Genomic DNA, 104980 nt, shown 5'->3' with positions numbered 1-104980 from the left:
AACTTACTGGCTTAAAACAGTGCCATTCTGGAGGTCAGAAATCCTAACATCGGGGTGTCAGCAGTGCTGCATTCCTTGTGGAGGCTCTGAAAGACAATCTGTTTCCTTGTCCTTTCCAGCTTCTAGAGGCTACTCACAGCCCATGGCTCATGGCCTCTTCCTCCATCTTCAAAGCCAGCAGAGTATTATCTTCAATAGCTCTGATTCCATCAACGCATCTTCTTCCCTCGTCTGACCCTTTTGTCTCCCTCAAGCAAGCACCCTTGTGATTATAATGGGCCTACCCAGATAATCCAGGGTAATCTTCCCATCTCAAGACCTTTAACCGCATCTGCAAAGTCCCTTTGGCACGTAAAGGAACATTATCAGTCTCTGGAGGCTAGAATGCAGACACAGTTGGGGCCATTACTCAGCCTGCCACATCTGGTAACCTTCACCCTTTCACAGCCAGTCCTGAACTTAGATACTTACAGTATTAAGATAGATAGTGCCTAAACTTGCACAAAGAAGAGGTTTTCCCAAATATACTCATCTTCTGCTACTGCATAACAAACAAGCACCAATTGAATGGTTTAAAACCATATATTTATTTTCACGGTTTCTGTGGCTAGGGGGTCGGAGGCAGATTTAACGGGTCTTCTGCTCAGGGTCTCAGAAGATTCAATAAAATTAAGGCCCTGGCCAGGATGCAATCTTACCTGAGCCTTCGGATCCTCTTAAAAGCTTATTCTTTTCGGCTGAACGGAGGTCCTGATTTCTTGCTGGCTGTTGGCAGCGATAGCTTTCAGCTCTACGAAGTCACTCTTAGGTGCCAGCCACGTGGTCCCCCACAACACAGCAGCCTACTCCTTCAAAGCCAGCAGGCGTCTATATCTCCGGTAGGCCGAGGAAACTCAGATCACATACTACAATCACAGGAATGGTTCAACCATCACCTTTGCCATTTAATGGAACCCCATCAAGAGAGCGACTATTGGTCCGATTCCACTCAAGGGCAGGAGGTTACACGGGGTGTGTATTCCAGGGGTGGGAATCCTGGAACTGTAACAGAATTCTGCCTACCTTGTCTAATTTGCAGCTTTTAGAGAAAGAAGTTTAAAGATATAAATGGAAGCTGAGCTCATATTTTTCTTGATACTATTTGTGTATCTTAATACATTGAAAATCATGGGCTAAGATGTGTGTGTGGTGGCACTTGGGGGAGAAATTAATTAATTGATTAACCAATATATGCCAGGTACCGTGCCTTTACTTTTAAGTGAAGATTCCTTTACTTTATAGTTACCCCATATCAGAGAAAGGAACAGCATTTGAACCACAGAGGTACTAAAAAAAAGCATGTAGCCAGATCAATTATCAGTGTGTTCTTTAGGCTTTTAAGTACAGATAAGAAAACTGGACAACGATCGTAACCATCATTGAGTTGAAAGGCTAAACTAGTATTTCCCAATTTTCCTAAACGAGTGAATGAGAATGCTTTTAATGGTTTTGGAAAACAAATACTCTACATTTCCCAGTGTAATGGACTTTTTTTTACAAAGCAAAACAGATTTTAGTTGCATAGAATTTAAAACAGACGGCAGCTTATGTAACTAAATTTAATGGCCTAAAATATTTTCTCCTAAATCACGCTGGACATATTTTATTAATCTGTGAACAGAATTTATTCCAGGATGGCACTGTACATATTTAATCATAGTCAAATCTTTCTTCATCTAGAAGATCAAATACAGCTAATATTGCTTAGAAAATAAAAACTACAAAGGACTTTAGAATTAAGAAACATTTTAAACCACATTTAAATTCAAATATTGCTAAACACAACTTTCATCCTGAAGCATCAAGGAGAAGTCTGAAGTACTGTCTTTGTTCAGAGCAATCAAGGTAAAAACATCAAATAATTTCACTTTTCAAAACAGTTTTATTATATATTTAAAGACCTGAAAGTTTCTGGCAATATAGCAATGTTAGAATATATGGAGCAAATTATAACACAAGTTGAAAACGAACTCAAAATTTTAAAAAATTTCTTTTAATGTTTATTTTTGAGAGCGCGCGCGCGCGCGAGAGAGAGAGAGAGAGAGAGAGAGAGAGAGAGACATAGAGAGAGAGGGAGACACGGAATCCGAAGCAGGCTCCAGGCTCTGAGCTGTCAGCACAGACCCGGACACAGGGCTCAAACCCTTGAACTGAGAGATCATGACCTGAGCCAAAGTTGGATGCTCAACTGACTGAGCCACCCAGGCGCCCCAATGACAGTTATTTTTAACTATTTCTCTGTCACCTAAGCAAATCCAGGCTGATAACATGGCTGAAATACTACAAATATGAAATGGCCAAACATCAGAGAAATAACTGACTCAAAATACAGAAAACCTAAATTATTTCACTGATGTAAAAATGCACTGAAGTTTTTGTGTTCATGAATAAGAGATCATGATAATAACATATGCTTAAAGTGCAAAACAAAATTTCTTATAAAATCATAAAAATTTTAAGAAGCATTTTGGCCAAAAATACTTCATTCTTGGTCTCAACCCAGAGAAATATTCTGGAAAACTGGAAGAAAAATTGTATTTCATAGTTGTTTGAGGTGTCTCAATATGGTTGGAAAAAGAAGATATTTTCCCCATTCTTATTTGGGCATTTTGCACGCATTCACACATGGCATAAATTTAAACTTTGAACTGGCATGCACAAAACCCTCTATGAGGAAATCACAGTCTAGAAATAAAAGCAATTTCTGATTTTTGGGACAGAACACGAAACAACATTGGCAGGGCCCTGTTTCCTCAGTAGTGAATTAGGCATTCATTCCAGCCAGGTATTCAGTTACCTACAGACCCACTCAACAGATGTTGGTGAGAGACTGCATCTGAAAGCTCCTTATAAGGAAGCACATGAAATGAATAGTATACATCATTTGTATAAGGTTAAAAATAGACACACACACACACACACACACACATACACACACACACACACACACTATATGGGAATGAGAAGCTGGAATCACAAAGAACTCAATGGGTTCCAGTAATGGCAGACTAGGTAATAAACACCAACTCTCTGAACATTAGAAAAGGTGGGCAAAACCAACAGCAGTTACTTGAAAGCATCCAAATGCCAACAAGGCAATGAAAAATCACAGGTCAGTGGAGAAGTAAACTTTCACAAGGGAAGCCTAGCATTTGGGGCTGCTGTTCCCACAGGGACAGCTGCTGATGAGGTAACTCAGAGCTGAGCAGAGCTTTCAAAAATCTCACAGGAAAGGGGACAAAAACTGAAGTTCAGGGTTTTCCAAGGAGAAAGGACTCTCCTAAAGGTTTGTGGCTTTGGATGGAGACACACTCTGAGAATAAAGAGTAACTAGAATCAGGAACTGAATCCGACTTCAAAATCTCAAGCCCTTTCTTGATTAAGGGGATTCAGGATCCGAAGTACCCCTACCTGCCTTCTGAAAGCAACACTAAATCAGTTCTGAAGGAAGATTAACATCATCCTCCCAGAGATAATCTCTGCTCTCTTTCACATACCGTGTCAACCCACAAAATAACAACTCCATGTACCAGGAGATCGATCAACATCATGAAAAACAGAGAGGCCCACAGGGGAGCAGATAATCCAGTTACCACACACAGACTTTAAAGCAACTGTTTAATACAAGAAAATCAGACAAACTTGAGAATTTTGTCCAAAAGTTAACAAAAACAATTTTTTAAGTACCAAGAAGAAATTCTAGAACCAGAAAACAAATAAAAAAACAAATGAAGAGGGGGGAAAAAGGATAAAAAAATAGAGAAAAGAAAATATGGTTGAAAGTTTTCTGTTTTCTAAAACTGGTACACTTTTAGGTCATTAAGTGATGTTGCTCTCTCTCTCAAAATAAATAACTAAAAAACAAACAAACAAAAAACCACCTCTGTACTATTCCAAAGTATCTGTAGAGTCAAAATAAACACACACATATAATTTAATATTAATTTACCATAACATGTACGGTTTTAAATCCTAATCATTTGAAAATTAATGGTTTCGGTGGGTACACAGAAGAAGGAATTCATTAGGTTAAAAAACAAGCTAATAGATTATTGCATTAAATTAGGAGAGAAGAAATACAGACATGAACTAAACTAATGGCAATGGAAATAGAAAAAGATCAGGCAAACAAAGGGGAAGGGGAAAAGAAGGAGTCTACAAGGATCCCAAAGTTTGAGCTTCAGTGGCAGACAAAATAATGGCACCAACAACAGAAATGGGCAAATTATGAGGTAAGCCAATTTTAAGGAAGAAGATACTTTAACAACGCAGGCTGACTTGGAGGTGAAGAATGATAGGGCACAAAGTCCAGTGCACAATAAAGATGAGGTTCCAGAGGGTGGGACGAAGTGTTAAAAGAGAAATGATTTGAGGGTCATATGCCCAGAAGTGATGACAAAGCTATGGAAATCAACGTTATCTGAAAACTGTTTATTTGAATCCATCTTACTAGTTCACAAAAGACAAAACTAAGTGCCACTGCTCACCATTATTCTAAGTGTAGTTACTTCTTAACAAAAGAAAAAAAAAAGGTTGATCAATCAAATATAAAAATATGCAAAAAGTGCTTTCGTTCGCTTTTTAAAAAAATTACATAAAGTTGAAGGAAACCAGTCAATACTGACAAGTGAATTTTATAACCACTAACACCAAGAAATCAAGCAGGGAAACTCCAAAGACATTTACTGTTGGGACTATTAGAGAATCGGAAAGACTGGAGCATGAAGGAACTTTACCATGTAAATCATTAACAAACAGCCCCTCTACATCACCAAAATTAATTGTTAATAATGAAGAATAACAAGGAGAAGCTTGTGCTAGTTTTATATTCATAGGTGTATTTACAGAATCACAAATACACGTTTTAGATGGAATAAAATAAATAAATAAAACAGGCTTTGAGTTTCAAATTCTATCTCACGACATCAGCCAGCTTCATAATGCACCTTTTTTACTGTTAGTTTTTGGGAAGAGAATATGTCAATATGCTACTTTACACCACTCTCCAAGTCCATGTGTAACCTCAGCAAGGATTATTTAAAACCCTAATCATTAGGCTGTATTAATCTAAGCCAAGTACCAGTAACTTTGTAACAGGAAAAGCTTCAAAAACATGACGTTCATTGTACCTAACAATTTAACAAATTAAAGAACTTTGGTAACACAGAACATAATACAGACCTGATCTGTAATCTTTCTGTTAATTTGAGCCCTTTTATTTGACAGCATCCATTGAAGTTTTCAATGTGCCATAATGTAAAATAAACCCAGAAAAAATAACCATCTGTAACTTATATTTATACCTATTCTAAATTAGGTATTTTACCATACTCTATTGTCTTCATAGAATATTCACTGTTCAAGTTGAATCTTTCCGATACTCTCTTTTAAGATGTTTCAGCACTACATTCTAACAGCTTAGTAAGAAACTCTACCACAGGGGGGAAAAAGTTTAAATGCGTATATCTAAGAGTAGACAGAAAAAGTGAGTAACACCTTTAATCTAGCTTTGACTCCACAGAGTTCTTAAAGGCGGGTGGGATCCACATGCTACAGATAACGTAAGAATCATATTTAAAATATGAACAGTATATTTTTAAATAATTTGTGGTGACTTTATATATCCTGTATTATACATATTACAGATTCAAGAGTCTATCTAAAATAGACATTTTCTGGGAGTTGCTCCATGGGAATTCCAGAAGAACATTGTAATGTTTATATTCTTTGGAATACGTATCCACACATAATTGAATTCTGCATGAAACCAAAATAAGCTTTTCAAGTATCTAAGATAAATTTTCCAACATCACCCCAAGCTGAAAAGTGATTTTTGGTCATGCTGTCATTCCAAGTATGTATTGTAAAGTATTTCTCAATAGGGCTTTATGTGAAATTGGGTGTCATGGCCTGATTATTTCCTGATGATAACTTTAAACTACTTAAACCTTACTTCCTTATTGAATATTAAGAAGAAAAACTCCTCTGAGGTATAGGGGAGTCAGCTTCTGGACCTTTGTGGAAAATTTAACAGCCAAATTTTATCTAACTTAAGGATGAGACCCATGGAAACTCAAATTTGCAAAAAGGAGTGGTGATCCAAAACCACTTATCACCAGATTACTTGTCGAAATGCACTGCCTTTCTATTATTCTCTTACACAGAAACCTTCAACAGCTTACCACTGAAAATACACTGAACTTCCGTAACTTTGCCTTTCACAGTCCTTCACAATCTCACGCAACCTTAACTCTTCTGAGTATCAGGGTAAAAACTGTAACCCAGCCGGTCCAAACCGGTTCTCCAATACACTTTCCACTTTCTGACTCTTATTTAACTGTCATCTTTTTTCAGGACAATAAGCCCTGTGTCCCTCTCTCAGTCTACCTATCTTTCTTTCAAGGTCTGCCTACGCTATTCATCAATAAAGCCTTTTCTGATCACCTCAGGCAAAAACGATTTATTCACTTCTATGGCATTTTGAATGTTCCACTCCTACCCCGTTTCCTGAAGGGACTGGACGGAGACGCAATGACAGCTACTCACCAACTGAATGCCAAACTCTGGAGAGTGGAAAGTTGCTACCTGGACAAGCTGTGACCGCTTGACTGCTCTTTCTGCTGGCTTTGCTGCAGATGTTCACTGTGTTGGATTAAACTACACATGCAAATGTAGCCTTTCCCTACTGTGGCACCGACAGGCTGCAAGGAATTGAATAGAGCTGTATTTTAAAGGCTGAGGAATTGCCAGGAACACGACATAGCTTGAAACCATCTAATTCTGTTCTCACCGGACAACAGACCTTGAGCCAAAGAAGAGAGAGGCAAGGAGTAACTGACAGCAGGAAGGAAGTCCTACTGACTTCAACTGTATTTTCTCTTCTCTTCTATGATCACTTAGAGGCTTTGTGCCTCTAAGATTACAGATGGATACCAGTGGGCCATAAAATCCAGAAAAATGTAGAACTGAAATTAATCTGAGCTAGGTGGGCTCATATCAAGTCTTTCACATACTGAACAAAACTTTTTCCTTACCTTATTGCTGCAATCAGTTTTAATTAAGCAATGGCAATGGTAAGCAACTGAAGATTATCTCTACAATCTAATAAAACTATTTTTTAAAAATTTGGGAGGCGATACAGAGAAGTTATGAGAAAACATTAAATTTGTTTGTAGTCTATATTCAGGTAACTAGAATTAAAACTTTGTATTAGAAGATCTTTGTAGATTAAAATTTCCCACATAATTAAATCTGCTCCTGAAAAGTAATACAAACTTACAGTGTCAGAGTTGTTCTATAGATTACAAAAAAAAAAAAGAAAATGCTAACACGTATTTTATGTGCCTCAATGATCATTTTAGACTTAAAAAAATATCCAATGTCCAACCTTACAAAGAAAATGTCCAAATATCTGTGAACAGAAAATCACTTCATTTGGAAACTCTAAACCAAATATGCTTTTTAAACCTCTTTTTAATTCTTAGTACAGATTTCTTGCCCAACAGAGTAAACCTAACTGAAGAACAAATGAAAACTAGCTTTTAAAAGAACTGTATACAAGAACACTGACACCTGTTTGTTGGTTTCAGATGTGAGATCAAAACAGCAGAGCCATGAGGGTGCAGAACTTACTTGCTCCGTAACAATTCTATTAGTGAGTTCCCCAAACAGGTTAGAGTTTCTGACCTAAAATTTAGATGGGCAACCATTTTGAAAAGCACCACAAACTGTAAATCTGATTTCTGAATAGCAAGAATTACACACCACAAACACGAAAAAGTAATAGCTAAAGAAAAGTGACAGGTATGATGTGCCAGGCTCTTGACCTAGCACTTTCCTACGTACCTCTCTCAAAACAATGTGTGAAGTAGGCACTACTGTCGTCCCCCCCGTGACAGATGAAACAACGGGGCCCCGGACAGAGCAGTCTACCGGGAAGCCAGGCTGGCTCCAGTCCCCTGTTTTCTAGCACCGCACTATTTGCTTCTAAAACTGAAAATTATTCCACAGAAAACGTCATGGAAGTTCTATTTCAATATGCCTCTATTTCGAACAGGAAGAAAGAAGGTTTCAAAAGTAAAAGAATATTGGAAATATGTAGTAGAAACAGGGTTTTATTTTTGAAAACAAAAGTGACTAATATTTTTAAAATACAATGTACCAATATTTTTACAGATCTGGCTTGGAATAGCTCGAATGCAGTGAATGAAGTGTCCGCATTCATATCTTAAAAACATGACCATTTTTGGAAATCACTACCAACCTGTTTTAATGTATATGTGAATAAGAGTACAGTACTTTGCTTGAAGAATAAAAAAATACATACTAAAGAGTACTATCAAATTCGGAAGTTTTATTGTATACACTGACTACATACGTACATATCTAGAAGTCCTTTTAAATGATTTCCACCCAGAGACGGATGTAGAGATCAACAATGGTTTGATCTGAAACCGGATTTTTACCGCTTTCTTTGTACAGTTTATTTAAAGAACATTCCGATCTCCTTCCACCTGTTCCCCGTGGCTGACAGCTCAAAGTGCCGGTGGAAAGGAGGCTTATCAGACTGAAACCATCCCAGAACTTCAGACCGGAAAGGGGCCCCATGAGAAGATCAGGGGAAAGTGGTTCCAGGTAGTCCAAGGAGCATGTTACCGGGGAAAACCAGTTCTTGGAGGAGGAGCCATCATGCCTGAGTACTAACTGTTCTTTTCCCATTGGTGCTGGTGGCATTTTCTGGACCGCTACTTTTTATGGATTCCAGCAGGCTTTTAATTCTTTCACTTGCGGGCTTCTTCCTTACCCCCTTGGCAAGAGACGCGCTGTTCACGACAGACGGCAACAGCAGGGCCGCCAGCCCCCAGGGCTGACTCCTCGATGAGGAAGGCCGATCTTTATCTTCCTGATTTAAAATCCAGGCACTTTCTCTGGCCAGATCAACAAATTTTTGTAGCTGGCTTTGACTTACATTTTTGCTGATGTTGAGAGAAGTTTCAAAAGGATTCTGAATGTGTAACGGGGAAGATTCAGGTTTGTTTTGTTCCCTTCCCTATAGATTGTTATAAGGAAGAGAAATGCATAAATACACGAAAAGCTCAGACAGAACAACCATTTGGTTTAATAAAATGTTAAAAAACATGTAAAATCCCAGCATGAACTTTACAGAGTAAAGGATTTCTTTCCTAAGGGAACCAGGTATGTGTGCATGTCATGTGAACATGTACTTCTGATTTTTTTTTTTACCACTGTAGTTCTGTGACTATTCTTTAGAGAAAAATAAATTAGGTTTATGAGCTATGGATGATGATGCTCAGATGAGAGGCACCTCAACTAAGTCAACCAATAGAAGTATTCTTAAAATAACACAATTTTTACCTAACAGGATAAAGCTAGGAAGGGTAAAAAAAATGACAAAGAAAAATAGCAGAAAATAAGATGAAGACACTTATTTTTTTTTTTAATTTTTTTTTTAAACGTTTTATTTATTTTTGAGACAGAGAGAGACAGAGCATGAACGGGGAGGGGCAGAGAGAGAGGGAGACACAGAATCGGAAGCAGGCTCCAGGCTCTGAGCCATCAGCCCAGAGCCCGACGCGGGGCTCGAACTCACAGACCTCGAGATCGTGACCTGGCTGAAGTCGGACGCTTAACCGACTGCGCCACCCAGGTGCCCTGAAGACACTTATTTTTAAGACTTGCTAAAAACATAATAGAAGCACACAAAATTAGAATCCTTAAATTAAATACGGTAATTAATGTTTCCCAAGTATAAAATCAGAAAGGAAGAGAAGGAACAAAGGATTATTCATTATTCATTTTAAAACACTGGAAGTTTCTTATTATATTCCTAAAGATCCAACTTCTATTCTGTGAGGCTCTAACAGGTACGACAACATCTCACAGAAGTAAAAGAAATGCTAAAGCTGTGATCACACGACCAGCAGGTGCAGTAGTCTCTACAAGCTTTTCCTCTTTCAAAGGCTATCACGTGTATTACTCAACTATTACAAAGCAAATGGCCAAGATTCCCCAATGTGAGCAGCATCTAGTGATTCCCTAACTTCTCTCATGCCCTAGCCAGCATGAGACCTAGCCAGCAGCAGTGGTCCCGCCTATCCATCATCTTTGAGCCCTAAGGGTAAAGTACAAAAAGGATAAAGAACTTCGTATGATCAGCGACCTTTTTCTCATATGGAATCTAACTCCATACTAGCTTGCATTTCAGAGCTCTGTGTCTCCTCCCCTGCCCTTCCCCACACTTTTTTTGTTGCTGTTAAACAAAATCTCCATGAGCAGGATAAGAGTTAGGCGAGAATGAACAAAGGCGAGCTAAAGAAACAACAGAAAAAAATACCTGAGGATGTGTTTTATGTAGCCAGTCTTACAATGGTTATAATTAAGTACCCAAATGCTAAACACAAACCCAGAGAGCTACCTCAAGTATCCCGCACCATGAACAAAGTTTGCCTAGGGTTCTGCTCTAGATTTTCTTGTTTTAGAAAAATGTCTATCATTCCAGCTACTCAGATGAACCAAAATCACAAATTCATTTCCCTAAATAAATTTAGGGCTCAAACTGACAGAATCACTAAAACCTCCATGGCTGTGTATCCTACTTCTTCCACGAACACAAAAGCAGTTTAGAAAGAACTGTATAAGGGCACCTGGGTGGCTCGGTTGGTTGAGGGTCTGACTCTCAATTTCTGCTCAGGTCATGATCCCAGGATCCTGGGATCAAGCTGCATATCGGATTCTGAGCTGAGCCTGGAGCCTGCTTAAGGTTCTCTCTCCTTCTCGCTCTGCCCCTCCCCCACTTGTTCTCGTTCTCTCTCTCGTTCTCTCTCTCTCAAATAAAAATTAAAAAAAAAAACAAAACTGTAGCGGTGCTGGGTGGCTCAGTCGGACTCTCGATCTTGGTTCAGGTTATGACCGCGCACCGTTCTGGAGTTCAAGCCCCACCTCGGGCTCTGTGTTGATTGTGTGGAGCCTCCTCGAGATTCTGTCTCTCCTGCTCTCTGCCCCTCCCCTGCTTGTGCTTGCTCTCTCTCTCAGAAAAAAAAAAAAAAAAAAAAAAAGAACTGTATATAAAATTATGTTTTCCAGACACATTTTTAGAATATATTCCGTATTTTGAAGGATGTAGTATTAGGTGCTGAAAGAGCTGGCTTTTGCTCTTCCAAATAATTAGGTGACTGATCTTATTCAAGTTAGGCAGCTCCTACAGGCTTCAATTTCCTTATTAGTATCTATTATTGCAGAGTTGAAATACAGTAACACATTAGAGTACTTTGTAAACTAAACTAATTCAGTATTAGTACAGCAGAAGACCAGATACTTAATCACCAATTATTAAAATATTATTTACCTGTCGGATATTTATGGAATTTTTATTGAAAGCGAAATTTCCAAAATATTCAAAAAATTCTTTCAGTAGTAATTCTGCAAGAAAATAAAACAAGGAGAATAAGAGGAAGGTCTATTTCAATTCAAAAAAACCGCAAACAGAGAAAGAAAACACCTACCTAGTGTTTCTGTGTTTCCCGAAGGTTTAATTTTATTCAAGTCACGAACAAAGGTACAGTTGTGGCCTTCTATTACACATTTATCTTCTGCATCTTAAATAAACAGAAATGGAAAATATTTCACACTCTATTTCAAAGATACTGGCCTACTTCAGAAGAGAAATTCAGAATTAACTAAATCAAAGTTACAGATGAATGTGTCCTATCATTAGTCAATGCTATGTATGTTTACAGTTAATAGGTCTTAAAACTCCATTAAAAAAAGATTTGAGACTAATTATAGTACAACGAAATTAGCATTACATTTTTTTTTTTTTTTTTTTTATCATACTAGAACTGTCTATCAACAACCCAATGACTCTTAATCTATCTTTTCGGGAAATCAGCTTCTCAGTTATACATGAAAATGCAGACAGTTCCCATCTTTCACCAGCTCTAATCTTGGCTCTATTTTTTTATCAATAATATTTAATCTCCTCTCCATTTCCGTCCTTACCACGCTTTCATGCATATTATTTTCAACAATTCATCCGTGACACAAACTGAATGCTCTGAGAGTTTTGAACAACCTCTGGCAAGTTCTAAAATGCAGTGATCTAGCAACCAGAATTCACCACGACATGGTAAATGGCATACTGGACGCTAGCATTCACCTTTTCTAATAGTATATGTACCTACAGAAGTAATCCCTTCCCTCATGATAAATATACAGCCACCATGAAATCCCTCAGCCATTCTAATCTACATTCCACTGTACAATCAGCAGGCAAATGCCCACTCTTCAAAAATCTAATTAACAGCCGCCTCATCTGAAAGCATTTCCTAATTCCAAGTGGGCCATCCTTGTCCTGTGCCCCATGAGCACTTGTCTGACTGCACTGTGACTGCAGGCACGCTTTCCACTCCCCTACCCCACTCTGGGATGACAAATGTCATGGTCCTATTCATTATTCCCCCTCCCCACATCCAGTCCAGCTACAACAAGTGTCTAGCATACAGCAGGCACATAACCAGTAATGTGAATGACCAATGAATGCCTATGATCCCCAGCAGGGGGATTAAATATAGAAAATAGAAAGAGATAAATAAGGGTCCTTCAAATTTTTGTCTTTTTATGTGTGTGTGGTGTTGGCATTTTTTGGGTAGACCTGGGTTACGAATGTAATTTCTCAAAAATTATTCTAGATCCTAACATGTTAATTTTAATAATTTATAGTACCCTGAAGAACTTGTTACACTTAGTTACACTTAGGTTTTTTATGGGACCCAGACACATGTTTTATTCTTTTACACTATCAATAGGTTATATTTCTTGTGACAACAGTGCCAGTCACATATGTCGATGTTCTTTTAGTTTCTCAGGAATGTATGTCCAATTAAAGCATTCCTACCATAGAAAAATGAGCTCCATGTCAAAATATTTCTAGGGCTAAGGTGTCTCTGTGACCACTGCTCTTCACTAAAAGGGTTTTTTTAACAGAATGCATTAAAATTTGAAGGGAAAAAAAGTATCTTCTGATTTAAGAGAGGACCATCTTTGTTTTTTCAAAATCCCTAAGGCATTCAAACCTAGCAGCCTGGCGGCCAAGGCTCTCTCCTCCTTTGTCTGTCCCCCATTGTTTACTGTAACACCCAGACAACATCTACGCAGTCCAATATAACAGTCACCAGCCACGGGTGGCTATTAAAATAAAATATTCAGTCCCTGGACCACACTAACCATATTCCAAAGGCCTAAGAGCCACAAGTAGCCACAAGTAGGTAGCCAGCACCTACCCTATGTACAACATGGATACAGAACACTTCTATCATCATAGAAAGTTCTATTGGATAGTGCTGCCTTAGAAAAATGATTCTCAGGGTGCCTGGGTGGCTCATTCAGTTAAGCGTCCGACTTCAACTTAGATCATGACCTCACGGGTTGCAAGTTCGAGCCCCACATCGCGCTCTCTGTTGTCAGTGCAGAGCCCGCTTCAGAGCCTCTGTCTCCTTCTCTCAGCCCTTCCCCCACTTATGCACTCTGGCTCTCAAAAATAAACGTTAAAAAAAAGGAAAAAATTATTCTCAACCTATTCTGACACAGGAAGCCCTATCACTATTAGTTTAAACCTGTGGAACTTTTTTCTTAAAAGTATTATATGAAACACTGGCAAAAATTAATAAGTAAATACAAACTCTCTCAGTTGTAAGGAAAATAGCCATGTAATAAGCAACTTAACTCATATTAGGAGCTTGATGACACATTCCTTCAACTTCACCTTAAGTGAACTTAAAAACTATGAAAAAGTAAGGTTATGCATTTACTAAATTTGATTTTCTGGCTTCCTTGGGAAACCTTAGAGCCTCACGGATTGGTACGTCAATTACTCTTTCAGCAGAGTACACATGACCAATGAAATTCACTGAATAATGTTCTCGCAGCCACAGCCAGATCGATAAACTTACCCACATTTTTTCAGGGTACTAATATCCACACTATAGTAACTTGTAATTAGTCACAGAGATCACTACTGGCACTTACCCAGGGGCTGCAGTACAGATAATCCTGTCTACGGGTTGTGTGATTGTTTATGTTAATCTTTCTGGTCAAATGAGCAAAATCTACATTGTGCCAGCTACATGCATTTCTAATAAGTAACCTGAAGTTGAGAAGCACGAATATTAGGGACATAACAGGCATAAAGTTCATATGAAGGCTTACTATTTTTTTCTTCGATAACAAATCTTTTATGATGTCCTGTTTTTTTACGAGGAGCTGGAGCAAAACTTGAATACCTAAAAATCGTATAACTATATTCAGCTTCTATTATAACTATTAACAGGTCCAAACCTTCCAGAGGTCAGCAGTAATTAAATGGGATAAGCAAAAAGGTGATCCCTGCTGTACTAATTAACGCAGGCTGCTGCATACGGGGCAGGGAGTCCTATACACTTAGACATTAGACACACTGGCAGTTTGCTTCCTTCTAACCCACCCAGCCAGAACCCTTTTTGAGAATGCACATCCAAGCAACTGCCTCTCAAGTGCCTGGATGTAACCTTGAGAAGAGTGTAAGTGTTATGGTTATATCCGTGTTTCAAAGTAGCTTTACTGATTGTCTTGTAGCTCACTCAACTCCAGAATGCGACTCATACTTAGACACTATTCTTCACATATGTACATCTATAATATAGACTGTTCCCTATTAATCGCTTATGCTAATCAACAGACAGGTGAAGTTCTACCTGCTCCTCCCACCATGCCATATGCTCCAGTGACACTCAGCCTCCCTCGGAAGGAGCCTATATACCAGTTATGAGCACACGCTATGGGGTGAAGGTGATGAAACGAACACAAGCATCTATCTTCACCCCCTCCCAAAACACCTATGAACTGACAGTAAAATGACATAAAATCTTGAAGACAGAGAACAGAAGAAATAAGAACCAAAAGTTTTTCAGTAGAAGAACAGATGGACAAGTAGCAAAGACTTAGGAACTCTGAAAAGACTAAATCCTAAACTAGTAGTAAAGAAAGCCAAAAAAAGGGATGCCTTGGGTGGCTCAGTCCGTTAAGCGTCTGACTCCTGATTTCAGTTCAGGTCATGATCTCGTGGTTTGTGGGATCAAGCCTCCTGTCAGGCTCTGTGCTGACAGTGCCCAGCCTGCTTAGGATTCTCTCTCTCTCTCTCTCTCTCTCTCTCTCTCTCTCTCTCCCTTCCCCACTCTCTCTGTCTGAAAATAAATAAACTTAAGGAAAAAAAAAAAAGCAAAGAAAAAACCAGATCTACAAGGCAGAGCTCTCTCCCAACAACTCAGGAAATAGAAACACCAGGTCTAACTGGAAGCACCATGACTGGAAGCTTCCTGGTTAAAGAAGCAGTTAGACTCCCCCAGATCTCTTCTTCCCTGACAGAAAACCTTTAGAGTATTTGGAGTACTTGGAGAGGGTAAAAGGGAGGGTATCTACACGCGGAGCTACAAGGCATGGCTGTGGTTGGGAAAATTGTTCTAAAAGCAAGAAGAAAAGCACAGTAAATATCAAAGTTACAGCATGTTAGTAACTGGGTCTTCTGTTCTAGACCAAAACAAAAACAAAGCAAAAAAAAAAAATTTTTTTTAAGTCATTTCTGGGGAATCTGAATAGCTCAAGAGGAATGACCTGGCAAAAGTGACATAAAAAGTGCCCACCAATGCAATAGTCCAGCTACACTGCCCTACAATGAAGCTCAGGGTCAACAAGCCCCACCTAAGCTCAGAGATTCAAATTAACTTTTTAGTTTCCAACTCAAACATGAGCAGAAAATCAAAGATTATCAGACACCTGAAGAAGGCCTCTAAGAGGACACGAAACTTAAAAAATGAAATAAAATGAAAAAAGCTACTTAGAAACAAAAGAGGCCACATAGGAAAGAATTAATTCACAGAATAATAGATGATTCTGACTATTCTGGGAAAAGATTTAGACAACCGGTAGCAAGTTGGAGATTCAAGTAATGTGAAGCACATAAAAAACTAAGCAAACAAACTATAAACTCCAAAGAACAGAAAAAGTTGGGTAGGAAAGGAAATTAATTTTAGTTTACTCCATGGATTAAACAGGAATAGCATTTACATAGTCATAATATATAGAATGCAAAGCAGGGGGGCCTGGGTGGTTCAGTTAATTAAGCATCCAACTCTTGATTTCAGCTCAGGTCATGATCTCGCAGTTTGTGAGATTAAGCCCTGCTTTGGGCTCTGTGCTGACAGCATGGAGCCTGCTTGGGATTCTCTCTCTTTCTATCTCTCTCTCTCTCTCTACCTGTCCCTTACTCACATTCTTTCTCTCAAAAAAAATAAATAAGCATTAAAAAAAAAAGTGCATAGTAAAATTATGCTACAGCCATATTCAGAATATGAGGGGTGGAAGAGACGTGTGTATGGTGAGGGCTACAGGGGGAAGAAGATAATTCCTCTTTTTTCATAAAGGGAAGTCATATATGATGCTTAAAACTAAAACTCAAGAAACATGGTCATTGTTTTGCAATATATACAAATATTGAATCATCACACTGTATACCTAAAACCAATATAATGTTGTATAGGTCAATTATACTCCCCAACTAAAGAAAGAAATTAAAGCATTTTATTTTGAGAATATGGTTTAAAACAGCAAACAGATCATCTAAGAGTTAAAAGTGGTGCCCACAAAGGGCAAAATGACTCGAAGGCAGAGGCTCAGAGTGGAAGTTATTGTTATGAAATTTGTAGAATCTTTTACTCTTCAACTATTTAACTATGTGTATCTGTAACTTTGATAAAACTGAACTTTAAAAATCATAGTCCTTTTTTGGGACTCCTGGGTGGTTCAGTCGGCTGGGCATCCGACTTCGGATCAGGTCATGATCTCACAGTTTGTGAGTTCGAGCCCTGTGTCGGACTCTGTGCTGACAGCTTTGAGCCTGGAGCCTGCTTCAGATTCTGTGTCTCCTTCTCTCTCTGACCCTTCTCTGCTCACGCTCTCTCGCTCTCTCAAAAATAAATAAACATTAAAAAAAAAAATCATAGTTCTTTTCACCAAACATCAATCATTAAGACAGTGAAAAGAGAGGGGCATCTGGGTGGCGCAGTCGGTTAAGCGTCTGACTTCAGCCAGGTCACGATCTCGCAGTCCGTGAGTTCGAGCCCCGCGTCAGGCTCTGGGCTGAAGGCTCAGAGCCTGGAGCCTGTTTCCGATTCTGTGTCTCCCTCTCTCTCTGCCCCTCCCCCGTTCATGCTCTGTCTCTCTCTGTCCCAAAAATAAATAAACGTTGAAGACAGTGAAAAGAGAACCACAGTTATGTATTTATTTGACACATAAAGACATACACATGTATCTATAACACATGACAAAGGACTCGTATGCAGAACATATAAAGGATTCCTGCAAATGAATCCCTTAAAAAGGACAGATAGGTGGGACGCCTGGGTGGCTCAGTCAGTTAAGCATCTGACTTCAGCTGAGGTCATAATCTTGCAGTTCGTTGAGTTCAAGCGCCCCGTGTTGGGCTCTGTGCTGACAGCTCAGAGCCTGGAGCCTGCTTCGGATTCTGTGTCTCCCTCTCTCTCTACCCCTCCCCCACTCACGCTCTATCCCTGTCTCTCAAAAATAAATAAATATTAAAAAAAATTTTTTTTAATAAATAAATAAAAAGGACAGATAGGGGTGCCTGGGTGGCTAGGTCAGCATCCTACTCTTGATTTCGGCTCAGATCATAATCTCAGGGTTCCTGGGACTGATGAGCCCTGTATCGGGCTCTGTGCTGACGGCATGGAACCTGCTTGGAATTCTCTCTCTCCTCTTTCTCTGCCCCTCCCCCTACTTGTGCTCTCTCTCTCTCTCTCTCTCTCTCAAAATAAACACTTAAAAAAATGTTTTTAAATAAATAAAAAGAGAGAGAGTGCAAGAGAAAAACAGGCAAAAGACTGAAAGAAACATCACAAGAGATACCCAAATAGCTGACAGATACATATATGTGTATGAAAAGGGAGTCAATGTCATTAGGGAAAAGAAAATCAAAACACACCATGATGCCACTACGCGTGCATTTGGAATAGCTACCATAAAACAAGATAGTATCACGTGTTGGCAAAGACAGAGAGCAATTCGAACCTGTACATAACGCCTGTGGGAGTTTACACTCTGGAGAACTGTTTGGCAGTGTCTATTAAAGCTGAATATACCCAAATCCTAAGACTCAGAAATTCTATTCCTAGTTTATACTTGAAAGACAGGAGTACCTATGCTCACCAAAAGATATGTGCTAGAATGATATGAGCAATTACTTGTAATAGTCCCAAACTACAAATTATTCCAATACCCATCAAAAATAGAATTAAAAATATCTTTTGGTATCTTCACGTAAAAGAATACTGTACAGCAAAGAGCATGAATGATCCACAAATATGCTAACAGTAGGAACGAATCTCCTCAACACAATGCTGAGCGGGAAGAAACCAGACACAAAGCAATACACACGACATGATGCCCTTTAGCTAAGAGACATAAACAGGTAAAAGCAAGTCCATTGTTGGGAAGGGGTGTGGGGATGTGTAGGGACTTGGCAGGAACACACCAGTACTTCTGCAGTATTTATTCAGTCTGAGTGATGTTCACTTGGGTGTATTCAGTTGGTCAAAATTGGTGTGTGTGTGTGTGTGTGTGTGTGTGTGTGTGTGTGCGCGCGCGCGCGCACATACTTCTGTATTATATTTCAGTTACCTTAAGAAATTTAGAAAACCTCTCAACACCTCAGTCTCTTCACCTATAAAATGAAAATATAATTCTGCCTCATAAGACTTGTTGGGAGGACTGAATGAGATGGTGCGTAAGATTTTTTAGCTAAATGCCTGGCACAGAGTTAGCACTCAAGAAATTGTTATGCAGTCAGTCACAGAGCTACCAATGAAAACTTTCTTCCATTCGGGGGTTTCTGCATCAACACTGCCAACAATACCGTACCCAGTCATTTCTTACTCAAACCTTTAATTCATCACAGGAAAGAAGTCCTAAACAAAAAACTGTAATCAAACAACTGTTTATAAAAGGAAAATGCCACACGAAGCACTAAGCACAGAAATAAAAACAGTAAAACCAAAAAAGGAGAGAACCCACGATAAGAGACATGGGGGGGGGATGAGGAGAAGTGGAGATTATACAAAAACACAGAGAAACAGAAATTCAAGAATAACCAAAACATGAAAGTTGCCATCACGCTCAGTACAAAAAGTTTTCAATTTTATAATGTTCACCCAGCATCTGAAATCTATTTACTGAACTTCCACTATGGACCCAATCCTATGCCAGGAACAGAAGATGCAGAAATGAATCAGAGACTGCGTGCCCTAGAAAGGCCTGGCCACCTTGGGTAGATAAATTGGCTATGTTACAGCTGTCAACGAGCAGGTGTGCACCAAGGACTTGGAGGCCACCCGAGCACCACCTCCTGCGAGGAAGGCGGGAGGGAGCCAGACAGGGGTGACCTAACACGAGAGATCTGGGACTCGGTTTGTCTTCTTTCTTCGCTGGCCTAATCTTGAGGAGGTTCTCCACATAAACTGAGGAGGTAGCGAGAAAGCAATTTCAGGCAAAGACAGATGTAAAAAAGACCAAAACATCTGAGGATCAGCGAGGAGTTTAGAGTGCTGCCGCTCCCAATTTGCACAAAGAAGTGAATGTGAGACGAGAGGAGGAAAACGACGATCAAAGAGACCCCTAAATACAACTCTACAATGTTTGGACTTATTCTAAGCTCCAGTGGTTTATCAAGTCCTAGAAGTGCTCATAGGTGTTCCACAAATTTATGCGCCTTTTATTAATAAACAAACAGGCAAGCAAACGTATTTTTTCTTTTTTAAGAAATACGAATTGAGAGCCTCTATTTGGATATCAAGTGAGGGGCACGACTCAGAAGAAACAAAATGACTGTACACAAGACTTAACTCACTCAGCCCGTCAATCATAGAATACCCAAGACGATTTTGATTATTTCATGGTCTAACACTGTTTTCATTCTTGGCCAGAGACTGGTGAATACATATCAATGTGGAACCACTGGTTAAAATCAGGAAGGGTAAAAAAAAACATGGAATTTGACAAATACTTAAATGAACAAAGAAGAAACTTTGATAACTTCTTAAAATACTTCACCACATCCTTAATATACATTCACTTATGAAAAATTCTTTGATAGCAAATTCAAGATATCATTAGAACTTCAAAACCAAAGATAAAAAAGTAGCAATAATTCTGTCAAATTTGCTTTTTCATTTATTGACAATTCATTTCATTTATTGGCAATTTCAGAGTAGTAACGGCAACAACAAATTCAAACTTAGTGTTTAAAAGCTAACACAGAAAAATTTTAAACCACCAATGTGGTATTTTAAAACAGAAAATTAAACAATTCCAAAATCAGTTTTGTCCGTTTTGATGCCATTAGATGTGAATAAATTTACACTGTTTTAAAAAATAGATTTGAAATAAAAACTCAACATACTGTAAATGTGTCCATAGATCATATTCTTTTTCTAAAATAATTAACAGAAAGTTTTTAGAAAGTTACTGAAGGATTTCAAGAGAGAATAATACAATCAGAGATGAATTTGTGAATATCACTCTGCTAGTTACAGCTACATTGGTGGGAAACAAATGGGGCTGAGGAGAAAAGGCAGTGAAATGTTCCCAGGAAGGGAATGTCAAGGGCCCAACTCTGGGAAGAGTAGCAGTACGAGTAAGACTGGACTAGAGCCATCAAAATGTGAGGGATAGTTTGCTCCCAGCATAAACTTGCCTTAGTTCTTCCTACTTTCTACAGATTCTACTCTTTCCTTATTTGCTGAACTCCAAAAGTTCCATGATTTTTTTCCCAAAATGGTCTCTATGAGAGCAGTTTTAAGCATCAATGCACACAGCAAAGTTTAAAGAGGAAGCACTATTTACAGGTTGCTTACTGGTGAGGATCTCCCCACATTTAATATTTAATGCGTGTGTGTACGTATGTCTTACGTCTACCAGATTGAGTTACCTTAGAACAACGTCCATATCGTCACTGCACCAAAAAATAACACCTGATATAGAATAAGTCACCAATAAATATTTAGTGAATGAATGACACCAAACAATGAGATGAGCACAGCCATGGATGCTGCCCATTTATTTCAACCTCAACAGTGAGATATGTGACCACTACCCTACCTTCTGAAAACTTCCCAGTTTCCATTAACCCATCATACTGAGCTTTTTTAAAGCTCAACTTTAAGCCATGCAGTACTTAACAGCATTCACAGGAAGGAATTACTTCTAATTTGGATAAGAGAAAGTGGCATAGATGAGAGAATTTAGAGAAGTAACAATCCAGGCAGAAAAACAAACAGCATGAACCAAAGTGCTAAGACAGAATACAAGGAGTCATCACCATAGCGAGTGGAATGTGGGAGCACATGAAGAGGAGGAATGAGAGAAGGGGCTGGGAAATCAGGGACGGCTCCATAAGTGAAGATCTCAAATACGAAGCTGAGTAAACCGAGGTTTACTCCACAGGGAATAAAATCTCTTTTAAGGTTATTTTAAACACGGAAGATTCAGGGATATACTTTAGAAGTATTACCCTGCAGCAATACACAGGACGGGCAGAAGATAGAGCATCTATACATTTTCAGTGTATCCCTTGTTTACCTTCCTTTTAGAATTTTTAATTTTTTTTAACATTAATTTATTACTGAGAGACAGAGAGACAGAGCATGAGCATGGGAGAGGCAGAGAGAGGGGGAGACACAGAATCAGAAGCTCCAGGCTCCAAGCTGTCAGCACAGAGCCCGACGTGGGGCTCGAACTCACAAACAGCAAGATCATGACCTGAGCTGAAGTCGGACACTTAACCGACTGAGCCACCCAGGCGCCTACCTTCCGTTTAGAATTTAGAACTCTAATACTTTAATATCTCTTCTGGCAGTCTACCAAAATGTCAAATAATTTGTGACATAAATAACATAATAATTTTCAAATAATTCACCTAAGACTGCTTGTAAACTTTTAACTAAAAACCACATTTAGGATCTTTAAAACATCATGGAATAGTTTTTAGCTTCTTCAAAAATAAATCTGGGGGCACCTGGGTGGCTCAGTCACTTAGGCGTCCAACTCCGGCTCGGGTCATGTTTTCACAGTCTGTGAGTTCCAGCCCTTCATCGGGCTCTGTGCCGATGGCTCAGAGCCTGGAGCCTGCTTCAGATTCTGTGTCTCCCTCTCTCTCTGCCCCTCCCCTGCTCATGCTCTGTCTCTCTCTCTCTCTCTCAAAAATATATATTATGTATATTATATATATAAAAATATAAATATAAATATAATTATATACATATATATTTAATAAATAAATAAATAAATTCATCTGGAAGTTCAGATTTGGAAAGCCATCCTGAAACTATGATCCACTCAGAAGCTGTATCTGGCATAGGTTTTGTTTTTTTTTTTCCCAAGGTCATTCCAGGCTTGGTCAACTAAGAGAGAGGCTCCAACTGTCTCATGATAATTGTAAACAACCTTGCCAACTGACACAAATAAGGCAGAACTTTAAAGACCTCAGCTTTGCAAATCCTCTGCTCTCATGACCCCTGGTGGGCATTAAAAAAATAAAAAGCACTTAAATTTTAGATACACAATGTTTTAAAAATACAGAAGACAAATTATATGACTAATAAACAAACACACATGTCTTTGATAACACATGGTAATTATATTATTTAAAACATCAGAAAGAGAAAACAGATTGCTTCTAGTCTTACCTGCTAGGGTTTTCAGGGAGTCTAGTGTTGGAAGAATAGGGGGTGATCTCCTCTGGAGAAAAAAGATGACCATCATTGTAAGAGAGAAATTTGTAATCCAAGAGCCAGGAATACTGCTCGTTAATGAGTGTGCTCGAGCCCAACATCGAATACTGAACACCAAGGCTCTCACTCGTGAATCAAGAGCACCATATATATAAAGGAGTTCAGAACTTTTCAAGGCAATCCTTCAAAAGAAAAAAAAAAAGAATTTTCAAACCACCAAATTATGGCTCCAGACTAGAATAAAACATATACCTGGGAACATATGTAAATATCTTACCATTTCTGAGTGTATTCAGAACACCATGATCAGATAATCAGAAGCATTATGTATTTGCAACATAAAACTGAATGTGAATGGTTGATTATCAAACACATTCATTACCACTAAAATATTCTTTAAATGTTGACAATCATGATGTAGTTGTAAAACTTAGAATTTTTAAATCAAAGTTCCTAAACATGACTTAATTAAGAGAAACACTACAGATGTGCTCTTTAGTAACTATCTATAAAGACAGACACATTAGTAAGTGAGAGGCTCTACACCTGACTTTCACGCTTTAGTTATCTAGTTCTTGGCAAGCAAGGAAAACACTGTACTAATTTTATCAAGAGTATAAATGTCTTAAAACTCAGGCAAAATTACATACGTCTAACATTGATAAAAACCAAAACCTATGACGATAAAATGTCTTTTAAAGAAACCGAGCTTTAGAGCCAATTTTCAAAAAGCTTCCTAGTCATAAGTTACAATGCAAAAAATTATTAATCAGAAATATTTTAAAGTTAAGCTCCTACTGATCAAAACATGTCTTGTAATGTCCCAAAGAACCGACAGAGGGCACAAAACCATTAAGGGTATCAACTTCAAACTGTGAAGTATCAAACATTTCCTTCCTGAGTTTACAGAGAACAGAAGAAATTGCAAATTAGAAATTCAAGGTGATTACATGTTTTATGTAAATGAATCTGAATTAAGTTGCAAATAAATGTCAAATAGTGCCAGGTATTCGATATAAAGAAACAATGCAGGAATATAAAAACCTGAAAGATTTTAGAACAAATTTTTAAAAACCTGTCCCAACAAGACAATAAAAATAACACTGCTACAGACACAGATGCCATTTTGTTCTATCACACATGCTATACAGAAAATATAATAATGATAGAAAACGCAGTATGTATACTTATTTTTACTCCCTTGGGCTACTTGAGAGAAATTCAGAAGTACTTAGCACTGCCTTGTTAGTGAGCAGGAGTTTAAGCAAAACTGCTCTTGAATGGATTTTCTGAATCTATTGTTAGTACAGATTATCTAACAGATAATGTAGTGAAATCTAATGCATGTAGTGAGAACACAACAGTTCTGACTTCAACTCCTGCATTGAGAAGTTTTCCCTGCTAAGAACAAAAACGATAAGGAGTCAGAGTAGGAAAGAACTTGTCACTCGCACCCCATTTTTTTAAGGAAATAGGCTGCTAGGATAATAAAATGAAAATATGCTAAGGAAAACACTTATACAGACTGAAGCTGCTCCGACCCACTTTCCGTCCGAAGCAAACACCATCTGGGTTTAGGACCCTAAGTTGTCTATACCCAGAGGTTCAGGGTCAAACCCAATGTGCTACTTTATTTTCTAAGTATACTTAGATGACTACATACAGAAGATCTGTTACAGGTGTTTTCATGGTATCACGCTATGTAAGGTAAGAACAATGAAACAGTTCTCCTCAGATGACGTTAGGTATGTTAACACTTCAAACACAGCGTCCTAACATTTTATTTATGAATACCAAAAAGCCAACAGATATATCTAAGAGAAAATATTTCCAATTTTTAAATCCAAGTATTCAAAAAATTTTGAAGTTATTATTAAAGCATGTATAAAAGTCCAAAGCCACTGTTTCTGTACAAGGAAAACTATGCTAACACCTTATGATATTCACATTTAAGATGACAAAACAAAGATATAGTACCTATTGTTAGTAGTCAAATCACATTGAAATCCAGAGGCCTGGTGTGAGAACCTCACGAGAGGACACCGAGCATTTAAGATTTTTTGTACACCCACACAACCAGGGCCAAAGTGGTCAAGGCATTCTCCTATCACAGACAGGATCTTCTGAGTTGCAATTCTTTCTGAAGGTACATTTTTCACTTGAAATTCCATCAGAAAATTTCCTGAGGTCTGAACAATAAAAACATTTGTAAACGGGAGCTTTTAATAAGAAGGAATTGCTTAAATAAACTCTCTAGAAGAAAGCTCTAAGTCATTTTCAACAAAACAAAACACAAAAAACACACATTCAAGGGGCACCGGGGTGGCTCAGTTGGTGAAGCGTCTGACTCTTGACTTCCATTCAGATCATCATCTCACGGTTCGGAAGATCGAGCCCCATGTTGGACTCTGCACTGACCGTGTGGAGCCTGCTCAGGATTCTCTCTCTTGCTCTCTCTCTGCCCCTCCCCTGCTTGCATTCTCTATCTCTCAAAATAAATAAACTTAAAAATAAAAAAGAAGAAGGGAGGCTGGGTGGCTCAGTCAGTTAAGCATCTGACTTCAGCACAGGTCGTGATCTCTCAGTCCATGAGTTCAAGACCCACGTTGGGCTCTGTGCTGACAGCTCAGAGCCTGGAGCCTGCTTCGGATTCTGTGTCTCCCTCTCTCTCTGTGATTCTGTGTCTCCCGCTCACACTCTCTCTCAAAAATGAATAAATGTTTTCAAAAAAAAAATCAATGGGGGTGCAGAGAGGGGGAAGGGAAAGGAAGAAAGAAAAATAAAGCAAGTATGTGGAAAGAAACTGAGTACCTCATGTACTCTTGATAATTTACACTTCCTAGTTCTGGTTCTTTCCTAAGACTCATTCACATTCCTTGCCTTGGGTTCTATGACACTTCCTCTACTTTTTTAAAAATTTTGTTTAAGCTAGTCTGAGCTGGTATCTGTGAATAAGCAAAGAATATTAACTAATACGGTTGACAATTAAGAGGGGAATAAAAGACAGCACCCTGTCTTAACAAATAAAGGACTCGTTAAGCAAATTACAGTACATTCATTCAGTGGAATACTGAAAAAGATGCAGTAGACTGAACTGCCAAGACACTATTAACTGGGAAAAAAAAAAACAGGTTATAATCTGCAAAAATAAAGGGTTTTATTATAAAAAAGAAGGATTTCTACCTGCAGAGGAAAAAAATTCAGAACAAAATTCATTACATTATTCATAGTAGTTACCTCTGCAAGTGGTGAGACCATCAGAGATATTTACATTATACATTTCTGGAACTATTACTTTATAATCAGAAAAAAAGACATTAAAAAATATACAGGTGTGACATGTATACAAACAATCCCCAGAAATAAACATGTTGTATTTTCTCTATTTCTGTCATCGAGACAAGCTTTTTATTAAACTAGGAAACTTTTATATTGAAGAAAAAAAATGGATTTCCTTTAAGAGCATCAAAATTTCAAAAATCTAGCTTAGTCCTTTTGTTAAAAGATCTTAATAACTTCTGGTTCCCTGGTCTATTCGATTTTAAAATTCAAACACATACCAATTTATATGGGAAGGAACCCAAACAAGAATAACCAACAAATAGAGCACAGAGCTACTCAACAGAAAAGTAAAGAAAAAGAAACATCTTCTATCAGGATAAAGCAGTACCAGAAGAAAGAGACAGATTTGAGGTGAAATAATCTCAGGATAGAAAAAAAAAGGGGGAATTGGGAGATTAGTATCAGACTAGTATCAGCTGTGTTGGATTCAGATGCAAAGCAAGGGTTAGAAGTACTCAGAAGAAAGGAGATAATGAGATTTTCACTACAAATGAGACAAAAATAAAATCGCTGAGGCAACAAGTGAAAATGACACCAGAGAAAAATAGATTTGAGTAATGCAGTAATTGAGTTCCAGTCTAGAAACTAGAACTAGCTGTGAACTATAGGCAGGAATGTGAAGTTACAGAAGGTATTCGCCAAATACTCTGCATCGCCTTTCTGACATTTAGGAGGGTGTCCCACTCCTGCCCCTCTAAAGTGAAGCACAGTCACGTGACTTGCTGTCGCCAATGAAATACGAAAAGAGGCTTCACAAGTCACTTCCAGGCAGAGCTTTAAAAGCTAGTGGTCCATTCTCCACTGTGCCTTTCCACTGCTTCGGTGCTAGAAGCATGGGCACGGGCGGTGAAAGCTGCTCAGCCTGGGTGCTTAAGAGACCCGTGCAGAGTGCCCCTGCTGACCTGCTTTGGCCACACAGCCTTAACAAGAGATTAACGGCGAGGTGCAGAGTTTGGGGAGGTGTTTATCACCAAAGCATAACCTGGCCTAATCTGGCTGATATAAGAAGCAAGAGATCAATAACCACATGGGGTAATTCTTCTTAGATAAATGCACTCCACAGAGAAATAAAACACTGCATTATGGAATAAAACACTGCAATTATGGAAGACGCAGATGATGAAAAGCACATCTATAATGAGCAGAAATAAGACCCCCCCCCTAAATTACTCTCCTCTAACAAACAAATAAAAATAAGAGAAATTTCTCAGACAGCCAAATCAATAAACATTTCTTACGAATTTTGCTATTCCTCTGCCACCTCTTTGTTTCAGATAAATTTTTAAAAAATTTTTATGTTCTTCCTAGTTACTCTGGTATTATGCCAATATCTCATAAAAATAAAACACGAGGTAAGCGCCTTGCCCACAGCAATAATTTAGAGAACAGGATAGGACTTGGCCACCAATTTTTACTTCTGTTACCTAAATCCTGTAATACATAAAACCCCATCAGAAAAAGAAAAACCCTATTAGAAAAAGAGCAAGATTTTAGCTTAAAATTTTGTACTGAGTTGTCTGGGTGGCTCAGTCGGTTAAGCATCGGACTTTGGCTCAGTTACAGTCTCGTGGTTTGCAAGTTTGAGCCCCACTTCGGGCTCTGGGGGGTGTCAGGGCAGAGCCTGGAGCGAGTTTCGGATTCTGTGTCTCCCTCTCTCTTCCCCTCCCCTACTCGCACTCTGTCTCTCTCTCAAAAATAAATAAACATTAAAAAAAATTTTTTTTAATTTTGTACTAAAATGATCTTCGTGATAACTTAGGCAGCACATTTCACTTGTGAGCATCGTTCACACATTAAGAAACATGAAAGTTTACAATTTAGTTGCTAAATAACTTTCCCTTACTCATTAGCAAATCATCTCTTTCTGGTGCCTGTGATGCACAAAATATTCTACATAGTGCTAAAAGACATACAAGAGTCTAACACACTCTTCCTAACTCCCCTCAACTCGGACTGAATAAAATAAGCACCCAGAATTATAAAGCAAGGTGGTGTGCCAAAGGAGACACAAACCAAGAGGAGAGGAAGGAGAGTGCACAACTGCACAAAGCTGTCCAAGAGACTCTTTCATGAAGTAGGGGTATTTAAAAGTGCTTTTGGTTTTCATTACATTTCATTCTTAATATTTCTAGTAGCAAAGCTATTATAATCTTAAACACGCACATATTTCAAGGTACACATTTATAATACATCTCATTAGTTAAACCTACATACCAAATAACATCAAATTGCTTAGTGGGATTGGAGCACTGTCTCTGAAAACATCTTTTTGGAATACCTCTATATTTCAGAAATCTAAGACCCAACTAAAAGTTTCCAACGCTTACCTCTGCCTCCAACGGAAAAAACTGTGTGTTTCCTACTTGCATAAAAATGAAATAACTAGTAATATGGCTGCTGATGGTGATCAACATTGGAACACTTATTACACGCTGAGCACCGTCCTACGTGCTTCACATGTATTAGCTCGATGAAGCCCTCCGGCACTCCACAAGCCAGGTGCTATAGCACCAACCCAATCTCACAGCTAGAAAAATCTAGGCACAGAGAAGACCAAAATAACTTATCGAGGATCACCCAGCTAGTAAGTAGAAGAATTACTCTTCTGCAATTTGGCTCTAGAGCCCGGGCTTTAGCCATTACAGTATATTATTACACTCCTTGATTATTTAGCAGTCTTTTACTTAAAATAAAAATAACCTGCACAACTTAAGTGTCCCTGCCAGGAATTTAATACAATTTCAAGTACATGTTAGTCTTACTAAGAATGATCCATTTCATTTTTATGTGTTTTGTATTACTTTAATTCAGTAAGTATATACTGAGCAGAACATATTGAGTTATGCCAGGCACTGTGTGGGATAAGAAAATGAACAGACATGGTTGCTGCCCTGCCCTAGCTTACAATATAGTGGGAGGAATATATCAGCCTCTAACTAAACATAACATAGGAGGAATCTGCAGACAGAAATATGAGCAAGATACTACAAAAAAAAGAGTAATCAATTCTGAGAAGAAAAAAAATCAAGATGGTGTCAAGAAGACAAAGTAAGAACTGGCCTTTGAAAACTACCAGGGAACGGCAGTCAGGGAACAGTGGGAAAGAGCACTCCCCACTGAAGAGACAGATTAGCCAGTATTCATGTTCTAAAAGTGCCTTATAATTTGGTAATTAAATGATGTGATTGGAACACTGGGTAGACAAAGACATATAATGAGAAATCGTTACTAAAATTAATTAAGAGACAGATCATTTCAATACTATGCTAACGAGAAGACCCATTCTATGTCTGTGAGAAGATCCAATCAGTCTTTTAGGATAACTCCAGTACGGCCCGAAGATTGGAAAACCAAGACATGACACAAGAAATGAGGTAGAAAACAGCATACTGTGACATTAATCTAAGTGAGAGTTTATAAGGAACTGTGTCACTATAGCTTTGAGGATGCACATAAAGGGGGAGATACGAGAGATAACTTAGAATCAAAGAAGATGGCAAATATCAGGAAAACGAAAATGCCACTAATTAACATGTGAAACATACCTAAGCACTTTCATAAAAACTCACCAAGAGTATCTACAAAGAATGAAAGAAGTTTTATTTTCAAAATGGTAGGTTCAAGTGTCAACTGGACATCCACGTAGAGAAGATTCCTAGTTTGAAATACGTAAGAGAAGACAGAGATTTATAAAATCTACATTTTATAAACACACAGAAGCCTTTTCCAAGTTGTAACTAAATGAAAGCGTCCCTTATATTGTGTGGGAGAATGGCGGAGATACTGGTTCACTTTACTTGTTACATATGCATGTTAATAAGAACTGAATGGAATATATAATTTCCAAACTCGAAGAGGAGAAAGTGGGATGAGGCAGGAATAAAGCAGCAATCCACAGGAATAAAAGGTAGAGGACAGAGAATACAGTCACTGGTACTGCAAGAGCATTGTATGGTGACAGATGTGACAAGACAGACACTTGTGGTGAGGACAGCATAACATATGATCTTTTTAAGTACTGTACACCTGAGACTTATGTCACATTGTGTCAACTGTACTTCACCTTTATTTTTTTTTAAAAAAGCAGGACTCCAACAGGAGGAAGGAAAAGGAAATGAAAAGCAAAGATAAAGCACTGAAAAACATAAATAAAAAATAACACAGTAAAAATGAACCCAAAAATTATCAATAATAATGAATAAACACATTGACTTCAAAGACTCAAGATCAGAGTAAAAGCACAAAATTCAGTGATCTGCTATTCATCAGAGATATTCAAAATACAGGAGCATGTATAAAGGCTGAAAATGAAGATACAGAAGATACGTGAAGGAAGTAACAAGTGGTCATCTTAACAAAAAAGAACTTAAGGAAAAAGCATGTATAGAGATAAAAGACAGAATTTAATGATAAATGAACCCAGTCAAAAGATATAATAATCATACACCTATATACCTACACGTTGCTAACACAGCCTTTGAACAAAACAAAAATCAAAAGAATTCCTAGGAGAAATTAACAAAACCAAACAAACATCATGAGATTTCAAAATATTTCAATAACTAGATCACACAGATTAAAAAAAATTAGTTAAGATACAGATCATTTGAGTAAGACAATGAATAACCTTGGCCTAATGGAAAAACTTCAGAACCCAAGGAAAAAATAATCATTTTATTATGTGTAGAATAGTCACAAAAAATGATTCTACGCTACACCAATACGAAGAAAGACTTTACAATTCCAAAGAGTTAATATCAAATAGACCATATTCTTTAACCACAATGTTTATTAAAGTTTAGAAATAAAGTTATAATTTTATTAAGTCCAAAGATTACTTTTAGTGACCTAAAGCAATACAATTACCTTGTTGGCGCTGAATTTTCCAATTTCATCCAGATCCAAAAACATGTCCAAGTCACATCCCAATTTCCCAAAACTGTTCACTGAAGAGCCAAAGGGTCTGACAGTACAGTCCAGGAAATACGCAGCCGCTATATCTTCAATAAGAGAACAGGTGAGGTATCGGAGCTTAGTGTTCTCCTCTGTTAACTGCAATTCCTTCAGCAGAGTGTTCAGCTGATCATCTATCTAGCTGGCCAAAACAAAAGCAGCAACATACAGAAAACGTACAGGTCACATAAGATAGTTGCCATTTTACTTCTAGAGATTCGATGGCTCTGGAGACCGAGCTGAAAAACATGTACTTTTTTCCTTCCACCCTAAAAGCAGATGTTTTAAAAATATCCTTTAAAAAGGACTGAGGAGAGGGGCGCCTGGGTGGCGCAGTCGGTTAAGCGTCCGACTTCAGCCAGGTCACGATCTCGCGGTCCGTGAGTTCGAGCCCCGCGTCAGGCTCTGGGCTGATGGCTCAGAGCCTGGAGCCTGTTTCCGATTCTGGGTCTCCCTCTCTCTCTGCCCCTCCCCCGTTCATGCTCTGTCTCTCTCTGTCCCAAAAATAAATAAACGTTGAAAAAAAAAAAAAAAAAAAAAAAAAGGACTGAGGAGTGATGATGATAATAATAATAAAGTGTAAAACCATAGAAAAATAAAAAAAAATAAGTAAATGAAAATAAAAATACAAATGTTGGCACTTCAATCCACAACTAAATTGTCAGCATCTCTGTGGTTGGGGCCAGTAAGCAAAATTCTGGTATGTTTTATAGGTAATTCTGATGAAACAAGTTTAGGAGTCAATTGCTAGCCCAGACCATGATCCATTTATTCGGCAAATGGTTACTAAGTCTCTACGGCTAATGGTCAACCGGAGTATGGTTAGTCAACCAGTCTGCATATAACCTGGGGATCATGTGTCCAAGTCTCTAACCTACTCAAGGAATCTGGGTATTTAATATTTAAATAGAATACACTCATGCCCACAGCTTACGCACCCTGAGAAAATATCCCTCACAATGTCTTTGAGAATTATGGAGACAAGGTAGCTGGTATGATCTGAGTTGTGCTGTATGTGCAAAATACACACCAGATCTGATGATTTTTTTGAAACAAAAACCTAAAATATCTCATTAATAACTGTATAGTGATTATATGCTGAAATGCATATTTTAGATTTATTGGTTTAAATAGTTAAATTAATTTCAAAAAAAAAAAGGACTGAGGAATGATGACATCAGCAAAAATCAAAACCACTACATTTCTTATGCAATATGTATAAAGTATTGTTTCAGGAAAATGAAAGTAGTTAAAATGCTCCAGAAAGAGGTCAAAACAACCACAAAGCTAGACATTTTAAACAAAGTTGGGGAGGAAGAAGAACCAATGTTAAAGGCAGGAAACACAAGAAATAAGCAATGCTTCAGGTAACCAAAGCCCAAGATCCCTCAACTCCTCAGAATAGTAATCTTGTATCTTCACCAGAAAACTGGTGTTAAAAACATCACCTTTTGAAATTGTGCACTGGAGTATTTAAAATAAAAATCATAGCTTCAAATGCCCATATTCGGAAAAAATATTGAAAATAACTGAACTACATGTTCAAATCAAGAAAAACAAGTAACAGAGAGTAAAGAAAATGTGTAAGGTTAGAAATAAAATTTTTAAAATTAGAAAATCAAAACAAAAAATAGCCCTTTGATCAAAAACATGAACTGATAAAGCCAAAACTAATATAAACAATGTTAGGGCAGCAAAAATAGATTAAATCAGAAATGAGGTTTTGGGTTTGTTTTTTTTTTTTGAGATACTTCTTATTTTTGAGAGAGCACAAGTGGGACAGGGGCAGGGGGGCATGTGGACAGAAGATCCAACAAGCTGACAGCAGTGAGCCCAATATGGGCTCGAACTCAAGAACTGTGAGATCATGACCTGAGCCGAAGTTGGAAACTCAACTGACCGAGCCACCCAGGTGCCCCAAGATACTTTTACATTTATAGAAAAATGCCAGGTACAACTATATGCCATTATGTTGACTGAAGAAAGAAAACCTGAATAGTCCAAAGGCTGAAAACTCTGTAAGACTGTGGTTACTTGCCAGGCATACAAGCGGAGTGTGGGGGAGGAGAGTGGGGAAGGACTGCTTTCACTTTTCACTCAACATATTCTGTAGTCTGAATATTTTATAAAAACCTATAATAAAGAAAATAATGTCATACACACACACACACACACACACACACACACACACACATTTTTAGATATTGGAGAAGTATACCTACAAACTTACACTTTCTGCGTAACAAAGTAACTCAAGAAGCTTCTTGCTAGAAGGAGGTGCATGAATACTACATTGTACACGTGACTGTTCTGAAGTCGGGTTTGACGGATTCTTCGTCTTTAAATTGAAGACACGTGATCTGAATGGAATTGCAGCCTCTGTGCCCATACTTGGAGTACGAGTTCCATTCTGCAGTGAAGTTACACTTTCTTTTTGACAAAATTCTACAACAGCATAAAGACCCTATGCCAAAAATGTAAGAAAAAACAGAACACATCTCAGACTGATATATTTTAAATAGGATTTTTGCTCAAATTTCCAAACAATTATTGTAATACTAAAAAAATATTGATTTTTTAAATTTACAAATGATATACTTCTAACACAAGCACTGGTTTTAATCATTACAAGCAGATTAAGAAAAGGAACACTATAAACTGGTAAGAGTCAACAGAAGCTGAAAACAATGATGAAAGAGAAAATTAAAAGGCAAAACAAAAATCCCCTCCCCTTGGACTTTATCAGTAAGAGACTACTTAAAGGATTCAAATAATGGAATCAGTCAGTTATAAATTACTTATAATCCCATAGTAATAATACCATAAGGATTTTTATTCTCCTATAAAAAGATCATTAAAGAAATTTAAAGAGGGATGTAAGATATCAAAAGAGAATCTAACTTTACCACACTGCAAATAATGAATGGAACGTTTAACTTTCAAAAGCGTGAATGTCAGACTGTTTTTCAAATACTTACAAAGCTCTCGTAGAAGAAATGATTATTAATAGGTCCATGTTGGGATAAATATTTTAGAAACTTTTTTACACTGATTTTATTTGGACAATGTATCAAAACGGTTCGCTGTGCCTGTTCTCGTCTTTCTTTCTGCACCTCAGAGAATGTCTTTTTGGGAGTCCTGCCTTCAGGGCCTATGAATGAGACAAAATATTTCCAACACAAAAACACAAACACACAAATATAAAATGTAAAGCATATTTTGATAAGGCATATACAGATTTTATAGCTGACTAAAACCACTTTATCCAAATCTCATCTTCTTTCTTCTTCACCTGTAAAAGAATGAAGCTATACTACTTTCGATTTTCATTTACCATTCTCCTGTAATGATCACTAATACTGTCCACTTTCCCAGTTTTGATTTACTATATTCAATGCAGAGCACTGAAAAGAGAAATATCCACAAAGTTCTAGAAGCCAAATCAGGAACGTAAAATCACCCATTTAACACTACCCCAAATACATACATATAAAACCTGTACAAGGTTGTAACATACCAAAGCCTAAAAGAAATTATTATAAACCTGAGTGTAAATGAGAATGAAGTTTAGAACTTCAACGTATTGGGTCACCTGGATGGCTTAGTCAGACTCTTGATTTCGGCCCAGGTCATGATCTCAGGGTTCATGGGTTCGAGCCCCGTGTCAGGCTCTGCATAGACATTGTGGAACCTGCTTGGAATTCCCTCTCTCTTCTTCTCTGCCCCTCCCCCACTCTTTCTATCAAAATAAATAAATAAACTTAAAAAATAACTTTAATGCATTATAGTAAGTTACTGTTGTTTTTCTTTGTCACGGGTCTTGATCTAGCTCAAACAATTAACAGTGCGTTACCAACTATCTTGTGTTGTGTACAACAGGTACATCAACCAATTTAAAACTCAGCTGCTGTCCTTAAGAATTCATGGTAATTTTACTAAAGAAATAGGGGGTAATTTCTTTTTTCATTCAAAACCAAACTAGGGCTGGGGGCTTTACCATCACAGAAAATGAAGACAAGAGCTGTAATAGTCAAGAATTAGATATTAATAATCAACTGACCACAAATGAAGAATCAACAACCAAGTATAAGGAGAAAGAAAATCATTTGAGTTCTAAGAGTGTATTAAAGCCAAATGCTGAATTTTAGCAACATATTTTTTCCTCCAAGATACTTAAGTTCTAGTTGGGTGGCCTAAAAGTGTTTCTTTTAAATATCTGGAATGGTAGATTCTAGAGATTATAAACCACCAAGTCTGGTAACAATACCCACAAAAAATTCCAAAGAGATTAAATAGTACAGAAAATATAACTGATAACATGGAAATCAGCAGATGCTTTTTGACTCCTTTCAAAAGGTTATAAAACTGATAGATCAAGGAATACTGCAAACACACTGTACCTTGATCTCAGCAAACTCCAAGACATTCTCATGGACAAGACAGAAATGTGTGTTAATGCAGTAAGAGCTCGCTGTACCCTAAACCCTGTTGGTTAGCAAAGGCCTGGAGGCAGTCTCCAGTGGCACACCACAGAACTCTTAGCCCTGACATACCCCACGTTTCTAACTGATCAAACACATGCTGAGTTTGATTCCTGCCTTCACTGTACGAGATGCTGAAAATACATCTCTTAAATAGGGGTGGTCCACATCTCCATTCCGGATGCCAATTCTTTAACATCAATCTCTTGTTTCAAGGCCTGTATCACAACAGCCAGATTCCTCAAATGGTCTTATTCATGCTGGTCTTTTCCTTTTCAAGCCATTCTCTGGTGCCAAAGTGATCTTTATAAATCAATCTTTTAAAAAAAGTCGTATTCTTTGACTGCCCTGCTTCAAACCTTTCAATAGCTTCCCTACTGCATTCAAGATCAAGCCTAAACCCAACAGCATGGGGATAGTTATTGGCATTTTGCCCCATCTCTCCTCTTCAACGTCTACCATTTCCCTCTACCATTTCCTCCTTCTGCAGTGTTCACTTAAGGTACCCCACACACTGTGAACTTTGACTATCTTCTTGTCTCTGACTGGAATGCCCACCTTCTCATTTTCTGCCCCGAACACTCCCATTCATCCTCCCATAGGTCTGCGAAGACTTCTGACTTCCCATGGTAGGTATCTCCTCCACCTCCATATTACCTTACTTCAACATCTGTGAAAGAACGTAATTCACGGTGTTGTAAACTTAACAATATGGAAGAATATATGTCTTCTAGATATTGAGGACAGGGACTATTACTATTAACTGTGATCTCAAGTCCACTGACAGTCCTTCCAATTAGTCCCTATTTCCTTCTTCTTCTTCTTCTTTTTTTTTTTTTTTTTTTGATATAGGCTCTGCCTAGACCACCTCACCCACTTTTCCCTTTGTAACTACCACTTACACATTCTTGTCTCTGATTTTTACGGAGTCCAGTCTGTTGCCTAAATGCTTATTGTAAAAGTAAAGTCAAATTATTACATTTTATAAAGTTTAAGTATAAATCCTTCCCTAGTTCTCTGCTCCTAATAACACTCAACTATTAAGTTTGGTACCTATGTTTTCATACATTTTTAAGGCATATACAAATATTTGCATTTCTCCACAGATAAACATTTTTTACACAAAATTACCAAAATCATATTTCACATTGTTTTATAATATGCCTTTAAAAATTTAATACACTGGGGATATCTGTATCAGTATATGTCTACCTCATTTTAAAAGTAACTGTGTAAAAAAAATAAATAAAAGTAACTGTGTATTCTTGTTAATTTATCAGTTTAGCCAATTCTCTACTGATATTCAGATGGTTTACCTCCTGTCACTATTACAAACAATACCGCAATATCATCTGCATACAATGTCTTTGATTTTTATGCAAGTATATCCCTGCAGCTGATCACTAAGAAAGAGGAGAGACTGAATTTAAGATTGATAGAGAAGTCTGATAAAAGATGAAGAAATCTGCTTAAAAAGCTGGGAGAAGTACAATCTAAAGTATTTACAGCTCTGGCCTGAACAACAGTAGGTAAAAATGATGAGGACAAAGTTGTGAAGGGGGGACAAAAAGTTCAGGAAGTTTAAATTTATTCCCTCAAAAGGTTTATCAAACCTACGAATAAAGTAGTAAGTGCTAATATATTATGACAGACTCAATTTCAATGGTCTTGATGACATAATCTGGTAAGCATAAACTTAATAAAAAAACTAAGACTAAATACTGTCCTGCACTTAAAATCGAAAACAACATCGGGGCACCTGGGTGGTTCAGTCGGTTAAGTGCCTGGCTCCTGACTTCAGCTCAGGTCATGATCTCACAGGTTCATGAGTTCCAGCCCCACACCAGGCTCCATGCAGACAGTGCGGAGCCTGCTCAAGATTCTCTGTTTCCCTCTCTCTCTTCCCCTCCCCTGCTCGCTCGCTCTCTCTCTCTCTCAAAATAAATACACATTAAAAAAAAAAATAATAAAGACACAATGACATAATGGGGAAGAAAATTAACCTAGAAGCAGTTGCATAAAAGAGGCCCAAAAGTTTGATTTGATGAAAGCTCAAAATGAGTCAAAGCAACGTCTTCACCTCTGGGATGTACACAGGGAATGAACAGATATATATACATCTATAAAATTCCAAACTTCATGGAAACAAATGTTCTTAAAAACACAAATTCAAGGGATAACAGCATTTCTTTACTATTTACTGGTCAGGCCACGTACGAAGTATATGTTCTACTGTGGCCATAATGGATATGAAGGATACTGATGAAACAGAGACCACCTGGCGAGGAGTGGTAAAAGGTCTAGAAGCTGACAGAGAATTACTGTAGACTAAGCGGGATTTGCAGCCTGGAGGAAAACTAATGAGAACCCGAATGCTGTCTTCAACTCTTAACAGCAAACCCTCTGTTCGTGTAGCACTTCAGTTTTCCAAGCCTCTACAAATACGCTCTATTTCAAATCTCAGAATAAGCTTTGTGATGGAGCAGGTATCATTACTGGTAAAAAAGAAAAAAAAAAAAAAAAACCTTGCACAAAATATCTAATAAGCTGGATAGCATCTTCTAGATTGCTATCTGTTATCTGATTGACTAGCCTCTGTCCCCCTTGTTTAAGTGATAGCACACCCCTGCTGGCAGGAAACCACTCTATGAGGTTGTGGGGGGCTGTCAATATTGTTATCCTACCTAGGATACTGACCCTCATCCCCTCGGAGAGACTAAGATTATCAGACTATTTTGGAAAGCTCCTCTTGGTCCAAGAGGTGGGGGTGTGATCAATCAAAAGCTCCTTCTCAGAATTCTTCAAATTTAGGTATAAGATTATCTTATTCTTCCCTTTGGAAAAGGCTATACGCATGTAAACTTGAAGCTGCTGGTGGTCATGCCTCCATGCGGAAGAATCTGAGGTAAGGAGGCCACCAAAAAACAGCTGAAGAAAACACTACCGCACATTGACCATATCCACCCAGTTGACCTTAAAGCAGTTGGCTCTTTCTGGAGTTTGGCTACATGGGTTGGTACATTCTCCCCTTTCTACTTAAGCTAATTTGACTTAGCTTCTGTCACCTGCATCCCAAAGAGTATAATACACTATATACACTGTATATTCTTACTCTTAAAATCGGGGTTCTTTTCCACTACTCAAATGAAAGCTATGTCAAAACTAACATGGAAATGGGAAATTAGTAGATTTTAGCTCATTACAACATTTTCAAACCATTAGAACCCAAAGATGGAATTAGCTGATTTATGAAATAGTGTGTTCCTTGTTACTAGAAAACATTACTGGGAATGTTTTCCAATGAGTTCTCACATTAAATGGAAACCTCAACTGGATATTTCCCAAGTTCCTTCCAATGATAAAATTTTATGCTTCTGAGTATAAGGTGCAGTTACTTCCTTCTCTTTTTAAAAATGGAAAAGAAATTCAAATGATGATTTTGTTGCACACCACAAGAGTCCCTGTATATTTAGCCAGTTATATGATACAAAATGAAACACATTTTCTAACAAAAACAACAAAGCTGTACTAAATGAAGAGTACAGCCTTGGAATCAGGTTTTTTCCTTATCACTGCTACTTAATAGATGGATAAGTTTGAGCTAGCCACTTGGACTAGCCTGTTTTCTCATCTATAAACGAGTAATAACTCCTTCCGTACCAACTTTACAGAGTTCTATTTTCTCAAAGAGCATATGAAAATACTCCCAAATTTAAACTATTCAGATGCTAAATTAAAACAGCTTCTTTGGCAGAATTCTTACTCAAATTTTCAGTTACTTAAGAATTTTTAACAGAAACAGCTTCTACCAAAAACAATCCAATCAGTATTTCCATGAAAAGTCATATTAAGTAACACTTCCACTCCCTGTCAATACGACCCTTTATTTACAGTCTGAGGAGAAGAAAAATCCTACCATTTATTTTAGGAGGAAACATTTTACTTGTTCAGCCTACTATAAAACTACTACCAGAAGTAATTTTCTCTCTTAAAACTACAGCTCCAAGAAATGGTAGAAATAAACATTTTGCCTATTAACTTCACTCGAGATCTAAATTAACTCGATATGTAACCTTACACAAGTTGCTGGGTTCTTTTAGCCTCTTTCTACACCTGCTAAGTGGAGACAATGAAACATTTTTTGCTAGATTGTTTTAAAAATTGTAAAGAAGATACAGCTCTTGGGGGTCACAACAGGGCTTCAATAATACGCAAAGAAGCATATAAATTTAGAACGTCTCCGGGTCGGCATTCAGTTCCAGTGAATGCAAACCCGTTACCAGGTTACTAAAACGGCCAAAAGAATAAAGCAAAATTCAATAATTTTCACAGGCAGAATCCTACATTCGGAAGCGAGGAATACTGTTACTCATTAATGCTTCAATACACCCGTCCTCCAACAGCTTGTAAATCAGATACATTTGTGAATGAAGCAACTGACCGATATGTGGCATCACTGTTATCCCTGTATTTTATCAAAGTATAAAATATAAGCAAACTGTGCTCGTGGCCTGAACTTCACAAAGATTTATTTGTGCACAGGCCTCCCCGAATTAACATCACACCCCACTACTACCATGAGCAACGGGTGGCTCTAAATTCCCCTAGTGAGATTAGAGGAGGATGGGACACAACCTCACCCTATTGCCAAAGGCTCCTCGGCCGTGTCCACGGGCCACGCGCTCGCCCGCGATCCCAGTCTCTTCCCCCTTCCCTCGCCCGCGGTGGGTCGCGGCTACAGAGCAAACCGAGGACACGGCGCCATCACCTGTCTCCACGCTCCCCGACGACTGCTCTTCTCTTTTAATTTCTGCGGCCACAGTTCTTGGGCAACTGAGAAGCCTGTGGATAGGACGCAGCACTTGACTTCTCTGAGCACAGAAGGGTAAACTGGCCAACAAGCCCACAGCGCGAGCCGCCATTGTCAAAGTAACAGAGGCAGGAAGACGAAAAGGGCACCTGGCTCCTGCGCGTGCGTGCTGAGGAGTAAGGAACGGGAAGCCTAGAGGGTCAAACTGGGCGAAAGTTGCCGGCCTGAAGATACCTTTGCTTTCAGATTCGTTTCGGTTTTGCTCTTCTTCGGTTCTCTAAAAAGAAGAGCCCCCCGTAGAACGAGCCCACCACCTACTCTTTCAAATAGAGTCATGAAAATAGAACCGGACGTCAAGGTCATAGGGAAGGAGCACTTATTTGGGAATCTATACAGTAAGAGTAGAGTAAGTGATAACACTTTTTCTTTATCAGACCTTTACACGTACTGGCTCTCAACCCTTACAATAACCCTGTGAGATGGAAACTATTATTATCGCCGTTTATTTACGGCGAGACTGAGGCGTATGCAAGTTAAGTAACATTTTGTAAAGTTACACAGCCAGTCCGGGACAGAGATGGGAGTTAAACCTAGATTACCTGGTGCAAAGTTTGTCTTTTTTCTTATAACAAGTTTACTGAGATTTAGTTCATATTCTACACAATTCACCACTTTAGGTGTCCCATTCAGTGGTTGTGAGTATACCACAAAGTTGTGCAACAATAGGCATAATCATTTTTAGAACACTTTCATCAGCTCCAAAAGAAACCTTGTGCCCATTAGCTATCACTCCCCCAGTCCCCACATTCCCCCCAGCCCTAAATAACCACTTATCTACTTTTTGTCTCCATGCTTTTGCCTTTTCTAGACATTTCATAGAAATAGAATCATGCAATATGTGTTTTTTGTGACTGGCCTCCTTCACTTGGCATAATACTTTCAAGGTTCTTCTATGCTGTAGCATCTATCAGCACTTCATTTCCTTTCTATGGCCAAATAATATTCCATCACATGGTGTTAAAAGATAAGCTGGGGCATATTAAAAATTTTAAGAGATTGTTTGAACAAAAATAAATTCAAATCAGGCAACGTCCAATCTAGCAGACAGAAAGGGTGTTTATAGGCAGAAGGGAAGACTTGAAAATATAAATGAAAGATTTTCACAGGCAGAAGAGAGCAGGAACAAGGAAGTAATAGTGAGCAAAAAACACACTGGTTTGCATAAAGTTACTTTCCTTTAGGGGATGTCCCAGTTTATCAGTCAAATAAACTGGTTCTAATCAGGTGAGTTCTGATTGATGGGCTTAAGATTCTATTTCTGGGAGAGTTGAAACTGTAATTAGGTTTTGTTTTGGTTACATGAGGCTTACACAAGTGACTCTATCTGGGGCCTGTTGTCTTATTTTTAACAATGGATATGCCACATATGGTTGCCCATTTCTGTTGTTTCTGTCTTTTGGATATTATAAATAATGCTGCTATGAACATCCATTATCAGTTTTTGTATGAACATATGTTTTCACTTCTCTTGGCCATATACCTATGAGTAGAAGTGCTGGGCTGTATGGTAATTCTGAGTTTAATCTTTCGAGGAAATGTCAGGCTATTTTCCAAAGCAGCTGCATGATTTTCATTCCCACTAGTAGTGTAAGAAGTTTCCAATTTCTGCACGTTCTTACCAATACTTGTTATTTTCTTTTTTTTTTTTTTTTTTTAACGTGTATTCATTTTGAGAGACAGAGACAGAGCATGAGCAGGGGAGGGGCAGAGAGCAAGGGAGACACAGAATCTGAAGCAGGCTCCAGGCTCTGAGCTGTCTGCACAGAGCCCGATGTGGGGCTCAAACCCATGAATCCGTGAGATCATGACCTGAGCCAAAGTCAGATGCTTAGCTGACTGAGCCTCCCAGGTAGCCCTTCTGGGTTTTTTGTGTGTGTGTGTGTTTTAATAGCCTTGCTAATGGGTATGAGTGGTATCCCACTTTTGATTTGCATTTGATGAATGTTGAGCTCTCTTCATATGATTATTGGTCATTTGTGTATTTTCTTTGGAAAAATGTTTATTCAGATCCTTTGCCCATTTTTAACTGAATTATTTTACTACTGTTTTAAGAGTTCTTTACATATTCTGGATATGTCTTTATCAGATGTATGATTTGCAAGCACTTGATCCTATTCTGTGGGTTTAACTTCATTTACTTGATAGTGTCCTTTGAAACATAAAAGTTGATTTTGATGAAATCTAATTTTTTTTCTTTTGTTGCTTGTGTTTTAGTGTTATATCTAAGAAACATTGCCTACCCCAAGGTTGTGAAGATTTATCCCTATGTTTGCTTCCAAGATTTTAACATTTTTAGCTCATACATTTAGGTCTTTGATTAATTTTGAGTAAATTTTTGTATATGGTATGAGGTGGGCATCTGATTTCATGGTTTTGGATGTGGATATTCAATTTGTCCCAGTACTATTTGTTTAAAAGGCTCTACCTTTGCCCATTAAATGGCATTGGCATATTTGTTGAAGTCAGATGATCACAGATACCTGTGCTTATTTCTGGATTCTCAATTCTGTTTCATTGATCTATATGTTTATTCTTACATCAGTACCGCCCTGTCTTGATCAATGTTGCTTTGCAGAAAGTTTTTTAAAATTGAGAAGTGAGTTTTCCAACCTTGTTCTTTTTTTCCAAAATTACTTTAGAAACTGTTATGAGCCCCTGTATTTCCATATAAATTTTATTATCAGCTTCTCAGTTGCTTCCAAAAAGGCAGCTGAGATTTTGAGAATAATTGTGCTGAATCTGTAGATCAACTTTCTACGATACAAAGATGTATCGTCATCTTTAACAACATTAGATCTAAAATGTGAACATGGGAGGGCCTTCCATTTGCTTAGGTCTTCTTTAATTTCTTTCAACAATGTTTTCCAGTGTTCAGTGTATAAGTCTTGTACTTATTAAATGTACTTATTTCTAAGTATTTTATTCTTTGTGATGCTACTATAGATGGAATTATTTTCTTATTTTTCTTTAGATTGTTCATTGCAAGGGTATAGAAACACAATTGGTTTTTGTGTGTTTATATTGTATCCAGTAGCATTGATGACTCAGTTTCAGCTGTAATAATTTTTGTTTTTTGTTTTTGTTTTGTTTTGTTTGTAGCTGTGTTAGATTTTTCTACATACAAGATAATCTGCAAAGAGAGACAGTTTTATTTCTTCCTTTATGGTTTGGAAGCTTTTATTTAATTTTCTTACTTAATTACTCTGGCTAGAACCTCCAGAGAAATGTTGAATTGAAGTGGTGAGAATGACCATCCTGTATTCTTCCTGTTCTTAGTGGAAAAGCATCCAGTCTTCCTGTATAGTTTATGATGTTAGTTGTGGGTGTTTTGTAAATACCCTTTACCAGGTTGAAGAAGTTCTCTTCCCTTTCTGTTTGTTAAGCATTTTTATCATGAAAGGACATTGGATTGTTTTGTTTTTTTCCTACATCTATCGAGATGATAAGTGCATTCTTTTAATGTGGCATATAACATTAATTAATATTCAGCCTTTAAACCAATCTTGCATTTCTCTAATAATCCCACTGGTCATGGTGTGTAATTCTTTTTACATGTTGCTGCATTCAGCTTACCTGTAGTTTTGCTCTAACCTCTTAACCAGTTTGCCTCTCTCTCATGCTCCATACAGTCTGTTCTCATCCCGTTGGCTACAGTGTAGTGATCATTCCATTCTTCTTTTCATTTTTTTCCACTTTATCTATTTATTTAAATATATGAAATTTATTGTCAAATTGGTATCCATACAACACCCAGTGCTCATCCCAAGAGTTGCCCTCTTCAATACCCATCACTCACCCTCCCCTCCCTCCCACCCCCCATCAGCCCTCAGTTTGTTTTCAGTTTTTTTTTTTTTCAACGTTTATTTATTTTTGGGACAGAGAGAGACAGAGCATGAACGGGGGAGGGGCAGAGAGAGAGGGAGACACAGAATCGGAAACAGGCTCCAGACTCTGAGCCATCAGCCCAGAGCCTGATGCAGGGCTCGAACCCACGGACCGCGAGATCGTGACCTGGCTGAAGTCGGACGCTTAACCGACTGCACCACCCAGGCGCCCCATGTTCTCAGTTTTTAAGAGTCTCTTATGCTTTGGCTCTCTCCCACTCTAACCTCTCTCTTTTTTTTTTTTTCCTTCCCCTCCCCCATGGGTTCCTGTTAAGTTTCTCAGGATCCATGTAAGAGTGAAAACATATGGCATCTGTCTTTCTCTGTATGGCTTATTTCACTTAGCATAACACTCTCCAGTTCCATCCACATTGCTACAAAGGGCCATATTTCATTCTTTCTCATTGCCACGTAGTACTCCATTGTGTATATAAACCACAATTTCTTTATCCATTCATCAGTTGATGGACATTTAGGCTCTTTCCATAATTTGGCTATTGTTGAGAGTGCTGCCATAAACATTGGGGTACAAGTGTCCCTTGGGTAAATTCCTAGCAGTGCTACTGCTGGGTCATAGGGTAGGTCTATTTTTAATTTTTTGAGGAACCTCCACACTGTTTTCCAGAACGGCTGCACCAGTTTGCATTCCCACCAACAGTGCAAGAGGGTTCCCATTTCTCCACATCCTCTCCAGCATCTATAGTCTCCTGATTTGTTCATTTTGGCCACTCTGACTCGCGTGAGGTGATATCTGAGTGTGGTTTTGATTTGTATTTCCCTGATGAGGAGCGACGCTGAGCATCTTTTCATGTGCCTGTTGGCCATCTGGATATCTTCTTTAGAGAAGTGTGTATTCATGTTTTCTGCCCATTTCTTCACTGGATTATTTATTTTTCGGGTGTGGAGTTTGGTGAGCTCTTTATAGATTTTGGATACTAGCCCTTTGTCCAATATGTCATTTGCAAATATCTTTTCCCATTCCGTTGGTTGCCTTTTAGTTTTGTTCATTGTTTCCTTTGCTGTGCAGAACCTTTTTACCTTAGTGAGGTCCCGATAGTTCATTTTTGCTTTTAATTCCCTTGCCTTTGGGGATATGTCAAGTAAGAAATTGCTACAGCTGAGGTCAGAGAGGTCTTTTCCTGTTTTCTCCTCTAGGGTTTTGATGGTTTCCTGCCTCACATTCAGGTCCTTTATCCATTTTGAGTTTATTTTTGTGAATGGTGTGAGGAAGTGGTCTAGTTTCAATCTTCTGCATGTTGCTGTCCAGTTCTCCCAGCACCATTTGTTAAAGAGGCTGTCTTTTTTCCATTGGATATTCTTTCCTGCTTTGTCAAAGATTAGTTGGCCGTACTTTTATGGGTCTAGTTCTGGGGTTTCTATTCTATTCCATTGGTCTATGTGTCTGTTTTTGTGCCAATACCATGCTGTCTTGATGATTACAGCTTTGTGGTAGAGGCTAAAGTCTGGGATTGTGATGCCTCCTGCTTTGGTCTTCTTCTTCAAAATTACTTTGGCTATTCAGGGTCTTTTGTGGTCCCATATGAATTTTAGGATTGCTTGTTCTAGCTTCGAGAAGAATGCTGGTGCAATTTTGACTGGGATTGCATTGAATGTGTAGATATTTTCAAAACCCTCCAGGGACTTCTTCCCACTCCAGAGTAAAAGCTAAAAACTTACAAGATCTGTTGTAAGCCAGCCTTCCACTTCTTCTAGAGCACATTTCCTGTCACTCTCTGCCCCATCTACTCTGCTCTTTCTAATACTAGTCTCCTTGATATTTCTCAAAATTCCAAGAAAGTTTGCACCTCAGGACATTAGCATTTGCTGTATTCTCTTCCTTGGTTGTTTTTCTCCCATATGCCTTACTGCTTTACTTCCTTCGTGTCTCTTCAAATATTGCCTCATGAGGGAAGAATTTTTTTGATCACCTTATAAAATAACAATGCTTTTACCCCCCAAATATGGCTTGGTATTCCCCATCCTCCTAACCTGCTCTTTTTTGATAGCATATTTTGCCATCTGACATTCTATATATATTTATATGCTTGTTTTACTTATTATCTGTTTTTCTTCAAGTACAGCATAAGCTCAATTAAATATGTTTACATATCTATTGGACAAATATTATTGATTTAATACTATGGGCAATGTTCTAGATGCTGGAGATAAAATGAAAAAACAAAAACAAAAACAGATAAAATCCTTGCTCTTATGAAGCTTATCTTTTAGCAGGGAGAGACATTCAATAAACAAATATAATTAAAATAGAGAGTATGTCAGTGGTGATAAGTAGAATAGAGAAAGATTTTGCAAAAAATATGGAGGTCACTAATATTGTTGATAAAAGCAGTTTGTTTTTTTTAATTTTTTTTTAATGTTTATTTATTTTTGAGACAGAGAGAGACAGAGCATGAACGGGGGAGGGTCAGAGAGAGGGAGACACAGAATCTGAAGCAGGCTCCAGGCTCTGAGCTGTCAGCACAGAGCCTGACACGGGGCTTGAACTCACTGACCGTGAGATCATGACCTGAGCCGAAGTTGGCCGCCCAACCGACTGAGCCACCCAGGCGCCCCGATAAAAGCAGTTTTAATGGAAGATGGATAATGAAAACCCAATTGAAATGGGTTCAAATGCAAATGAGAGGAGACAAAACTGATAATACAGAAAATTGTTTTAGGGATTTTACTACTAAGGTGAGTGAGTAGGTGAGTAGAGAAGTGGGTTATGAAGAAATAGCATGTTTGTTTGCTGATCAAAGCAATCCAGCAGAGCTAGAACATAGGTGCTATGGTAGACAGAAGAGAAAATTGCTGAGCTATGTCCTCAGCAGGATGGAATCTAGTTCCCAAGTGGAGGGACTGGGCTTAGAAATCTGTACCCTGTGGAAACGATGTAAGTAGACAGTATGTTTGTTAAACGAATGACTCACGGTTGATCCAAATAGTAAAGTACTTGCCCCAGAAAATTCCAACGAGTGGCCCTGCATCAGGGGGCTTTCCCTGATCTCCTTTGTGAACTGAAGTCATCTTTGTATGTAATATGGTCAACTAGGTTATAGTCTACCATATTAAATTTGGGTTCAAGGGCTGACTTGTTATCATTTTCTAGAGACTGTTGCAACAGTTCTTTTACGTGGAAGCACTTTAATGTGATATATCAGAAAACCAACTCAAATTATGTAAATTTAAAATACACATTCATGACTTTTACCCACCATTTCCATTTCTGGGAATTTACCCTATAGATAGACTTGCACAAGTGAGCAATATTATGTATACAATCAGGTTCACCGCAGCATTAAATGTAAAAGCAGAAAAATGGAAATAACTTCAGTATCAGTTGTTGGTTATATCAGCTAGGGTACAGACATACCATGAAACTCTCTTCCTTTATTACAAAGAGTGAGTTACTTTGCCTAGAGAGTACTTTTGGCATGAGAAGACTTCAAATTTTTACATCATAGAATTCTAATTATATACAATATTTTACAGTAAGCATGTCTCAATATATTAACTTTACCACTAAAAAATTCCATATAGGACATTTCAAAGATATGGTAATGTTTTATTTTTTAAACTGTGTGGCAGGGCCACGTGTGTTCACTACATTAGAATTTTTCTTACTGTACACATATTTGTAAATATTATTTTGTATCTACTTAATATTTAATAAAAGTTATACCAATGATATCTGATTCTTTTATTGTTAATGACTTCTCTTTAATTTTTTTTAATGTTTATTTATTTCTGAGACAAAGACAGAGCATGAGTGGGGGAGGGGCAGAGAGACTGGGGGACACAGAATCCGAAGCAGGCTCCAGGCTCTGAGCTGTCAGCACAGAGCCCGACGTGGGGCTCGAACTCACAGACTGTGCGATCATGACCTGAGCTGAAGCCGGACACTCAACCGACTGAGCCACCCAGGAGCCCCTAATGACTTCTCTGTAAATAGGCTAATACTGGGGTACCTGTATGGCTCAGTTGGTTAAGCAACCGACTCTGTATTTTGGTTCAGGTCATGAACTCATGAGTTCGAGCCCCACATCGGGCTCTGTGGGGACAGTGTGGAGCCTGCTTGGGATTCTCTCTCTCCTTCTCTCTTTGCCCCTCCCGTGCTTGCTCTCTCTCTCCCAAAATAAGTAAAATAAACTTAAAAAAAAAAAAAAAGAAAAGGCTAGTGTAAATAAATCTTTGTTCAAAAGTTGGGGGTTCTAGTTAGCTGAGGTCAGTTCATTCAGGTTTCTCTATGTCTATCAATAACTGTCCACATAGATTCTCTCAAATACAGGAAGAAAGAACCAAACTTCCAGGTACTACTGAATATTTGTTACAGATAGTGGCCTTAATTTTTTTGTTTACAAAGTGTATCTACTATTAAGGACTGAATTGTGTCCTCCAAAAAAGATATGTTGAAGTCCTCTGGTTGTCTTTCTGAGCTCTAGGCATCCCATTTTTTCCAAAAGTTCAAGCCAGGAGGCCTATCATGAATTGCAGCTTGGATATCAGCATGCTTATCCCGACCACTCACTAAAATTCAGTCTTCTTAGAATTTTCCAGAATTTATAGGGTCCAAATAAAATTGTCTAAGTGATTTCTCATGGTTATATTATGCAGAGAAATAAACTGTTCCTATGGTGTATCCATAGAAAGGATGTTGTAATCTTTCACCAGTTCTCATATCTATGAGATACAAATGAGATCGTCTTTCAATACTTAGAGCAATTGCTCAGGCTCTTATATTCAGATTGGCAGCATTCATCGTTTCCCGAGTCTGTCTACCTCAGATCATGCACGAATCCTCTGCACAGGCTTCTGCCTTCCAAATGTTCTGTCAGCACCACCAGAACAGATGAATCTGACCATTTCTGACTACGCTCGCCCGTTCTCTGCTGCTGCTGTTCCAGTTATGGCCACATGGGGACACTGTTGAAAACTGCAGATCAGAATCATCCAAAGCTAGCATGAGGTTATGCAGTCATACCTGTGTCCCAATGTCCTAATGAAAATAGCTTATTCTGGGGCACCTGGGTGGCTCAGTCGGTTGAGTGTCCAACTTCGGCTCAGGTCATGATCTCACAGTCCATGAGTTCGAGCCCCGCATCCAGCTCTGGGCTGACAGTTCAGAGCCTGGAGCCTGCTTCGGATTCTGTGTCTCCCCCTCTCTCTGCTAGTCCCTCGCTCACGCTCTGTGTCTCTTTCTCTCTCAAAAAGAAATACATGTTTTAAAAAATAGCTTACACTGATTTGTAACTCACTACGGACCTATGCTATGTTGTGTCTAACTGCATCGTCTTACTTAAACCTCACAATATGCCTGTGAATGTTATCATTATTCCTACTTTATAGATGCAAAAACACATGTGGAAAGATGAGGTAAAATGACCAAGATTGCAAAGTTGTCACTCTCAGGTCTGACTGACTTTCTAGTCACCATGATTATAAGTCCATCCCTTCAATATGTTTGTGCTTGTGACCTAGTAATTCTACTTCTGGATTAGAGATACACTTCAAGGTTTACACACAAGGCTTTCAACACAGTATATGATGTAGGGTTATTAGAGACAATCTAGAGGTTCAACAAGGAGTGACTAATTCATTTAGAATCTAATACATTAATTGATTAAGTGAATAATACCAGCCAGTCACAGCTCTAAGTATCTTGTTTCTTGACTCAGGTAACCCCCACAAGACCCTAGGATATAGGTATTCCATTATCATAAAACACTCCATTATTTTAGGTACCACTGAGAAAAATGCTGCCAATTAACCTGGGACACAATGCTTTTTCCCTGTCGATGGTGAAACACACTTTGGTTTCGGAGATTTTAAACTATGGGGAAAGTGTTTATTTTAGACTATAAGCTATTACCTCTTGTTCTATGGGTAAGGAAACTGAAGCACAGCGAGATTAAATAATTTGCTCCATGTTTAAAAACCAAACAAAAGACTGTAAGCAAAGACAGAACAGTGATCAGTGTTCAACAGTCCCATCTTGATAGATCTCTGTGTGTCTCTACCTCTCTCTGAAGGAAAAGTATAATATTTTAACAATATTAACAAAATAAAAACTACCTAAGATCCTCAAAGTGATTTGGGCACCTCAGAATACATGGAGGACTTTTGGACAGGCCTGAAATCATAGGAAACATTTCCATCAGGACTATAAGAATGTCTTTAATTCAATGAATTGCATAGAACTCTGAGCTACAAAGAAAGAGTTCTGGGCCACCTGAATGGCTCAGTCGGTTGAGCGACCGACTTTGGCTCAGGTCGTGATCTCACGGCTCGTGGGTTTGAGCCCTGAGTTGAGAGCACAGAGCCTACTTGGGATTTTCTTTCTCCCACTCTCTCTGCCCTTCTCTCATTCATTCATTCATTCATTCTCTCTCAAAAATAAATAAACATTAAAAAAATTTAAAAAAGAGAGTTCTGTATCTTCTTCACTACCCTCTGAAATGCTTTATGCAAATAAGTAGCATTGACAACTTTTCTCTTTCCTGTATGATTTTTTTCTCTTAAAAATTTTTTATTGATTTATTTTGAGAGAGAGAGAGAGAGAGAGAGAGAGAGAGAGAGAGAGAAGAGCTCTAGCAGGGGAGGGGTAGAGAGAAAGGGAGACAGAGAATCCCGAGTAGCCTCTTAGCTGCCTGACATGGGGCTCGAACTCATGAGCCATGAGATCATGACCTGAACCAAAACCAAGAGTCAGATGTTCACTGACTGAGCCACCCAGGTGCCCCTCCTGTATGATTTTTTTTTTTTCTAAGCAATTGCTGCTATTTTGGGACTATGAATGGTCGATTAGATTTAACCTCATGTACAAGTGCTTATAAATAAATGTTTTGAAAATGTGAATGCCAGCTTTTGGGATGTCACCCTAATGTGGCTGCAGTTTGAGTTTGCATATTCTAGACTAAGTGTTTTTTCTCTTTTTGGGAGGATAGGCTTTCTAAAGTTGGTCCAGGGACCTGATTCTCGCTTCAGAAGCATCTGGTGAGCTTATTAAAATACAAGAGTTCTGGGCTTTACCTGCAGGCTTATTAGTCTGACTGTCTAGGGGTGAGATTCAGGAATCTGCGTTTTTTGGAAGCTGTTAGGTGTGCTAAAACTTGAGAGGCACCGCTGAAGGCCATCACTGCATGTGTGTGTGATCCCATGGAAGTCTAGCTTTTCTGAAGAGGTTGTTTTACCACGTGAAAAACACCTCACATAGTCGAGTTATCGCTAGATTATTGTTGCTTTTCTCCCTGGAGAACAGGTTAATGCTTTCTTGCCATATTCAGAATAACAACGACAACAACAACAATAACAATACTAATAATAACTGTTACAGCTGCTGAATTCGCTTATACTAATTTTTTGCTCGGATTACAAAGAGTTCTACAGATTTGTAGATACTGTATGTCAATTTTGATTGTGAAGCCAACTTTAATACGGAGTTCTATGAACTTAGATCCTAACCAGCCCACACACTCAGACACACAATCAGGGCAGAAATACACATTTCTCTTCTTGCCACATTTTCTTTAAGTTTGTATTTATTTTTGAGAGACAGAGAAAGAGAGAGTGAAGGGGTGGGGCCAGAGAGAAGGAGATGGAGAATCTCAAGCAGACTCTACGCTGTCGGCACGGAGCCCCATGTGAGGGCTTGAACTCACAAAGCATGAGATCATGACCTGAACCAAAGAGTCCGACTACACCGACTGAGCCGCCCAGGTGCCCCTCTTGTTGCCACATTTTTAAAAAATTTTAGTATTTATTTATTTTCGAGAGAGAGAGTGACAGAGCACAAGTTGAGGAGGGGCGGAGAGAGAGGGAGACACAGAATGTGAAGCAGGCTCCAGGCTCTGAGCTGTCAGCACGGAGCCCGACGCGGGGCTTGAACTCACGAACTGAGCTGAAGTCAGATGCTTACCCAACTGAGCCACCCAGGCGCCCCTCTTCTTGCCACATTTAATACTGTATTTTCTTTGAAAAAGGAAAGAAAGAAAGAACAAAGAAAAGATCCTTTGAAGAGGGAAGAGGGAAGTGAGTTTGCTTTGCCGCGTTGCTTTCTTCTGTGGGTTGCTCACTCTCAGAGCCATCTGTCACTAGCTCCTTTGCCCACCCCTGAGAAAATGTTGCAGCCACCAAGCTACAGGGAGACTGTCTTCCTGTGATCAGAAATGCCTGCCCCGGGCAGCAAGGCAGAGGAAACCAGCCTCCAGCTGGATGAAGACCACTGTCTGGGAACAGTATGATCCTTCCCCTGGGGACAGAGCCCGCATTTCCACCACCACCACCCCCCCCCCCACCTCCTCATCAAGCCACTTCTGCTTGGTCTGTGGCAACCCAACTGGGCTAGGAAAAGAGAAGCCTGCCTGTTGAGCCTCGTAGCTACAGGCTCCGAGACATTAAAAGTTAGGCTTATTCCAATCTGTCCCAGTATTCTAAAAAATAAGCCCTCCATTCAATTCCCTGAGACATAAACTAGGCCTTTATATGGACCTTTCTAAAGAGGCTGGCAAGACCTTCCTAAAACCTCTGCACACTATGTAAAACATTCAATGATTTCTTAGTTGGGTTTTTCCTTAAAAATGTCCTGTTTCTTATCAATTTTAGATATTTTCCCAAGAACCCTCGGGAGATTTGCAGAGGGATAATCCAGTTTACATGGTAAAAATGAAACCATTACCACATAACTAATGATGCAAGAAATAAAGTATAATAAAAGCAGCACTGAAGAAAACCGGAAGGTTTGGTATCTTAAAAAGAAAAGCCACAGCAAGATTACTTTGACCCACTGAATCGGTTCCCCAGGTTTCTCCACGCACTGACCCGGGGTTTCTGTTCCTAACCAGAGCCCAATTCAGGTGAAAGAAAATCCCAACCACCACCAAGTTCTATTCTATTCCCCGCCCCCCCCCCCCCCGGGGAGCATATTAAATTTTTTCACCCTATATGCCATTTTCCTCTCTTACTATTTTCTCCATTTAAACGTTGGAATAGTAACCATATTTACTAAGCATTCTGGTTTCCTGAATAAGAAAACCACAGCTCAGAAGGATGGAGTAGCTTTTCCAAATCACACAGCAAATAAAAGGCAAAAAAAGAAAAAAAACCACATCTGGACATTACATAGCACTAAATCATGTTCTTTCACCCCAGACTAGTATCATGAAAAAAAGATTGTGCAGTTGATTATATTTGATTACAGTATATTTATGGGAACTAGATAAAGCAACATTTCTTTATATTATTCTTCTCTAAAAGGAGCCCCAGGGACACCTGGGTGGCTCAGTCGGTTGAACATCTGACTCGGGCTCAGGTCATGATCTCACAATTCGTGGGGTCAAGCCCCATGTCGGGCTCAGAGCCTGGAGCCTTCTTCAGATTCTGTGTCTCCCTTGCTCTCTGCCCCTCCCCACTCATGCTCTGTCTCTCTCAAAAATAAATAAACAATAAAAAATTTTTTTAATCAATAAATAAAAGGAGCTACGTGTTACAATAATAACAGGATTTGTGGGTCTAAAAAGCTAGCCTCTGAACACAGTTCTGTTATTTGCCAATAACGCGACTCTGGCTAAGTGATTCCCTTGACCTCAATTTCATCATTTACAAATTGAAGGTGTTGGATTAAATCACCTCTAACATCTTTGCTTACTTTGAGAATCTAGCCACATCAACTAATAACACAACTGAAGCACGGGTTTAAGTGACAAACAGTTATTCCTACATGGCAACTTTTGACCTGTACCAGTTTGCCATAATCTACATCATTATCTTTATGTGAGGTACACATTCTCAGAAAAGTCCTCTCTGATCTAAGCAAAGCCTAGTCCATAAGCCTCTCTCCACCCCCTAACTTCCTCCACCTTGTTCATTTCTTTCAGGAAATGCTGGTCACAAACTATACCCTTGTATGTGTCTCTTGCTCCCCTAGCTATAAGCTCCCTGAAAGCCACTGAGTTTGTCTAGTGCTATTTCCCAGAAGTTGGAAATGAATTTAATACACACTCAAGGATGTGTTAAATGAATGAATGAGTGAGCAGATTGCCTTTGAAATAACGTGGTGGTTATTCCTTGTTTCTCACTTGTAAAGTTAATTTTAGAAGCAGTTGCCAGAGATAAAGGCAACAAAATCTTAATTTCTGTGAATGACACAGAAAATCAGAACGATGTTCACTCAAACGCTGACGGTCATTATCTCCGATCTGGGATGGGGCGGGGGTGGGGGAGGGGTCCGTGTAAATTTCACTGTCTCTATTTTCTAAAATGTCTTTACCCAACACGAATTGTGTTGCAATCAGATTTAAGTCTTTAAAAAGTACACGCTTTTGATGCGCTAATCTGGTATTCTCGTAGCGGGTACGCTATAACCTGTGCATTGGAACGGGGGTCTTCATGGGAAGTATGTGTGGCATACTTGGAGCTTCCCCATCTTTGAGTCACTGGGGGTAGGAAGATGCATCTCATTATTCCAGCCCCCCTTGGAGGTCTGTGCCGCAGACTATGCTTAGAAATCCTGGATCTGATGTGTGAAGTAGGGGAGCTGACCTGACAGCAATTCACTTGACTAGGACCCCTTGTGGTGAGAGGTTTTGAGAGCAAGCAAGGAGGTGGGGGCAAGCTGGTGTAGACTCAGAGCAGGGCTGCAGCAGAAGTAGGGCGGACTGGCCAGCGGTTCCGTGGACGATAAATAGCCGCAGCTAGACAACGTGAGTTGTGTTCCTAGAATCTATCAATCCCCATAAGTATCTCTTGGATCAGTGATTTAGCACCTGCTAACTCCAAGAATATCATAATCTAATGCCTACATAATTCTGAAAGCAACACATCTGGGTTAGAATTTGGACTTTGGGGGTGCCAGGATGGCTCAGTCGGCTATGCATCCGACTTTTTGATTTCAGTTGAGGTCGTGATCTCACGGTTTTGTGAGTTCGAGCCCCACGTCAGACTCTGCGCTAACAGCTGTGAGCCTGCCCGGGATTCTTCTTTCTCCCTCCCCTCTCTCTCCCTGCCCCTCCCCTGCTCATGTACACGCGTTCTCTCTTTCTTCCTCTCAAAAATAAACAAACTTTTAAAAATTTTAAAAAAAGAATTTGGGCTCGGTATATTATCTGAATAACTTGGGTCACTAATCTCTAGGTTTTAAGTCAAACTACAGCAGCTTTCAGGGTTACTGTATTAGTGATTAAAAACTGATAAGTAGATGAAATTATTATTATGTTTGTTTCTAAAGTATTGTAAAATGGTATAAATTCACACTAATTGCTTTAAGTTTTCTCCCAATCTCAAAGCTGTGGGTTGTTATCAGCTTTTGAAATTGTAAAAAGTAAAATGAAAACAGAGTAGCTTTTGTTTTCCTTTCCACACACACACAAAAACCGAAGGCTCCATGACTTGAAGTGATCAGCACAGGGTCACATGGACAGAAAGTGACAAAGCAGAGGTCTGAATCCCCAAAAGCGCTCTATCCCAAAAGCCCGGTGTTTCCCAGTAATATTCTCCTGGAGCTTTCCAAAACTGAGGTCTTTGAGCCTTCATCTACTAAATGAGAATTCCTCAGGCAATTCCTACAGGCGAATGCGGACTGCTGATCCCAAGCCCAGCCAGGGACAGCGTGAGGGTTCAGATTATGAATGAAAGTGCCTTCTCCCACTGCTGGGGACCAGGCCCACTGTGCCTGGACCATCTGATGGCCACTGGTGGTCTTTTCCCCTTCCCAGCTCTGTTGTTAGAATAGGATAGAACTATATAGGAAGCCCTCTACCAGCAGAAGGTGGAGGCCAACCACCAGCCTTCATCATTGGAGATTTTGCTACTTGGGTGGAAATGAGATATTCAGATGTATCACCGAATATTCAAAAAGCAAAAGTAGATCACAAAAACACAATTAATTGGGGCGCCTCAGTGGCTCAGTCCATTAGGCCTCTGACTTCAGCTCATGTCATGATCTCACAGTTTGTGAGTTTGAGCCCCGCATCGGGCTCTGTGCTGACAGCTCAGAGCCTGGAGCCTGCTTCGGATTCTGTGTCTCCCTCTCTCTCTGCCCTCCCCCACTCACACTCTGTCTCTCTCGAAAATAAACAAACAGTAAAAAAAATTTTAAAAACACACAATTAATGGGGCGCCGGGGTGGCCTAGTCGGTTGAGCGTCTGACTTCGGCTCAGGTCATGATCTCACAGTCTGTGAGTTCAAGCCCCGCATCGGGCTCTGTGCTGATGGCTCAGAGCCTGGAGCCTGCTTCCGATTCTGTGCCTCCCTCTCTCTCTGCCCCTTCCCTGCTCATGCTCTGTCTCTCTCTGTCTCAAAAATAAATAAAAACATTTAGAAAAAAAAAATTTTTTTTAATAAAAAAAAAAAACACACAATTAATTACCTGAAATGTATCCAAAGTGCCCGAAAACATAAATTTTATCTATAGGCAATAGTGTGCCGCTAAATATTTAATAACCAGTCTTCTCAAAAGCTTGCCCTGGTTTGTAGCATTTGCTGGTTTCTGTGGTGTGAATACTCCCACCTCAGCCTATTTTAAGCCACCAGTGTGAGGCCACCGAATGCAGAGTTGCAAACAACTGTGCTGAAGCCCGTCATACGGTCATATTTCCACCACACACATGGAACAGGCATGGGTAACCTCAGGAGCCTGGAAAATAGTGAAGTGCAACAAAATAATCAGGGGTAAGTTTTCAGGGTTTTAGGATCTCTTACCTTTGTCTTTAATATCTATCTTACTCACTTTTGATTTCATGTAATTTTATTTTCAATACTGACGGTTCAGCAACCAGTTCTCACAGATCCTGAAAAGTTTAATACTGTGGCACTGTGGGCTGGTAAAAACGGGCTCTACTCAGCATGTTGGGGACAGTGCTGGCCTAGGGACTGCGCATCTGTGGTAGAGATGGTCAGGTAAGTGGAACCAGCTGCTTGCCGGCCTTGAGAACATTTTAGGACCCAGCAACACCTCCACAAGCCTACCATCATGCCCAGAATGGGGGTGAGTGGGGCAGGAAGTCTCTCTGGGTTCCTGCAGACCCCAAGAGGAGTTACTTTAAGTACAAGCAAAACTGGTGTCCCATATTTGAGGCTTTCTGAGCTCAGTGATCCCTGACATCTCTACCCCTGGAAGACAGCTAAAATTCCTTCAGAACTTCTCCTGTCACAATTAGAGATAAAAGATTAAAAATATAAGCACCTAGGGGGGCCTGGGTGGCGCTGTCCATTAAACCTCGGATTTTGAATCAGGTGATGATCTCATGGTTCGTGGGTTTGAGCCCCGTGCCAGCTTTTGTGCGGACAGCTCCGAGCCTGGAACCTGCTTCAGATTCAGTGTCCCTGTGTCTCTCTGTCCCTCTCCCCCCTCCCAAAAATAAATATTAAAAAATTTTACAAACAACACACAGACACACACACACACACACACACACACACACACCTGGTTGAGGTATGTCTGAAATCCATTCACATCTTGAGGAAGGGGGCCAGAGGCTGGCCAGGATAGGAAAGCAATCTGGGGCATTTCACAATTTTGCCTATGGTCAGTCCTGTTTTCTTCCAGCTGGCACCCCAGTGCTTTTGCTGTGGGAGGTAACCACGTGCTGGTTAATGCAGAAAGTTATTATTTAGGTTAGGGGTCAGACAGGCATGGGTCAGAATCCAGTTTCCTTGGACACAATACTTAACCTCTTTAAATGCATGTAAATCCCCCCCATGCAAAAGGAGACACTAGTCCCACGTCAGGACTGCTGTGAAGTAATCTAGCTAAAGGGAGTGCCTAGGTCATGGTAAATGCTTGAAACACAATAGCTATTATTATCGTTATTTTCATATGGTCTAAGCATATAGTGATACTTCAGGATTATGAAATCCATCCACCAAAGCATCTTGATACTAAGAAAAAAAGTGATGAATAGTAATCTATGGCTTTAACTAAGGGAAAAAGGGGGGCTCAGTTAGTGGAGCATTTGACTCTTGATCTCAGCCCAGGTCTTGATCTCATGGTCCTGAGTTCAAGCCCCGCATGGAGCCCACTTAAAAATAAAGATAGGGGTGCCTGGGTGGCTCAGTTGGTTAAGCAACTGACTTCGGCTCAGGTCATGATCTCACGGTTCATGGGTTCAAGCCCTGTGTCGGACTCTGGGCTGATAGCTCAGAGCCTGGAGCCTGCTTCGGATTCTGTGTCTCCCTCTCTCTCTGTTCCTCTGCTGCTCATTCTGTCTCTCTGTGTCTCGCAAAAATAAATAAACGTTAGAAAAAAATTTTTAAATAAAGATAAAAAAATTAAAAAGTGAGAGAGAAGTATACCCCTACCCCCTGCACACACACTAAAACAATGGAATCTGTTGGCAATTATTCCTAGTGCAGTAATGTAACCACAGGGGCAAAACACAAAATGCATTTAACTCACTTGATTTTAAAAAATCACATGGGGGCCACCTGGGTGGTTCAGTCAGTTAAGTGTCAGAGACTCCTGATTTTGGCTCAGGTCACGATCTCACGCTTTGTGAGTTTGAGCCCCTCGGCACAGAGTCTGCCTGGGATTCTCTCTCTCTCTCTCTCTCTCTCTCTCTCTGAAAAAAATTAATAATTAAAAAAAATCACATGAAGATAAGCATGCCATAACTCTCACAGGCTGTTGAAATAACACAACCTGTTTCCTAACATGCTGTGTGTGAAGAGTACTATTTCAAAAGAGGAGTGTTAAAGTGTTTGGGCAGGGAGTATGCTATTCTAGCATGTTTTTTCTACTATGCATTTCCATTTGCAATTATTATTTTTTATTTTTTAATCCCAGTATATTTAAAAGTTTTTTTTAATTCCAGTATAGTTAATGTACATGTTACATTAGCATCAGATGTGCAATATATTGATTCAACATTTCTGTCCATTACTCAGTGCCCATCCCTGTACTTACCTTTTTGAAGCAATGCCTTCCCTCAGCAAACAGTATGTTGTCCACACTTCCCTCACATCACCGGGACGGCCTTTTCTCTGCAGCATTTGCAGGCGATTGCACAGTCCCGGGCAGGGGAGGGTGGTGGGGGGCTGAGGTTAATAAAACAAGTGACAGGCGGCATCTGTGGGTAATCTACACAAATCCACCTGGGATTCCTCCAGGCAGTTTGGGGGAGCTGCACTGCTGAGCCTTTCTCCTCCTCTTAAAAAAATTGAAAAATGGGGGCACCTGGATGGCTCAGTCGGTTTAGCATCTGACTTCCGCTCAGGTCATGATCTCCGGTTAGGGGTTTCGAGCCCAGCATTGGGCTCTGAGCTGACAGCGTGAGCCTGGTTGGGATTCTCTGTGTCCCTCTCTCTCGGCCCCTCCCCTGCAGTCTCTCTCTCTCTCTCTCCCCCCAAAATAAACATTTTTTTTAAATGTGAAAAATGAAAGCATTTGCACCAGCCTGAAGGACAGAGCTTTGCACAGCTCCTGGGGGGCATCCTGAACCATGGGGCAATTTCGGAAGCCCAAGATTAAGAAATGCTGTACCAGGACTTTCTATTTGGGAGGTGGAAGGGAGAAGCATAGGGCAGTTTCTATTTTCAGAGTATGGTTCCAGGACCTCAAATTTGAGGAAGTCCTAGGACAAAGCAGTTAATAAAAACATAATACATGTCACACAGAATTACACAATTCAGGCACTTTGAAAGACCTACGTTTTAGCTTTCTGCACAGGAGAGCAGAAGGTCTCTGATTCACACACAGGCCCAGTTTTACACACAGCCCTCATAGATAAACAGTGGCCACAGCTCAGAGTATTCCGGAACTTCCCCTCCCTCCCCATGGCTTACTGGGGGATTTTCCTCCCCTTCCCCCCACGTGAGGCCCCATTTTCCTTGTTCAGTTGCTGTTCCCACTTTGCATACTGCTGACCAAAGTTGATGAGTATAGTATTCCAAAAGGTGAGAAGGCAAAAAGGAGGAGGACAGAGACACGGTCCCTTTCATCCTTGGCTGCACTCCCCCACCAAGAGTCCTAGGGAGCCGGGGAGAGGGCTGCAGGAGCTGAGGGCACAGCCTTGCACACAGATGTGTCCTGAATGCATCATAGATGCTCACCCCTTGCTTCTTAAGGTAATCATGCGCGGCCCAGAGCTCCCGGGATGGAGTTTCATGTGGGATGGGTGCTGCCGGGGCAGAGCAGAATTTAATGACTCACCATGCAGTCTCTACAGGTCTAAGGGGCATCCCTAATCCACCTCAGAGGGTGAGTGAGGCCAAGCAGGTCCACAGCCAGCAGCTGCAGCGACCCAGGCTGTGACAGAGGAATGGGTTTGTTTCAGGTAACAGAGAAGCCTGGCCAAAGGCCCCAGAGCAGTTGGCCGTGGGGGCAGGGCCTGAGGTCTGGAGGTCCCTGAGCAGGGGGAGTCAGCCCTGAATCTCCTCCTCTACTGGACACTTCATCCTTTAGGCTAATGTGTCTTTTTAGTGTTGTCCAAGCTAACTGCTTCGACAGGGCATGGCTGTTCTGCAGATTGAAGCTTTGTCATTTTGAAAGACTTAACATGAAAAAGTCCAATTATAATTTGAAACTCTCACACTTACCATGAGAAACTTACATACGCCCATGAAGGAAAAAGAGTTACTGGATTTTTAAAACACCATTTCAACTTTAAAAATTGTTTTAAAGGTCAGGGAGCCTGGGCGGCTCAGTCGGTTAAGCAGTTAAGCGTCCAACTCTTGATTTCGGCTCAGGTCATGATCTCACAGTTGGCGGGTTTGAGCCCCACATCGGGCTACGCACTGACAGCGAGCCTACTTGGGATTCTCTCTCACTCCTCTCTCTGCCCCTCCCCTACTCACACTCTTTTTTTCTCTCTCTCTCAGAATAAATAAGTAAACTTAAAGAAATTTGTTGAAGAGTATAATGATTCTAAATTTACTCACGTGTCTGCCTGTATAGGGTCTCATCCGAAGTTTATTATCAGAAGTTTGGACAGATCATTATTCAAACATCTTAAGTGGTAAATATGTGTAATTGTTACAATATAGAAAAAAGTTAAAAAGTTATGCTCATGAAATCATTCTCAAGTTCCTCTTAACTTTAAAAATATCTTATTTAGGGGCATCTGGGTGACTCAGTTGGTTAGGCATCTGACTTCGGCTCAGGTCATGATCTTGAGGTTCATAAGTTCAAGCCCCAAGTCAGGCTCTGCTGATAGCTCAGAGCCAGGAAACTGCTTCAAATTCTGTGTCTTCCTCTCTCTCTGCCCCTCCCCCACTCACACTCTGTCTCTCTCTCTCTCTCAAAAATAAATCAATAATTTAAAAATATGTAAAAAAATATTATTCAAAGCTTTATTCAAATTCACAAATTATCTTCAAATACTTTGTATTTTGCTGTTATTATAATTTAAGAAAATGAAACACATTTTTCACCAAGTGATCTATAGATATCCCCCAACTTATTCCAGTTAATTCCAGTATTCTCTAATCATTATACTTTATGAATATGCAAAATGTTGGAAAGCAGTGTCGTATATTCTGTTTATTAGTAGAGAGCCCCATTGGAGTTACCTAAGGTCAATGCTCTGACTGCTGATCTACCCATAGTTAATCATTTTGTTTCCATGAGTAAATGAGTTCTGATTTGCAAATTGCAGATTACAAACCCATTATTGTCCCGACCTGTAAGTGGAGAAAGCGTCAAGTAAACTGTAACAGTTTTAAACTCAATTTTAAAGTGCATTTTGTTGGCTGCCAAACAGCTTCAAAAGACCTGTTTTGTAATGAACCTCATGATGGTTTCTTGGGTAACTCTCCTATGGGTTGTGCACACATTGGGTCAGGTGGTTTCTTCTTGTCAAGTTTAAACCTCACTTGGCTAGCAAGCTCCTAAAAAAGCAGGATTGCTTTTGCAAGACCGTGTAACCAAGTCCTGACCAAGTAAAATGCAAGGAGTCTGCAAACTTTTTCTTTCCATTCCATTGTTCTCTGTCTTCAGTCTCTTCCAGGACACCAGATCCAATCTTTATTCGACTTAAAAAAAAAAATCTTTTTTTTAATAGAATACTTCCTCTCAATTCACCCCACCAGAGGAATTCTACCATCCTAGAAGTCATTAACAGCCAATCAGAACCTTCTGGAGCAGCCATTTCACGGGCTCCTTAAAATGCAGCTGTATTTGGGAGTCTTCTCTGTAGGAAGTACAAGGCTAATACTTAGTTCCCAGAAGATGAGGTGTGGTTTTAATGAGCTCATTCAAAGGGGTGGAGGCGGGAGTGGTTCCATGTTTCTATTTTTAAAATGCTTATAAAGATCATCCCTTGCTGCTCAAAGACAACAGATGAGGGAGAGACATCTTTCACGTTCCCACTGGAGATAACAATTGCGTCAACCGTTCCCAGAGAAAAAGTTAGAGAGCAGTTTCTACTTCGGTTTCTGCACACGTTGTCTCTCCCGAGTAACAGCAGCGAAGTCGGTCCCTCCCTCCAAGAGCAGAAAAGCCCGGTAGTCCAGAAGGGCTTCTCCTCCTGGCGCTGGGGACCCCTTCACCGCCCGGGACCACCTGGACAGTTCCAGAGGTTCACATACATCCCGCATCATTCATGTCACAGCACTGCAGTAGCTAAAATAATGGGGGGTGGGGGGGGAGGTTAGTAAGGAGTCAATCAGTCCTGCCCGTTTTATTTGCTAGCTGGGCTCATTTTTACTAATGGGCTCAGCTACTTGTCAATCACTTTATCAGCCTCGTCCCTGCCTGACCGGAAGCACAAAGAGATTATAGGAGTCAAGGCCCTACAACGAGGGTCCTGCTTCCCACCTAAGCAGGCCTAGGTCCATCAGCAATTTTCACACGACTTCTTTGGATCGGAACAGCAACTCACTTTCCACAGAAGAAACATGGAAAACTCTAGAGCGGGGCCGATGCAGTTTGAAACCGCGGAGGTAGAATGAGTGTGGGGACTGGAGAGGACAGGGCGTGGACTCAAAGTCGTGGGGCGTTTGAATCTGGGCTACGCCCGGGACCCCCAACGTCCAGGTCTGTAAGACCTAGAGAATTCCTACCTTACATCCCCTCTCTTTCTCTGGGCTGTCTTGCAGAATATCTAGCTGATAGTAGGTGCTTGATACTAGGGAAGTATTGAGGGACAAGAAGGTGGTGAGTTGCAACTCAGGTACTGTGAAAGGCCGGCAAAGTGGATTTCGTGGACAGAGGCGCTATTTTCCCTGGAACTCGCTTCCCGCTTCCCCTCGAGGAAACGCTTTCCCCTCGAGAAGGAAGAATGCTACAAACTTTGATCTTTCCAAGCTGTGCAGAAAACCCCAGACTTGCAGCGGGGGTTAGGAGGTGGAGAGGAGTACAGGTATATTTCCTAATGGGACGGTGCCACCAAATGCCCAGTTCCAAGACTGCCGAGAACAAGACCAGGTTTTGCTGGCGGGGTACACTGCCCCTCTCCGGGTGCTCCTTCGCCAGGTTCTCGCCCACCTGGCGCCAACCTCTCCCAAACCTTTAAACGGGAGGCCTTGCGTGCGAACTACTACGGATCACGGCACTCATTGTACGTGGACGTGAACCGAAACCTGGCCGGGTATGCCGCGCTACCCGCAATCGGGTGCACGGACCCGGTTCTGAGAGAAAGAAATCTAGAAGCCCACCTCGGCTCAGTCCTCCCGGAACGTGGGAATGGGCGCAGGGAAGGGGTGGGGCCGCTCGCCCTCCCCGCCGCGGCCTGGGATTCCGGGGTAACGCAGACGGCTGGAGCACGCTAGGAAATACGATCTTCTTTCCGGGACTAGGAAGGGGTGCAGTGACACGGCCCCGGGGCATCTTACGCCACCAGGTGGTCGGGTCCCCAGCCCGAGGGAAAATCCCTAGGTGTCCCAGGCCACCATCGGGAGCCGCGGCTACAGTCCGGGGTGGGGGGTGGGGGTGAGGGTAGCGCTCCCCAGGTGGCGTGGCGAGTCCCGGCTCCAGTAATCCGCCAGCGCCCCTCCCCTCGCGGCGCTCCGCTCCTCCCTAGTCCCGCCTTCCGCTCCGCCCGGGCGCCCCGAGGACAAACGGGGCGGTGGGGAGGGGGGGACGGAATTTCCCAGAGCGGGGGCTCCGGCTTCCCCGCAACGCGGCAGTCTCTTTCTGTTTACGGAGTGAAAGGGGAAATGGAAAAGGCGGGGAGGCGGCGGCTGGCGTCCGCTGCACCGCCCCTCCGCCGGCTCAGACGCCGTGAGTCAGGGGCCGACGAGGGCGGCCAGGACGTGCGGCCTGAGCTGGCGGCCCCGCGCTCACTAGTACGCTCCGGTACGGACGACGCGCCACGCTCTGGGGCCGATCGCCCTGGCTCCGGCGTCTGCTGCCGCCGGATCTCGCTGCCCCTGCGCGCCCGACTCCGGTGGGCCGGCCACCAGCGGCGCACCGAGCCGTCGTGGGGCCGCGGCTGCAGCGCTCCGTCCGCCAGGTAACCCTGCATTCGGGAGCTTCCGGGGGGGGGGTCTTTGTGGTCGCAGCCCTCCTGGTGGCGCGCCCCCCCCCCCCCCCCACCTCCGACTGAGGGGCAAACTGCGGGGCTCTGGGAGGTGGGGGCGTGGCCGCCGCCCGCGCTGCTGCGCTTCCGCGGTTCGCGCGCGTCCCGGCTGCAGCCGGCACAGCTGGAAAGCACCTTGCGCAAGGGTCTCACGGGGTGCAGACTCCGACTCCTCCCCCTTCCTCCTCCTTCCCGGATCCCTAGCGCGCGAGCCGGTTAGGTCCGAGCAGTGCGCGGGGACGCAGAGACCCGCTGTCACCGCGCCTCCCGCTGCGTACGCCGCCCGGCCGGCCGCACTCTCCCCGCCGACCCCGGCGAGTGCGCTTCGGAGGCTGGAGACCCGGCAGCCGCCCGCCCAAATCGTGGGGGCTTTTATCATTTACAAGTCCTGGTAGGCTTCCCGGGCTTTGGAGAATAGGAGGAGGGGAGACGGGGTTGGCGGTTGGCGGAGCAGAGAACTTTTTGAATAGCTGAAACTTAATTTCTTGCTTATGTAACCCGGACGCTCTTCTGCGATTAAAGGGTCGTTGTAGCAGAACGTGAATGCTGGGCTTTTGGTCTAAGAGAGAGTGTTAAGGAAAAAGTTATTTCACGGATGTTTCCCGCTGGTCATGCGATATCAGAGCTCCGAAATTCTTCTGTGTCTGGGCGGAGAACGACGCTTAGAAAGAAAGGCGTGCATAGGGATTGTCCCAAAAGTTGACAAGGAAGGCCAGGAGGTGTCTTTAAGAGAAACGTCTATTTCACTTTCGGGAAGAGATTTTGGCACAGAATTAAGAAGTGCTCCTAATAAAAACAGGGAAAGAAACACTACTACAGTTGCATTAGGCGTCTGTAGCCTGAGTCTCACGTATTTGCCAAGTGGAATATAATCTGATCCCAACTCTGATGGATTGAGGTTTGTATGCCTTACTTCCGGCAGATGGCCCTTGAGGACTTTTTCTTTCTTATAAGGCAAACTGGATAGTTGAGGTATCTAGAGGTTTGGAAGCAGATTGGCTGTGCTCGTCTACAGCTAGAATGTGTAATTCTGGGGCTTTTGGAGAAGATAGATATAATAAGAGGTGGGCCCCGAGGGGCAATGTACCGAAAACTGGCAGAAAAATCTTTCGAGTGGGAGGTAACACAAGGCGTAATTATCCTTTGTTAGGCAGAGGCATATGCCGATAACCTTGGCCATTTTTCATTCACACTTGCTAGGGATTTCTCAACTTTTGTTTACACAAATAGAAGTAGCCAAGAGGGTAATGTTAATGCTTAGGGTAGGATTTCCTCTTGCTGATTTCTGAAATAATTCAAAGCAAATAATTTGGGCTGTATCTGCCCATTTCTCCATATCTAAGATTGTTGTGTTTGTCCACTCCGTTGACAAGTGGGGGCGTCATGAGGATTTTTTTTAGTAACCTCTGTGGGGGAGAGTCTTTATTGGTGAAATAGAACAGCTTCACAAGCCACGCTTTTTCTACATGGGTAGTCATCTGTAGAACTCTGAAATCATTAAGCGTGTTGTCTGCTTAATTAAGGCCTGAAAGTGCTGAGGCTTTAGCAGGGGCCTTTAGCAGGCTGCCGGGTCCTGGGGTTGCTGGGGTGCACTGATTTGCGTGGCAGGAGGCTGTGTTGCTAAGGAATTAGGCCTGGCTTCAGTGTCCTGCACTCCTCCGCCTCCCCTGCCCTCCCTCTCTCCTTCCCCCTCTCCCTCTCCTCTGCTCCTCCTCTCTTCCTTCCCCCCTCCCTCATCAGGAAACTTAGGAGTGTGTGCACTGAAACCTCCTAGGCTTCGGGTATGAATGCTTGAGACTTTCTGCACAGTGTAAAAATCAAAACCTGTCTTTCCTCTCTGGATCATCTGACTTGTAAACTGCGTGGACTTTTTTTTCTCTTTCTTTCCTGAGTCACGTTGCTACTAGGAACTTTATTTTCTCTCCAGTCAGCCATTTGCTAAGTCCAGGAGCCTTGGAACTTTTCAAGCCAGCGGGGGTCCTCAGTCAGGCTGGTTTTGCTTTAACTTCCTTTTCTCAGTAAATTCTACGGGCAGAAACTGCAACCGAATGGCCCAACGAAATTCAAGGCGAATGTTCCTCCATTAACCTAAGAAATTCCTTTCATAACTCAAGACTCCAAGAGCCTGCATCACAGTCTCTCTCAAAGACACAGGGAGGTCTCTGAGAGGAGCTCTCTAGATATAACTGTGGTGGTAACAGCTATCAAAGCATTTCAGAGGTTTCTACCTTTTTTTTTTCATTTTGTCTCTTATTCTAGATACAGCCTTTAGAACCTAACCCTGGGGGCGCCTGGGTGGCTCAGTCGGTTGAGCGCCGGACTTTGACCGCTCGGGTCATGATCTCGAGATCCGTGGGTTCGAGCCCCGCGTCGGGCTCTGTGCTGACAGCTCAAAGCCTGGAGCCTGCTTCGGATTCTGTGTCTCGCTCTCTTCTCTTCACCTCCCCCACTGGCACTTTGTCTCTCCGTCTCAAGCTCTCTCTCTCTCTCTCAAAATAAATAAGCATTAAAAAAAAAAAAAGTGAAGAAGCCCCGGGGATTGGTAGCCACATCCCATTTGCAGATAAGAAAGGCCTAAGCGTATCTGCAAAGCCAGGAGTCTGACTCAGTACTTCTTTTATGCAGGGACCAGCAACCACAGATGACAGAGCTTATTAACCATGCAGCAGATACCTTGCACACCTGAACTTCTTTAAACCTCACAACCGCCCTATGAGGTAGGTGCTGTTATGCTTCCATTTTGCAGATAGGGGAAGTAGAGGTGCAGAGTGCTTGCCCAAGGTCGGGAGGCAGTGAAGGAGGCGCTGGGAGCCCATCCCCAGCAGTCTGAGCCAAGTGGAGCATCAGACTGCAGGGTGTGGGATTGCTCTCTGCCGACACAACTTGCGCAGCAGAAAATGGTCACGGAGTAAGTGACTAGCGACACCAGATTGCCTGGTTCTTTTCTCAAATGAAGTTCACTCCGAGGCCAGCGGTGGGTTCCTGTGTTGCAGGTGGGTCCCCGAGGTAGAACATTTCCTGGAGCTTTGTACTTGAGCTCCAGTTAGGTGGAGGCCCGTGGCTTTAGCATGGAGTGTTGGAGGTGTTAAACGGTTGTGCTTTTAAGAACCAGAAACATGGGGGTGCCTGGGTGGCTGAGTCAGTTGTGTCTGACTCTTGATTTGGGCCCAGGTCATGGTCTCGTGATCTCATAGTTCATGGGTTCGAGCCCAGCATCTGGCTCTGCGCTGACAGTCAGGAGCCTGCTTGGAATTCTTACTCCTTCTCTCGCTGCACCTCCCCTATTTGTGCTCTCTTTCTCTCTTTCTCAAAATAAATAAGCCTAAAAAAATATTAAAAAAGAAAAGAACCAGAAACATCTTTCAGAGAGGCTCTGCCTTCAGGAGCACCATAGGTCAGGGAGACATTCATGCCTCTGAATTCTCTTAGATGTCTTAAGTAAATCTTTTTATCTTTAATCCTCTGGCTAGAACGGAGTTGTTCTAAAATCCTGAGGAACAGCCTCTTTTTTTTTTTTTTTTTTTTTTTTTACCTTTGCTTTACCTTCTTTTTCTCATTTATGGATCCCGCGGTGTAGCCCCGATTTGCATATAAGAACTGAAATACAATATTAGCAGGTATGTAATTAGCTGGCCTTACACGTGTCTTGCTTAGGACTGATTCGGCTTTGTAGGCCTCTCCATAACACCACAACTTCTAGAGGGTGATCAATCTAAGTATTAGATTAGCTTTCTTGGGCCATTGAGATACACGCTTTGTGCTGTTAAGGAATTCTGGTCTCAAGAGGGGACGGCTGATTTCACAGGCTAAAAGAAATCTTCCCCTCTTTCACACTCCTGGCTGGTAGGATTTGAAGCTTGTGGTCCCCAGTCTACAGGAGGTGTTTAACTCATTTGCATCAGAATTATTCCTGAAACTTGACCAATCACCACCTGCTTACTCACATTAGAATCCGTTTTACATGTTTTTGGTTCCAAGGCCTGAATTGTATTTGCCAAGTGAGCTCCTGAATTTGATAAAATTGTTCTTTTTCTTTAAAGTCACCCAAGGCTGGGAAGCCACAGAGATCTGTGCGGGGAGGGTTGGTCTCTTGGGGGAATGGTAGGGTTGGAAGCTGTCAAGGGCCAGGAGCCTTGGTATTTCCTGAAGGTTTGTTTTCAGTGGCTGTAGCTGATGCCACCAGTTCAGTGAGTGAGTGAGTGAGTGAGTAAGGAGTAAGCTCTCTGGATCTCAGGTTTCCCCTCTGTAAAGTGAACAGCTGGACTAAAGGTTATCTAAGGTCCCTTTCTTCACTGTCAACTTGAATTTACACTGTTGACCCAGAGCCCTCCTTTCACCAACAGGCGCATGGAAGCCTGTTCCCAATCCTTTTATGTCAGTTTCCCATTGATCTTAATCGCAAATACAAACACCGTCGCTAAGCGTTCCTGTTTTCTTTTGCAGACTCTCTAAAAAGCGCAACAGTGATGGAGTACATGAGCACTGGAAGTGACGATAAAGAAGAGATCGATTTATTAATTAAACACTTGAACGTGTCCGATGTCATAGACATTATGGAAAATCTTTACACGAGTGAAGAGCCAGCGGTTTATGAGCCTAGTCTGATGACCATGTGTCAAGACAGTAATCAAAACGAGGAGCGTACAGAATCTCTGCTGCTCAGTGGCCAGGAGGTGCCTTGGTTGTCCTCCGTCAGATATGGCACCGTGGAGGATTTGCTTGCCTTTGCAAACCATATATCCAACACGGCAAAGCGTTTTTACGGACACCGACCACAGGAATCTGGAATTTTATTAAATATGGTATGTTTTTTCCCGATCGTTGAGTGCTGTGGGTTCAGCTTTGCTACGGCAGCTTCACTTAATGCAGAGGGGCATTTGAACCAGGCTTAGACTGGCTGCCAGGTATGACTTTTAAAAATGTGGTGTCCGTGAGAATCACCTCTGTGTTAAAGATGCAGGAAAGGTCTTCATTAGGAGTTCCACTTAAAGAACCTTTTCCATCTGTCCGTTGTACAAACAGGCCATTAAGAAGAATGTCTTTTAACCTAACAATTCATTAACAAGTTCATTCGTTAGTTAGGCAGAAGAAAAAGCCTTAATGAGAATCCTTCATCTGAGAGGGGGATGCAGACTTTAATTAATTATTTTTGAAAGCTGAATTTTTTGCTCGTCTCTTATCACATCTTGGGAATGTCCCGATGTTAATACTGGCTAACTTGAGTTCTTGCAGAAATGTAGTTTGCAGGCCATAAATAGCTATCCACAGATTCACTCTCTTTAATTGGCAAAGTATGAATGACAAATGAAATACCTCCTTAGTCATACCAGGTATGCAAATAATCCAAAATGTTGTGACAGTACTTTGTCACAGAAGTTGATCAGATGATGTGTTTGGGTGGGTCTGGGATTCTGGCAGTCTTAGTGGGTCAGAGGTGAATGTAGGTGCTGGGTAAAAGTCACTGAATTTTTTAAAAAGAACAATTGGCAAAGGAGGAGGTAATAACGTGCAAAATGTGTATATTGATGAAAGTAACTCCTTTTCCTTTGGTGCATCTGTGTGGCAAAATGGATAATGTCGGGGGAAGGTCAGTGTTGAATGATTAGAGTCTGGACAAAGTACTTAATTATTTCGTTGTTGGGTTTTGCTTTCTTTCTTTCTTTCTTTCTTTTTTTTTTTTTTGTTTCGTGTACTGCATTCAATTAAAAAACAACACAGTAATTTAGGTCAGCTTTGTAGTATACTGTTTTGTTAGAAACCAGTCGTGTTCAGCTCTAGCTCAGTTTGGAGCAAGGTTACGTTTTGCATCCTTGCGTGACTTGCTTTGGTTCCAAGTTGTAGGTAACAGTTGACGAAGTACTTTACCTTGATAATATTAGTTCTTCTTCTACATGGAGGTAATCCTCAGCTAGGAGCACTACGTGTTTTCGTAACTAAAATATAGGTGGAGAGTTCTGGTTAAAAAGTACCTATAATGAGAAATAATTGTATGTTTTTTTAATCTATGCATATGTTAAGATGGGTATTTTAAAGGAACACACGCAGAATACACAAAATTCTTTTGCTTATAAATATGTAGAGACTTAGGAACATTTCCTCCGGTCCATCAGATTGATGAGAGATGGGCCATAGAAGTTCATTGGGGGTGTACAGAAAGGAATTGAGGAAAATTATAAAGAATACAAAGAAATAGCTTCTGGAAGGGTTTGAGTGGGGGTGGGGGGGGGAGCCAATGCAGAAAAGGGGAGAAACAAAGACATTAAAAGGAAGTAGCAATTTTATCAGCAAAGGCTGAGAATAGTATGTTGCCAGTCCCTGCCATGGGGCCCGTGCTCTATAAATGAACGGATGCTTATTCAGGAGAAAATTTAAGAATAGGACAGATGATAAAAGCAGGGACCTTTAAGACTTTAGAAAGCTTTTCAATTTAAAAATGATCAAGAACATAAAGCAAGGAGATTTAAAACTGGAGTAGAATAACAGAAGAACCTTAAAATCCACAGGAATGTAGACCAGGCCTCCCTGGGCAAATCAGCCCAGTGGTCGGTGGCTCTCGGGACTGTGGTTGACTTTTCTGTCACTAAGCTTCAGAATCGGATACCTCCCGTGACTGCTAGTAACCTATGCCAGGCCTGTGCTTTATAAATAATGGCTTAGGAATCGTGATTTGCAGTGCTTGGTCTTTGGCAGTCGGAGACAAGATGAGGAAAGAGGCACAGCTGGCTTTTGACTCCCATTCATCCTCATGTGGTGCTCCCCTGGGAACCATCCCCTGGGTAAGACCTTTGTCTTCCTGTGGCCCTCCTCCTAATACCCTTATCAAAGCTTTTCCACTCGGGGCTTCATTTGCTGCTGTCTCTTTGCTTTAAAAAACGATAGCTAATTATCTAACAGCCGGATAGATTCCGAAGTCAAATTGATCTATGAAGTGCATCTACACATGGACCAAATGCTTTCCTTTCCAATATTCATCCATTCATTCGCTAGACGTAGGTCAAATATCTACAGCGTATCAGGTACTTTTCCAGGTGCTATAGATCCAGTATGGAAGAATCTGTGCTCTCGGGTAGCTTACTGTCTGGTGAATGTGGGAGAAAAGTAAACAGGCAATTACAATGAATGCAGTGTGCTACTTCCCAGTACAACTACACCTTGATTGCAGTGGGGCTGCTCAGACGGGACGCCTTGACTTTACATAGCCGTGAGGGTGGGGAGGGGGAAGAGACAATGCCAGACAGGCTTCTACAAGGAATTGGTGCCTGAGCTCTCGAGTTGGAGTCCTCCAGATAAAAGGGGATGGAGAGAGGAGGAGAGTGTTCGAGGTGTAGGGAATGGCACATACGAAAGCCCAGAGGCATGGAGACGTGGTGTGTTTCTGGCAACCAACAACAATAAAGCCCGTGGAGTTAATGAGACTGGGCGGAGGACCAGGAATTGCAAAAATATCCCCCAGCCTAGGCATCTAATTGGCCTGCACGCGTATGCAAGTGCGTGCTATTTTTCTAAAAATAATATTCATAAAGATTCCACCCACGTCCAGCGGGACCTGGAGAAGAAGCTTTTGTAGACTAACCTGGGCATTGCTTTGTATGACAGTGCTGTGAGTTGTTTACACTCCAGACCAATTCATAACTGGAGTGGGGGATGAATAACCGAAAATGGGTTGCCAACACCAGACTCATTGGTGATTGTATGGGCGCTGCAGGGCCCCAGAGGGCTCGCTCATGGCTTCTCAGGCCTGAAAAAACCCTTAAAGATACTTGAGTCAAGCCCTTTGTCTGATGCTGGAATCACCCCGGTCTATCCAATAATTGTTGGAACATTTTGGTCTGTGCCTGAAAATGTCCCGTGACGAAGAGTTGATCGCATGCTGGGGCATTAGGTTTCATACTTAGCCCATTCCGACTGTAGGAAAGTCCTTCCTTCTAGAGAACTAAAATCTGTCTCTGAGTCCCCTTAGCCCTAGTCCTACTTTTCAGCCATAAAAAGGTGTATATGTTGGGTAGTGTGAGGGTGCAGGCCCATGAATGAAAGTGCCTGGGTGTGTATTTCAGCTCTGGCTTTAGCTCTGTGATTTGGGGCTAGTCATTACACCCCTCGATGGCTCAGTTGACTCATCTGTAAAATGGGCAGCATCGTAACACTTACTCTGTGGGGGTGTCGTGTGGAACAAATAATGAAGGCACGTGAGCTGTTTATGTATTGTGAGTGTTGAAAGGATGCCAGCTGTTGTCATGGCCATTGTTGTCCACAGCTGTTACTCTCCTTCCTTAGGACAGTCTTTCCTATATTTTATTTATTTATTTTTTTAACGTTTATTTATTTTTGAGAGAGAGAGTGACAGAACATGAGCCGGGGAGGGGCAGAGAGGGGGAGGAAGACACAGAATCCGAAACAGACTCCAGGCTCCGTGGCGCAGAGCCTGACATGGGGCTCGAACTCACGAACTGTGAGATCACGACCTGAGCCAAAGTCGGTTGCTTAACCGACTGAATCACCCAGGTGCCCCAGTCTTTCCAGTATTTTGAAACTTTAATGTTCCCCACATCTTCTCTCCTCTGTCCCAAACACTTCTCATTGTGTCTGCTACTTGTCACTCACTGGATCATTAACTGTCGTTGTCACCTGGGCAGCACCTTCTGAACTCAAGCCTGGGTCAGTGCCTGTCTTACAGCCCAGAACTTGAATGTGGCAGTCCCTTTGTTGTGTGATCAGCAGAGTGGAAAAGAGCCAGCTTTGCCTGTGTTCCCCATAATATGCCTCTTCTAAGTTGTATTTGTTTTGTAGCAGCCATAAACACAGGCTCCCTACGGAGTTTATTCTTCTTAAAATACCTAAGAGTTTTTCTCAAGTCCTGCTGCTGGGCCCAGTATTGTTGAGCGTCACTGATCTGGAGGAGATCCAAAGTGTGCTTATATGTCTGTGCTTAATGGTGGCTTTGGTAAGCTGAAGAACTGGCAAAAGATGAGCAGCGTGGACTTCCAGAAGATTATCTTGCAGGGACCCTAAAAGAAGAAGAAGGGAAAAAAAAAACACATTGCAAACCCAAATAAGGGAAGGTCTAGGCCAGGGGAAGAACCAGGGACTTTGCAGAACTACAGACTAGTTGGTGCTTGCGTATCACACTGTGTGTTTTGGGGTTTATCATCAAAGGAGAACCGGCCCTCGGAGGAGGGTCCCCAGAACATGCAAGATTGCAAAATCGGGCCGGAGGAACTCGGCGGTATTCCCTCTAAAGAGGCGAAGGCTAAGTGCTCAGTGACTTGTGAGTGCAGACTTTTAATAACTGGCTTTTGATCATGGCTTAGCTTTAATTCCAGTCTTCTAGAAGATCAGAGGCACGCAAGAGCTGTGGCTTTGGGGTCAGACAGACCTGAGTTCGAATCCTGACTCTGCCATTGCCTAGTGAGTTACTTAACCTCTTGAAACAGGTTTCCTCATCTGTAAAATGGAGATAAAAATAGTACTTACCTCACAGGATCGTTGTGAGCCTTTGATGAGGCCGCAGGACAGAGCCTGGTTTGTAATTAGCTCCCAACAGGGGTACCTGGGTGGCTCCGTCGGTTGAGCATTCAACTTCAGCTCAGGTCATGATCTCGTGGTCTGTGAGTTCGAGCCCCCTGTCAGGCTCTGTGCTGATAGCTCGGCACCTGGAGCCTGCTTTGGATTCCGTCTCTCTCTCTCTCTCTCTCTCTCTCTCTCTCTCTCAAAAATAAACTTAAAAAAATTTTTTTTTAATTAATCACCCAACATACGGCTGCTGTTATTCTCCTTTATCCCTTGGATCAGGTTGGGTTATAACAAAGTTGGACAGAAGTAAAACTTCTGTGAAGGCGAATGATACCCTGAAGTGGATAACTGGAGTCTAGGTGACGTGGGATATGTAAATATTTAATAACAAGAAAGAAGCAATAAGCATGTGCAGTGGAGTGCCGTGGGTATGGTTCTGTCTAAATGTGGAAAGGGACTAAATTTATCACGTTCTTAGCGTGCTGTAAAAAGAGGCCTCCAGTCACTGGAGGTGAGACACTTCTCGAAAGGAGGTCATATTTCAAACGAGGCAAGTCTATGGGCTGTCGTAAGTATTCTTATTCGATTTCCTGCTGGGGCTCCGTGCAGGAGCTGGCTCCGGGGAGTGCTCAGGAAATATTTCATTTTAAATTTAGTGACTTCACACTTCTTAGTATTGGAGCTGTCCTCTGCTTCGCTGCCTGACTAATAGCACACGCATCTGTTGGTGGGGGGGGTGCAGCTAAGATAGGCGGTAATGGAGACGCAATGAATAACCCTGGGATTATTAGAACTATTCCCGCGGCAGTGACCTTAGGACAGGCCCACGCATCTGCACATGAATCAGGTGTTCATTCTTTTCCCATGTGGTCCACATTCCCCTTTGGCCTCTTCTGCACTTGAAATAACTTAATGTCATGACAGTTTCATAGTTCCTGAATTCCTAAACTGAAGTCCTAATACTGCTAATTGCAGTGAGGAAAAATTTGTATTTTTGAGACCATTTATCCCTTGAAAGAATATTTTAAACCTGTTTTAGGCATGTGCTCCAGGTCATAATTCCCGTGGACTATCTTATTACTTTGTTTTCATTATAATTATAATTATTTCCCCTTGTAATTTTTTGCTCTCTTACAATTGAGATATTCTTGATGTGCAGCAAAATACAGAGACCTTAATTGTCCGTTTTGTTGAGTTTTGACAAAAGCACATACCCTTGCAGTCCACACTGCTACCAGGATGCAATTCTTTTATTTATTTTTTTAAGTTTATTTATTTTGAGAAAGAGAGTGCAAGTTAGGGAGGGGCAGAGAGAGAGAGAAAATCCCAAGCAAGCTCTACACTGTCAGCTCAGAGCCTGACACGGGGCTCGAACCCATGAACTGAGATCACGACCAGAGCTGAAATCAAGAGTTGGACCATTAACCAGCTGAGCCACCCAGGTGCCCCGGGATTCATCTCTTTTAATATTTGAATCGATTGGTTTTGAAACCTCCCAGTGTGTTTGCCTGCTCGGGAGCTCTTGGGGGTTAAGGGTCTCATAGCTGCCTCCTCACCACCGAACACAGTGGCCAGCACACAATCTGCGCTCAGTAAATTATTCAGTGGGCGAGTAGATGAGGGATAATTCTGCCCTTACTTTATTTACGCAGCACTGTCAACTCATAGCCCTGGCATACCACATTATTTTCCAGAATCCTCCACGATCACCAGTTGATTTCCACGCTCTCTCTGTATGCGTCATGTGTGAGTAATAGCTATGCAGACTAACAGGTTAGCACATTTTAATTGGAAGCAAGTCAACTTGCAGTCACAGCTTATATTTATGCAATCTTTATTTTCAGCCTTTTGGTCGCTGTAGTCATGCTCCCTTCGATAAATAATTTTTAAAGTTTTGTTTGACAATTAATTACTCACCAGTAGGTGGAAATACGATCAGGTCCAACCAGGGATGTGTTTCTGTTACATGCTTTCTCTGTCTTGCTGCAGCTCTAAATATAGTCTCTGTACACTGTTAGGATTACACAACAGTGACATTAATTTCAAACATGGCGTGGAGGAATGCAATCTAAAGTAACCAGTCTGAAGGGTGTGTCTTAGAAAAGGAGTTTGCTGAAGTTCTCACCCTCCCACCTTTTTTTGTTGTTGTTGTAGGTAATCACTCCCCAAAATGGACGCTATCAAATAGACTCTGATGTTCTCCTCATCCCTTGGAAGCTGACTTACAGGAATATTGGCTCTGATTTCATACCTCGGGGGGCGTTTGGAAAAGTATACTTAGCACAAGATATAAAGACTAAGAAAAGAATGGCCTGTAAATTGGTATGTACTTTATAACCAGACATCCTGTAAAATGGAGATAAAAATAGTACTTACTATTCGTATGTTCCTATGTTCGGTATTGTGGGTCTTACTCGTTTGCATTACTCAGAAGTTGTTACCATTTGACTGGATCTCATGTAAGGGTGCCCTGTCCAAAGGCACCTTTTCTCTTTTTCTCTTTCTTCGTCTTTCTCTTTCTCTTTTTCATCCTCTTTTCCTTTTGCTGTCTCTTTTTTTTTTTTTTTTTCCCCTTTTGGATTTGCTTGCTGCCTGTGGCTGTTCAGCCCCTAACTCTGCTTAAGTGCATAGTTGGTTTTACTCTAGTTTGCCTTGATAAAAAAGAAAATGCCGCTGGCTTCTGTACCCGGCTTGGATATCATCATCCCTCTTGTGGTAGGGTGGAGTGGAGGGGAGCTATCCTGCAGGAGCAAATCTCTGTGCTGCTCCTTTAATCCCACCCACTGGGGAAGGGGCCAGGTAGGGAAGCAGAAGCTGGGCAAGCTGCCAGGCTTCTCAAGACTGTAGATTAAAGGGCTGAATTTAGGGGCCCCTGGGTGGCTCAGTCAGTTAAGTGTCTGACTTGGGCTCAGGTCGTGATCTCATAGTTCATCAGTTCGAGCCCTGCATTGGGCTCTGTGCTGACAGCTCAGAGCCTGGAGCCTGCTTCAGATTCTGTGTCTCCCTCTCATTCTGTACCTCCCATTAATGCCCTGTCTCTCTTTCTCTCTCCCTCCCCCTACCTCCCTCCTTCTCTCTCTCTCTCTCTCAAAAATAAATAGTAACTTAAAAGAAAATAAAAAATAATAAAGGGGTGAACTTAAATAGGCCAATTCTTGTAAAGATGCCATCACTTGTTATTAAACGGTCATTGCTGAGGTACCCCTGCTTTGGACATGTACCTGCCTAAGCTGGGCACGTATACACACCCCATGACCCAGCAATTCTGCTCCTATAGGTACACACCCCATAGGCATGTACACGTGGTCACCAAAAGCTGTGTACTAGAATGTTCATCAGAGCACTATTTGTAATAGTCCCAAACTGGAAAGTTTCTAGATGTTGCAGCATGGTCTCTTTATACAATGGGATGCTGTACAGTGAAGAGAACACATGATTTACACCTGTAGTAACGTAGATGAAACTCATAAAGACATGTTAAGCCAAAACAGCCAGACAGCAATCTGCTCTGTGAGATTCCACTTCTATAAAGGCCCAAAATAGGCTAAATAGATCCATGCTGCTGGAAGTCAGGATAGTGGGTGCCCTTGGGAGGCAGTGACTGGCGGAGGTCAGGAAGGGGTTCCTGGGGTGCTGGTAGAGTTTTGCTTCTTGATCCAGGTGGTAGTTACATGCTGAAAATTCGTTGAATTTGCTAGTTAACCAGTTTTGTGCTTTTTTGTATGTCTGTTTTACTTTCAAAGGTTTTTAGAAGTGCAATAAATTGAAGTCACTTTTGATTTGTTGACTATGGCCTTAGTCTATGTTATTGTAATTAAAAGCTCACCAATATACTGGCCTCATTTATTCCTTCAAAGAGATTTGCTAGAGTATCTGTTATCAAAAGGAAAAACGGAGGTATTATCACAAGCCATTTGAAGGTTGCATTTAGAGGAGATGTGTCTCAGTTGTCTTAAAAGAATCTGGGGACATTTTAGAAAGAGCTTAGAACCAAAGTGCCCTGTTGTACAGTTTTGTCAGAAAAGGCATGAAAAAATACCTTTGTTGTTCTCAGAGTACTGACATTCAATTTTTAAGCTGTATTTTTTTGTCTTAAGAACATACAGGGTGATTAACAACCCCTAGCAGATTCAAAAGAATGTAGATTGAAGAATGAGACCCCTTTGGCTGAGGCAGCTACTGTTAATGAGTTCTGTGTCTTTCCAAATGTCTGTGGACATGTGTATGTATAGCTTAAAAGTTTTTTACAAGTGGGAGCATAAAATACGTACTTTTGCATTTTGCTTTCTTTGTCTAACACTAGATTTTGGAGACATTCCATTTCCATCTGCACTGAAAGATCTACTTTTTTCTTTATTAGTAACTTTGATTTTCCATAGAATAGATGGCCAGTGCTAGAGCATGAGCTGTGGATCCAAAGACATCATATTATTTCGTGACAAGTTGAAATATTGATGCTAGAGCCTAAAAATCTAGGTGCCGTAGAAAGTGTATGTAAAATGGATGGGAAATTATCACCCTTTCGATTCAATCATGGATAATTCTTTGGTTGGATTGCTACATTTTAAATGAAAATAATACTTTATATTTTGTTATTTTCTTCTTGTGAATTGTACAAGTTTGTACGCTTTGACCACCTTCACCTATTTCCCCAAGCCCCCAGGCCCCGGCCATCACCTAAAGCGGACATAATGTAAATGCAGGTTTGAAGTCAACATTATTTGAACTTGGCAGTATAATTTCATGCAGATCCTTGAGGGATCCTTGGGGGCATTTATTTGCCTTCTGGTTTGTGGGTTGACCTCTATTATAGATATTTTTTCACTGTCCTGGGTTGGTTAGCATCTTACTAGTATTTCTGTGTTCTAGATCCCAGTAGATCAATTTAAGCCATCCGATGTGGAAATCCAGGCTTGCTTCCGGCATGAGAACATTGCCGAGTTATATGGCGCAGTCCTATGGGGTGAAACCGTGCACCTCTTCATGGAAGCAGGCGAGGGAGGGTCTGTCCTAGAGAAACTGGAGAGCTGTGGACCAATGAGAGAATTTGAAATTATTTGGGTGACAAAGCATGTTCTCAAGGGACTTGATTTTCTGCACTCAAAGAAAGTGATTCATCATGATATTAAACGTGAGTAACCTTTGCATGTGAACCTTTTAGGCTCTTAGATAGGAGGCAAATGGACTCCTCCTATCTTTAATCCAAAGATCCTCAGTGAAGGGGAGGACAGCTGCCCTGGAGCACTTTTCACTGTCCTCCCCTGCGCTCCTGAAACATGTTTTAGAACCCAATAGGGTCACTAAAGCTTTCAAAGTCATAAGGAAGGAGGATTATCCAGTTGTGGAAGATTAGAGCCACACATCTGTTGAGTCCTGGCTATGCCCTTGTTAATAAGGCTTTCAAAAATAGTAATTTACTTTAAACACACACAGAGTCCAGTCGTTTTTGGGAAACAAATGGCTTTTTAATTTTGAACACCATTTTGCCAATAATTCGTTAAACAGGCCTTCGCTGACTGCTTTCTAGGGGTAAGAGATGGTGGGAAATACAACACAGAGACCCACTGTAAACCCTTAATATTTAATGCTAAATCGCACTAGTGAAACTATTACTTGAACAAAAAATGGGTATTTTACTTTTTCATTTTAGGAAAGTGGCATGATAATCATATGCTTATATCTTAGAATTTGAAAGCCAAGCTCGTAAGCATTATATTTTTCCAGCTTTATTGAGATCTAATTAACATATAACATTGTGTAAGTTTAAGGTATGTGATGTAATGATTTGATGTATGTGTATATTGCAAAATGATTAACACAATGAGATTAGTTAATACATCCACACCTCACAGAGTTATAATTTGTGTGTGTGTGTGTGTGTGGTGAGAACTTTTAAAATTGACTTGGGGTGCCTGAGTGGCTCAGCTGGTTAAGCATCCAGCTTTGACTCAGGTCATGATCTTGCATTTGTGGGTTTGAGGCCTGCATCGGGCTCTGTGTTGACAGTTCTGAGCCTGGAATCTGTTTCAGATTCTGTGTCTCCCTTTCTCTCTGCCCCTCCCCTACTTGCGCGCGCTCTCTCTCTCTCTTTCAAAAAATAAAACTAAAAAAAATTTTTTAATCGACTCAGCAACATTTAAATATATAATACAGTATTATTAACTATAGTCACCCACGGTGTATATTTTACCCCCCAAACTGGTTCATTTTACCACTGCAATTTTGTGCACTTTGACCACCTTCACCCATTTCCCTGAACCCCCAGCCCCTGGCCATCACGATCTGTTGTCTATTTCTATGAGTTTAGTTGTTTGAGATTGCACATACTAGTGGGATTCATACAGCTTTCATCTTTCTCTGTCTGACTTATTTCAGTCATTTCACTTGGATCTTCAAGGTTCTTCCATGTTGTTGTGAAAGGCAGGATTTCATTCTTTTTTATGGCCGAGTAACGTTCTATTATATTGCATATACACACATATCATATTTTCTTTATCCACTCATCCATCATGTACCCTTAAATCGTTTCCATGACTTGGCCATTGTATCTTGAGCATTATTAGTGTGTGCAACCATTTACGCCCACATCAACTGCGTTCTTGGCATATCTAAAGTGATTTTCACTTAAATTCTCACCCAGATTTATCCTGCTCTTTTGAGTATAATATGATCATCCTGGTAGGGAGCGCATTTTAGTCTATTCTGATTTGGGACTCACTGTTTTAGGTGATGTTTTTGTTTTATTTATGGGTATATAGACAATTTGATACTAAAAAATTGTCTTCTTTTTATAGCTAGCAACATTGTTTTCATGTCCACAAAAGCCGTTTTGGTGGATTTTGGCCTAAGTGTTCAAATGACTGAAGATATCTATTTTCCTAAGGACCTCCGTGGAACAGAGGTAATTCTATTCCCCCAGGGATGGTCGATGTCTTTTTAAGAGTAAAAATAGGGGCGCCTGGGTGGCGCAGTCGGTTAAGCGTCCGACTTCAGCCAGGTCACGATCTCGCGGTCCGTGAGTTCGAGCCCCGTGTCGGGCTCTGGGCTGATGGCTCGGAGCCTGGAGCCTGTTTCCGATTCTGGGTCTCCCTCTCTCTCTGCCCCTCCCCCGTTCATGCTCTGTCTCTCTCTGTCCCAACAATAAATAAAAAAAAAAAAAAGTAAAAATAAAAAATGTTCTAGCGTTCTTGCAGAAAGGACTGAAAAGGGGGTGAAAAACCATTGCATCAAATAGGATTATCACTGGAGCATATTTAGTGAGCACTTGCTCTGTGCCAGGTACTAATTTTAGCATTTTAAATGAATTACATTATTTAATCCTCGTAACAAATTACCTCGTTATTGGTAAATATTGTTCTCGTAGGCAAACACTATTAGGATTCCCATTTTACAATAAGGGAATATGCTAGGAGGGGTTAAAATAAAGGGCCCAGGGGCGCCTGGGTGGCGCAGTCGGTGAAGCGTCCGACTTCAGCCAGGTCATGATCTCGCGGTCCGTGAGTTCGAGCCCCGCGTCGGGCTCTGGGCTGATGGCTCGGAGCCTGGAGCCTGTTTCCGATTCTGTGTCTCCCTCTCTCTCTGCCCCTCCCCCGTTCATGCTCTGTCTCTCTCTGTCCCAAAAATAAATAAACGTTGAAAAAAAAAATTTTTTTTAAATAAAATAAAAAAAAAATAAAATAAAGGGCCCAAAGTTACTCAGCAAGTGACAGATCCGGTACTTAAACCAATTTTTTTCGGAGCCTAAATATCGTCACTTTTTACGATAACTAACATATATATATAGTCTCAGTGTAACTTGTATTACCGTCTTGGTTCAAGTATAGCCATAACTGACGTAGTTACTAATAGTATATATTGAGGACCAACCACATTTTAGGCTTACCTTTCATTCTAGAGAACCTGTAATGAATCTCAAATTTATTGTAGCGCAAATAAATTGTATTTGAAGGTCCAAACTAACTGTAATTAAGTCAGTGGTGAAGCAAAAGCAAAACCAAACCACAGCCGTTTCTGGATGTAAATGAGATGCATGCATGAGCTTTCAGCTAACGTATTTAATTTAACGTACGCATGATTAGGCTGAACAGTTGATTCATACAACAAGCGTCTGTTGAGCATAGCTCTGTGTCAGGCTGTTGTAGGTATCAGGGATGGACCACTGGACAAGGCCAGCAGGGACCATGCCTTTGGTGGTATTTCAGCAGCCCCCACTCTTTGGTGAAGGGACCTGTTTTAAAGTTACCCGAATTCTTCAAAAAGCAACAGTTTGGTTCATAGTAGACTATGATGGGCATGGGGTTGGATGCAAATGGTAAGGTAAATGGGTATGGAAGCCTCCTCTCTGGTTCGTGTCCACCTCGGTAGGGTGCTTAACTATTAGAACCTCCCAGCCCCAGGTTCTGAAAATGTCCCCAGCAAATGGAGAGAGGGCCCTTGGCTGCACCTTTACCTTAAGATCACCGGGTCAGTCTTGGTGTTCAATCAGATGACAACCGTTAGTCCAGCTGGTAGGCGCAGTGCACTGAACGCAACCGCGGTATAAAAACAAGCAGGCAGACTTCATCTTAAACCAAGATTGTGGGAGCTTTTTCGTAACTCTCTCAAAGCAAAGACTTCTCCTGGGCAGCAGCAGAAATTGCTGATAGTACTGAAGTTATTCCGGAAAATACTTGAGAAAGGATCCTTGATAAGTTGTCTGTGAGCAGAGTAATATTTAGAAGAGAAAACTGTAAACTTCTTTAAAAGAATGTTTCAGTCCCCAGATCTTAAGAACACTTCACCAGAGCACAAAATCTAATTAAGACTTAATGCTTACGACATGTTTTTTTTGGGAAATGTTTCAGCATATTTTGGCATTAGTCAGAAGTTCAGATACGTGACATTCTACCCTTTTTCCTGGAGTCGGTTTGAGAAACAAACTATTTATGGTATTATAGATAGAAAATACCTTTCTCTTCCCGGCAGTGTGATCAAATTGAACATTTTGCAATGGCTGGAGGAAGATATGTCTTCTCTGGGATTCTCTAGTAGACAGAGTGTGTGTGCTTGGATGTGAGATAATGGCATAGCGTTTGCTCTTAAATAGTATTTGGATTGAGTTATTTTCAGCAAATGTAAATTGCTTTTTACAGAGTGCTCAACTGACTTTAATGTCCAGAGTTATCAACTTTCTTCAAATCAGCCTGCATTTACTATCTGTGTATGGTACTCACAAGTCAAAATTTGATGAGTAAGGTGGTAAAGTCACCATTAAAAGCTTTTAGCAAGACTCTTCATCTTTGAAGAGTCAATAAGATGTCATTTGCCAAAGTCAACTGAGCAGAGTTACTTTCCATTAGAACTTGATCACTTGTCGGGGGGCGGGGTGCCTGGGTGCCTCAGTTGATTAAACATCTGACTTCAGCTCAGGTGATGACCTCATGGTTTGTGGGTTCGAGCCCCACATTGGGCTCTGTGCTGACAGCTCAGAGCCTGGAGCCTGTGCTTTGGATTCTGTGTCTCCCTCTCTCTCTGCCCCTCCCCCACTCATGCTCTGTCTGTCTGTCTCTCAAAAATAAACATTAAAAAGTTAAAAAAAGAAAAAACAAAAAAAAAAGGAACTTGATTACTTGGCTACTGCATAGCCAGAGATGATTTCTGATCCCTGCTGTGTAACTCACAAGTGCAAACACTGGTCACCTGTCTTTGATCTCTCTCCCAGCATTCAGATTCAGAACACGGCTAATCTGGCATATGTTCAATTGTTTTTTAATTACATGGCAGAGAGAAAGAATAAATAATGAATGCAAATAGCTAATTGGAACAACTTTTATAGCATGGTTCTTTTTTAAAAGTTCTTATTTCCTTCTGAGTCTGTGTTTGGTCTTACTTGATAGAGGTTAACACATTAATCATCGCGCGTGTGAGCATGCACACACACACACACTTTGCACAGTCTCTTTCTGTTTCTGATACACGTGTTGAGAGGTGAAGCCTTGACCCCCAACCGACAGGTTCCCTTGCTCTAGTGCCCCAGGCCTGAGGGGGTGCAGGTCTCCGAGAGCCTTCCATGGTTCCCACTGGGCGTGTTTCATGCTTGCCGTCAGCCAGCCTGAAGAGTTCTCGAACGCCATGCCCTGCCGCTCTCGCTCTCCTAGAGCTTGAGGAAGCAGGAGCTCTGAGCCACGGAACTCTGGGGGACCTGCCCGGCGCGGGCAGCGGTCAGGTCGCCAGGTGGGTGGGATGCTGCATCCCCAAATCCACCACTGACAGCCTCCAGAGCTGACGTCGCCCACGCCGACGGGCCATACGTGGCCTGATCTTTGCCTAGGAGAGCAAGCCAGCAGGGAGGAGACGAGCATCCTCCATCGACAGCTAAGCCTTCCCGCTGCATCTGTCGTTTTGCTTTGTGATGATATTTAGTAAGAAAGTCTGTTGGGATGCAAAGGCAGTGCCTTTACTTTAGGAAATGCTTGAGAACAGGGAGCTCAGTGTAGCCTGTTTGGTGAGACAGACAGACAGAATGAGCAAGGGAGGCCAGGAAGTGTGTTGTAGGATACTGTTCAGGATGGTTAGGATGGGGAAACTGGGAAATTTCCCCAGTTTTTGTAAGCCAGTTGTTTTACTTATTGACTCTGAAATATATTCCAGGAACACTTACCCCTTTCTCCATATTCAAATGATGGACAGCATGAAAATTTCTTAATGCTAAATATGGATATTTACTCTGTATTTATGTCTGTACCAGCCATAAATATGGATCATTGGCTACGAGTGTTTGCTTTCTTTCTTTTTTAAGTTTAGAAGCAAACGCTTCTTAGAGAAACTATTTCTGAAACTAGCTCTACTTTTCCAGCATGAAGCCAAATAGAACTTACAGAGTGATACAATGTCACACCTTTAATATTTAGTCACCGGCTACATCGTAGGTAGAAATGAGAAGTAGTTCACGTAGGGGCACCTGGGTGGCTCAGTCGGTTAAATGTCCAACTTTGACTTAGGTCATGATCTCACGGTTCGTAGGTTCGAGCCCTGCGTCAGGCTCTGTGCTGACAGCTCAGAGCCTGGAACCTGTTTCGGATTCTGTGTGTCAATCTCTCTCTCTCTCTGCCCCTCTCCTGCTTGTGCGCTCTCTCTCTCTCTCTCTCTCTCTCTCTCTCTCTCTCTTAAAAATAAATAAAAAGAGAAGAAGAAAAAGTAATTCTTATCAATGACAGGACCACTTTTACAACGTTACCTGCTATTTTAAGTTTTTCTCTCCCGTGTGATGGGTGTTAATACCCTAGGTATTTCTGCTACCTTTTATTACTGCAGATCATTAGAGGGTCGGCAGTTTAATGACAAACATGAAGTGAAAAAGTGGATTTGTAGTATCCATTTAAATATGCAAGGAATTGGTGTTTTAATAGAAAAATTAAACCAAGGTATGTGCCTTCCAGAACCTTGGCGAGTGGGTGTCCCAGGTGGGTCCTTGGCTGCCGCGTGTTCAGTATGTTCAAAAGCGTTGCTTTTCATTAGGCTGCAGAGACGTCTCGGGCCCAAGTTGCTGGCTCCCCGAGGGTGTCTGTGTCACTGTCCCTAGCGTCAGGGAACACAGCAGTGACACAGCCTTCTGAAGGACTGAAGCATGCAATAAATACGGTAAAGCTGGAGGAGCTAGCTTCCAGAACTGGCTGAGGGAAATGGACCCCCAGACAAATGGAGGGAGTCAGACCGATGTTTTCTGCTTCTTTTTTAGATTTATATGAGCCCAGAGGTGATCCTATGCAGAGGTCATTCAACCAAAGCAGACATCTACAGCCTGGGGGCCACACTCATCCACATGCAGACAGGCACCCCGCCCTGGGTGAAGCGCTACCCTCGCTCTGCCTATCCCTCCTACCTGTACATAGTAAGTAGAGGGTCAACCAGGGCTGGGGGCGCGGGGGAGTTCTGCCCGCTCGGGAGAGCCGCCGTCCCTCCTGTAGCCCACCCGAGGGGAAGATGTGAACTGGTGACCCATGAGACGGAACTGGAAAGTTCTTCCCGTGTGGAGCAGAATCCCATTCCTGCAGAGAACGCATTGCTGGGAATTTACTAAAATCTGCACCGGGCGTCAGTTGCATGCTATTCTGTTATACGTGTCATCCTACAGTGCCACTTAGCGCCGTCCGAGTAGCATACATCTCCGAGCCAAAGAAGCTGTGTCTGTTCTTTGTCCACTTTCAGAAAAGACATGTTAGATTATAGATCCCCAAGCCAGCCTGGCACATAGCGAACCCTGCAACTTCCATTTTACCATCGAGAGAGAGCAGATACGTCCCCGTTACGGCACGGTGACCCTTGAACATCGTTAACCCACAGAATTCGTTTAATTCGGGGGCTCTTAAGACATTCCGGGCAAACGTGGTTAAGACAGGACTGTAATGGTGCGGGGCGTGCGGTGGGAGGCAAAATGCCTTTCCAGGTCCTGGTAACTGGAACGCTCTTCCTGTTGAGGGTGTATTTTCGTACCACTGGTGCTTAAGAGAGCTTGTTTGCTGCTAGATCCACAAGCAGGCGCCTCCGCTGGAAGATATTGCAGATGATTGCAGTCCCAGCATGAGAGAGTTGATAGAGGCCGCCTTGGAGAGGAACCCCAATCACCGCCCGAGGGCAGCAGACCTGTTAAAACATGACGCCCTGAACCCCCCCAGAGAGGATCAGCCGCGCTGTCAGAGTCTGGACTCCGCCCTCCTTGAGAGGAAGAGGCTGCTGAGCAGGAAAGAGTTGGAACTTCCAGAGAACATTGCTGGTATGGACACCCTCCTGTGCCCGACGCCCCCCTGCTTCCCTTCTTTTTCTGTCTGCATCAGACTTCTGATGGAGTGCACAAAAGCACTCGGAAACAAAAAACTGGAGTGACTTCTCGAGTGCCATAGAGTTGTTTGAGAAATTTAAGCAAGAAGTTTAGCAAAAGCATTTAAAAAAACAAAAATTGGCTAATCGACCAGCAAATCAGGGCATGGTTCAGTGCAAATGCAGGTAGCCGCAGTCCTTGAGAACTGCCTCTGACTTGCTTTCTTGCAATAGGGAGTATCATGTGCTTTTAAAAACGGATCGAGCAGGGTAGTTTTGCTGTTGGTTCTGAACAGACTTTTATTTAATTCGGTTACGGCAAAGCCACATCAGTCCTTGGTTGGAAACATCAAGATGAAATACTGAGTCTGAAGTCAACTTGCATTTTTGTCTTCCTCTGCCTAAAACCTCTTTGCCAGCTATGAATCTTTCCCACTTAGGAAAGTCAGTACGCATTCCAGGAACACTGAACATGCACGGAGAGTGTTTCTATTTTTATTATTAAAATCTGTGGCATTCTTAATCCATTTAGGTCCAAACCCAGATGTCACGCCTGGAATGTTTATTTGCATTTCATTGTCTTCTTGTCTGACTTTACTGTATTTAAAGAGAACCATCTGGGGCATTGGAAAATACGCCAGAATTTCTAGCTAATTTCTTGTCATCGGTGACTCTTTTTCGAACCTTTTTGTCTGTGTCATATTACCAAAACTAGCCCATAATGTTCAACTCTAAGTCTATCGTTTTTTAATAAAACCATAGCTCGAACAGTTTTTTCATGAAGACCAAAGTTTCCTTGTACCGCCTCCCCCACCCCTGCACTCCCCCCCTCCCCAGCCGGAAGGAACAGGTATTTATTATTGAACATGTCACCTGATCATTTATTTTATTTTTTTCAATGTTTTCCTTTTCAGATTCTTCATGCACAGGAAGCACTGAGGAATCAGAGATGCTAAAGAGACAGCGTTCCCTCTACATAGACCTTGGGGCCCTGGCTGGCTATTTCAACTTTGTACGGGGTCCGCCAACACTAGAATATGGCTGACTGATGTTATCATTTTCTCTAAATAATCAAGACTCAGCGTTGGTCTCCTGGAAGCTGGTCCTGCTGAGTCTACACTGGGGCTCTGGATAACGAACTGTGCCATTTGTTAGCTGGCCATGTGGGCTCCCGTGACTCATGAATGTGACTCCACATGGCTCCCATGGGTTTGATGTGTGAAGCTGCCCTGGTAGCTGCCAGGTCTAAAGGTTCTCATTTCTCAGATGGTATGACTCAAAGGGAGCTGAGGGTTCATGGCAGGATCGTTTCTAGTGACTGATTCCATTCACTGTGCACTTTGCTCACCATTTACAAAATACCAACCACAAGGATAATGTGTTAGCCTGAAATTACCATTCTTGGTTCTGATTTAAGTACGGGAACTTCATTTAACTCAGAATAGTTGGCTTGTATATATGGGTGTATATTATAACTCCTTGAGCCTTTGTGGGTAGATTCTAGTATAAATTAAAGTCGTCATATTTTGGGTGAATAGAACAACTTGAATCTTCTAGCAATAAGCTGAACTGGTGTCTCAAAAATGGCTCCTTATTCAGGAGCCATCTGACAGAAGCCACTAGTGACAGGTTCTGTTATGTTCCTATGGAAACATTTTGTACTGTATATGCTATGCTTAAAACATTTAAAACATGGTGTTTTGAATGTGGATAAAACTGTGTTAAACCACATAATTTCTGTACATCCCAAAGGATGAGAACGTGACCTTTAAGGAAAATGAACTTTTCTAAATTCTTAATGTTGCTACTTTTGTAACTCTCCTGAACACTTCCTCGTAAGCATTTGTATATTAAAATAGCATACTGTGTATGTTTTATAGCAAATGCCTTCATGAATCTTTCTTACACGTACACATATTTTTAACATTGTAATTACGTCAGTATTCCTACCTAAAGTACGTTTTTACATCAGGCAAATGAAACCGGCACTTTTATCCAGCGTGATTGGTCAAGTCAACTGAATAAACTCAGTATTTTGCCTTAATTCTTGTGGAGAGTGCGATTCTCAGCTGGGACTGGGGGTGGGTTATAGGGGTTGGGAAAGAGGTGGGAGGAGAACGTGTATCACGAGGAAGCAAAGAATACCTGAGCGTTTTGCAAAAGGTTCGTATGCTCCTCGTCTATCACTGCTGCATTAAGCCATTGTTGTCATCTGGGTTACACCGCATGCCTTCGGCACAGTGGTGCAGAAGAATACTTGTTAGCCCCCGGTGCAGGCCAAGCCTGGTTCTATTTTGCAGCTTGTTTTTATACATTTATACTACCTTTGAATATATGCTTGCATGTCCTATGTCTGTCGTTTGTCGGGTAAATAACTAACTTGCCTTGTGTTAGTTATTAACTAACCTTACCGTGTGAGGTAGATTTCAGTTGACACAAATTCTTTTTTTTTTTTTTCAACGTTTATTTTTTTTGGGACAGAGAGAGACAGAGCATGAACGGGGGAGGGTCAGAGAGAGAGGGAGACACAGAATCAGAAACAGGCTCCAGGCTCTGAGCCATCAGCCCAGAGCCTGACGCGGGGCTCGAACTCACCGACCATGAGATCGTGACCTGGCTGAAATCTGACGCTTAACCGACTGCGCCACCCAGGCGCCCCTCGAGGACACAAATTCTAACAAGTGTCAGGGGTCTGATTTGTCATTCACCGAGTGACCCGCGTGACATACTTTTACGTGTGTTATGTGTGTTAGGTTTTACTAAATCCACCTCTGTAACCTCACAAGCTCATGGATGAAAGATGCACCGTTACCTCCATTTTGGGGGACCCGAAACACCGTGAGCTTAGACAACTATGCTTAAGATCCCAGAGCGAGTGAAGAGCCAGAACCCAGGCCTTTCTGTCCCCAGTGTGTATTTTCTTCCTCATAACTGTGCTGCTCACAAGTGATAGGCCATCGCAAGAGATAGATCATCTTGCTGCAGAGAAAGCACGATGCTCCCGCTGGAATTCAGTTCTCCAAATAAGGGCAAAAGTGGATTCGCCACCAAGCTAATGAAGCTTCAGCCTCGGGGCCCGTCACTTGCATGCCGCTCCATGGCCCTGTGCCTGCTTTTATACTGCCTAGATCACGTCCAACAAAACCTGGACCCATCCCTGGGGCAAGGTGTGTAATTTTGGATGATTTGCATGAAAAACTAGAACAGTCCGTATGAATTGAGTTCCAGTTAACAAATTCCACTCGGAGGAAAAACATGCTAAGTAAATTGGAGCTCTTATGGAAAGATCTGGGAATGTTTGCCAAAAGATGGCCATAGGCAGTGGTGGCCGAAAAAGTGGTCATGAGGGCTAGCAGGGCAGGTTTGGGGCTGAGACCTGTGCGCGGAGCACCCGAAGAGCTGTTGACCTAGGAAGCAAAGAGTTGCAGCCTGGGATGGGCCACCAGAGTCAGCTTGAGAGAAGAAGGAGGCCCTGAGTTGGTTCTGAGGAAATCCATCATTTGCTTCCTGAGAAGGCAAGCAGTGGGGCTTTCAGGCTTGGATATAGCGGGGACAGAATGATCATATCCTGAAAGCTTCTGTCCTTCCCTCCACACCCCCCACCCCGCCCCCGAGAATTCCTGTTTCAGGCAGCAAAGCTTTCTGATTGTGCAGGGTCATTGGAATGCTTCATGGAAGACAGATGGGGGCCTCTCCAGTTCGGGTCCTGGAGATCACCTTGCCTCAGCCCCCTGTTGGATGGGTTAGTATATACCTACACTTGCTCATCATCACATGGCAAATGCTAAAGCCATGTTTTCTGATTATCACCAACCCCCCCCCCCCCACCTTGTACTTGCCTCGAGGTCTGTAAAATGACCTGAAATGATGAAGACTGCCTACCAGGAATTTGCTGGACCTCATGGGGATTTGCCCATCCTTGAACAGATCGTTCCCATCTGGGGTCAGCCAGTGACTACATCGATACCTCTGGAGCTAAGTCGTCACCAGATATCCATCATGGCGCTAAGCACCATGATACGACTTGAAATCAGTGACACTGACTTCTGTCAGCTCCCGTGTTCCTCCCTAGTGCATGCCTACTATCTGACAGACTGAAGCCAATCCATCTTTTATCGAGAGTAAATCTCCGCAGCATAACTTAACATGAAAGCGATTTGCTGTGTACAGACGTGTTATGATTTCAACTCCATGTTTTGAAAGCTCTTTATGGACAAAGTTGTTTGTGGTTTGAACTTGTTTTGAGTCACTTGTTTTGGTGAAATTGTTTTGAGATTAGATATTAGGACTTTGTTCTCAAACTCTCACACTTGGCGTGGGAGGGATCGTTATGTTATTGACACCAGAGTGACAGCAGTGGCGTCTGTCACTTGAGGGACTTTTAAACTGCAAAAGCCAAGAGGTTCGACCAGCTATTTGAGAGCGTTTGGCCTTGACGAGAGTGCTTTTCCCTGATCTGATTAGCTCTCCAAAGATCTTGAGACACTTGCTCCTACTGTGGCCAGAGTATTCCTGGTCAGCGGTGCTGTTGGACCATACAACAATCTCAGGTAGAGACGGAATGTCTATTCCCATCTTGGCGACTCTGTTCCTTGTAGGCAGTAGTACAAGCTGCGAAACAGTCGCTGGAGTTGTAACCAGTGGGACAGCGCCCCCCCTTGCCTTCCAGTGATGGTGCCATCACCCTCCAGCTACACGCCCCAACGATGAGGGACCTCATCTGGCAGCTGATCCCCAGCTTTTGATTGGAAGGACTGAGTCCACTGAGACCCAGCTTGTAGAAAGGTACACCTCAATGAAATTTGGCCTTTCTTTCTGTCACCTCCCCCTTGCCTGGAACCATAGTGTAATTAATCTATCACTGGTTTGGAGTACGTTCTTTCTTTATTGCCTTCTTAAGAGGCATTATCTGGTGTGCTATTGGCTTGTGAAATAGTATAGTAATTCCCGTAATGAGCCTGTGTCCAATAAACCATTGGCAAAGAATCTCAGTCTCTGAGCTTAATTTGCCCTGAACAAAACTCCAGTGTTTTTCTAGAGGGCCCGGGGGGAATTTTTTGTGTAGCTCTGCAGTGTGATTTGGAGTAAAGATTGCTCGATGCCATGGGTCCAGGGCCAGGCCCTCCAGGGTATCCAAGAGGGAAGGCACCGGGGGGAGAGCAGACCTGTCTAGTGGAGGACAGACCGACTCTGGTGGAGAGCTGAAGCCTTACTGGGGACCCAAGCTGGGCAAAGAACTGTGCTCGTCCCTGCAAGGAGCGTAAGTGAGGGCCCAGCCCCTCACGAATCCAGTCCCTGCTGAAAAGAAGCGCATTCCACCTTGCAACCATTCGAAGATTCTTTGTTTTGACATACGGGCCCTGCCGTGTCAACAAAGACTGTTCTGGCCAAGCATTCGCTTGCCGTTTTACTTACTTCCTGCGAGCTAGATTTTTAAATGTCGATGTAATCACAAATGCACCAGAAAGCGACGATTACAATAACATGGTTTCAAAAGCCCACTTTGGGCCAGGGCGAGGAGAGATGCAAAGTAGCTGCGCACAAAGCACTTTTTGTACTCATCTGTATGCGCCCTCCCCAGGATTTTTGCTGGGCTCCCTGGAAAGGGTGTGCAGGGCGGAGTGAAGAGGGAGAGAGCTTGGTGTGGTCGGCAATCAATGCTCTGGACCCCACTGCTCAAGGGCCCTCAGCCTGGGAGCAGACAACTGGAGTTTAGCTCATCCCTCCACACGGACTACAATGCCCTCCCATGTGACCCACATTTAACCTCGCTGTGGGTCATCTGTCCCATCTCCCTTCAAATCAGAGTTAGATGGGAGCAATCCCTTGTGAGATCAGTGCTGGTTTAAGTTCCGGGTACTTAACCAATTCAGACATATCTGTTGAATCACAAATGACAGAGAGATAAGAGCTGCTTATCTGGCTTCCCAGAGCGCAATAGCTGATCCCGTGAGGTCCTGCTCTTTCCGGTGAACCGACCCGGGAAGGGGGAAGCCGACTGGAAATACAAATCACTGAGGCATCAGCCAGAGAGCACAGCGTCCTCTTATTACAGTTCTGTGTCTACAGGGAGGTGCCCTGAGTCGGCCTGGTAATTGTGTCATCACACAAGTAACACTAAGGATTAGAGGAGTCACAGAATTCCCGTACAAACGTTGGCTGTAACTCAGGCTGAATTTTCTCTCGATGAAGCTTAACATACCTCGGGCCTACCTTTCCCACCCGGGCACGTAGAACTTCAAAGGGCAGGGACTGTCTTGCTTATTTCGTTGGCACAGGAAACAAGTAGAGGACCATTTGTAAATTTCAACAGCCTGCTTGGAGCTAGGAGTGGCGTTGACTTCCCATTCAGTATTGCTTTTTCCGAAAGAAAGCGCTGTGGGGACTGGGTGGCTGTGAGCCCCCGGGCAGTGGGGGTAACAGATAGGTTACAGGATAACAGGGAGGCCATCAAGGTCTTCTGACAACTTCTGGGCTTGTGTGAAAAGGCATTGGCATTACCCCCACTGGCACAACTGCCCCCCTTTCGGCCCAGGCATTTCTTCTGATCAGAAATTAGGGTCTTGCCCAAGTTTGGGTGCCAATAAGACAGAAGGCTGGGTGGGGACTCGGGACCGAGGGGACTATCTGTCACTCTTACAGCTTCCCTGTGTGGACATAACACGTGCGTCTATGCCAAGGGCCAGCGAGCCAAAAGGCCCAATTGTTTCTATCTTAATTCAGTTACGTAGGAAAGAAGGAGAACAAACGTGGTAATTGACTCAGAGTTTCTCACTGAAACCCAGCGTTCCTTTTTTCGTCTGGCCGGCGGGCAAGAGCGAACAGAAAGATTTGGCAGGTGTCTTCCTCCTTCACCATTTCAGCCTTGCCTCTCGCCCCTGACACCTCCGCGCCTCCCAGTTGCCGGGTTCTGCTCTCCAGAAGCAATTGCTGCTCGCAAAAGACGGTCTACGCAGCTACAAACATGTGATTATATAATACCCTTCTTTGTAAAACAACAACAATAAAATCTGCACCTGGTAGCGTGGTTTACACATAGTTTACATCTTGGGTTTTTTTTGACAGAATATTTCCCAGAGATTACGGAAGGAAGTATTTTAATAAGAATAATCTCACTTAACGTAAGTCTTGCATTTGTCTTGGATGAAGCCTCTCGCGACCACTTCTGCCACGAATCTGGCTCTCCTTATTCTTTTCTTTTCTCCTCCGGGAATGAGGGGCAGAACTACCTGTCAATGCTGCTTCGGGCCATTGAAACGTGTAGAATTTAGTTTATGGTAAAGGAAACGGAATGGCGAAAAGTTAATGGATCTGAGGTCTGAGTGTAGTTGTTCAGAGAGCAGGGATGGGAACCAAAGCCCCGCCCTGACTTCCCCGTTGTGACCTTGCCACCAAGAGCACATTGCAGTCTGCCGCCTACTGTTGCCTTCTGGCTGTCAAGGGCCCGGGGAATCCCACAGCAGGGACAAGACAGCAGTTTACATCCATGTTAGCTTTGGGGCATGGGGAATAGATAGGAACTATCTGTCTAGACTGATCAAGTTTCCTTTCTCCTGATACCAAGAGACTGGATCCTGTCTCTAGTTGATGTCATGAGATGTGATCTACGTGGATGAGAATAGGTTCTGGGATAAAGGAGGCAGGGGAGAAAAGATTCCACACCTAGAGACAGATTCAGGGTGATGGTAAAGGAGAAGCATTGATGGTGTTTGGTACGGAAATTAAAGCCATGAGCTGCTCAATAACGAATGTCGATAACAAAGCGTGTTGCTAAGTGCCAGCTGTGAGCTCAAGATCTGGGGATGTAGCTGTGGTTATAGTCATATTCCAATGAACTAACTCTATGGGAATCAAACTCCTTCCCTGTAAACCATACCGTAATTTTGGCATTTAACCAAACTCTAGTCACCAATTCCGATGTAGAAGGTGGTTTCCCCACAACACCAACAATTCTCAGATACCCTCTGGGCACCCTATAACTCAACTCAGTTCTGACGCAACCTTCCTGGAGACAGCGTCAGATCCTACAGGGTAAGGGTTCAGTCCGACTAAACTGTCCCTCCCCCCCCCCCATACAAACATGCTTCAGATGCCAGTTATAAGACCAGGTGGTTACCCAGCCTGCTGACTTACTGGCTATAAATCAGAGGTCCTCATGACCCACTCCGTGGGTTTGATTAATACAGCGGCTCAAAAAACTCAGAGAAACATTTTATTTGTTAGATTACCAGTGTATTACAAAGGCTATTAAAGGTGATGAATCAACACCCCGAGGAAGAGATACATAGGGTGAAATTCTGAACAAAGGAACTTTTTTTTTTTTGTCATCCTGGAGTTTAGGGCCTGGCATGGTGGTGCCTAAAAGCATCTGACACAACTCGTGCCTGAGTGGCTCAGTCTGTGAAGCGTCTGACTTTTGATTTTGGCTCAGGTCATGATCTCAAGTTTCGGAAGTTCAAGCTCTGAGTCGGGCTCTGCGCTGATAGCACGAAGCCTGCTTGGGATTCTTTCTCTCTGCACTTCCTCCTCACAAAATTAAAAAAAAATAAGCTTTAAAAGTGTTCTGGTACACCAAGCTGGAAGCTCTCAGTATCTTATCCTTTTTGGGTTTTATAGAGGTTTTATTACACAAGTTCAGTTGATTAAATCTTTGGCTATTGGGGATTTGGCCCCTCTCCCCTCCTGGAGGTTAGGGAGGGCGGGACTGCAACTTACAACCCTCTAACCACACGGTTGAACCTCCCGGCATCTGGTCTCCATCCTTAGGTACTTTCCAAAAGTGTCCTCATTAACATAAACTCAGGTGTGGTTGAAAAGGGTTTGTTGTGACTATCAAGACACCTTTATCACTCTCATCAATTCCAAGGGTTTTAGGGTGGGAAATGGGGACAAAGACCAAATATATATTTCTTACTATAAATCCCAATACCGCAGCATTATTATTTCTGTTTAGAATCAGTAGAATCCCAGAATCAATTGTGAATTCAGCAAAGTGATGCCAAATGTCCTGGAAGCAAAGCTCCTCCAAACTCACTTTAAGCTTCGAGTTGGCAGGTATGTTGCGAGTGTGTTTCTTTTGTCACGTGCTTGGGTGGCGGAGACTCGGAATGCAGAGCCCAGAGTGGATCGTGTTTGTTTCCTGGAAGCCGACCAGAGCCCTGGCTTGGGCAGGGGAAGGCTGTGCTCAGGATTTACAAAGTCTGCTCACTCCGAAGTGGCCCCAAAGTCACTGAACCATGGTTGTGTGAGGTTTCATATTGTCAAGTAAGGGAACAGCCTCACAAGAAATGTAGGCTGACATTTACTGAGTGCTGGCACTGTGAATGACATCTGGGTGATCACGTCTAGGCATGTTAGTAAATTAGGGAATTGAGACTGGGAGGTTGAGTGACCAATGTGAGGACAGGCTGCTAGAACATGGCAGACCTGAGATCTGAACCTCGGTCCCTCGGATTCCAAAGGTCATGCCCTTCTCACTAACCCCAACTGCTTCCCCATATGTCACTGGAGGGATGAGAAGCAAGAAATTCATCTACGAAACCTCATTACGGTGAGAATCCAAATCCTGTGACTCCTACATTATGGCTACCTCTAGAAATAAAGTCACTTGAATTATTATAGTATTTGTTACTGGGGCACATCCGCTTCTCCAGCACAAGTAGAACTGTAGAGAATGTGGTCTTAGCTCATAAAAAACTTTACTCTGTGGATTTGAGAACTTACCTGCATGGAGTACTGCACGAGCCCACAGCGAATATAAAGTTAAAGTAACAAAAGCTGTAATGAGAGAAGGAAGGAGTCTGCATCAGCTAGGGTCTTTCTTGGGGACCAGGCTCCCTAGGAAACAGAGCATGAGGCAGAGTCTACGTGCCGATGTTTTATGGGACACACAATCCTAGAGCCGTGAGAGTGAGGGAAGAGGGAAGAGAAGGAAGAGGGCAGTAAAACGGGAAAGGCCGGGAAGCGATAAACTGTAATATCACTGAACCGGCCACAGCTTTAGGAAAAGACACAGCTCTCCTGGAGTATCTTCAGAGGGGCCCTCCCCAATGCCACGTCCCAGAACAGCCCTCTGAAGGGATGATGGGAAAGAGACTCATTCTCCCTCCCTCCTATCTCCCGTCTCATTGGCCAAGGTTGCTGCATGGGAGTCAGCCTCCCTGCATGTCTGGGTTGTGGCTCCAGACACCTTTGGGCAGTTGCCGGGAAGCCGGTTTCCCTGGGCTGCAATTGATCATTTCATCTAAACCCATAAGGGAGGGGAGGGACCGGAGCCTCTTGGGTCCTGTCCGGCGTGGACATCGGAGCTGCTTGTGGCTCCCACCGGAACAGGAGCAAGAGAGGCCATGTGGGAATTTGGTGGAGACTTGGAGAAGGTCAGGGCGGTGGTAGGGGGGAGTCTCCACGAGGGAGAAACCAAGGGCACTGGAGACAAGCGGGGTCGAGTGAATCTGAGGAGGTGTGTAAATTGTTATCTGATACTGAGTTCAAAGACAAAAGAGAGGGGATATTCTAGAGTATCCTATTCAAGAGATAAGGTCATCTGAGAAAAATTTATTCACAGTGACAGTCTTCCAGAGATAGCAATGTAGGGGAACCACGGGGGATATTCCTTCACTCTGTTATCAACTCCAGGCTGGAAGGAATTAGGGGAGAGAGCAATGACTAAACTCAGAAAGATAGACATATAGCAGAGGTCACCTTGAAGGGATCAGTGACCTTTGGTCAAAAGACATGGCCAACCCCAGGGCGATATCACAAAGGAGTCAGAAAGTATCAACTCCAATCAGAAGCCAGAGAATGAGAGTCTATGGAGGTAGTCCAAGCAGGTCACCCCTCATCCCTGCTCTGCCGTGGGGCTAAAAGCTGGGTGGAGAAGTGAGGACTTTGGGTCTGGAGGGACATTTGGCAAATCTATAGCATAGGGTTTCCGAGAGCACTGGTCTAGGACTTTCTCACTCCTGCCTTTTTTTTTTTTTTTTTTTTTTTTTTGTAATTAGATGAGAGATGATGTAGCTTGCTTGAGGTTCTAGCACTGGGAGAGACCTTTGCAGGGTGATGTGGCTGGGCGCAGGGAAGCTAGCCACAGGCAAGGCAAGCAGAAGAAACAAATGCCCAGGGGCAGGGATGGGCAAGGCAAGTTTGTGGAGCACCAACGGGGTCATCCTGACCCAACAGAAGTCGAAGGATTGTGAGAAATACTGGTAAATGGGTGGGATCATCCTTTGAAGGGCACCGAAAGCAGGCAGGGCCGTTTCCCCTTGGTGTGGCAGGAAAGAGGTTGCTATTGAAGGTTTTGAGATGAAAGCAGGACTCAGTAAGATCAGCCGAGGCAGAACAATGAATCCATTTTACAAGAAAGGGGAATTGGATCCAGGGTGTCTGGCTGGGAAACTGTTACATAAATACAGAATGGAGTGATGTGAGGCTAGATTCGAATATGGCGGAGGATATAATCATAAGACGTGCGTCAAAGGGAAAATTGGTGGGTGTTGCATATCGCTGGAGGAACGAACAGGTAAAACATAAATGGTTAAGTCTGGGTGACGGGAAAGGCATTGTGCTTCACCGAGAGAGGAAGGGGACGTGGATGGTCCTCTAGGGCAAGCATGGGGACAGAAGTGATGATGGCTGAGACATGTTGACTTTGGGATAACCCACTACTTAATCGCCTCTTCTTCTTGACTTGTGTGACCAGGGTCATCACCCATGAAAGAACAGAGCAATGGTGCACCAAGGCTGGGCCAGCAGTGCGGGGGGGGGGGGGGGGGGGCGGGGGGCTGGGGGGCTCCAGAGCACAGGGGACAATGGGGTGCGTCTATAGACAACTGACAATCATGAAATCAACTAAAAGTCTATGTGCGTTTGATTATGATTATGCCCTGGTCAGTGATAAAATGCTCCTTCGTTGGTCTAAATTCTAAACAACTGCTGTGGTATACTATTGACTCTTAGCAACACATATGAGCTTAATGTTAGCACATTTTAATCACCTATCCTTTTTTATTTTTTTTAAAAATAATTAGTTATTTTTAGGGGTTCCTGGGTGGCTCAGTCCATTAAGCGACTGACTTCAGCTCAGGTCATGATCTCTCAGTTTGTGAGTTCGAGCCCTCCATTGGTCTCTGTGCTGACAGCTCAAAGTTTGGAGCCTGCTTCAGATTCTGTGTCTCCCTCTCTCTCTCTCTCTCTGCCCCTCCCCCGCTCATGCTCAGTCTCTCTCTCTCTCCAAGCAAGTGTTCAGCACAGAGCCCAACATGGGGCTCGAGCTCACAAACCTTGAGATCCTGACCTGAGCTGAAAGTCGGTCACTCAACCGACTGAGCCACACAGGCACCCCTCACACAGCTCTGTGCTTAAACAGGAGACTCAAAATGAACAATGATTGATAGCCCAGCTGTTTTAGAGAAAAAGAAAGAGGACTTGAGACACTTTAATTCTGTCGTTCTTTGTGACCATTTGGAATTCTTATTTCTGTTTAAAATTTTTAAAGTGGCCAAGTAGAGGGCCCACTGTGAGCTGAAATAGTTTTGTTTGGTAAGTGTAAACTTTGGCTCATTCATGAAATATTTTAAATTTGAATGACATCTTTAAAATTGAAATCAGGGCCGCTCAGTCGGTTAAGCGGCCAACTTCGGCTCAGGTCACGATCTCTCGGGTCCGTGAGTCCCAGCCTCGCGTCAGGCTCTGTGCTGACCACTCAGAGCCTGGAGTCTGTTTCAGATTCTGTCTCCTTCTCTCTCTGACCCTCCCCCGTTCATGCTCTGTCTCTGTCTCAAAAATAAAATAAACGTTAAAAAAAATTTTTTTTAATTGAAATCATTTTCTAGTTCCTAATTGTTAGTTTTATTTTTTTTTATGGAAGCACAATGGACACACAGTGTTACATTAGTAATTGTTGGTTTTAAAACTAAAAAAATAGATGGGGCACCTGGGTGGCTCAGTGGGTTAAGCATCCAACTATTGGTTTCTGCTCAGGTCATGATCTCACAGTCGGCAAGATGGAGTCGTGAGCTGAGCTCTACACTTGGGGTTCTCTCTCCTCTCTCTCTCTCCCCCTCCTCAGCTTGTGTGTGCACGCACGTGTGTGTGCGTGCCTATACTCTCTCACTCTCTTTCAAAATAAATAAATAAACTTAAAAAAAGAATAAAACTTGGGGCGCCTGGGTGGCTCAGTCGGTTGAGCGTCCAACTTCAGCTCAGGTCATGATCTCACGGTTTGTGGGTTCGAGCCCCGCGTCGGGCTCTGTGCTGACAGCTTGGAGCCTGCTTCGAGTTCTATTGCTCCCTCTCTCTCTGCCCCTCCCTCCCTCACACTCTGCCTCTCTCTCTCTGTCAGAAATAAAATAAAACATTAAAAAAAAATTTTTTTAAAAAGAAAGAAAAACTTGTGAAAAATTTTATATCATCAGTTGAACCAAATTGTGTTTTTAGCCCAACCAAACTTTTTTTTCTTGTGGTTTAGAAGCAGATAGGTCATCCTGAATCAAAAGAAATTTGTTGGCTCCGGTGGGTATTTCCAGACTCAAATTGCAATCTGGTTTTGAAAGAACATTTCGTAAAAAGTAAGCACACTATTCTTTCAGAAGAGAGCTTTATTTCACGCACATTTCTGAAATATTCGAAATCAATTCACTTACCTTCTGGGAAATGACATCAAGTTGAAAAGAGTGGCCAAGGTTAAGAAAAAAAGCAGAATATCCTGGCATTCTGATACTTTTCACTTATTTAATATCTGAAGTGATCAGATGTGTCCTTATTGGAGATGGAAAATTACTTTACAGTAAAGGAACCAGTTTTGAGCATCAGTTGTGTTTCAGGGAAGATTGCTACTGAACACATCAAAGAAATCTTGGAACAATGGATCTGGGTGAACACACCCAATGTGGCATCGGTGTTCGGCAAAGAGCTCAGAGATCGATCAGGTTCTTATTTGGGTCCTTCTGCACATCATCCTCTGCACCTTTGCAGCTTACACTTCGGGACATGTTTTTTTCACGTGTGATCCTTTTTGGAATTATGGGAAATTTCATTCATTCTTAGTAATCTCACCCATCGATTAAAAACTCTGCAGACAGTAGGCAACAAATCCCCAAAGCCCTTCCCAGATAAATAAAGTGCTCGGTATGAAGCTGTGCATATCACAAAGACTAATTTTGAAAAATTAATCCCAACTTTGATGCTGGGAGGATCAGTTTAGATTGTATGAAGAAGGCCTTTAACCCTGCAGCAACAAAATGTGACCAAGTCTTGTTGCCCTAACAAACAGAATTAGGGGCGCCTGGGTGGCTCCATCGGTTAAGTGTCAAGACTCTTGATTTCGGCTCAGATCATGATCTCACGGTTCCGTGAGTCTGAGCCCTGCATCAGGCTCTGCGCTCACAGTGCAGAGCTTGCTTGGGATTCTCTCTCCCTCTCTCTCCGCCCCTCCACATCTTGCACCCACATGCACAAGTGCTCTCTCTCTCTCTCTCTCTCTCAAAATAAATACATAAACTTAAAGAAAATAGAATTAAATTTTGAAGAAGATGTGGAGAAATGACAAAAGATGCTGGCCTTCCATGGCCAGAAGAAACCCAAAGGGCAATGTCTGAATGTCCTAACTGTTTGCGCCAAGAACTAGACACTTGTTCTAAAGGAATAGATCAGATCATGTCAATGTTCATGCTCTGATTTTTGTAGAAGAAGGAAAACTTTGAAAGCTTTTAGCACATGTAGAAAAAATCTATGACGAATTTTCTGGAGAAGATATTTGCAAGAGAATGGAAATTTTTTTAATGCGAAGACTTTTGAAAGTCACCGGGACCAACCCCCAAGGGAAAAAAAAAATGGACCGTATTCTAATTTCTGAAATTTATCGTGAAATGCCATTTATATGAACCTCTGTTAAACTATAGTTTTGTAACTGGGTGTATATCTGTTATCTCATGCAGAAGAAACTTTCCAGAGTTAAATTAATAAGTTTTGTTCTTCAATGAACTATGAGTGAAGAAAGATGTATAAATCTGACCATAACATAGAGTATATTGCATATAAATATGCAAAGAAGATGGATCAAAGGTCAATCTGTCATTGGATGACTTGCATGAGTTACAGCTGGAAAACAGAGACTGTAATTTATTATTCTTTACTGAAACAGAAAAGAATATAGTTTTTTCTTCTTTCAAAGATACACTCATATAATTAAAGACATTTATGTTTTACATTTTTCTTTCTTAAATGTAATATTTATTTTTATTGATTTTTACTGGCATGGTTACATAGTTGAAGTTTAATAAGAAACTCTTTTCATTGTCTAGGCTTCTTTTCTGGTCACAACTACAATTTACTTCATTTTACGATCATGACTGAAGATGATTCTGTCCTAGAGAGGAAGTAAGTGTTAAAAAGTGATCTGCTCTGGGAGTGATGTTAGGTCTACCATTGTGATAGACTCATCTTTGCAAGTTGTACTAAGAGGTCCTTCTCTGCCAAGGTATTCATGGAATAACATAGAATAGCTTCTTAACTCTTTAAAGTATTTTTTTAAATGTTTATTTATTTTTGAGGGAGAGAGAGAGAGAGAGAGAGACAGAGCACGAGCAGGGGAGGGGCAGAGAGAGAGGGAAACACAGAATCCAGAAGCAGGCTCCAGGTGCCGAGCTGTCAGCACAGAGCCCGACATGGGGCTCGAACCTACTCACGAACTGTGAGACCATGACCTGAGCTGAAATCGGACACTTAACCAACTGAGCCACCCAGGAGCCCCATCTCTTGATCAGATTTTGAGACTAAGGCTGGGACTTGAATCTTGTTTTGCTTTAGCTAGATTATGGTAGAGGAGAGGGTGTATCACAAAGCTCACGCATAGTAGGTGCTTTAATAAACATTTCTTGAACAAATGAGTGAACGAATAAGTGCATGAAGGACTCTTCTATCTGGCAATCCCCCTCTGCACAAAGGAGCATGTGGAATCTTAATAGGACTTTGAAGGGTTTTATTTTATTTATTTATTTTTTTAACGTTTATTTATTTTTGAGACAGAGAGAGACAGAGCATGAACGGGGGAGGGGCAGAGAGAGAGGGAGACACAGAATCTGAAACAGGCTCCAGGCTCTAAGCCATCAGCACAGAGCCTGACGCGGGGCTTGAACTCACGAACCACGAGATCATGACCTGAGCCGAAGTCGGACGCTGAACCGACTGAGCCACCCAGGCGCCCCTGAAGGGTTTTAAAAATATACTAACAATCTACCAAGGATGAGATAGTCTATTAGCGTAAGGTTTCCAGGAGATTTATTAACGTTGGTATGGCTTTTAGTATCTTGGTTGTACACAGCCTACTTAGCAAAAAATTATGAACTATAAAAACAGACTGTTTCCTTAATTTGAGAGGAAGCTAAGTGGTCAAGAAAGAGAGGCAAATAGCAAGAAAAGTTTGCAATGAGTAGGAAACAACATGGCAAAGAGGGATACCACCTTACCTAAAAAGTTATAGCCAACACGTGTTTGGGGCTCTTTGACACCCAAACCGGAGAAATGAGGTTTAGTAATTTATGACACTGGTGTAAAGCTTCATAAAACTTTTAGTTCAAAGCTTCAATTGTGGATCCATCACATCTGACCTAAAACAGCTGAACTACTCAAGAAGGGTGGTATTTGCTTCCTTCCCCTTCTACACTCACTGATGGTAATTAAGAACGAAGCTGGGATAACTAAAAAAAGGTCAAAAAAAAAAAAAAAGAGGAAGTGTGTGAAAACGGTTAGTGTGAATTTTCAGTACATTTTTGGATAGTGTATATGCTGGCAACTTATATCACTGTGCTTTCTCCCCACTAGGACTCCCAACTCACTTCAGAAACACATGCAATCTGGTCCATGGGGCTTTCTTTTTGATGTGAAATGCACCGTCTCTCCTGTGATAGGGAGTGCTCCGTTGGAAGTTTGGTAGTGGACGTGGGTAGGTAGGCATCGATGGTCATGAGCCAGGTGGGATGGCCTATCTAGCTGCTATTCCTAATAGGCCCTGCTAAATTTGCAGACCAGGGCAGGGCTCGAATTGGACGCATAAAATATGAACTGAAATCGGAAAAAAGAAAAGATAGATAGGGCTGATTACATAGAAGAGGTTGTTCGGTTAGGCATCCAAAAAGAGTTTTAGTTTGCGTAGGAGAGAGGCAAAAAGAAATATGTTCACTGCAACTTAATTGTAAAATGTTAATAACAGCAGGGAAACGATTCAGTAAATTATGGGACGTTTACTTATGAGTCTTGTATTATCAGTAGAAATATGTATTAGGAAGAGTTAGTAATTATACAAAAGAGTTGATCTATGCTCCATTACTGTAGCTAGCGATGTCTGATCAGAAAGGCTGATTATGCTCAAAAGGAAGTCTTCATTGATCTTAGGATAAAATTCAAACTCAGTAACCTAGTTTGTATGGTCTGTTATCTCCAGAATCAACCTTCAAACCTTCTGTCCCGCTTCCCTTCTGTCTTGCATGCATGCTATTCTCTTTGCCTAGAAGGGTCTTTCCTATTGCCCAGGCAACTCCTGCTAATTCTTCAGATCCTGGCTTGGGTCTCACTTCACTCAGAAAGCCTTCCCCGACCGCCTTCTCTGAGACTAGATCGGGGCCATGGCACTTGCTTTCTGCACAGTGTCATAACTGTCCCCTTACTTCTGACAGGAGACAGTAGGCTGGTGAGGGTCAGGAGACTTGTATCCCTAGAGCCTGACACAATCCTTCACAGATCAAAAATGCTTAATGAATATTTGATGAGTCAGTTTTCATCCTGAGTAAAAATAGAAGGACCCACACTGTATGC

General features: G+C 41.9%; 2 protein-coding genes and 1 long non-coding RNA gene across 7 annotated transcripts; 1 reads left to right on the top strand and 2 right to left on the bottom strand.

Annotated features, from left to right (window-relative positions):
* Positions 1–8372: 8372 nt before the first annotated feature.
* MTPAP (mitochondrial poly(A) polymerase) lies at positions 8373–40606 on the bottom strand. 2 transcript variants are annotated; one of them, XM_047866677.1, is made up of 9 exons: positions 40434–40606; positions 34163–34335; positions 33415–33648; positions 31098–31322; positions 24867–25078; positions 22845–23071; positions 11562–11654; positions 11405–11478; positions 8373–9088 (listed from the first exon to the last, which is right to left on the bottom strand). In XM_047866677.1, the coding sequence occupies exons 1-9, from the start codon at positions 40585–40587 to the stop codon at positions 8726–8728; spliced, it is 1755 nt and encodes a 584-aa protein (XP_047722633.1). In that variant the 5' UTR covers positions 40588–40606; the 3' UTR covers positions 8373–8725. The 2 variants fall into 2 exon arrangements, with proteins under 2 accessions (XP_047722633.1, XP_047722635.1); XM_047866679.1 differs by lacking the exon at positions 8373–9088 and adding an exon at positions 10817–11084.
* Positions 40607–61686: 21080 nt separating this feature from the next.
* Positions 61687–64297, bottom strand: LOC125170462 (uncharacterized). The gene is made up of 2 exons (XR_007154036.1): positions 64005–64297; positions 61687–62970 (listed from the first exon to the last, which is right to left on the bottom strand). It is a non-coding gene; the product is annotated as an uncharacterized LOC125170462 (long non-coding RNA).
* Positions 64298–64421: 124 nt separating this feature from the next.
* Positions 64422–89056, top strand: MAP3K8 (mitogen-activated protein kinase kinase kinase 8). 4 transcript variants are annotated; one of them, XM_047867468.1, is made up of 9 exons: positions 64423–64801; positions 67493–67584; positions 69311–69669; positions 76532–76699; positions 79247–79508; positions 81172–81278; positions 86094–86246; positions 86882–87128; positions 88087–89056. In XM_047867468.1, exons 3-9 carry the CDS (start codon positions 69334–69336, stop codon positions 88215–88217), a joined length of 1404 nt encoding a protein of 467 aa, XP_047723424.1. In that variant the 5' UTR covers positions 64423–64801; positions 67493–67584; positions 69311–69333; the 3' UTR covers positions 88218–89056. The 4 variants fall into 4 exon arrangements, with proteins under 4 accessions (XP_047723427.1, XP_047723424.1, XP_047723425.1 ...); XM_047867469.1 differs by lacking the exon at positions 64423–64801 and adding an exon at positions 65057–65258; XM_047867471.1 differs by lacking the exon at positions 67493–67584 and having other exon boundaries at positions 64422–64801.
* Positions 89057–104980: the final 15924 nt, after the last annotated feature.

Source organism: Prionailurus viverrinus, chromosome B4, assembly GCF_022837055.1.
Source record: "Prionailurus viverrinus isolate Anna chromosome B4, UM_Priviv_1.0, whole genome shotgun sequence".
Classification (NCBI taxonomy): Eukaryota; Metazoa; Chordata; class Mammalia; order Carnivora; family Felidae; genus Prionailurus; species Prionailurus viverrinus.
The sequence above is the reverse complement of the archived record's forward strand: the minus strand, read 5'-3'. Positions and strand labels throughout refer to the sequence as shown.

Coding starts and splice junctions, on each gene's coding strand:
- MTPAP (XM_047866677.1), bottom strand. CDS start 40,587: ATGGCGGCTCGCGCTGTGGGCTTGTTGGCCAGTTTACCCTTCTGTGCT. Junction 31,323..33,414: donor TACTTTGTTACGCAGAAAGT/GTAAGTTTGTAG, acceptor TTGGCCAGCTAG/ATAGATGATCAGCTGAACAC. Junction 11,479..11,561: donor GGGAAACACAGAAACACTAG/GTAGGTGTTTTC, acceptor ATTTTCTTGCAG/AATTACTACTGAAAGAATTT.
- MAP3K8 (XM_047867471.1), top strand. CDS start 69,334: ATGGAGTACATGAGCACTGGAAGTGACGATAAAGAAGAGATCGATTTA. Junction 69,670..76,531: donor CTGGAATTTTATTAAATATG/GTATGTTTTTTC, acceptor TTGTTGTTGTAG/GTAATCACTCCCCAAAATGG. Junction 79,509..81,171: donor GATTCATCATGATATTAAAC/GTGAGTAACCTT, acceptor TTCTTTTTATAG/CTAGCAACATTGTTTTCATG.